Here is a 126,466-nt window from a genome sequence, read left to right as displayed (position 1 = left end):
AAGAGGGAAACAGCTAGGTGAAATTGACAAGTGCATCGTGATGGTGCGGCTGTTGACAAATGAAGTGCAGGAGAAAACTTTTGTTTTGTTTTGTTTGTTTTTTGTTTTTAAGCAAAGCGCCGTCTTTTCTTCCTTTTTCTCTTGACTCCTCTCCGATCGGTTAGTAAATGCGCGAGATAAGTGTCTGCGCAATTACGTGCACCAGCCCGAGTGTGAAATGTAAACAGTGGTTTGTGATAAAAGAACTTGACGCAAGAAAGAAGGGAGGGTTAAGATTGTAATTGGAAGAAAGTCCCGTGTGGAACTTTTTTTTTTTTTTCCAGAGCAAGAAATTCTATTTAAAGGAATATCGTTTGGTTTAATGCAGCGCCAGAGAAGTTGCTAAGTAAACATTTGATCAAATGAATTTGACCGTAGGATCACAGCTTTGCTTAGTGGCTATGGAGCTAAGCCATGTTTTGGCTTAATAAAATGGGAACATTGTTTGACCCGTCAAACTGCATTGCCAATCTTGAATTCTCTCACAGACGCCAAGTCCTGGAAGGCCTATATCTCAGATCATTATAATGGGAATAAAGTACGATCCAAGAACGATAAAAAGACTGCACTGTAAATAGTAGTTTAGATATTATTAAACATAACGCCTACGAACCCGTTCTGTTGATTGTACCTTCCTTGTTTCTTTACACTGCACCAAAAGTTTTTTTTCTCTCTCTCTGCGTTCACAGTTCAATTGTGGGGCTCAAAAATATGGCTGGCGCTTCAGCGGACAACCCTCTTGTTTCATTCTCTGTCTATATATTTGGTTGAATAAATTAAGGAATTTTTTTTGAACCCTCAAATCCCCCCCATATCTAAAGAGATTTGGCGACGGGTGTTAAACCTACAGAAGTGACGATGCCTTTATTTATAAGGATAATTTGATACTGGGCAACTATGTTATAGCTATATATTTACCGTGACAGATGATCTATTCAGGGGGAGAAGTCAGCGTGGGGAATATCTCAGCTTTTCAATTGTTAATTTAATACCTACGCAAAATACAGCATTTATTACTATGGAATTACTCTGGTAAGAAGCGGCAGCCTAATAGCACTTCACCATCCTTCCCAGAGGTCACAGCAATGGTATTTTCATCAGAAATAAAGGATATACATGGAAGCAAAACTGAGTTTAATAACTTCACCCGTTCGTACTATTGATTCAACAAATGTCTCTGAAAAAGATAAAGGTAATAAATTAAACCATCCTTTCAGATAATTAATACCCACTTATTCCAAGGTTATTATTACACCAGTTATTATGCACGGGTCGGATTCTACTCCCTTTTACACCGGTGTGAATCTGGAATAACTACTGTTTTCAGTGGAGTTACTCTGGATTCACGTCAGTAACTGAATAAAAATCTCACCCAATATTATTAAAGGAATATATTTTATATCTAAAAAGGAGACGTAACACAGACCTTCAGTGTAATGTAGGTCCTAGGTTATGTCCGAAATTGTGCAGCTTTCTTATGAGTTTGTTCCAAAGTTACTGAATATCCAGAAAGAGCTAGTACTAGGATCAATAGTTGACCAAAACACCTAAGCAGTTGAAATAAATAGTATTTTTCATAAGTATTATTCAAGCTATCACTGCAGTTATTTGGATCAATGGAAAAATACTGTTTCGTATAATATGCTATTGAATATAATACACCCAGTCCTCCACTTGCAAGGTGTTTTTCTAAATTAAATTATTTAATAAAAAGATAACCAAGTACAGGACAAAACAAATGGCGTGATTCACAAATAAACATCTAACTTTTTAAAATTTATGCTGAATACAACTGAGCTTCCTTCTGATTTTAAACTAATGATATTTGTAAGTGAAAATGGTTAGTTACCCTGTGTAAGGAAGTGACTATTCTTTTAAAATATAAGGAAAATCTGTAAGTAAAGGAAGAAAAAAGTGTCCTCATCACTGACATAAAAGTGACCCTAATCAATAACCTGATCCATATTCAACAGAGAGAAGCTAGAATACTACTGACGTTAAAGAAACTAATCTCTCAAGCATTTCAATGCCTGATGCCACAGCAGGATTGGGTCCTAAAGAAGGAGTCTCCGTTATTGTTGTTGGTGATCTGAAAATCCAGAAAAATTTCAGATCTTTATGATTTTGGATAATTAGCTACTATTCTAGATGAGAGAGGAAATCCACCTCCTGCACAATATTAAATAAATGAGGCTTGTCTACTGGGGGACATCCAGAAAAGTTAATCCAAATTAACTAAAGGTGTGAGTTGGAAGTGGCTTAGTTAAACTTCATTAAACCCCTGCATGAATACCTTCATTCAGAATTAAAGTGGCTTTAATTCAGTTTATCTTAAATCACTTCCAAAGTGAATTAAATTAAACCAAATAAAGGCCCTCTGAATAATAGCATCCATACAGGGATTTAAGGTGATTCAATTAATCCACTTCATACCTTTAGTTAATTCAGATGAATTTTCCTGGATGTCCCCATGTAGACAAACCCTAAAAAAACCCCACCCTAATCCCCCCAATATATCACAGTTGACTAGTGGCTGCAACTGGGATTTGAAAGCTTGCTGCCAAAGTTTATCACAAATAAAGGAATGACCCCAGCGGCTTAGTTGATGTGTCAGTTTCAAAACTGTGGTTAGAAGAGATCATCTGCTTCCACAGAGAGGTACTACAAAGGATACAGCAGTGCAGCCAGAGCACTGCAGCTCTACCAGGGGAGTGTGGATCCTTGCTACAGCACAGAAAGGGTTTTTCCATCACTGTAGCAAATCCACCTGCTCCAGAGACAGCAGTGAGGATGATGGAAGAATTCTCCCATCAGCTTAGCAAAGTCTACAGTGGGGGTTACATCGACCTTACTGCACGGGGTGTGAAGCTTTCACAGCCCTGAGCCATGGAGCTAGGTCAACCTACATTTTAGGTGCAGACCAGGCCCAAGGGAATTCTTTATAATACACTTCCCCTTAACAAAAACAACATGCACATTTTGTACTACTGCTTATTATTTGTATTAGGATAGCACCTGCAGACCCTAAATGAGACTGGACTCCATTGTACGAGGAGCCTTACATACACATAATAAGCAAAAGTGCCTGCCCAGAAAATCTTACAATCTATAGACAAGTTTTATGTTGTGTTGCTGTAGCCGTGTCAGTCCTAGGATATTAGAGAGACACGGTGGGTGAGATAATATCTTTTATTGGACCAACTTCTGTTGGTGAGAGGGACAAGCTTTTGAGTTTACACAGAGCAGACCTCATGCTGGTGTAAACTGAGAGTCAATCCACTGAGTTACATTGGTTTAAAATGGGTGTAAATGAGATCAGCGCCAGGTCTATTGATTTTAGTAGCAATTTTTCCTGGTCAGGGAATTTCAGGATGGGCCCATAGTCTTAGGGCAAATAGAATGAGCGAATTATTTATTTTGGATTGGACTGGATGAACAGTGGCCTTATCTGGCCACTGCGGGGAGTGAATAAAGATTTCTACACCCCCTCCCATTGTCTGCATAAGGGCTGCCCCAAACTGCAGCCTCTACACTCAGGAGAGGCTGGCTGCTTCCCAGAGCTCCTGGGCATGCAGAAGCTATGCCCCCACTACCTGTATAGGATGCCGTTTACTAGCCCCTGTGTAGCTGGCCAGAGCCATAGCCCTACCTCTTCTTCACCCCTCATGTGCCCCTGGGGGGAGTAGGGAGGGAGCAGTCCCTCCGCTCCCATGGGTGCAGATGACGTAATTCTACCTGACCCTTACATGAGCGATGTTAGAAAGGGAAGGTGCTTATGCCCTTCCCCACTGCTATGCATCCTTGTAAGGGCTAGGCAGAATCTGGCCTAAAGGGAGAGCAACGGAGCTTCTTCTCAGAGAGGAGACAAGAGGCATCAAATGCATAAGGTCAGATCTGGATCTCATTCATGTGTGCAAATCTAGTTCGGTGACCCCTGAGTATGACTAAGGAGAGACTGACAAGTTGTGATTGTTGTGATTCCTGCTACTGGTTGGCTATGACCTGTGGAGAGAGCTAGTCTATGCTAAAAATCCTGTTATTTCTGGCCTCCTCTCCCCTTCACCTCCTTTGCTTTCTTGGTTTCATCCATCAGTTGTGTCATGGCTTTAGGTTGCAAGATCTTTCGGGCAAGGACTGTTCCTTTGCATTTGTACAACGACTGGCACAATGGGGCCCTGACCAACACGAAGACTCTTCTGTGCTACAACACATCTATAGTAACTTCATGTTCTTCAGTGGGGTAACCCCTGATTTATATCAGTATAAATAAGACTATAATCTGGATCATGCTCACATCAGCATAAGTGAGAGGAGAATCAATTCCCTACTTTCAGGGTAAACACCAGTTCACACCCAGCCAGGTTTAATCAAGCTTAAGGTAAATAAAATGAATTCAGTGCAGGGTTAATGCAGGAGTTGTTCAGACAAGGCCATAGTTTACTTAAACCTTTATTTATATAAATCATTGATAGGCAGTCACTTTTAATATTGGGCCAGGGCCTTTGGTGGTGCAAATCAGCAGACCTGTGTAGCACAAATTGCACAGTTGGGTCATTTCATCTGAAAAACGATATAACAGACACAAAAAAGGTACAGGAAGGGGCAACCAAAATCATCGTGGCCTAGAAAGACTTTCTAATGGAGAGAGATTACAAAGATTAGGGGCCTTTTTCTGATTTCATTTATACTGGTGTAAATCCAGAGTAAATCCCCTGGTGTCAATGTCATTACTCTACATTTATACTGATGTGACTCAGAACATAATCTGGCCCAAAGCCTTTGACAGATGATAGTTTTAAGGTTCATTTCCCAGACTTTCAGCCATGGTGATTCATTCTCTCCCTCCCCACGTTTTTTAACCAAGCCTTTTGGAGGGGTGGTGGAAAAGGGTTTTTTCCAAGAGTTCAGTGCAGGTCTGCGTACGCGCAGGGGGTCTCACTGCATGGATCAGTTTGCAGGACCAAGTCCTTACTGTTTTTCTTACACTTAATATACATAATATAATAATAAATCATAGTTTTGATGTGAAATAACAACTATATTGCGTAACATAGTATTATCTTATCTACTATTTGAAAATAATCACTGTAAACAGAAACTGCTTAAAATAGAAACATGATAATCTTATACTATACAAAAATAATCCACTGTGCTACAAGGGGGTTTATCTTGGGGGCCACTCATTGTTATGCCCACAGGGGACTGTTCTTCAAAAAATGTCTCATAGCAATAAGTTGTGGTCTACAGGAATATAGCTGACATATGTTATCTTCCCATGCAATTTTCCATGCCATATCACACTGGCCCTCGGTAACAGGCCATAGGAAAATGTGGCAACTGGAGATGACAATGCACTCTGGCATGCAGCAATGTGATCACATAATCTTCTGATAACATGGAAGATAATGTGTGTCACCACTGTATTCCCAACAAATCAATAACACTGATATCGTTCTTAATACAAAATTCAATGGAGCTCACTAAGTGTTATCAGCAACTTTGACAAAAATGGAACATGAAGGGAAGTCAGATGCACTAATAAAAAACATACGCAGGCTTCAGCACAAACCCCCAGCTGTAGCACAAAATCAAGTGAGTTTGGACTTATTGTTATATTTGTGCAACGGAGAATAAACAATTGGAGAGATCTTGCAAATGTAGAAATTCCAGTAAATATTGATTCGGAGTAACTGCAGAATCCTGGGAAGCGCAAAGCCAGGGAACAAGGTAGAGAGACCACACACAAGAAAGGCCTAAAACATGGCCCAATCCTGCAGGCTGAGCACCTCGGCTCCCACTGACTTTAAAGTTAAGGATGACTGACAGGACTGGGCCCAGGGAGAAATCGCACCTTTGTTATCACATATTTTCTCTTTCGCTATACTTTTTAGTACTCCCCTAACTGGAACTTATTTGGGGACACAGCTGTAACCTGTGGTACATGCCCATACAGGGGATTAAGCAGGCAAAAGGAACCCTGTAGCTCCCCTGTGTGGGCCACCTGCATCATGTGTTACAAACAAGAGGGGAGAGCACCCTCTGTGGGGAGGGGAGCCCAGTCCCCTGTTCGTGATTGGGCAGGGATGGAAAGTGGATGGAGCCCTAACTTTGCTCCCTCAACATGCTGGCCAGTGCAGCTGAGCCAGCCTGGAGAGGGGATTGTCAGCTTCTCTTACTTGGGGCTTGCAGCAAAGCCACAGGGTAGCTCTTGAGTAAGATTAGGATTAGGATCAGTCCTTGATTAGGAATAAGACCCACACTCACTCCAGTTGAGACAAGCAATATCTACCCAAACAGGAGCAGCACTTCTAGTGCACTCAGCCATGTCCAGCCACACCACTAACCATGAACAGCACATGAAGTGGTTATGGAAACCCCCTCTTACCCAGCAGATCTGCCTTGTGTGGGCACTCAGAGCTGTATCTGCTGACATCAGTGAGAAAAATAAAGTTTTTACTCCTTTACACACCTCTTTTCAGAGCCAACTCAGCTAAGACAGAGTGAGCTGGATTTTATAATCTAGTGGGTCAGATACGGGATTGGGGCTTGGGAGACCTAGATTCAGTTCCTAGCTCTGTTTGCTGGGTGACTTTGGCCAAATCATTTCTAGCCACATGCCTCAGTTTCCCCATCTGTGAAACAGGGATAATGATACTGATCTCCTTTGTACAGCACTTTGAGATCTAAAGATAAAAGTGCTGTTTAAGAGCTAGGTTTTATTATTCTGCATTATGAGGAGAAATTGTTTACTAAATTCCAGCCAGCTACGCTCAGGTAAACCCACTGAAGAGAATGGGTTCCACAGGTGTCATTGATCGCATAATCACTAGATGAAATTATCATAAGGTAGGTGCACATCTGGTTGAAAGTCCATACTCAAAGAGTAGTCATTAATGGTTTGCTGTCAAACAGGGAGGGCGTACGTAGTGGGGTCCCACAGGGGTCAGGACTGGGTCCAGTACTATTCAATATTTTAATTCATTACTTAGCTAATGGAGTGGAAAGTAGGCTTATAAAGTTTGCAGATGACACCAAGCTGGGAGGGGTTGCAAACACTTTGGAGGGAAGGATTAGAATTCAAAATGACTTTGACAAATTGGAGGACTGCTCTGAATTCTACAAGATGAAATTCAATAAAGATAAGTGCAAAGTACTAAACTTAGGAAGGAAAAAAATCAAAGGCATCACTACAAAAAAGGGAATAACCGGGTAGGGGGTTGTACTGCTGAAAAAAATCTGGACGTTATAGTGGATCATAAATTGAACAGGAGTCAACAATGTAATGCAGTTGCTCAAAAGGCAAATATCATTCTGGGGTGTATTAACAGGAGTGTTGTACGTCAGGCATGAGGTAACTGTCCCACTCTACTCGGCCCTGGTGAGGCCTCAGCTGGAGTACTGCATCTAATTTAGATTAATTGCATGAATAAATAATTTACTATGCAGGGCTTTTTCAGGTGATCTATTTATGTATATTTTTAAAAGAATGTTTTATGAGGTATCAAGCACATTTTGGGGCACTGAAAAATAATATTAATAGGAATAAAGTCTATATAACAGTCTCTGAAATTACCCACACACATTTTATATAATGGTTTCTGACTTGTGTACCATCATCTATCTATGTATCTATCCATCATCATCATCATCTTCACACATAATGTGTGAGAGACAATTTGGAGCTGTTATGGTACATCATCATGCAACTTCAATGTTTGCTTAGGGAGTCATTAATGTGCAAATTATAGCTGCAATATACTCTAACTGCACTATAGATGTTATGTGGTAGGATGTCCATGTGTATTTAAAGAGCGTTTAATTTGTGATTTGTAACTAAATATCGGTATTCAGTCTGTGATATCAAATAGTCATTGCATGCGCTATACATCTACTTTTCTAAGATACTGATCCTGAAATTTGCAATGTGTGGGAGGACCCCTGCTCCTTTATTGACTTCAGTGAGGATCTGTGCAAATGTCAGTGAGTTGTAAATTGCTGGATCAGTGCAAAGATACAATGAATGAGAACATGGCCATGTAATTTTAAAAATAATTATGTTTAAAGTCAAGCGCTTACAGCCTACAGTGTGCAACCTATAAAATTCCACTTTTAAAATGAAGCTATCCCTTAATATTCAGGAGTTCATAAGGGTAACAGAAAGCCTAATGGGTTCAATGTACTTTAACAATGTTTCCGTGCTGACCCTTTGTTACATAAAATTTCAGTCTCAAATGAATGTATTTTCCTGAAAATAAGAAGTATAGATTGTGAGTACAAAATAGTTTTTAAAATAAAATTAAAAATAACTCCGTTATTTAAAATATTTTATTATCCTTTATTAATTCTTTCAAAAGTGGAAGCCAAATCTTGCACTTACTCAACATTTAAATGATTGCTTACAAAGAGACACAGTAACTACAACTATCACTGTCAAAACTAACAGATGGTTGATATATTTAGGACATGAGTCTCCTTTATCATGTCACTCAACTCAGACCTAAATCAATAGAGAAAAGTCCCTAATATGTCTACTTGTCCCTTTATTGTGTAATCTTTTGACCTGGGTCAGATGTCAGGATCAGTGGCTTTTCATGTTTTCTGTTAGACTCATTAACTTCACTATATGTGACAAATCTGAAACATTACAAATGCAAAACTGTATCACTGTTAGGGATATGTGTAAATCTTTCCCCAATTTGATGCAGTGTTGGAAATACTGAAATTTTAAAATCATGGCTTTGCAATATTAACCTTTCTTTCCCTTTCTTCCCTGAAGTACTATTGTCAGATTTGATTGTATCACTACATCTTTAACAAACAAGCCTGGAAAATGAAGAGCAATATAACAAATCCAATAGGGCCCAATTCAAACCTAACTGAAGTCACTAGAAAGACTGCCCTGGACTTCAATGAGTTTTGGATCAGACCACTTCTGAGAGAGAGTCTGACGCTGCTCCTAGTAAAGGCAGTGACACAACAGGGGGTGAATTCAACGGGAAGAGGATTGTTCCATGTGGTACAAGTGAGGTGTGTTATGACCAAAGATACTGGAAATCTGAAATAACATTTGGTAAAAAACTTGAAGCCCATACATCTTTCTGGAATATGCTGAAGATTCTTTACATGGTATGTAATTGATTTTCCATGATACTGCTTTTTGCTTCTTGCTACATGGCCCATAGAAATAAACTGATAATTTTGGCAGATTATTTTAAAGTTTTTTTTACTAAAGTCAAAAGTGGTAGTGTATAGAATTAAATATAAAATTCACAATACAGTAGTAGTTACAGAATCCCTAGCATTCTCCCAGTATGATAGGGATGACACAGCTAGAATGTTTCTTCCACAAATTTGATGGTGCAGCTGCTTAACTGATGTCAACCATTGTAGGTCCATCAACTTCACAAAGTCAAAGAAACACAAAGATTTAAAGCTCAGTGAAATGGGGATGGTGTCACCTCCTTAAATAAAATGTCAGTACTACAGGAGTTGCTCTAAGATAAGTTGTAGTGTATGTGCAATTCCAGTCCAATTTTCAACATAAGTGATATTTGCACCTGACACCATAATTTACTAGGTTACAAAGGAACAAATCTATAATTTCAATTATTCTTCTCCTGGGTGATTAAGCCCAACCCCCTGCATCATGCAGGATATTTCCCTATGTTTTTCCCACTACTTATCTAATCTATTATTGAATAGTTGTAGTGAGGGTGCCTCAATTACCTCCATTACATCTCTCCCACTGCCTAATCACTCTGTCTGATAAGAAAATTTTCCTAATGAGTGGCTCGGATCGTTTAATGTTTGGTTTTAGGCCATCACCCCGGTTTGATCACTTTCAGACAGCATGAACGTGCTTCTTCCTACTCGGGTGATGTTTACAATGTTATCATGACCCGCTTTTCAGCTCTTTAATCCTCAGGCTTCATCAGCTGAGCTCCCGCTCAAACTCTGTATGCATTTGGTTGTTTTTCAGAATGTAGGGACCAAAACTGCGAGAAATATTCATGATGTTATAACCAGTCTGTGTAAAATGGCAATATTACAAGAGACTGCTCTATGCCCATTACTTTTCATTACAATGGCTTTGCACTGCAAGACAATACCGATTGTAATCTATTATGTTGCTCAGTATAAAGCATTTCATTTTTATTCCCCCCCATATCTTATTTACATTAGATAGAAAGTTATCACACTTATAGCACCATAGTATCTGAACTGTCTTTAATATATCAATAACCTCACATTTTCTACTTGCACATGAGCATGGTTTTGAGACCTTGCAGAGCTATGGCTCCGTATATACAGAATGGCAGCTTGATTTTCTAAAAATAATCAGTATTCGTCCTTAGTCTGGGAGCTGCTCAGCACCCTGAGAAGGCCTTACCCCTTTATGAGGCAGCACCTCCCTCACCAGACTTGCCCAGTGCACTGTATATTATGGGTGAGTGAGGAAGGTAGGGCAGGACTATCATTTGTGATGTGTTTGTACAGTGCCCAGCACAAGGGGGCCAAATTTGGTTGTGTTCTTCAGGGCTCTCCCACAATATAAATGTTTAAATTGGCTGGAGAATCACAGGGCAACATGACAGCCTTCCCACCCTGTATCTGAGTAGTGCTTTGGGGTTATGGGTCCCAGCTGCAGAGCTCTGTGTCCAGGAAAGAGCAGGGTCAGGATGTGGCCTAATAAAAATGGGCAAAAAGATAAGTGTTTTGCACTAAGATTGTAGCTTCTCTCTGAGGACCTCAATCCACTTCACAAATGTTAGCAAGTCATTTAAGAGTTCCACAGCTAGAACGGCCTGTGTCAGTCAGGCCTGGTCTCCAGTAGAAAAATCAAGTCAGCTTAGCTGTGTAGCTCAGGGGTGTGAAAAACCCACACCCCTGAGCAGTGTAATTAAGTTGATCTAACCTGCAGCATAGACAGTGCTAGGTGGACAGAAGAATTCTTTCCTAATGCCTTTGGAAACATGGAGCAGGGGAGTGGGTGGGTGGGTGGAGGGAAAGAGGAGGAATGGGAGGGAAGAGGACTCACATGCTTCCAGTCCTTCCTACATCTTTCCTACATGAAAAATCATGGAGCAGGTCCTCAAGGAATCAATCCTGAAGCACTTACACGAGAGGAAAGTGATCAGGAACAGTCAGCATGGATTCACCAAGGGAAGGTCATGCCTGACTAATCTAATCGCCTTCTATGATGAGATAACTGGTTCTGTGGATGAAGGGAAAGCAGTGGATGTATTGTTTCTTGACTTTAGCAAAGCTTTTGACACGGTCTCCCACAGTATTCTTGTCAGCAAGTTAAACAAGTATGGGCTGAATGAATGCACTATATGGTGGGTAGAAAGTTGGCTAGATTGTCGGGCTCAACGGGTAGTGATCAATGGCTCCATGTCTAGTTGGCAGCCGGTATCAAGTGGAGTGCCCCAAGGGTCGGTCCTGGGGCCGGTTTTGTTCAATATCTTCATAAATGATCTGGAGGATGGTGTGGATTGCACCCTCAGCAAATTTGCAGATGATACTAAACTAGGAGGAGTGGTAAATATGCTGGAGGGCAGGGATAGGATACAGTGGGACCTAGACAAATTGGAGGATTGGGCCAAAAGAAATCTGATGAGGTTCAACAAGGACAAGTGCAGAGTCCTGCACTTAGGACGGAAGAACCCAATGCACCGCTACAGACTAGGGACCGAATGGCTAGGCAGCAGTTCTGCGGGAAAGGACCTAGGGGTGACAGTGGACGAGAAGCTGGATATGAGTCAACAGTGTGACCCTGTTGCCAAGAAGGCCAATGGCATTTTGGGATGTATAAGTAGGGGCATAGCCAGCAGATTGGGGGACGTGATCGTTCCCCTCTATTCGACATTGGTGAGGCCTCATCTGGAGTACTGTGTCCAGTTTTGGGCCCCGCACTACAAGAAGGATGTGGATAAATTGGAGAGAGTCCAGCGAAGGGCAACAAAAATGATTAGGGGTCTGGAACACATGACTTATGAGGAGAGGCTGAGGGAACTGGGATTGTTTAGTCTGCAGAAGAGAAGAATGAGGGGGGATTTTATAGCTGCTTTCAACTACCTGAGAGGTGGTTCCAAAGAGGATGGTTCTAGACTATTCTCAGTGGTAGAAGAGGACAGGACAAGGAGCAATGGTCTCAAGTTGCAGTGGGGGAGGTTTAGGTTGGATATTAGGAAAAACTTTTTCACTAGGAGGGTGGTGAAACACTGGAATGAGTTACCGAGGGAGGTGGTGGAATCTCCTTCCTTAGAAGTTTTTAAGGTCAGGCTTGACAAAGCCCTGGCTGGGATGATGTAATTGGGGATTGGTCCTGCTTTGAGCAGGAGGTTGGACTAGATGACCTCCTGAGGTCCCTTCCAACCCTGACATTCTATGATTCTATGATCTCCAGATTCTATGATCTCTGTGCTCATGCATGTGGCTGGCAGCCTGGTGATTGCTGATGCTGGTGTAACACTGGCCCGCAGTGACTCAAGAGAGTGAATAATAGCCTCAGGGCAGACTGTTGGGAAACAGGGCACAAACCCTAAATTGGTTGAGAGTTCCATACTAAGGTTGGGTCTACACTAGGAAATGAGGTTGGTATAACTACGCTGCTCAGTGGTGTGAAAAATCCACACCCCCTGAGCGATGCATTGAAATCAACCTGACCCCCAGTGTAGACAGGGAGGTAGATTACCTATGCCAACAGGAGCAGCCCTCCCAACTGAGTAGGTGGCGTCTTCCCTGAAGCACTACAGGAGCAGAGCTGCAGAGGTGCTGCTGTAGCAGTTTGTGTGTGGACAAGCCCTCACATTTCACCAAACCAATTATCAGCCCTCCTCTCACACAGCACCACTGAATAAGGGCTTACTCCTGGAAGGAGCTGAGCACTCTGGCCTTGACACAGTACTTCTCTTAAATACATGCTTAACTTTAATTATCTACATTGTCCTATTCATTTCTTCACTAGGACCTTGAAGGATCCAACAGTGCCTCCCGATGTTACTGTACATCACACACTCACTTACTTACTACAAAGAGATGTTGGGTTGGAGAAAATCCGAAAATTAAACATTCACAGATCTGAAAACTCATTTTTGCCAACAGTATGTGTTCAATTACAATATGTTTGTAGGTTTCAGAGTAACAGCCGTGTTAATCTGTATTCGCAAAAAGAAAAGGAGTACTTGTGGCACCTTAGAGACTAACCAATTTATTTGAGCATAAGCTTTCGTGAGCTACAGCTCACTAAGAATTACATTACAATTATAATTATATAATTATATTGATTTCACAGCCGTAATATTTCATCCTGGTGACCAATGATGGAGATGAAATTAGCAGATTTAAAAATCAATAAGGACTAGAGATAGGCCAAGTTCAGATCTTTAAGAAACCTACCTTCCTCCAAACCTCAAGTTTGGTGATGTTCAAATCTGGGGTTTTAGTTTGGTTTATTATAGAGTTAAAGGCCAGGTGTAAAACTGAGTTTTCATACAGATTTGTATGTCTCTCTCTCTCACACATGCACATTCCCAGAATTGAAGGGGTGATTGGATCCAAGGTGTTGGTTCAGAACTAGCTCTGATGAAGACATGCTCAAATCAATATTGATTTTAATTATTTTTTGGATCCATTCCATGAATTCGCTCCAAAACATGTAGGCTGAGGAGCAGTGCAACATTCTATGTGCAAACGTAACAAATAGAGCTGGATATGACCAGCCAGAATTAGCACCGAATAACCCAGTTTTGTGCACTTTGACAGAGCTGCGCACTGCTCTGTGGAGCATGAAATAAGAAGTCTGAAGTGTGGCTGTAGGTCTGTTAACATTATGTAAAGTTCTCCATACTTTTTCTAGTCGTCTGAAGACAGAGTGAGAATTCATGTTGTTTTTACTCATGCAATTCTACTAAAGAATTAACAGTCACACACACACTTTTATAAATAGTTGAGGTAATACAAGCTGAGTTAAGTTCTTAAGCAGAAATTATGACTATTGGAGAGATTATACAAAACCTCTTTTGAAACAATTAGTAATTTAATTTGTAAATATCAGATTGATTACCGGCTGAATTTAATGTAATTTGTATATTCTGAAAAGACAGCATACTGCCATCTGAAATCAGATCCCTTAAGTAATTAAGGGCCTGATCCTGCAAGCTACCCAGGCCCACAATTCCCATTGGAATCCATACAAAAAAAGAGTTTTCAGGATCAGGTTCTTCTCCTCCTGTAAAGCAAATGAAGACATTAAAAAAGTTCTTATCAATAGTAAAGTACAGATTATACCAGGAAGAAGGTAAAGAATTGGAACTCCGAGAAACAAAGAAAAATATCCACCATTTTTGGAAGGCCCTACAAAAACATGAATAATAGAATGAGAATTTAAGGGAGTGGAAAGCAACATTGTAATTACAGGATCTAGAGACTAAGGAATGGCAGCTTGATTTTCTAAATGTAGCCAATATGGAGACATTTTTTGTGGCTAAATCAAAACATATTTCAGAATAACATAGACATCACATATTGTTATGGAGACAATCCCAGTAATTGTACAGGTAAATTAACAGTGATCAAAATGAGTACACAAAACCACTATAAAAGTGGACTTTGGTACAAAAAGTATGGAATGTGTCATGGCTGAAAGTCTGGGAAATGGATCTTAAACTTGGGCCTCTTCCAAAGGTAATAGACTAGACTCTGCACTCAATTACATCACTTTAAGACAGGAATAAGTCCAGTGAAGCCAACAGAATTGTTCCAGATATACACCAGTTTATGTCCTATCAGGATCTGGGTCAATGGAATTACATATGATTCAAACCAGCTCATCTGCATCAACCAACCTTTCTACCAGATAAATTTCACTAGAGCAAATAAAGTGAGAAAATGGAAAGAACCAGGTGCCCTTACTCCTGTGAGTTGTATCATTGTTTTCATTATTCCTCACAGGAGTAATGACTATGATTTATAGTGACGATTGAGAGTCTGGACTCCAAATTCTGATCTCCATTACAACTGTGTAAATATGGAGACAGTTTAATAATTTCAGTGGAGTGACTCTGCATTTATACACTTGGTGTAATTTGGCTCAAAGTGTTGGGGTAAAATATTGTTTTGGTATGTTTCTCCTCTAGTCTCCATCTTGTTCTGTAAAAACAACAAGTAGGACTCCATTTTGGATTACCTCCTTCATGGAGAGCTTCCAGCCCCTCCTTTTGCCTTTTTCATATTAGAGTGGGAAAGGCAGGGAGCAGTTAGAACACGTGATGACCGCATAGTTTGCCTAGAAACAGCAGACTATATAGGTGACAGCCTCAGTGCTGCTCGGGGCTGTCCATCCTAGAGGCAGCCAGTGTCTCCCACGTTACCAGCCTGTGGATGGAGTCCAGCTAGGTCAGGATTGTAGCATATGGTATCAGGTTCCATCAAGCATCATACATTGCATACACCCGTTTCCATTTCCACCAGCGAGTCCGCATACTACCACTCAGGACAACGCATAGGGAATGGAAGACAGAAGGAAGAAGAGAGACGCCACTTACCTGGTGATCATTGCGTCCTGTTCCAGCATTCCAGTGTGTTCCAGTGTTCCGGCATCTCCAGTCTTCATTGGCTCCGTCCAGGATTCCAGAATCATCCTCGTTGTGGTCAGGGTTCGTTCTGTGGGACAGTCTGGGTCCATCCCCAGGACAATCGGGGTTCGTGCCTAGGACAAGAAGAGAGATGGTACTGTAGTTTCATTTTATTGTCTTTCGGTTATCCCAGTGTATCAGGTTTGTGAGCTCTGGACTTCAAATCCATTTCCATCTACTGTTAACAACCAAGCCATTTGTTATTACTAGTACCATTTGTTATTACCAGTGCCATTTGTATTTACTTGTGCTCTGTTACTACTTGTAACAAGGGTTCTGCTTTTAAGACCATGCTGGTCTAATAAATCTTACTGTATTTGCACCTTACCCTGTTAGTTTCATTTTTAATCACTCCGGCAACAGGTACTGGAGGGGGGGAAAAGGGCCTGCAGATAAGCCCATCTTCTGAGTGGCCTCAGAAGGTAAAAATCTTAAAAACTGTTTCGGGCTAACAAAAGTTGTTATCAGACCTAGCTTTTATACAATGCTTTTCATTTGTAGATCTCAAAACAAAGGCCAGTATCATTACCCTCATTTTACAGATGAGGAAACTGAGGCGCAGTGAGGTGAAGTGATTTGCCCAAGGTTAAGCAGCAGGCCAGAGGCAGAGCCAACACTAACACCCAGCTTTTCTAAGTTACTGTCCAGTGCTCTACCCATTAGGCAATTCTGTGCTAGCCCTATAAGCCATACCCATGTACCGTTTGTATGAATGTCCCCAGATATAAAATTTTTTTTGCACTTGCATTAAGAAGTAGCAAATGCTTGTCACATAAGCATTGATTGGATTCGTCTCAACTTATCAGTCTTTTACTGATAATTTAGAGTGGTCAGTGAAAATATTCACTTATAGTTTGAGATGTATGAGAGATAATCTCCATCTAAACAGAGTTACTGAATGACTATAGCTATCTTGACCTTAAGATTTCAACAAAGATAACATGCCAAGGCATGTATTTTTTCCTCAAAGCTGCTGCAAAACATTCAGAGAAATGTTCATTCCTATTGGACTACATTACAAACAAAAGAAATACTGTGGTCAGATCGTGAGCTACTTTTGCTGCTCCTGTAGCACTAAGAAGCCTTAAAGATGATGTAACTGGCTGCCAGGGGATTCCTTTAGTATGGCAAAGGGGTGTGGCATGAATGCTTCTGTACTCCACTAATCCCCGGCCGTTAGAACAGCCCCTTTGGAACTGTTGCACCTGGTCACAACATAAAATCAGACCTGGGGCCGCTCTGAATTGCACCAGGGACTGAACTGGCCTCCAGGCAGCCTCTAAATTGCGGGATACACAGACCTCTTTGTACCTTGCTTAAGTCCCGCACTGAGCCGAGTTTGGCTGGATCCAAAGTTCTAGCCCTGTGGAACTGTATGCTATTGTTCAAATTACTCTAAGATCTGATAAAATTTATAAAACTAACTCCATCACATTAGCTGCATTTGCTTAATTTGTTCATAAACATGCCTATATATATTCTTTTCTATAATTTATCCATGTGGAAAAATTCCTCAATAAAACATAGAGGAAAAACAATATGGTTATTGTGCTGGGAGCAAATAAAAAATAGAATTAAAATACAATTGAAATTTCAGTAATAATATATGTAGGAAGCTTCCCTAATCTAAAATAATCTTGTTCCTTGTTAATACCTAATATAAAAATTTGAACAATTTTTGACAAGATCCAAAGTTTTGTCAGTTGTTAAGAATTAATTGAAAAAATTACTAGAGCGCAGCAGCTATGTCAAAGGGACTGACCCAGAACCAATTAGAATTTTGTAACAATTGACCATTCACCACAAAACTGTTATCATGAGCTTTGGCCTCTGAAGTGTACATTGGGGGTGGGGAAGAATCAGATTAAAGAAACTTTAATTTTTCTTCCCTTCAGTAAAATATTGTTGTTAGCAGCTTTCTCAACAAAACTATCAATCAATTTATCTGAATTTTAAAGGCTAAGTTCAACATGCAGGAACTGCATTACAGAGTATAATAGATGATTATCCCCTGGGTTTAGATGATACACAATATAGGTTACCATCTTGAAAAAACAGGTCAGACACAGGAACATTCTTTATCAAATTGCTGTTGACAGCCCAAACAAGAGATTGAACAATACCACAAAAAGGTTCTTTCATCTAAAGACAACAGAGTTTATAATTGGTCATTCTTTCCTCCTTCATATTCTCCTTCTCAGCAAAAAACACTTCCTTCTGCAGCTTCTTGAGCACAGGCAGCATATGGGGGTGGAATAATGTACACGGAGAAATGGACTGCCTTTTGAGGAGGGGGTAAACAACGGCCCTAAATGTACAAATGAATAAGGGAAAAGGTAGATGTTAATACCTTTGTTAATTGAATGATCTGCTGAATGTGCCTTTCATATTCAAATATCACAAACATATAATTGCTATGGAAAAAAAATCTCACATGACATCAGGAATTTCTTACAAAACATTTCTCTTAATTGTATAATTTGTAATACATTCTGTATAAATATACATGTATGCGTGAAATGCAAATAAATTATATATACACAGAGAAAGAGTTGTGGGGGATTGAATGTTGTTTAGGAATGAAAATACACATTTTTCATAGACTCATAGAATTTAACGCCAGAAGGGACCATTAGATCAGGTCTGCTCTTCTGTATGTCACAGGCCATTACATTTCACCCACTTACTCCTGAGCCCAATAAATTGGGTTTGGCTAAAGCATAACTTTCAGAAAGGCATCCAGGCTTGGTCTGAAGACTTCAAGAGATGGAGAATCCACCACTCGCATTGGTAGTTTGTTCCAATGATTAATCACTCTTATTAAAAAATTGAGTTCCCTGAGTTCTGAATTCTCTGCCTGTAAAAATCCAAAAAAACATGATTAAGGCTCCAATCCCGCAAACACTTATTCACATGCTTAGCTTGACCATTTGAGTAGTCCCACTGAAATCAATATGAAAGTGAAATAAATGGGACCCACTCATGTGAGTCATGTTAAGCACGTGACTAAGTGTTTGCAGATTTGGGGCCTAAGATGAGACATACTGGCATATTTTATGGGTTTAAAAAGGCTTTACAATAAATATCCAGATAGATTAAAACAACCTGAAGAACAATTTATCTTCATGTCAGACAAAGGAAACTAATCAGCAACACAAGTAAGAATGTCTTTTGTTATGTTACCCAGGCTCAAGGAACATGCATACACTAGTCTAACTATCACATTTCCTTAATAGCAATCTCTGTTTAATATTTCCTTAATCATAGGCTTAATTAAATCCTTACTTTTACTAATCTAAGACATTACGGAACTGCATAAAGATCCGAGTTACACACAGCAGCTTGCAAAGAATTAAAACTGCGCATAAAAATAACTCCTCTTCCTGGAAGAAGAAGAAAAAAAAAAGACAAAATAGTCACAAGCTCTCTGCAGCAGAAGTCAAGCTCAACAAATGGCATATACAGTTAAACTGGTCTTGAGCCACCTCTCAAGGGACTGATAAAAATCAATGGTAAAAATCAGAGAAAAAATCAGATATGTTCTCCAGGCTATAAATCAGAGAATATCTGAACCCATGAAGAATCCCATTACCTACATTCGCCCGTTCTTTCTCATCTATTCTTATAATAACCCCACCAGATCCTTTCATATTCCCACTGCCCTACTCTTCATTTCTGTGACACCCAGCTTCTCCTTTATCTCAGCCCCATTAGATCTCTTCTGTGCAACTTGTCAGACAAAAATTTAGGACAAGCACTCTTTAGCACCACATAACGAAGGGCACAATTCAATGTAGCTATCCGTCTGTTACAATAAAGCCTGTTACTGTTACCTTGAAATCCCCCTACTAGTGTGTGCATATTACCCTATGCTGTCTGGGGCATGGGAAGCTGAGCAGTTGCCTCCACCTAAATTTATCATTTGGAAAAAAATCTACCAAAGTTGCATGCAGTCACCATACATTTGTTTAATCCATTTTTAGTACTTGTCTGATTAAGTAGGTGTCCCAATGGCACAGTTAATAATTTCTCCTCTTCTCTGCATCTTTCCCAGGGTGGCAACTGGTGGTATTTTGTTGTAGGTTAGCTTATAAAAGCCACTCATATGCCAACATGACGTGCAGGTCTGCCATGGCTCACTGATAAAAGTTTCACACAGCAGCTTGCTGAATTTTGTCACAATTTGCATATCTAAATACATCACTGTACTATTTTTATTTGAACTACTGTTTCCTGGTATACACAGAGGCTCCAGCCAAGATGTGGGCCTCATTGTGTTATTCACTGTACATACACATGGTAAGAGACAGGTCCTGCCCCCAAAAGCTAACAACCTAATGAGACTAGAGCAGGGGTTCCCAAACTTTTTGCAAGCGTTGCCTCTTTTTAATTATTTCCTGCCAGGACCCCAGACAGCACGGAGGACACCATTTTGAAAAGCAGAATGGCATCCTCTGCCCTGTGTGACTTCATGCATATGGTGTATGCGAGGTCACACTGTAGAGGAAAATGGCATCCTCCATACACTGTGGCCTCACATACACTGCACATGCAAGTCATGCTGTGAGGAGCAAAATGACATCCTCTGCACAGTAGGGATCTCCACGACCCCATCTGCCGATGGCATGACCCCATTTGAGGTCGTGGTGCACAGTTTAGGAACCTCTGGACGAGACAGATAAAGAATGTATTATTCTCCCAGTCTACAGCTGAGGAAACACAGGGACATTAAAATGATTTGTCTCGGGTCACATGTGAAATCTCCGACAGAGCCAGGAATTGAATGCCACTCTTCTGAATAATGGGTCAATGCTTTACTTACAGGACCACTCTCATGCACACCTCTAGTTTGTGTATGTTTTCTGTCTTCTTGGAAGACTCAGAAGTATATTCCTTCTTTTGCACTTCCCACCCTTCTTCACATGCCTTTAACATGATCAGGATGGTGATTAATTATATGCATTGCAGAGGTCCTTAGGGCAGTCACTGTAGAGACATTCTGAAAAATACATTCCCTGCTCTAAAGAATTTACAATCTAGAGAATCAGGATTGTGTGTGGAGATACTGGGGGTGTGAAGGATCACCAATAATACTGTTAATTTATGCACAGCAGAAAAAGTACGCCTCAACTTCTTTAGTTCTCGTTACCTCCCCAGCAGCTCTTCTTGGCAACAGTTTGTTTACTGGAGGAGGAAGAGTCAGGCTAATTCTAAGTATATTCAATAGAACAACTATTTACTCTCAGGTTTGCCAGCCAAAACTGACACGTAACCAATCTTCATCAAGTTCTCTTTTGATGCGTAGTCTCCCATCTGGAACACTGGCTGGAACCGGAATAGTAGAAGAGAATGTAACATACACTTTTTATTCAGATTATGCTGATGAAATTCTAGGATCTGCAAAGTATGTGAGAGTGTGACACAGCCGGTGTGGCTGCCATCATGATTTTTCCCTTTTGTAATGCTCCTTTTTTCTTGCAATTAAGACTGATTTTACATGGTCTAGGAATTTGTGACAGACAGCATCTTTCCCCAGTGCCTCTGCCCCCATCTCTCTCTCCTTCTGCAGTTTTATATTTTGGACTAAAGATACTATATGTGGTTTTACAGCAAAGTTTTTTTTGTTTTTGTTTTGACATTGACACAATTATAACAAAGAGAATAATTCAGGCTAATTATTTGTCCAAAGGATTTTTCTTCTCATGGAATACCTAGAAGCAGATCATAGTTTCTTGGAATGAATTCATTATTTGAAATTATTCAGCACATTTTTGCACATGGTATTGTAACGCTGTGGATTGATCACAAATAGTTCTTTATGAGTAATTGTAGGAGCTGCATTGATTAGCTGTGATTGGTAAGAGGAGTCACATTATATTGTTTCTATCCATGACTGGAAGACTGTCCATCTTGCAGACTTCATCTGTGAATACTTGTGTAGGCAGATTGAGAATTTGGCTTCCACGCATATTGCGGCTTTAACATTCCTTTCCCATGAGCATTTATGCCAATAAAACTCAAAAGGTGAAGATATTCACAGAAAGTTGAACCAAATGGTACAGAAGTGAATTTGTTAAAATATGGGAAAAGTCAATAGAATCACTTCAGATTTACACTGGTGTGAGTGAGATCTGACTCTGGGTGAAATCTGACACAAAATTTGCTGCCACTAGGGAGATTAGAATCTAGCCTTTAATCACTTGAAGATGTCCCCCATCGTGAATTTGAGTGATCTACTCTCAGCCCTAGTTCCATGTGAGGGCCCATAGGCCGCATCACAAGAAGGGAAAAAAAAAGAGAAAAAGCAACAGAACCCCCAAATGGACATAAATAATGCACACAGATCAGCATTCTGATCATCATGGGACCTGGTATATTATCTGACATCTTAATAAATACCAAAATAAACAGAGCAAATAATGCCAAAAAAAAAAAAAAAAGATGATGAAGAAAAGTTATAGCACTCTTATTTATGGGTCTAGTCTCCTCTCCATGCTCCTCTTACCAAGGAGATGAGCAGTCAAGTGAGCTACCCTCAACTCCCCAGCTGACTTCAAAGAGGCCATTCAGAATCTCAGAGGAGTGCTCAACACTGGTGAGATCAAGTTCTGTTTGTGGATATAGCTCTCATCACCATCACTAGGAGTAATGTCCATGTATGGAAAGGAGAATAAACTGCAGATGAAAGAACAAGTTTGGATAAACTGAAGAACTGACTCGAATCTTTCCCCAAACTAGAACTGAACTATGTGGTGGCTTGTCAATATTAAGTTAATGTTTTGAAAATTACTTATTTGCTGTCATGAAAGAAGGTGTCATTCGGGGGCTAGAATCAGTCACTAGGAATCAGGAGTCTGGAACTGACTACTGGCTGTGCCACTGACTTGCTGTCTAAGATTGGGGAAGTCAGTTAATTGCTCTGTGCCTCAGTTTAGCCAGCTGGAAAACTGATCTGTATCGCACAGTAATGTTCTGAAGCTTCAGTCATTTGTTGGAAAGAAGACTCAAAAAGAGCTTGGAGGCCTCCCACCTTTCCGACTCTACATGAAACCCAAAGTGGAAAGTTTTATTATTTGTATTGCGGCAGAGTCCATGGCTCTGTGATATGTTCATACAGTGCCAAGCACAACAAAGAGAAGTGGAAGATCGAGGGAAGTGATTATTCCCCTCTATTCGACACTAGTGAGGACACACCTGGAGTATTGTGTCCAGTTTTGGTCCCCCCACTACAGAATGGATGTGGACAAATTGGAGAGAGTCCAGCGAAGGGCAACAAAAATGTTTAGGGGGCTGGGGCACATGACTTAGAGGAAAGGCTGAAGGAACTGGAGTTATTTAGTCTACAGAAGAGGTGAGGGGGGATTTGATAGCAGCCTTCAACTACCTGAAGGGGGGTTCCAAAGAGGATGGAGCTCGGCTGTTCTCAGTGGTGGCAGATGACAGCAAAAGGAGTAATGGTCTCAAGTTGCAGTGGGGGAGGTCTAGGTTGGATATTAGGAAACACTATTTCACTAGGAGGGTGGTGAAGCACTAGAATGGGTTACCTAGGGAGGTGGTGGAATCTCCATCCTTAGAGGTTTTTAAGGCCTGGCTTGACAAAGCCCTGGCTGGGATGATTTAGTTGGTGTTGGTCCTGTTTTGAGTAGGGGATTGGACTAGATGACTCCTGAGGTCTCTTCCAATCCTAATCTTCTATGATTCTATAAAGAGACAGTTCCTACCCAGAAGAGTTTAAGATGAGACAAGTTGGGTATGACAGACAGGTAGGGGAGGGGCACAAGGTAAGAATCAGATTTTGAAATACTGTGAAAATGGGATTAGGGAGGGGTGACTGGAAGCAGGAAATATCCAAAATCTTGAAAAAGAAACCTACTCTGATGAAAATTGCAGCGCAATCTTGTAGACCCAGGAGGTTTCTCATCACTAGACTAAATCATAAACCACATAAAGCTTTAGATTCTCACAGCCATCAGTGATTGCAATTTGAAGAGCTTTTTGTCCTTAAAGCATTTTATTAAGATGTTGTTAAAATAAAAAGAAAACGGTACAGAGTTTAAGTGTAGAAGTTTCTGGTTATCAGGGAATAATGTACAGATTACCAAGGGGCATGAAGTTCGGTTTAGGATCGGATGGCGTAAGGAATACATAATCTGCAATATCCCCAACTGGGGGTAAAAGGTTAGTGGATCAAAGTACAGACATTGAGATATGAGGGTATGTTGTTCAAATAATGGCTATGTTCAGGTGTGGAGTGAAATGAGTGGATACGATGATGAGGATGGATTTAGCCCCATTTGGTGACAAAGGCGTCCTCACTGACTCCAGCTCTCCATTTGCCTGTTATGTGTTTTTGAGTTAAAAGATTGCTGAAGCATGTGTTGGGGCAGGATTGGTCTTTTTGTGCTACGTTTGTTTGGCACACTGGGGCCCTGGAGCTCATAGGTGCTATTACAATACAAATAAATAGATAAATAAATAATAATTAGTGTTTGTGTCTGGAAATGTTCATAAAGAGAGATTCAAGCAACTACAGTGAGTTAAGCTACCATCCAAGGATTTTCTGAGGAAGAGGAGAACAACAGGAAAGCTGCAAAGAGATCCAATGGGAAACTTGGAAGAATACAGATAGCTGTAGAAGAAGCAATCTCAGAATAAAACATCAGCAGACTAGTAAAATCAAACCATTTGTCTGTGCGTATTTCTAGTTTCAAATAACAGAACAGGAATCCAACCAATGGTTTTATTTTTATACGCAAACCAAAAAGAGATTCCATAGGGACTATGAGGTCAGTGGAAGTTTTGTCTGAATGGAATCTGCATAAGGACTTTGAGAGCTGGTGGTATAACGGCTTTTCTGCTTGGACAGTTCTTTAGTATAGCATAGAAATGGAAATGTTGCTTATTGCTCTGTCCACAGGGACAATTCATAACTGGTAGCAAAGGAATAGGACATGGAAAGACAGCAGTGCTATATGGTCAGAGTTACAACTGATGTTCAGCATTTGGTTTATCTGGGCTGGATCTTGATTACTTGGTGTAAATCTGTGTAGCCTGACATCAATGGAACTATACAGATTTACATAAGGTGAGGATCTGGCCTTTTACATATTTGGGACTTAAGTTTTGACCTTCTGGAACTTGAGCTACCATTTGTTCCTTGGGGCAGTGATAACCCTGGAGAGGGACCCTTTTCTCTCTTATACAAGTGTAGCTCCTAGGCACTCTACTCGATGCCATTCAGGACAGATATCTAGCAGTAATCTGAAATAAACATCTATTGCTGTGCTATAGATACCACAACTACCCTAAATACATATTGTTTGGAGCTACAGAGGACTTCCATGCTCCATGGCATGTATATGATTTTAATTATAACTGATATTCGATAGTCAATGTATATATAAGCAGCCTATATAGTCCTGCTCAATCATTTTTCTTCAAAACTATTCTTTTATAGTGACTGGTTAAGAGGATATACATACATCGTAATCTGTTTTTTTTTTTTTTTTTTTTTTAAGGAGAAATAGAATTAGGAAACTTTTTCATACAGCAAATGGGAGTTTCATAGGCGAATTATCCCGCGCAGCACAGACTTGCCCTCATGTGCCTTCACTGTGTTTTGATCAGCAGTCAAAACCTTCCTTAAGTCAGGTTTTTCTGTTAATTCCTGAGTTATGCAGGTGCTGCCTGCCAGTTTCAGCTATTATAACATTTTCTAGTTAGTTGGTAAATGTTCAGGCCAAGCTGAGGTCAAGCACAGATGAAGGCCACGCAAAATAAGCAATTGTATGGGTCATGTGATATTACTTGCCTCCTTTTTCCTGAATGCCCTGGAGTTATGGGGTTTGACTTAGAGACTAATGTACTGTAGGTGCTGTGCAAGCAAAACTTAAGGAAGCTAAACATATTTTCTTAGTACAGAAGCACCAGCTAGCACCATTATGTTTAGAGTTTGTCACTCTTTTCTTTATAAAGCATTAAAGTTTGTGTTATGAGGATTTCCTCTCCTCCCCAGGCATTTAGTTCATAATGTAGACTAAGCACTTATGGTATTTAAAAAAATATTTTGAGTTAATTGAGAGCTTCATGGAAAAAAGCCAAGTCAGGTCCTTTTAATTCCTTGCTCCTGGTTTAAATCCATGTGTGTGAATAGTTCTTGAGGGCTGGATTCTGTCACCTTTCCTCACGCTGAGTAACATTCTGCTCTTCTGTTGGAATCTGTGGGGCCTCTCCTGGTGGCAGAATTAAACACCCTTAGCGTTGTAATATACCTCAGTGGAGTCCAGCCTCAAGGGCAACTCTGTTAAAGACATTTGTATTTGAATATGAATTAAAAATGTGCTTCTTGGCCGTACGCTGCAATTTTTAAATGGAAGTGTTTGAATCAGGGTTGCTGCTTACTCAGCTACCTCCACTATCACCTTGAAGCGCTAGGTGAGAGGGGAAGGGGGGAAGTAGCTCTGGCTGCTCCATTACTTGCTTCCTGGCCTGTGTATGTTTACATGGGAATAAAAGAACATAAAAGGCATCACCACGGCTGGCCTGGGTCAGCTGACTTGGGCTCACAGGGCTCAGGCTGCAGGGCTAAAACTTGCGATATAGCTGTTTCGGCTTGGGCTGGTCCCAGAGCTCGGCTCCAGCCAAGCCCAAGTGTCTACAGTGGAATTTAACAGCCCCGCAGCCCTAGCCCCACGAGTCTGAGTCAGTTGACCCAGGCCAGCTGTGGGCATTTAATTGCGGTGTAGATGTACCTAGGAAGCCCCAAGGAAAGCAGTACAGGAGTTTGACTGGGTCTTCCTGAGTCTTGGCAATTATTTATTATTTGTACTGTGGTGGTGTTTAGGAGACCTAGTTGTGAAGCAGATCCCCATTGTGTCAAGTGCTGTACCAAGATAGTCTGTACCCCAAAGAGTTTACACTCTAAGATAATGGACAATTTACAGTACAAATAATTAAAGTATGGATTAGGGCCCCTTAGCCATTTTGAACTATCATATTTATCCCTCAGGCACTAAAGATTAGATACCACAGACATGAGCACACTTTCCCTGGGCCCAGCCTCGTGAGGTGCTGAGTGCTTTGAGTGTCCATGGACCTCTGTGGGTTTTGAGGGTGTTGAGCACCTTGCAGGAATCACTCAGCACTCTGCAGGATCAGGCCCATTGTGAGACGGGAATAAGAGAGCATTTGAAGCCAAACATGGAGATCAGCATGATCTAAGAAAGCCATTGGGCCCGATTCTTACCTCACTGAAATCAGTTTTATACTGGTATCACTCCATGGATTTCAGTGAGGGGAAACATCATTGATTTCAGTAGTGTTACCCTGCATATACAGCAGTGTCAGCGAAAGGAGACTCAGGCCCATACTCTATTCTCTAGGCCTTAAAAAGTGACCTAGGTTGCTGAAGCAGCCTGAGGGTCAGAGGAAACAGGAAAGAATTGCAGTGCTAGAGGAAGATGTTTGGAGAAGATCAGAAAGGTAGCTCTATAAAGTCTCAGGACCATGGGGGTGCTGAATGAAGACAAAAGCAATGTGGGACAGCTAAGTAATATGGGAACAGAATTAGGGAAGTCAGAGAGATTACAGGATGGTGGGAGCAGAGAGGAAATCCTCAAATTCAATCATCTAATCTTAGTAATGGGCTACATTTTCATCATCCCTCCAACGTGCTTTTTTCTTCTCTTACTGTTTAACTTTAGTTGGTTTATGGGAAGTGTGGTGACCTGGGGACCATCCACCCCTTATTACTTTAGTGAGTGGCTGGAAGGTATGGTCACTTCATCCTGCTTTTTCAGACTGGGAAGCTGCTTTGCCAGTCCCATCACTTAATGCCTACCTGTTGTGTGTGTGGGGGGGGAGGGGGGGAGAGAAACTATTTACTTCCCTTACTCTTGCAGCAGTAGACCCCCAAAACTAACTCTTTAGTGCTCACCCATTTACTTTAACTCTGGAAATCCCAGACTGTACTGAAGCCCTCTCTCTAGAATCAGATGTTTGAAAAATAGAATCACAGCCTCTGTGATTTTTGACAGGTTTCAGAGTAACAGCCGTGTTAGTCTGTATTCGCAAAAAGAAAAGGAGGACTTATTGTTTCATGGTGTCTGTGTACATAATGTCTTCTGCGATTTCCACAGTATGCATCCGATGAAGTGAGCTGTAGCTCACGAAAGCTCATGCTCAAATAAATTGGTTAGTCTCTAAGGTGCCACAAGTCCTCCTTTTCTTTTTGTGATTTTTGAAGAGCTCAGGGGGGAAAAAAGTGTTTTTGTAAATATCCTCTATGATCCCAAGTATTGGACAGACACTGACCAGGACAGCTGGACAGCAACATCCATGTGTACACCAGTGGAGAAACACAGTCGCCTGCATTTGTTTTTAAAGGTAGCTCAAGGCTGTTTTTGCCATTAAAATGAGTTATAAAGCTTATTACGCAGGGAAACAGATTGAAGGGATTGGGAGAGTGTGAAAGAGATGATTTTGATCTGAAGATGGGTAGCGATGAAAGTTTTACAGAAACAGCTTCAATTCATTGTTCCTGCTTTGGGCAGGAATGGTGGTTTTGCGATTAAGGGAGAAGATTGGGATTCAGGAGACTTATATTATTCCACAGATTTCTAGGGCTGAAGCCTGACCACTTATCTTGCAAGTGCAATTTGCATTTGCAAAATGTGCAGCTACAGAATGAATTGCAGGTAAATATCAGAGTAGTGGAGCCTTTAACTTCTTATTTAGTACCCACAGATAGGTAGTTAAGGTGCAAGTACTAAGATTTATGCCACCAGTTTAGTTGGAATGAAAATGTGAGTGCAAATTGTGTAAGCCAAAAGGTAGGCTTCCCTTTTGAAAGCAAGTCCCTTTGCCTTAGTGTCCTTATCAGTGAAATAGGAGTAAAAATACTATCTGCCAAGGGATGTTGGGAGAATAAATGTGTTAATGTTTGTAAAAGTATTTGATATCCTTGGATTGAAGATGCTACAGAAGTGCATAGCATCATTGTTATTGTTTGTATTTAACAGAGACAGTTATTTCTTTTGGTATTATTGTTGCATTGTATATACCAAAAGAACTTCAGAAGAAGATACATCTGATTTCTCAGTATTTTCCCTCAATAATATTCAGTTTATTAGAGAATTTTCTTTCTGCCACTTTCTGTACCCACTTGTCAGTTTACCCTGATATATGCAGTAGTGCAGCTTCTGACAAAACACTGTCCAGTGAAACATAGTTGGTAAATTATGAAATGGACCATAAACAAATAGAATTGTGATTGCTATTGAGTGGGAGCTGCTAGGTTTATTACCATTATTCAGTCTCCTAAAGTTTTGACAGATTGATCAAACTAATGAACACAGAAGTGACAGACATATTGGTTCACTAATATTAGGTTACCAATCTTTTCCTTAAACCCCCATTAATGCTTTTTCTTTTGCCTGCTAATGCTAGGATAACAGATAGCAGCCAGACTTTCTGGCTCTACCCATGTGCAAAACTTCTAAACATTGGACCTTTTTTGTCTCCCACTGCACTTTGCTATAAAACCACAAGGTTAACACGACCTTCTGGCCCATTCCATTTTGTGTCTTGTTTGGAGTCAAGCTTTGTTAGGGACAAAAATCTATGTAATATTCCATCTGATCAAAGTACTTCAGACGAAGAAGACATGCCATCTGTATTCATTTAGAGATATCTAAGACTATAGAGCATTATAGTGGTATTTTGTACATACTATTGATTGGCTTCATTTGTAGCTATTATAGACACCGGACACTGTTCACTTTTAAACCTAAGCATCAGATTTCCCATTTGCAATCTCTAGGCACTTTATTTTCTTTTTCTTCTCTGCCCCACCCCCCGTTCTTCAGCTCCATGAGCTATACAGTAGCTTTAAAAGACATCATTCAATCAAGTGTCTTTAGAAAATGGTTTAACATGCAGCATATTGCATTTTCTTCTGGCAATCTCCTGAATAACTGCCATTCTTGTAAAGTGCTCTGAGACCCTGTATAGCCGAAATGTGTTAGATAAATGCAAATATCCTTCAGTCCTCAGAGACTAGACTTCCTTCATTTGTCTATTATTATCATCTATACTATCATAGTGACAGGTTTCAGAGTGGTAACCGTGTTAGTCGGTGTCAGCAAAAACAACGAGGAGTCTTTGTGGCACCTTAGAGACTAGCAGATGTATTTGGGCATAAGCTTTCGTGGGCTAGAACCCACTTCATCAGATGCTTGGAGTGGAAAATACAGCAGCAGGTATATTTATACATAGTACATGAAAAGATGGGAGTTGTCTTACCAGGTGGGGGATCAATTCCAAGCATCTGATGAAGTGGGTTCTAGCCTACGAAAGCTTATGCCCAAATAAATTTGTTAGTCTCTAAGGTGCCACAAGGACTCCTAGTTGTTTATACTATCATAGTTCCTAGGAGTCGTAGTCACAGACCAGGACTCCTATTGTGCTAGGTGCAGTACAAACACATAACAAAAAGACAAGTCTCTGCCCCAAAAAGCTTACAGTCTAAGTCTGTGTGTGTATATGGATTTGTGTGTGTCTGTGTCTGCATATGAGTGTCACCAAGAAGCATCCTAACTGCACCTAAGAGAGGAGTTCTGGCCAGTAGGAAGATATTTGGGAATGAAAAGGGACCGATATATATTGCACTCTGTTTATTGTAAAGTGCCCGGTAAGTAAGATTTTAGATGTGAAATGGTGGAAATTGCCATAGATTTGCATTTTAGGCACATCAGCAAGGGATCATTATTTAAGTTAAATAGCTTCCTTGTCCAAATGTGGTAGGGATGAAAAGAACTCTGTAGAAATTACTTTAAAAAGCTATAGAATTCAGCAGAGAATTATGTCCCTAAAAAAAAAAAAATCTATAGAATAGTTATTCTGTATTACATTTTATGGACATATCTGTAAGGGTTAATCATAACATTTAGGCCCTGATTCAGCAAAGTACTAAAGCATATGCTCAGTTTTAAGCACATGATAAAATCCATCTCTAGTCAGCCAGGCACTTAAGTATGAACTTGATTTTAAGCATGTGCTTAAGTCCCACTGAGTTCAATGCTTAACAAATCATTCAGAAGGCAATAAAATCGTTATGCTCCAGTGCAAATGTAGTAAGGCCTATACACAGGGAAAGCAAGGCAGACTAAGCACTAGGCTGAGCAGTCCACACTGAATGCAAATAAGTCTCAAGCTTCATATGTACCTGTTCTTATTCTCTAGGTATCAGGGTAACAAAAGGGCAGCATGAAGGCAGAGAATGGGCATGTATAAGGAGCTATATAACCTCACTCTCATATATTAATTATCATTATACATTTGTTCTGACAGCTGATAGCGATGATGTAGCCTTGGAGGCATGTAGAATGGACTTCCATCTTGAATAGTCCTTTGCAAATCTTCTTCCTTCAACTAGAGTCAGTATGGGAAGGGTTAGGTTTCTTAAATACTTCAAAATCTCAGCCTCATTCATGACTGGAGTCAAGCTCTACTTCCTTTGACCTCAGCTCTATAAAGCTTCTGTAAAAAGTCTTCTGAACACTGGACATGACCCCACCATTAGAATTGTCTTGTTCTCAATTGGTGCAGGACTGCATCTTCTGTGGATGGTCTAAGTATCTCCTCATTTGTGACAAACTCAAACCAATGGATGTTAAGAATACGCAGTAACTTTTGACATTAGTTTCCTCTCCCCAGCTGTTTTTATCTGCCATGTTTCTGTTCCATATAACAGAGTTATCATCACTGCTGCGTTGATCACTCATATCATAGTTTTCACACAAGCATTCAGCCACCTAAACATAAGCCTTTAAAAATGCTGAAATGCCATTGCTGCAAGCTTGATCCAATGTGTGACTTCTTCAGACTTAGGAACTTCCTGCTGTCAACCCACTACCCAGCAAGATAAAACTATTCACTCCTTCAGCGTCAATGCCATCAACATGAAGCATCAGCAGGTCGTTTGTTTCTGTTTTATAGGAGGCATGAATAGCTTTGGTTTGCGATTTATGCTCTGCGGAATGTTTCAGAAAAATGACTAAGCGACAAAAGGAAGTTAACATCACATTTATAGAATTTGCAGCTGCTTTTGACTCTGTGCATTGATCAGCCTTGTGTATACTGGTACACCAGTATGGGGTATCTAAGGACTTAAGTGTACCTAGTGGAGGAAATGTAGCAATGTACAGCAAGCTATGTAAGGGTCAATGGTTGTTATTAGAGATTGGTTTTCAGTAGAATCAAGAGTACGCCAGGGATGTGGTCTACATTACTAATGTTCAAATAGACTATCTGATGACAAAGCTGATTGAGGCTGAAGTAGGAGGTGTGAAATGTAAAGACTGATCTTTAGAAGATCTTGAGAATATCATCCATATAGCCCGAGTTGGAGACACTACTGGCCAATGGCAACTATTGCGGGAAGAGATGTGAAAAATTTCAGTATCTATGGAAAAAGAACAGGTGTACTTGTGTCACCTTAGAGACGAAATAAATTTGTTAGTCTCTAAGGTGCCACAAGTACTCTTGTTCTTTTTGCAGATACAGACTAACACGGCTGCTACTCTAGAATCTATGGAGTTTAACAGACTCCTAAGTTTAAGCATGTGCATCTGTGCTTTCCTGAATCAGGTCATAGTATTTGCCAAATATGTTATTTGATTAATTTTACAATTTTTTTCATACAATAAATTTTCAGGAATATTTTGAGTGGTATTTTTCTGTTTAGCTGTTTGTTTGCCATTGATTTCAATAAGACTTAAGCATATACTTAAGTGGTCTCTTGAATATGGATGTTTTCCTTCATACCTTGAAGAGCTTACAGCCTTAGGCCCTGATTCAACAATCTGATTGGTCCTGCAGTCTGATCACTGTCCCACTGACTTCACTGAGATTCTGCAATAGATCCCTGTATAGATTAGATTCCACGATTAAGGTTCTGTTAAACAGGACCCAATTGTTAAATACTAAATTTGACTGTATATAACTACTTTTTTGGGCCTAGATGTTCAGTGGTGCAGTTTTACAGGCAAATATTGGGAGTTGGGCTCACACAAGTCAAATGCATGCAAAGCTGGACCTTTGAAACACTTGTCTGTTTGGTCATAAAGAAAACAGCCAGCACTTCCACCCAAACAAACTTTTTGTACAAGAACTAAAAATTGTAACACATTGTGAGAAGATGATGAATAATCCTAAATGGAAGATTCCAAATGCAGCAATTTTTTTAAATAAGAAGAGCACATGTCCAAGAATGACTTTGTACACACAGAAAGCAGTCAGTCAGCCAGCCAGCCATATGCATGCACAATTAGCTTGTAACTGAGTGCAAAACAAACCCTGAAACAGGCCCTTTTGCCTGTGTAAAGGTGGAGGAGGAGAATGCAAGGAACTTCCCCCCCGCTATACAAAGGCGTAGCACAACTGTAATCCCTGTGCTCGTGGAGTACAGAGATTGCATTTTTGGTGCCCTGGACTCCCTCCATGTTGTCCCACAGAAAACTGTGCAGACCCACTTGGAAAGGCCCTTCGCTTACTCCTTCCTTGGGCCAGCACATTCAGCAGAGTCAGCAAAGCACTTGAAGTCAATGGAACTTAAGCATGTGCTTAAAGTTAAGCACATGCTTAAGAATATTACTGAATAGGGATGGACTTAAGAACAGGCTTACACTTAAGCACACACTTAAGTACTTGGCTGAATTCAGGACTTTAATATTTAGCAATGGCTGCACTCTGATTTTATGGTGTGAAGGTTGCATTGTTTGGACCAGAGATGAGCAGGAAATATCAGGAAAGAGCGAGGAGTACAATGGTACTGTTGAATTGGGAGGGCTGGGAGCCACTCTGAGGTGGCAGTGGGAAGGTTATGTGTGCATTTTCTCCCACCAACTTACAAAGCCTTGGGCCTTCTGGCAAAACCTAACCTTGATGTTAGTTAGTTTACTCCAACTATGTGATTTTTTGACACAGAACATATAACAACAGTACATACTCAGAGCTGGCTCATGCGTAGTTTTTCTATCTAGAGACAGACTTCACAAGGAGAAAGTGGTTTGTGGATTGAATTACATTTAACACTGGGTGGTTGGGACTCAACCAGGGCTTAAACTACAGCCTCCAGCTGGGAATGATGCAGCATCCCACCACTCCAATGAGAGATCCTGGAAGCCTTGTGAGGAAGACGGCTTAAAGCCACAATTTTGTCCCGTATTTTTAAATCCCTCATACCTTGTATTAAGTAGGTGACAGGAATCAAAAGCTTTTTTGGGGGGTTGGGGAACAACTACTTGCCTAGAAGTCTCTCCAGATACCTTCCAAAATTACAATAGCCACTCCCTTCCCATTACACTGCAACAGCTGCTAAAAGACCTGGAAGAGTTGTGGAGATAGTTTCATCCAAAACATGTTGAAGTTAATGGTGGACTTTGCATTGATGTCAAGAGGCTTTGGATCAGATGAGGACAGCTGATTTTGTAGCATTTTCACAGGACGTAAAAGTTTGTTGGCAGAGCAGCCAGTAAATAATTATTTGCAAGAATGATATGTAAGGGGGCACCTTGTGTGACTGCACATGTTGCATGATTCTATGCCAGTGGAGCAAATTAAAGTTAGGGCTAAATCCTCAGCTGGTGTGACTTGGCATAGCTCCACTACAGTCAAGGGAACTGTGCCAATTTTCACCAGTTGAGGATCTTGCCTTTAGAACCAAATTCTATTCTCAGTCTCACTCGTGTAAATCTGTAGTAACTCAATTGGCTTTAATGAAGCCACTCCAAATTTACAACAGTATTAATGAGAATGGAATTTGGCCCTCACAATTTGTCTTATTGTGATGTTATCTCCTCAAGGTAAGATCTGATATTTCCATGTTTTTGCAGTGTGAGCTGTCAGTGAGAAGATCTTAAGGTGCTAAAATAAATGGCAAGGCTTTTTTTGTTTTTTTTCCCCTGCAGTTACTTTGGGTCTGTATGCGACTTCTGTTTAACCTGATGGGAGTTCCGTGTAAGGAATTGATGAGGAAGCAGGGCCTAACCTTCTAGTTTAACCCAATGTTCAGCTTAGAAGGAACTTTGTTTATTAATTAATTAATTATTATGTGTAGCAGAAATAATTAGGATGATAATCTTGATCCTGCACCACTAGACTAGATCCCAAGCCTGATTCTAATCTCAGTTTCTGATTTTCACCAATGTAATTTTATTGCCTCAACACAGTTACTCCAGAGTTACGCTAGTGTAACTAAGGGACGAATCAAGTCCCTTGTGTCTGAAATTGAGGAATATGATGAGAAACTACACACAAGGGAAAATGTTATATAGCGTAAAAGATATTTTATAAAAGTTTCTGCAATCAGTGACATGCAGGGAAGAATTCGTGTATGATCCTAGTAATTTCATAAGGAAAAAGACTAACAGTACCCACAAAGACTTAAACAATAGGGCATTGTGCTATTGATCCACCTGTAAGACTATTTCCACCTAGTGGTGGTAAAGACCCATACAAACAAAGAAAATCACCGTCATCTGCTTTATAATACCATTTCCATAATGACCAGTCTGCTGCTTGTTGCTCGTACTTGAGAAATCATTAAAAAAGATCCACCTCAAAGCCAATCCCAAACTAAAAAGTGAAATGAAGATACTTAAAACTTACAGTTTCAGGCTAGTGAGCAACTACTCCACTCAGGTAAAAATTAAAAGGAAATTGTGACCAGTACCTACAAGTAAGAAATCTCCAGTACAACGTTGAAAAGTTCATGGTCCCGACCCTCTGCTAATGTAAATTGGTTTTACATTACCTCAGCTAAGGATCTGGCCCATTGTGAGTGCGTAGATGTATAACCAAAACTGAGGAGTTCAAATCACAAAGATGTTAAAAAAAAAAAAAAAAAACAACCAAGCTCACATTTTCATTAAGAAACAATAATTGATACATAGGAGCACTAAAACTGCAGTAATATTTTGGCTCAGAGCATCAATCTTTTACTTGGAGGAGACGGAAAAGCACTTCATCAGTATAAGCTGAGTCACAAAGAGAGCTTCTTTTTGGCCTTTAGGCTAAGATCCAATGAACTATCCGCTGATACATCCTCTGTTGGTGGCATGTACCTTTCGTGACACAATTCTATGCACATTGACAAAAAATGTGTTTTCCTCTTCTGACTTGTTTTCTATATGTTCACGCATTGAGTGGTTAGAACAGAGAGAGCTAAGGATCAAATAAAATTATATGACCTTGAACCTTTTCACTAGTTACTTTAACTATCTCAGTATATGAGCATTCTGAGCCCAATTTTTAAAGGCACAGGTTTGTAGTGGCACATATGTGAGCCAGGGTATTGATTTTCAAAGCTGTGGCAGGAACAGATAGCAAACACACTCTAATGTTCTCATGTATTTCTATCACTTTAAAGAGATTTCATAGCAGACATCTATGACGTTCCCACAGCTGTGGCCAGCTACTAATTAATTATTATTATTACTAAAACCACTATATAATATTCAATTTAAAAAAATTCCCCAAACAATCCTATCTTTCAGCTCTCACCCAAGAAAGGCTCCCATTGCAACCAATAGGAGTTTTCAATTTGCAAGGACTACAGGATTGGGCCTAAAATCCATTTGTAGAACAACAATCTTACTGTAATGGCCCAGTAGGACTCATTCATATTTATTTGCCTGAAATACTACATAAGGAGCAGGTAGTCAAGTAAGCAGTTGAAAGCCGTCTTTCCATCACATAGCAGTAGTTTTAATATCTCTCTGTATGAAAATCTATATGTCACACTAATATCATACACACAGTATGCTTCATTGTAAAAAAACAGGTCCTAATGTGGGATTTTGTAGCCATCACAGATGTTTCAAGTTTCTGTCCATTCTAGCAAGCTCAGTAAGGATGATTTCTTTTAGAAAATGCCCTGTGGCTCAAACAGCAATCTGTACATGTAACTGTCAGACTGAAAAGGCTAACGCCCTTCCATCCTGTCACATGCTGTAATCTTAGAAGTGCCAAGACAAGAATCTAAGGAAAGAGTACAGGGTACTTCTTAATTAGTTGCTTGTCAGTGGCTAATGACAGAGGCCTCAGGTAAAGCCCAAAGGCTATGACACATTTCTTAACTTTTGTCACATAACTATTAGCCAGAAATCTGTTTTATTCAGTACAGTGCAGAAGATTCAAAGCAAATATTTTTCATGAAAAGTAGCACGTGAAGCATGCAGGGCCAGATCCTGTTCTCATCTACTATTTATATAGCAGGCATCTATTAAGTTTCCACAGCTATAACCAATTTCTTTTAAACACTATGTAATTTAAAAAACAAACAAACAAAAAACCCCAAACAAAGTCCTACCTTACAGTCCTTGCACAAGAAAAGCTCCGTTACTTGGGAGTGCCTCCATTGTAGTCAACAGATTTGTTCCCAGTTTAAACTGGTATAACTGAAAGGTGCCATAAGTACTCCTTTTCTTTTTGTGAAAGCTGAAACTAGCTCATAATTTTTAACAGTAGCGGACCTGGTTCACCGCTGCCTTACTCTGGTCAAAACTGGAGTAATTCTTTGGGCTTCAGTGAAGTTATGTTGATTTAGACCAGCTGAGGGTCTGGCCCAGTTAATTTAATTTAAGGTCAGGTGTGTGGAAAAGGAGGCCACAGGAATCCTCTCTCGTTCATGGCCTGTGTAGGGCTAGCCACAATAGCAGCCCTTTCTCTAAAGGGATCACAGGGACTGCTCTCTCCATATGCCCCAGAGGGGAGAAGATAGAGTCATAGTCTTCTTCTACATATGCCCATGGGCCAGTCATGCAGGGGCAAAACAGGATCCTCCAGCACCTGGTATGCATTAAGTATCTTGAGGAGAGATTGTGCCTTTCTAAGGCTGAATCTTACTAAAATTTCCCTGAGGCAGGGTTGAATGTGTTTGGATGTCCCTGGCATGGGGCTGTGCCTTGACTTTGAGCAGATTTTCAAAGGTATTTTGGCACCCAAATACCCTTAAAAATGTGGCCCTTTAAGCCTTTATTATTTTTAATCTGCAGAATTCGCTTCATTGTACACGTAGGTAGGAGTGCTGATGATGGAAACCATGCCTTTGGTGTCTGTTATTACTACTTCAGGCCAGGGGCTGCAACAGGACCCCCAGCCCCCGTAGTTGCAGCACCACTGCACATACTGGGGTGAGGGCAGGGAAAAGAGGAAAAGCAAACCATACTCAGCTTTGCTCTTGCTGTGTGCTTTGCAAGTTAAAAACATTTCCACTTAATGCCACCTGTAAAGAATCATCCAAATCAAGTAAAGATTTCTCAGTTGGAGAGGAAGGGAGAACACAGGATACAAGAAGAAGAGTGGTAAAAAGAAGCACATTCTGATGCTGGGAATTAAAAAAGTTTTCTCAGTTGGAAACCTAAACTTCAGAGACTTGAAGGGCAGTGTTGTGTGAACAGGGAATGTGGGAGTGGGCCTTTTAATCACTGTCTTGCATTCTGTGTTTGATCTAAGTTGGGATCAGTTGCTAGGTTCCAACATGTTCTAGAGGGAAAAAACATACACTCATCAGACCTGAAAGAAGATTCCTAAGACGTGAATAATTTTACCACTATTAACATATTATTGTTGAGCAGTATATGCTAATTGCTAACATGTGGCGGTATTTTGCCCGCAGATATATGTTTGCAGGTCCCAGTTGAAGGAACTGCATGAACATTATCTGAGGGCAGAAGTCGAGCCCGTTGGTACCTTCTTTTTTTGCTTTCTACTTGAGTCGAATCCTAGCACTCTCTGAGGTATAATAGTTTTATATCTCAGGTTACATTTGATGAGTTACTGTTCCAGGTGCCTAGCTTTTAAATCGCTCATACATTTGTGTTTTATATTAGGTGAATTGCAGTTCGTCTACCGTAATGTAGCTTGTCCTGTAAACAAGATTATGGGCTAGGGTCTGAGCACAGGAGGAGTCAGATGGCTGTTTTCACCTTCCTGGTTCTTAGGACTAGAGCTGGCCCCAATACATTAAAACCTGAGGCCAGACAGCTTTAAGTTCCATTACAGGTTTAGGATTCTACGCCAATGAAGGACTACTCCCAATCCACCACACTCCCTACTCCTGTGTGGAACAGCTGTGATTGGTATCTACAGCCATGCTCAAAACAAAGTTATTATAGAAAGCATGGTTCTGGACAGCAGGGAATTACAGTCAGCAACACCAGGCTCTGGTTACTGGTGTGTTAGTCATGTATTGTTTACATGCAAATAACATAGTAGTTCTACTCAAGCTCTCTCTGCCTTGTTAAGCAGAAGGATGCCCCAAGAAAAGGTGAGTTCAGAGACCTATGGCCCAGGCTGCTTCAAACAGGATTTTTTTTTTGATAGGCATTTGCAGCTAGGTTACTACCCCTTTGGGCTACCTGAGTGGGACAAAGGGGATGGAACCACAGGGAAACAGCACCAGGTTTACAGAGCTTCCAGAATATTGTCATCATCGTTTGAATGTTTAGGAAAGCTGAGAGTTTGTCTAGCTCTTATGTGGGTGTGTGGTAGGAGAGAGGGAGTAAGAAATCTCTGTACTCCCCCTGCCTTTATGGCCTGGAAAACTGCAGCTCCCACAGTCAGGGGAGCATAGTGTCTGCTCTCTGATTAGCACCCCTTTGCCCCCTGGGAGGCACACATTAGCTGAGCATGGTGGAGAGAAAGAGGGACTGTGGTCTGCCTTTTATACACTGGTCAGCAGAGCTGGCTGGCCATATAATAGGAGGGATTATGCTGCACTCCTGCAAAGTAGTGGTTGGCAAACACCCCGTGTGACCCAGGAGGTAGTTGCTGGTGCTCTCAGGGTGGTTCTATGCTGCACTGCTGCTCCCATTGCAGGTTGGCATATAACAGGCACAATCTAGCCACAATCACACTTTTTTCACCTGTTATCTCATGCTGGAGCCTCTACTCTAGATAGCATAAGAACTGTTAGAAATCTTTGGAACAAAGTCTGAAAGTGAAATTTTTCCACAACAATTTTCTTGCTTCCAATAGACAATTTTGATGAGAAATCCAGCCTGTTACAGTATTATCTGCCCCAAGCAAAAATCATGACTCAGGCCACTAAAAACCATGGCTTCATCCTTTCAAGCTTTTCCCTGCAGCCATGAGGGCTAGAAACTAATTATTTATAAAAAGTGGAAGCTCAGTTTCTCATGTAATCACATGACTCCAGGAGCAAACGCTTAAAGTTAAACACCAAGACTTGCTATAAAATCCGAGTATTGCAGTTGGCAAAATTTCTTTGTTGTCCTTAGCTGTGGTTTTTTTCTTGTCATGTGGCCTGTCAGACCCAAGAGGATCCATGCGGTTTATATTTCACTTGCTGCTTGTTCAGTGTCCATTAGACATTTTTAGTTTTGGGTTTTTTCCATTGCTGATTTTGACTGGTCATCTTAATCACATGGTGGGATTTTTTTCAAAATTGAAATTAGAGTTGATTTAGAAAATACATTTAAAATACAAACATGTAAATTAATATTTATATTTCTAAATAAAAAATGTTGTTTTTGAAAATTAATGATTTTTGAAACAACTATTTTTTCATAAAAATTCAGCAGAAAATGTAGATGAATGAAAAATCTTGAAAATGAATAGGGTGAAAATGCTTTTGAAAATGTTGACATTCCTGCAAATTTTATTTTGTGATTTTTCTTTTCCCCCTGCCAACAAGCTCCATTCATGAATATTATCTTTAGCTAAAGAAAGCCATGACTTTAGTTACCATCTTATTGTTCTGTACTTATACAGTTCCTAGCACAATGGGGTCTTGGTCCATGACTGGAGCTCCTAAGCTTATGGTAATACAACTAATAGGTGGTGTTGATGATGATAATTGTGACAGATGTGCTATTGCCAAGTAAAGGTAAGGTTTGTATTTGCATTTTGTGTCTAACTTTAGTTCTCTCTCTGTTTGGACCCCAATCCTGCAAACACTTACATGGGTGTTTAATTTTAAACACATGCATACTCCCTTTGACTTCAAGGGAATGTTTAAAGGTAAACATGTGCATGAGGCTTTGCAGGATCAGGGCCTCAATGTAGCTATGAACTGGCTTTAGATGAAACATCACTGCTTGTTGATGCAGGGTGGAATTTTCAGAAGTACTCAGCATTGACTGAGCACTGCTAGGGCAATGCTGAAAGCTTTTGAAAATCTGCGCAATGCAACACAGAGTCACAACGCAAGCCCCATCCTTCTCTACAAAGAACTGTAGGCTCACAAACAAAATAAAAAGAAATCACCATTGATTTCCTGAGACAAGTAATATCTTTTATTGGACCAACTTCATCAGCTCTGCATAGCTCAACAGCTTGTCTTTCTCACCCGCAGAAGTTGGTCGAATAAAAGCTATTACCTCACCCACTCTGTTTCTCTAATATTCTGGGACCAGCATGGCTAAAACAACATTGCAAACACTGGTTTCTTGACAGTATTGACTGGCATTTTCTGTTCTTCTGTATCTTTAAAATGAATTAAAGGGTCAGATTCTAATCTCCGTTACGTTTATGCAATCCAGAGTAACTACTAGTGTTATGGTTTTACCCGTGCTTAGTTTGTAATGAAAGAGGTGCTGGGGCTCAAGCAATTTTTTTACTTTCATAACTGGTGGGAGAAGCCCAGGGTGCCAGGGTTATGAACGGCCAAGCTGAGAGGTGCCAGGGCTCAGCCCTGGCACGAATTAAGCATTGGGTTTTACATCGTGTAAATTAGAGCTAGGTGGAATTTTTCACTTGAAACCTTTTTTCACCAAAAACTTTCAGGTTCAGGTCAATCGAAACAATTTGTGAAATCAGGTCAGTTTCAGTGAATTGTTTCTTTCAAGGAAAAAAATGTTTTAAAATGTTGGAATTTCCTTCAGTTTTAATTAAAAACAATTTAAAAAGCCCTTCATAATTGAAATGAAACTTTTTAAAACATTTCAGTTCACCAAAAATTTCTAAACATTTTCATTTTGAGTCAGCCCCAAACAATTCTCTCTTCACTCCCCTCCCCAATCTCCCTCCCCCCCATATTTTGAACCTGCCTCTGAAGCAGTGTTTGTTTTTTGGAGAGCTCTAGTGGAAAGGCACTATCAATATAAATGGGATACTGCAGTTTGGACACAGCCATGGGCTTATACAGCCCATTAACTCATGCTAATAATGGTTTTTAATACTCCAGGGATTTACCAGATAATGAAGATTTATTGTATAACCCAAGTCAGCTATCCCCTTCAGACCATCCCATCTCTCTCTTCTTCTCACACTGCCTTCAGCTATTACATAGTGTATTCTGCTGTCAATGGCAACATTGGGAATTGCATGTGTTTAGTAAGGACAAGACAGAGTCCCATGATTGCAAAACAACATAGATAAAATCCAGGGCCCATTGAAGTCAATGGGGACTTGTCTCATTGACTTCAGAAGGGATCAGGATTTTACCCTACAGTTGTGAAAAATTCATCTGCCACATCCAGGATCTGTACAGTTATTTATACTGCAATTTAAAAGAGTGCATTAAAAATAATAGGACCTTGTGAATCCTGGCTCAGATAAGGTGTTTAAAAGAGCTTTACATTTAATTGAAGACAAGATGAGATTCTCTTGTCTCTTAGTTCAGGGTAAAAAGGCATGAATTTCATAGACTAAATTATCAGCACTTTAAACTTAGTTTTTTGCTCCATTAGGTTATTACTGAAGGTTAGGACAAGCAGAGATCCTCCCACTTCATTGACCTGTGAACTTTGGTAAATCTTAAAATAGGAGTCATTGTCTATGGCATGATAGTGAATGACTTTCCTAAACTGAGCCATTGATTTTGTTGTAATATGAGGCGAGCAGTGTTTTCTAATAGATTTAAAATGTTAATTTGACACTGATGACATTTCTTGTCAATTTATTTTGCAGATTGAATACCAGATTAGTTGAAAATGATAATATGACAATGATAGTACCTACAATTATCACTGCATCTTTTCTACAAGCTTCAAATCCTCAGGTAAGAACTTGATTATTTCTTTTTCTTTTGTTGTTATGCTTCTTAAAAATAGAATCCCCTTTTCATATCTCTATGCAAAATTTCCTTGAGATTTTAATTAGAAACAAATATGTAAAAAGGATATAATGGATTTATAAAGTGAACCCTAAAATATGGTTCTGAGAAAGGAAGAAACCATCTGTCTGCTCCTCAGGATAGCCAAGGCACGTTTCTAATTGTGAGTGCTCTAGCAGAGCTCTGTAGTTTGTTTGTTTTTTTTCTTGTGACGGCTTCATGATTATTTCAGATCTCCCACTATGCAGATATCCAACCTCTTTATTTTGAGCCCTGTAGGATTTTGATGGGGGAAAGATGGAAATGTCATAAATCTACTGAGAACAGCTATTGCATCATTTTGGGTTGAATACAGGATCTTAAATTTTGACGCTTTTAGGATCTGGGTAGTAATCTGAACCACAAATTCTAACACTTGACAGCATCCAGACCAACCAGTCTAATTCTCACTGGGTTTCGTTCATGTTAGTTCACCCTTTTACTCTCCAATTTCTGTTTGTTGGGGTCCATCTGAGTCCCACCACACAACTCAAATTGTTACTCAGTTGAAACTCCTGAGTTTCACTTGGATTTCTACCAAATCTTTGCAAAATCAAACATCTTACATGTCTTCAATATGAAACAATAAATTAAACCAGCTTCACTCATAACTAGGCCTAAGGTTATTCAAACTGCTCGTGAACCTTAATGACATTTTTGCCAAAGCTGCTGAATTTCAGCTGTGTAAGAAGGAAAACCCCAAACCAGGTGCGTTTTGCATGTTTTGAGGAAAATGTATCACCCTGATCTGTTCATGAGCACTCGAGATCTGCTTGCCTCAGACAAACCTTGGCTGGGATATTTTAGAATGGACTTTTAGAATGCATCTTCCTCAGTATTCTGACTTCTACTGAGGCAGGTAAACCTCTCGGAATGCTATAGGCATTCTACAAGTTCAAGACGTTATGTAAGACTCCAGTTCACCAGTAGAAAATACATATGAAATATAGGTATACTGAAGACACTGTCACTTACCTTTCTAGAAATCACAGTAATTGACATGCTACACGAACTTGACTCATACTCAGCCTAATCTGATCTAGGTTATACCAAGGGAAAAAACTAAGATCTTATTCAACCATGAACTTTTATTTTTGAGTACTTGTTGTAATCCTTCAGCGATTGCCATTTAGCAACATTTACCATATCATGTTGTTGGCAGTTATTTACTAATCTGAACATAGGGAGAGCTGTGTGAAAAATTTGCATTGTGTTCTTCTTGAGACACAGTGCCTCCTAGAGCAAATCCTTGGCGGTGTACCATACAGGCCTGTGTCTTAAAGAAGCAACGTAGCCCTTAAAGAGGAAAACTGGAGGCATGTGCAAACTTTTTATATTAATCAAGAAGTTTTATCTTTGAATAATTGCCAGCATTTCCATCTCTTCGGTGTCAGAATCTCTTTCTACACTTGTAAGGGACAAGAATAAAATATATCCTTTGCTGTTCCCAAAAAAGCTCCATGAACTCAAGTTAACTTAAAGCAAGTATTGAAATCTAAATTGAATTCTGAGCAGCACTAAATAAAATGTCATCGATCTAAAGTCAATAAATGTCTGTAAACAGAAATTACCCCCATTAAAAGCCTCCTGATTTGCAATGGCTTTAGTAAAGATCGATGCTGTGAGGGGCTGAGCTCCCTTAATCCACAATGACCTCAACAGGAGTTGGTACACTCAGTACTTCTCATGCTGTGAGGTGCTGAGCATTTTACAGGATCAGCCCTGTAGATGGCTCAGCAAATGTAACTACTGGTGTAAACAAATTGTCCAGAGGTACACAATCAATTGGACAAAAAGTGTCAAACTACTTTTGACCTTTAAAAATTTGCATCATGCCAGCAGCTGGCTTTGCCTGCAGGGTCTCTAAGTCTAATGAGACTATTGTGACCAAAAAAAGACAATTAGCATAATAGAATAATCACATACACAAACAAGAGACTTTACACTCAGATCAAAATCTGAGCAAGGCAGTAAATCTACATTTCTCTATGTTCTAGTTAAACTCAAAATGATGCTCCATGTAATTATTCTTTTACTTTTTGTTTGCAACATATTTTACTTACAGACACACAGTGTTTGCAACATATTTTACACACATACTCACTACACTAAAAGAATATTAAGTTTGCAAAGTGAAGCACTCAGAAGTTAGGAAATGCCAGAACAAAGGTTTCCTGAACAACCTTAATGGGACCCCTTTGCCCAACCAGTTTTGTACTCCTTTGCTCTTCCCTCATTTTCTTTGCCCATCCAGTCCCGTTTTCCCCACGCCACCCTAAGTCTCCATCCCCGTTTCCTTGCCCCTCCCCAGCCACCATTCCTCCCAGGCTACTTGTCCCAATCTGCTCCCCTTTATCACCTCCAGATGTGGCTCTTGGATGCTCTGGATTCAAAGCAGGCACCTTGTCAGTGGAGAAGGTTTTGGAACAACTTGATAAATTTAACAGTAATAAGTCACCAGGACCAGATGGTATTCACCCAAGAGTTCTGAAGGAACTCAAATATGAAATTGCAGGACTACTAACTGTGGTATGTAAGCTATAATTTAAATCGGCTTCTGTACCAGATGACTGGTGGATAGGTAATGTGATATCAATTTTAATAAAAAGACTCCAGAGGAGATTCTAGCAATTACAGGCCAGTAAGCCTAACGTCAGTACCAGGCAAATTGGTTGAAACTACAGTAAAGAACAGAATTATCAGACACACAGCTGAACATGATATATTGGGGAAGAGTCAACATTGCTTTTGTAAAGAGAAATCATACCTCACCAATCTATTAGAATTTTTGAAGGTGTTGAAAAACATATGGACAGGGTGATCCAGTGGATATAATGTACTTGGACTTTCAGAAAGCCTTTGAAAAGGTTCCTCACCAAAGGTTCATAAGCAAAGCAATGGACAAAAGGGAAGGTCCTCTCATGGATCAGTAACTGGTTTAAAAAATAGGAAACAAAGGGTAAGAATAAATGATCAATTTTCACAGTGGAGACAGATAAATAACAGGATTCCCCAAGGATCTGTACTGTTCAACATATTCATAAATGATCTGGCAAAAGAAGTAAACAGTGAGGTGGCAAAGTTTGCAGATGGTACAGAATTAATGAGGATGCTTAAGTCAAAAGCTGACTGCAAAGAGTTACAAAGGGATCTCACAAAACTGGGTGACTGGGGCAATAAAATGCCAGATGAAATTCAGTGTTGTTAAATGCAAAGTAATGCACATTGGAAAATATAATCCCAACTATACATACAAATGATGAGGTCTATTTATGACTCAGGAAAGAGACCTTGAAGTCAGGGTTCAGCCGATTGCCATATTTGGGGTTGGGAAGGAATTTTCCTCCAGGGCAGATTGGAAGAGGCCCTGAGGTTTTTTTGCCTTCCTCTGCTGCATGGGGCACAGGTCACTTGCTGGAGGATTCTCTGCACCTTGAAGTCTTTAAACTTTATTGAGGACTTCAATAGCTCAGACATAGGTGAGAGGTTTATTGCAGGAGTGGGTGGGTGAGATTCTGTGGCCTGCATTGTGCAGGAGGTCAGACTGGATGATCATAATGGTCCCTTCTGACCTTAATGTCTATGAGTTCTCTGAAAATGTCAGCTTTTTTGACTGTTGCTGAAAAATGAGGAAACAGAACATTAGGAACTATTAGGAAAGGGATTGATAATAAGACATCAAATATCATAATGCCACTATATAAATCCATGGTATGCCCACACCTTGAATACAGCATACAGTTCTGGTTGCCCCATCTCAAACAGATATATTAGAATTGGAAAAAGTACAGAGAAGAACAAGAAAAATGATGAGGTGTATGGAACAACTTCCACATGAGGAGAAATTTTTAAAAGACTCAGACTGTTCAGCTGGTAAAAGAATCAACAGGGAGGGGCCTATAAACTCATGAATGGTGTGGAGAAAAATAACACTTTTTTTATTCACTACCACATCACACAACACAAGAATCAGGGGTCACCCAGGTTTAAAATAAACTAAGGAACTAACTTCTTCACACAACACACAGTCAACCAGTGGATCTCATTACCAGGGCATACTGTGAAGGCCAAAAGTATAACTGGGTTAAAAAAAAAATTAGATAAGCTCATGGAGGCTAGGTCCATCAATGACTATTAGCCAAGATGGTCAGGGATGCAACCCATGCTCCAGATGTCCCTAAACTTCTGACTGCTAGAAGCTGGAACTGGAGATCAGGGGATGGATCACTTGTTAATTGCCCTGTTCTGAAGTCTCTAGTGCTGGCCACTGTTCTAAGACAGAATACTGGGTTAGATGGACCATTGGTCTGGCCCGGTATGGCCATTCTTATGTTCTTCTCTACACTCTCTGGACCCACCAGGGAGGTCTTTGAGAACACCAGAGAGGCAGGCTCTCCGTTCAGGTGCCAGGACCCAGACCTGGCAGAACCTGAAATATCCCAGCCAGACCTGCAATTCCAGGGAAAGTCCTGCTCATCCTCTGGCTGGAGCATGTCCAGTGTCTATGGAATCTTTGGGGAACTTCACTGCAAAGTTCTAGCAAGTCTGTACTGAGAATGTGTGAAATATGATTAGTCAAAAACTTATAACTTGGCCAAATTTGGGAAAATTTTCATGAGGAGGACAAAAGGCACATCCCCCCAACACAAAGGCCAATCTCTTCTTCCGCCCTTCACCCACCACGAAATTTCAAGACCCTATTCCAAAGCATGGGGGTGCCAGAGCAGTTCAAAGAAAATGTTGCCAGAATTTTTTAATGTTGGCAAAACAGTGTATTTTCTCCTAGCATTGTTCTCAGAAATGGCTGAACTGTTTAGTCTGAAATTAAAATGGCAAAACCCACACAGCCTGAATCAGACAGCTAGTGTGGAAAATTTCAGCCCAAACTGTTAGTTTGGTAAAGTTATAAGCAACTGAAAACAGTGTTTGATAATGGCAAGCGTTGGGCAACTTTAATGATGGGCACCACTCCCAGCCCTATAATATGTATCTAAAACCTTATGGAATTAAGAAAATCTTTACTTAATTAAGTTAAACCTTATTGATTTAGGTTTAATATCTTTGGGGTCCATTATATTAAAAATGCAATTGTGTATGTGGCTTTGTGGAACTGTAGCATCCTCTCCTCCTAGAGGAATTAGATAATGTAATTCCTCTGGTTATCAGCCCTTTGAAGCTACACCCTGGAGAGGTTTGCATATTCTAGTTCAAACCAGATTCTCCAGGAACTAACAGCCAAAGAAAGGATTTTTGGATAAATAGCCTGGTTTTATACAGGCTCATGGCCTTCTTCCTGGTCCACAGAGAGCCTCAATGCTTGGAGAAACGTTGGAAGGACTGGGCTTCCTGAGGCCCCCATAAGATTGGGTGAATGTTCTGAGCTGAAGCTGTGATGAATTTGAAACCACAAGGAAACCCGTTGGATGGGGTTTTGAAGGACAGGTCCTGCCAGAGCCCATGTTTGAATTGGGGTAACCTCTAGTAAGCTTATTAGCATCTTTGTAGGTTCCTCTATTGTTTTAAATAAGTCTTCTCTGTACTGCTTTTACCTTAAGAACAAAATAGGTTTGCATAGGACATGCTATGTGGTACCTTAAACTGTGGGCAATTTCTCTGTTGTTAGTCTCTGACGAGAAAGTAAGCAGGCCTGCTTAGACAGAATCTTTGGCTGGGAGATTACAATATAGTTGGGGCTGCTCCGGGAAATATCCCAGTCAGAAGGGATAGAGATGCATGTCTCCATTCAAGAGAGATGACAGCAGATGAGCCTGAAGCCTAGGGTGGGTGTCCTTGTTTGATCCTAGAGGGGAAATACAGGTGCAGTTGCCCTGAACTGTGACACATACATATAGAGTGTGTGTACATGCACGTGTGTGTACACACACACACATTTTTCAAAAAGAATATTTTCATAATGGTCATGTAAAGAGAGATGCCAACTGCAGAACCATATGTAACAAATAACTTGTCTCATATGGAAAAGGTTCAGTATCATTTTGTATACTAAGATTTTGGGGGTTACTTTAAAAAGGGATTTTAGCATCAGCAGGTGGGTGATCATTAAAAATAAGGGTTTTATTTACAAATAGAGATAGCCAATTAGTGAAATAACTGATATCACAAGTAAAGAAACATTGCTTGGCTTGCTTTGATTCCTGGCACCGTATTATTCATTATTTGTGGATGTTTGGACCACTGCCATGAATTTCTGAAAGTGTTGGCAAAGCCTAGGGTTTCATTAATTTCATAATTTCATAAAACTCATAAGCAGTGAGAGACTGTGTGAGAGAATGTTACCAATCTACTAGCTGAAGGACCTTCTGAAGAACTCCAATATAAAAACCCCCTGTCCTTTACATAGTAAATAAATGTTGCAATTTTGATTCAAGAATATGCAATAATTTGTTGTTCCTGTTCATTTTTCTTCTTTTTTAAAAAAAACAACCCAAAGTTTCATCCATCCAAGCAGAAACAATACAGTTGAAAGAATCCCAAATATGAATAAAATATCTGATGGAGGGTGGGTGCAGGGGGAAGAGAAAATTAGCTCAAAACCAAATTTCTAACAAAAAAAAAAACGCTCTAAGGCCCCAACCATACACAATGTACCACACTAGTGCGGAAGTCTACCTGCACAGAAGATGATGCAGGAACAACACCTGTGTTTGTCATAAACACTATCCATAACAAATCGTTTGATCAGCTCAGTTTGTAAATATCCAGTATAAACTTTGTTTAGGTATAAATATGGACAGACTAGACCCTTCTGAATTTGGAATTATGAGCTCCTCAGCTAGCGTAAACTGACAACTGCCTTAGTACTATGCCCCTTTTCACCACTGAGGATCTGGCCCTGGACTTTTTAATATGCTAAAAAAATGTCTCTGCTGCTAATGTGGCACCGCAAATGAAATTCAAGATACTTATTGTAACCACACTTTAAATTATATACATATTCTTGAATCAGAGAGACAACATTGTATTTTTGTAATGGACACAATATTTTGCATATTTCACTTGTGGTGGTGGATTGGGAACAGGTTTTCTCACAAACACATTTTGAGATCATTAACTCATCTACACAAGAGAGAGAGAGAAAATTCAGCCTCTCAAAGGGTTCTGTACAGCCCCTTTTGAAATTATAAAATGTATGAAATGGTTTATCCTATAGCAAGTAAAGTGAACAAACATATTTTGACCATTCAACGTCTTCAGGGAAAAAAATCTTTACTGTCAACTTTGTTTTGTGTGTCATAAATAGGGCTCTTCCAAATTCACAGCCCATTTTGGTCAATTTCACAGTCATAGGATTTTAAAAATTGCAAATTTCATATTTCACATATTTAAATTTTGCACAAGCTATATGTTCTACTTAGCTATATGTGCACACACATTTCTGCTTTGCATGTACATTGTCATAAGTGCACATGCAATGAATGCATGCAGTTGCACAGGCAAATGAGCACGGACCTAATTTCAGAAAATCAGGTCCATTATGTCACTCTATTGGATGCTCTGTTTGGGATAGTGTCTATAAAGCAATCTGTTATAAAAGCCACTTTGATCAAACCAGGACATCTGGTCACCTTACACCACGCTTTCAGGCTAATTAAAAGGACTGGTCTTTTCGAATGGCTTTAAAAAGCTCAGCAATTAAAGCCTATTTCTGGCATGGACAAAGGCAAATTAATTTGCAGCCAAGATTATTCTCACTTTCGTTCCACACTTTATTTTAATCTATTTTGGAGCTAAGGACAATTTCCAAAGCAAGCCTTGAGACAGCAGAATGAACTGTCATTAAAATATGATCGACTGTAAAGCACACAGGATGACTGAATAGATTATGTAATTATATTTTATAAAAAGCATCATGTCCTTTTAGCTGGGATCACCTAGAAAAACATCAGCTGCTTAGCTTTATTTCTCTCTGGAATCTATTTGAAAGAAATTGGCACCAAATTTTCTTCTGCTCCTTCTTTTATTCAGCTAGTTTATATCTTGAAGCCAAAAGGGGCTCTATCTTGTGCTTGTTTGTCTTATTTGTTGATGATTTAAATAAGGAATTCTATCCTACCTCTTACAATCAATTCACAACATAAAATAAAATTATCACTACTGTAATTAAGATCCCTTGTATGTACTTGTAAGATGTCAGTGGTGGGTTTGATAACATAACATACATTTTCTCTATAATTCAAGTGAATTGTAATAGAACAAATCTATTAAGGCTTCCTAACTGAGGCTAGTTAAAAATGTGGCTAAGGCTACAACTTCTCTTCTCTGAGGAGGAATCTGAATCATAGAATATCAGGGTTGGAAGGGACCTCAGGAGGTCATCTAGTCCAACCCCCTCCTCAAAGCAGGACCAATCCCCAATTTTTGCCCCAAATCCTTAAATGGCCCCCTCAAGGATTGAACTCACAATCCTGGGTTTAGCAAGCCAATGCTCAAACCACTGAGCTATCCCTCCCCCAACAAAAAAGAATATCTCAGCAATACACCATAGTGTAAAGATAATGGGATAGTCATGTAGTTAAAGCACTAAAATGGGATTTAGGAGACAGGGATTCTAATCCTGACTCGACAATAGCTTTCCTGTGTAACCTTGGGTCAGTCACTTAATCTGTGCAGCACTTCCCCATTGTAAAATGGGGTAAATAATGCTTCCCTTCTTTTGTGATTATTTAAAATGTAAACTCATGCAGGCATTGTCCCTGTGTGTGTTTACAATCCAGTGAGGGTTGGAGTGTGGTGTGAACTCCTGACCCATTGATGTCTGGGAGTTTTGATTTCACCCTCTGGATCTGGAGTGGCCAAATTATGGCTTGCGAGCTGCATGTGGCTCTTTTACCATTAGTGTGGCTTGTGGAGCCCCCCACACTCCCCACCTACCAGACCCTGGACCGGGGCGGGGCTGGGGGGAAGAAGCTTGGGACTTCCGCCTTTCAGCAGGTGGGGTAGGGGCTTCTGTGCAGTGGGGGGTGGGAGTGTTGGGGCTTCAGTCCTGCAGGACATGCCTGCCAGAGCTCGGGGCTTCAGCAAGAGCAGAGCTGAAACCCCAAGCCCAGGCAGGCACCTCCTACAGGGCTGAAGCTCCGAGGTAGGTGTGCCTCGGCTCCCCAATTTCTGAAGCTTGTTGTATGTGGCTTGGAGGGTCAGTAAGTTTGGCCACCCCCTGATCTAGGTGCCACTGTAACATTGCTGTTTGCATTGTTGTTGTAGCCATGTTGGTTCAAGGATATCAGAGAGGCAAAGTGGGTGAGGTAATATCTTTTTATTGGACCAACTTCTACTGGTGAAAGAGAAACAAGTTTTTGAGCTTACACAGAGTTCTTCCTCTGCTCTGGGCAAGGTACTCAGAGTGTCACAGCTAAATACAAGGTGGAACAGATTGTTTAGCATAACCAGCTAGCACATATTGTAAGAGAGCATTCATAGTGAAGTGGCCAGTTAGGACCTGTGCAGTCATAGGACAAAAAAAAAAGGGGGGGGGGGTTAGGGGTTTAATGTAATGGGTTGTAAGAAACCAAAAATCCATTGTCTTTGCTAAATACTAAAAATCATGGACTTAATAAAGTTATCAGGCTCATCTTTTGAAGGTGATGTGCAGGAACTCAAAAGATGAGCCTGATAGCTTAAATTCATAACTTTGATAGAGACTAAAAATCTTGGATTTGAAAAATAAACTGGATTTATGGCTTATTACAACAACCTGTAACCCACTACCCACTTTTGTCCTATGATTGCAAAATAAAAAATACATACAAACACCCTCACCCCCTCCCTGAGAGAGAGGCTAAAAAGGCAGTTGCAAAGGCAAGAATGGAGGCTGAAGAGGAATTACACAGAAAGCTGGTGGAAGATGGCAGGAAATTGGGTTTTGGGTTGGCAAGAAAAAGGAACAATGAAACACAAGATAGGAATAAATCTTTGTGCGTGAAGGATGGAACTGTGTGGTGATTAACCCTGAAGAGGTGGCAGAGGTATGGGAAAATATTTTCAAAGATTGTTAAATGAGAAAAGAGAGTTGTGAGTACAAGCATCACTCACAGTTATGGGGAAGGTATTGATCTCTGTAGACAAAGTAGCAGAAGCAGTGAATAAGATAAAGAATGGTAAAGCAGTTGGTGACGATGAGATAAGTGTTTATATGGCCAAAGCACCTGGAGATGCTGGAGTAACATGGCTTCAGAGATTGCTGTATGTTTTCTGGGATCGAGCTAGGATACCTGATGACTGGAGAGTAGGATTGATGTGCTTCTTTGGAGGGGTAAGAATAATGCAAGTGATCCAAATACCAATTTAATGGATGGGATGATTTAATTGGGGATTGGTCCTGCTTTGAGCAGGGGGTTGGACTAGATGACCTCCTGAGGTCCCTTCCAACCCTGATATTCTATGATTCTATGATTCATCCTGCTAAGTCAGCCTCTCAAAGTTCTTGAGAGAGTTTTGGAGGCAAATTTGAGGTCAAGTTGGAGGAAAATATAGAAGAGGAGGAACATGGCTTTAGGAAAGGAAGCAGTACTATAGACACAATATTTGCAATGAGACAAGTTTGAAGGAATGATCAATGGAGGGCATAACTGCTATGTAGCATATACTGATCTTGAGAAAGCAAATGACTTTGTTCCATGGGAGTTAGAGTTTGGAGTATTGAGATGGATGGGAGGGGAACTTCAAGAAGTGGAGATGATAGAGGAGCTGCATTGAGAGTCAAGAGCTAAGGTGGTAACAATACATGGAATTTCAGACAGTTTTGAGGGGGCGATGAGTTTGAGATAAGGCAGTGTGCTAAGCCCACTTCTCTTCATCCTAGTTATGGCATTAATTGGTAGGAGAATCAAGCCTGTGGAGACACAGAGAAAATTAATGTATGCTGACAACCTGGCCCTTTTGGCTGACAGCAAAAAGTAATTGGTATATATTGTATCAGTGTGGGCACCTGTGTTTGGAATACAATGGTTTTGAAGGGAAAACACAAAGAAAAAGTTATACAAGTAGGGAAGGTGGAAGAAGAGTTGGTGATTGAAGTTTCAGGAGCGAAACTGAATCAGAAGAAACCATTTGTGTACTTGGGAAGTTGATATAGTTCCATCAGAGACAGATCTGGACAATTGAAAAGAAGAACCCCATGCACATGGCAGGTACTGAAAAAAGTGGCAGGAGTACTGTGGGATCAGCAATTAAGTAACAAAACTGAAAGGAAAAGTGTATGCTGCATGTGTTTGTCCTGCCTGCTCTATGGTTTGGCAATGGTGAGTATTATGGAGATGGAAGGAAAAAAGATAAAGGTGTAGAAAATATACATTGAGGAGAATGGCAGGCAAGCGAAGGGTAGACAGACTTTGCATAAAAGAAATTAGGGGGAAGATGAACTTGGAACTGACAGAAATACGCTGGAGAACGCACTTTTGAAGTGGGATGGACAAAGGATAAGAATGGGAGAAGAACGACTAGCAAAGAAAGCCTGAGAGGAAGAAACAGCAAAAGAGGACATGGAATTCCAAGGATAAGATAGACTCTGTCAAGAGAAGTTTGAAGAGAAAAGGACTGAAACTCCAAGACCTATGAACCAATGCCACGGGTTGGAAGGAGTGGCAAAGAATTGCAGGCACCCCCACGTAAATGGGGAAAGGAGTTGAGAAGTGAAGTGATGTTTAGAAATAGCATCAGTTCCTCTGACCATTGACAGAAATAACTCAAAGCAGATATTTTATGAGAAGTTAATCAATTCCAAACCTTCATATGTGGCCTATCAAAATACGTGTATAAACGTCTTTATTCCAGAAGTGAAGTTTTTATTCCTTATTATATCTGACACATTTTGGAAACAGACCATGCATTCTCTCACATTTAATGTAAAACAACCGCTGCTCTATTTTTCTGTCAGATTAATTTTTTGTCTCCTAATAGCACATATGTTTATAGAGTCTTCTGACAGATATTTTTGCAGCAGTGCAGCTCTCTCCTCTGACCACTGACATTTTTAATCAATTGATCAATATGTCATTTGAACCTCCCCCGGGAATTTTGAAATAGCTGTTGCCCTCTCAGATTGCAGGCCTAAACGAATAGGTTGTTGTTTGTGTTGTAATGGGTAGTGTTATGAAGCTCTTGTTACAAGCTGAATATGAAATCTGAAGCACACTGGAGGGCTATCAACCTGTTTTCCACTGTTGCAGAAAAGATGATATAATCTTTCAAACTCATTTCTTGACGAACTTTGGCCCTGATCCTGCAAACATGTCTGTACATGCCTAATTTTATACACATGAATAGTCCCATTGACTTCAACTGGGGTACTCTTGTGCACAAAATTAGGAACTTGCATACGTGTTTGCAAGATGGGGCCCAAAAATGTGGGCTTTAGTTTTATACCATTTCTTCCTGGCCAAATCTTGTTTGGATCATTCATGCAAGTAAACGAATGGGGCTGCTCAGCTGAGCAAGAATTGGACCTCTGCCTAGTTTTAATTTTAGGGCTAGATCATCAGCTAGTATAAAATGATGTAGTTCCATTGGCTTCAATGAAGCGATGCCAATTTACCCAGGCTGAAGGTCTGGCCTTCTGCTTCCTGAAATACTAATACAGCACTGACTTTTTACAAACTACATTAAAACTCACAAAAGTTTGTTTTTCCCCAAACGTGATTTTGTTTCCATTTACCTAACCAGTAATGAGCTGCAGATGTGGATGTGCATGCCGTATGAATTGCAATACAGTATTATGTTTGACAGAATTCAATTTTTATGTTTTTATAATTTTGACAGATAATATCAGTGTTAATCTTTAAGCATTTTTTAAAGATTTTTGTATCCGTTTACATTTTCTTGAGTTGTGAAAAAATAGAGGGGTGGGGCAGATGAGTGGTCAGACATTTGATGACAGTCGACAGTGAGACTGAAAAATTAAAGCTTTATAAACTATTAAAACCCAAATTGTCAATGTCACTTGTCCAAATATACAGAGTAAATATCCTTAAATCAACAAATCACACCTGTTTTTACTGTTCATTCACTCGTCCATTTGTAACAAGCTAATTGAAATATCTAAATCACTGGATTTTGACTCTAAGTTCAAGTAGCATTTTCCTTACTTTGCCTATCTGTAAATTTAGAAGATTATCAATAGAAATATTTTTCCATTGGTTTCTGCATGAATGGTGAAATCAATCTTTACCAACATTTACCAATAAAAATCTAATTCTTCCAAGTCTATGTATTATTGAGGTTGAAATATTTGTGGCAGGAACAACAGAGAAATGAGAGATGTTATGTACTCCTAATCTGAAACTAAATTGTGGTAATACTCTGAATTGGCACTTTCTTACTCACTAGATCTACTACCTTTGTGGCTGAGGTTAGTCAAAAACAAATGTTTACTTTTTTTTTTTTTTTTTACACACCAGTTAACCTTGGTGTGCAAACACAACTCTGGGAGGGAGCTGGGTGCTATTCTGGTTCACTGGTCACCAGCAGCATTGTTAACCAAAGCCACAGGCCTGCAAAGATTTAAGCATGTGTATAACTTTATGTATGTTAGAATAATGCAATTTCACATATGTGCATAACTTATGCACACGTTCAAGTCTTTGCCGAATCAGGGCCTCAGTTCTGATTGTAGAATCTGTGGGTGTGATCAGGTGGTTGGTCTGTCTGCCTATCGTATTTTAAAGGCACCTTTTACCTTGATATCTAAGCAGTTATGTGTAACCCAAAAACTGTATGTGAACCAGAAAGAATCCAACTTGACTTGCAGACTCCCAGTGGAGTTTGCAGGCCAGACAGTTAGAAAATCCATAAACTGAACAGTTTGCACCTGGAAATCATTGAGACAAATAGCATGGAACCCCATTCTGGGCTCAACCGTGAGCCCGAATAAACACCTGTACAGAAGAATAACAGGAGTAAGGAGTCCCCTTACTTTTTTGCACAGACTACACGCATTGCCAAACCCTATGTGAAGGGATGAGAAGCTCCTACTGAGCTCCCACACCCCTTCCTGCACCAGTGGGCAAAGAATGGGCAAACAGGGACAGGGGAAACCTTAGCTTCTCCCCCACCCTGTGTAGCAGCTAGCACAACTGATGTGGCACCACGGGGGATGTAAGCTGTGCCAGGAAAGGGCCAGTGAAGCTTATTCACCCAGGGAATAAGGACCAATTTGAAGAGCGAAGCAGAGCCAATTTGTGACTTTGAGGGTTACAATTTGTTCTGCGCCCTGCTTCTGGGGCACCACAGCTAGTCACGGTCCCTTACTTGGTTTGGGTTGCAAAGTGCCAATCCAAGCCTAGGCCATTTTTACAAACCACTTTTTCAGAGCAGAACCACAACTCAAATTCAAGGTGCTGTAACTCGAAACAAGTGGACTCTGATCTTGCACCCAGTGAAGTCAATGTGAGCTTTTCCATTGACTTCAGTGGAGATGGGATTGGGTCTATAATGGACTTTGGGAGATTTGTGTAATTAAAGACTGTTGCGGCAGTGTAACCTGAGAAAAGTCTTTACAGTGATAGGTAATTTAAAGAGAAGAATGTTGTTCTATGAGGACAAGGTGCTATGAACATTTTAATGTCTTTGAGTGACTGACCCCCTTCCCACCCCCAGAGGAGTCCACAGCATCTGCAAATAATATGTGCCAGCTGCTGTTGCTTGAATAATAAACTTTCTTATGCAAGGCTTTACCATAAAAGATCAGATTTTCTCTTTTAATTGAGGGTGTAGCTGTATTTCAATAAGAAGCCATGTTGGGGATAAAAGAATATCAGCTGGAGGAACCTTTGGGGAAATCTGTCAAGTTTTCAAACAACTCAATAAGACATCATCACAGTGCTCCTATTGTCGCCCTGGCTCCCCAGTTGGTACTGGAGCAGATTCAAGATCACGTATCAGATCTTCAGCGCTCTGTCGGCTTAGAAATGTTCTCTCCCACCGTGACCAAGATCTTCCGCAACAACGTTGCCCCTTAGGAACAATGGAATTTTCCATAACAAGCGTCAGACTGGTGGCGGCTGGGGACAGAGATTTTTTTCAACAGCCAGGTCATGGTGGTAGAACTTCCCTCCTGAGGAGATCAGTGTGATCACAAATTTCAGTACTTTCATAGCTAAATGTAAATCCCATCTTTATATCCCAGTTTTGTCTTGATCATTTAAAAAAAAAATCAATTGACTAAGGCCATAGTCCTGTAAAGACTTATGCCGAAAAGTTCATTGGAACTGGTCACATGCTGAAAGCTAACCATGTACAAAAGCCTTTGCGGGACTGAGTCCTAAATCAAGCTACTCTCACTACCCATGGTTTCTGGGTGCAATTCATAATCAAAACACATTTTTCTATAAGGAGCAGAGTAATGAAAAATTTGGACACCATGACAATGAAAAAAGCAGTACAGCTGAGTTTCCTCCCCCCGGCCATGTACTCTGTGTTCAGTTTTGTCCCACAATAAAGAATAAATGATTACGTCTACCAAATTGCAAAGTGCTAGTACTACTTCATGCATATTTCTTTTATTTCTATACATTATATTAAAACATGTCTTGGGCAGAAAGTTATACAGATCATTGGAAAGTGCAACCCTTTGGACATCTTGCAGAAGTCACATGTTGGTGTTCTCCGATGACCTTTGCAAAAGACATATGTGCAAATTGGCTGTACATGTTCTTTAAAATCAATAGTACAAGCTGATAAAATAGAAATGTGAGACTAATGGAGAGAGAATTAAAATGCCAGACCAAGGGGTTAAAATTCATATTAATATGGACCACTAAGGCCAAGCCACTCTGCAAAGATGAGGGCAGCAGGTCACTTTGACAGTTTGTCCATAGTTAATGGAAGTTTATTGACTAACTTGCGTGAAACCACAGTGAATATTGCTTATCTCTTTGTAGTATGGAAACTTGAGGTTTATAGATTTCTGTTTGAGCTAAAAAATCTTTTTTGAGGCCCTCCTCCCTTCTTTTTTTTCCAATCAATCACCTCTTTGTAACAGAATATTATTACAAACATCTCAGCATGTTTTCAAAACTTCATAGTGTGTGCAATATTCTTTTATAAAGATGCCTGGATCTTACAAATGATTGCCTGTAGCCAGATGTCAGAGCCTGCACGTGTACCGCACAGGTCTGAGCACCTGCAAGAAGCTGGAGGATAGGCACCATAAAATGCAACTCGAAACATTACAACAGAAAACCTGCTCTTGCAACAATTTCACTCTCACCAGTATCCTTGCCTAGCCATATTCATTACTTTCATACACTGATCTCTGTTATCGTTATTTATGAATTGTCACCATTGTGCTCAGAATTACACAAGACAAAAAGTCCCAGCTCTTCAAAGGTGTTTTCGTGCCAGACTTCCTCTGATGTTAGTTAAGTGCCTATATACCTTTGAGGTTCTGGGCCAAAGACACTGTGCTTGCCCTGATGGACTTGCAATGTAAAAGACAGACCAAAAAAATGTAAGTGAGGGAAAAGTATTATTATTTTTTAATATTTAATCAGAACTGAGGACCCTTGGTTGTAGGTGCTGTGCAAACAAATAGTAAAAGAAAATCACTCTGTGTAAATGCTTACATCCAGAGCATGGTGATAATCTAAATGATTTTTGGTGTGGCCTCGATCCAGCTATGTCTAGCTTCTATAGTTTTACTGTACTGGCTCTGAACTGCACTATTAACTAGCTTCTTGACTCTGATGACCTGCATATATCTTGCAAGTGGAGCTGGTTAGGGACTGGAATGTCCAACACACCAATCTTTTTCCATTCCAAATCAGAATGAAAAACTGAAATTTCACAATTTCCCATTAAACAAAAATGCCAACAAATTTCAATTTGAAATTTTGTTTTCACTTTAACATTTTGATTCATTTCCTTTTAATGATTATATTTTATTAAATAGGTTATATTAAATAAGATATATTATATTAAATGGATATATATACACTACATTACAATATGTTAATAAAATATACATGTAGAAACTAAACTGAAATGTTTTGACATTGTCAAAATGAAATATTTGCACCTTTTCCCACTGAAAATGTTCTCAAAATCATTGTGTTCCTGCAGAAAGCACCAGTTTTAACAAAATTGCATTTTTCAATAGAAATCTGTTCTGTTGAAAATGTTTTGACCAGCTCAACATGCAAGCATTATGCATTTCCAAAATGTTACCAGTTCCCACGTTTTACCCTCTGTAAGAGTGTAGCTGAAGGTAAGCGTGTATGTGGCTACAGGGAGTATAACCACTCTTTAGTTCAGGGGACCAGAGTATGCTCCCTTTGATAGCTGGGAATGCTGGCACACACTGAGGAAAACATGTTTAGATTACATAGTTTCCAGCCCACTTGTTCATTGCAACTAATTCCATGGCAGTTACTTTGGAAGGAAAACTCCAGGACAGATCTTTGATGTAACATACTGTACCTAATAAAATTTACCAGAAATATTCTGCTCCAGCTCTGAATTGAGGACACTGATCTGAAATATGTGTATATACAGAGAGAGTCTTCTGCTTCCACCAACTGTACAAAATGCCAGCTGTCACACTAGTATTCTGGTGTAACAATGACAGTCACACTTTTCACTCAGGTTCTTGCTTGGTGGTTGGCTTTTATCAGACTTGTTTTCTGCAATTCATTAGATAAGGGGATTTTTCGTGATTTTTTTTTTTTTGGTGCGGGGTGGCAGGTTGGCCTCTCACTGAGAACAAGAGCAGCGAATTTGAGCACAGCAGCCATTAATCTATAGTGTTTAGAACCACATGGACTGGCAATGGGAGTTAAAGATTTTTGTACAATCTCAGCATAAAGGCAAAACATGACATTTCCAAGAATGTTTCAAAATAATTTTTTAATCTGCATGAGTGTTCTTACTGGTTCTTTCCAAGCTCTCCCAACTCAAGACTGGGACTGAATGTCAAAAAAAGATAATTACTTTGGGCCCAATTCTGACACCCATATTCACGTAGAATGGTATCTTTAGTCTTTCAGTAGTGCCACTGAAATCAGTTGGGCAGCTTGCAGAGTACGTTGCTGCCCTCCTAAAAGCATCAGCATCTGCCCCATGGAAGCTGAAAATACAGGGTTTTTGAAAAGAACGTTTCTTGACTAACTGTGGTTTAGAAGAGAGCCAGTAATCCATGATAGAGAAAATGTGATAGGAAAGGACACAGAGATTTTTTAACTTAAAATGTAGGCAATATTGAGAAATACGTTCCAGAGTAACTGGTTTGAACGATTACTTTAGAAGTATGATTAGATCTTTCAAGTAAGAAATGAAATGTACTATTGAGACATATTTTAGCACCACCATGATCCGTACCATATAAGGTGTTCATGGATGAAGCATGGGCACATTCAGCTCTGATTACCTGAACCTGTGACCTCTTGCCTTGAAGGTGATAGTTCTGAATGGGAGGACATATTTTTTCACCTGCAAATAATGTAAACCAGCTTAAAAATCCCACAACAGTTCACTAGTTGGAATTCAGAAGAAACAACAGTTTTAACATTCATTTTTACTGTACTAAGCAATAGCATCCTCAGTGCATTTCACAGGAAGAAACTGGGTCTTATTCTGATCTCAGTTATACTATGTTTGCATTGGTGTAGCTCCACTAATTCTAAAGGAGCTACTCCTAATTTATGCTGACATTACTAGAAGCACAATTGGGCTCCCTGGACTTTTTTTATCTGTAGCAAAGATCTATTACCACAGTATAATAAATGTGCTGGCATTAAAACTGACCTACTGCCTCCAGCTACGTTTCTAAATTACAACCTTAGTAGGAAATCAACATGGCTGAAAAACATGTGCTTAAATGTTCTGAAACTTTGTAATAAACATTTAAAAATTATTGAGTTTTTCAAAACATAATTAGGAATATTATAATTTCAGAAGAGTTGGGCAGAGGTCAATTGGTAGGTCACTGTTTCTCCAGTTTCTATCCTCCCTCTTATCAATATTTTCACAGGTAATTCCAACTCCTCTATGCCTGTCTAGTTATGATCTTATACTGCAACAGCCTCCAGCCACAAAGAAAAGAGGACTAAGACCAGTGTAAGGACAAATGTTGAAATCAGACATGGCTTTATGTGAAAACATACAAATTAACACTAAGGAACAGGTAGGACAGGGAGACCTAGTTTTACATGAGTTCCCCAAAAGGAGAGCAGGAGAGGGCACAAGCCGCGGGTTTCCCAACTCCCTTGTTTGGGATCCTATATGAAGGTTAGGCTCCATCACAATCCCACAGTCTTTAGACTGCAAGCATGAAATGACTTTAATGTTGATGTTTGTGCTAGACTTAACAAAGTTCTTTGGGAATTGAAAAGGGCCTTGGCCTTCCCCTCCTCTGCCTTGGCCATAGAATGGCCCTCTCATGGGAGGAGAATGCACTGAACCCTTTCAAAAGGTGGGGCAGCAACATTGTTATGTTTCTGGAGGCAATGTGACTCCTAAGACACAGTGCATCCAGTAGCTTCTTCTGAGATGACTCCCCTCAGTACTAGCCAATGTGAGGGGGCTGGGGAGAATGAATCCCTTTATCACTACACCTTCCTCCAGACAGCATCTTGACACACCAAGCACACCCAAGAGCCATATACCAATGTAAATACCAGTTCCCTTGCTGAGAGATGCGGGCCTTCTCTCACCTCTAATAGTTGACTTGTTATTATGTTGCAAGGTCACTGTGTCTCAGAGGGAGAAGTCTATGAACCCCTGTCTCTAGGCCAGAAGATCTACATTTAGATCAGTTTATCTAGCCTTTTTGAAATGACTCCCCACCCATAATTTAACTGAGAATGAGCCGGATCACCCTGTCATCAGTTTTTTTTCTTTCTATTTACACTATTTACTGTGCTGGGTGGTTACATGTTGGGCCATGTTCCTGGATCCTTGATCCTGTTGAGTAGTCTCTTACTCTGGTCCCTCTGAAATGAGTGGGACTGCTTGAAAAGTAAAGTATTGCTACTGAGTGGGAGTATGGCTTGAAAATGAGTTCATATCCATGAAAAAATTCAGCTGGACACATGACATTGTCACATGTGCTGGTGTAAGTGGGCCTGTTTTCAAATCACAGGGACTTATAATTAAAAATGCACAAAATGACAATAATTTAGGCAAAAAAATCATATAAAACAGTTTTATGGGGGCAAAATTATATGGAACTAAGCAAAAATTTTCTCTGTGGAATTCTGCGAAACACCACTTTGACACAGCAACAGCTGCCACCCAAAAGACAGAGGGCCCTGAGGAAAATGAATGCATTCTGGACTAGCTACAGTATTGGAGTCCATCTCTACCAGCTTCACTAAACACACAAGTTCTTAGACGTGTGACAAGCCTCTTGCAGGACAAAGGTCATGGGATGGTGCCATAAAGGCAGCTGGGCCTTTCCTTTCAGCATGGAAATGTTGAGCTCTCAGGGAGAGTGCGTTGGGTCTGGATGAAATAAGGAAATATAGGAATATCAGGAAAGCTACTATATTCAGAACAGCACTTAGGCACGTGCTCTAAGCACTTCCTGAAGTACTGCTCTGAACAGGGGTGGACTTCAGCATATGATCAAGTGCTTTCCTGAATCGACACCATGCTACGGATATAGTATATCTACCTGCAGCAGTGTACAGGGGACTATTAGTTAGGGTTGGTTGGAAAATGGAGTTTCCATTCCATAGGAAATTTTGACATTTTGCAGTTTGATTTTGCCCCCAATCAGGACAAAAAGTCAATCTCAAAATATTTTATGGAAGAAAATATTCCAAAATTTTTTTATTCAGAAACATCAAAATGACCTTGTTGTAATCTTTTGTTTTCATAATCTCAAACATTTCAATATAAAAATTAAATATAGCATTAACATTATAATATAACAGTCAAAGCAAAATGAGAAAGTTGGAATTAAACAGGAAAGTCGGAAGGAAATGTGAACGTCAGAACAAAATATGCCTTTTCCATCAAAAATTTCACCAAAATTGACATGTCCTACAAAACATCTTAATTTCAACAAAATAGCATTTTCCAGTGAAAGACCATTTCATCAAACATTTTTTGACCAGCTCTACTATTGGTGATGCAGAAGCTCTGAGCGGAAATGAAGATAGAAAATTGTCCCAGGCTGTGTAAAAGGTAACGCTCCCTAAGGTTTCCACCAAACAGGCTATTTCCAGCTCTGTTTTCAGGAGCTGGATCCCTGTCATCCAATGAGCACCATTTTCAGGATATACACCATTTTACAGTAAGGGACGGGACTGGTGTGCAAAGGTCATCCTTCCTCTTAGAAAATAGACAGATATCCAAGAACATTTTTCATTTGCTTGCAAGTCAGGGTGAGATTTTTCTAAAATGCTCAGTATTGGCTTAAATCTGTGCAGACTGAATTCGGTGGGAGATTTTCCATTAACTTCAGTGGGAACAAATTTAGAGTAGCACTGAACACTTCTGAAAACTCCCACGCTTCCTTTTCATGTAGTATTGAGTTCAATTCTTTCTGCATTTATACTTGCACTAGATGCTCACATCCACCCCCTTGTCAGTAGGTACATAGCAGCTAGCAACCTCTCTGCCAAAACAACCTGAAATACAGTTTAGTTTAAGCACCATATAGATTTGTCATTTTTCCTTATGGTAAATGTTAACAAAAGTAAAACATTCCAGAGAACCCGCCCCTCCTCCAACGGTACAGTAATTGAATTAAAATCAAGAATAAAGGGATATTGCAAGCAGTTAAGTGTGAGAAAGCATGTTGACACTGAATAATTAATTTTCGTTCTGCGATAAAAATGTTGCCCATTGATTTACAACCCCTTCTGGCTATAAAGCCTTTCGGTGGAAACCTGATTCTTAATTATTGTCACAGGAATGCAAAGCTTGTCAAAAAGCTATTTCCATCATGATGATCAGCCTTAACTGCTTGGAGCAATTTTTGTGCCATACTTCACAGCTGCTTCATCATTTGTTATCGTTTCAATTAAGCACTGTATTCCTACACAGCTCATAATCTCTACAGAAGAAAGAAACACACATGCACTCACTCAACCACCCTCCCACAACATCATAAAAACCCTTACCTGACCCCCCAACCCCATTTTGCTTATTATGGAAGAAAATGCTACAATGTTTTGTATCATTACACCAAATGAACAGATTCTCCCAAAATTATATGAATAAGGCATTCAACACAATTTCAGTTTATCTAGTTTTATCCAAATATAATTGTACTTCAGTATATTTCCCCTCTGCTTATTCCCTCTTGAATGCAATACACCGCTTCCATCTTCATATCAGCACTGAAAGTGCATCACATTCTTTCTGATTATTAAAGGGAAAGAAAGGATTATACTGAAATTTGGCTCCCATTGAAGTACTAAAATTGTGTTTTCTTTCTTGAATGTAGATTTTCTAAATTTCTCTGCCTAAATTTTGATTTCATACACATGATTTACATTCAAGTTTTAGGTTGCTGGGTTTTTCGTTGAGGAAGGATATGTGGAAGAAATGTCAACAACCCACCTCCCCAGCAAAATGAAATGGAAAACAAACTGGAAAACTGGTCTCCCTCCTCTGATGTCCTTAATTGCCAGGATGACAGTATCTCCTGTAAGTATTTTAGTTCTGCACACGCAAATGCACACAAGAAAATTTGCTGGTTCATTGGTTCAGGATGTAAATCAATTCAAACTTAATTTGAGGTACTTCATTTAAACTTCTTGTTTGAATCAGTGATCTGTGGCAAATCTTGTTTGTGCAAAAGCAGAAACAGAGGTTAATGGATATAGAATGACAGATTACGTTAACGGATCAACCACTTAAACTAAGTTTTTACTTGTAGACCTGGCTAGTAATCAAGGAGGTTTGTATTAGATGGTGAGGGGCTAACTTGATAAGGACATTTAAATATTTTCTGTCAAACAAAAAACACTAAGATGTTTCTCTGAATTAGCTGAATGGAGAATTTGGTTGCAAGTATGGAAATCAATTCCATTTAGATACACTTTTCAGTATTTACCTTGAAACGGTTGCATGAGACAGAAACTTGTGTACCATAAACAGAAACTACTTTAACTGTGAGATATGATTGAGGTTGACAATTATACTACATTAAGGTCCAGCAGAGCATGTAAGTGGATCCTTAACATTAAGCATAAGAGTAGTCAGGCAGTGTGGCCTAGGAGATAGAGTACTGGACTAGAACTCAGGAGATCTAGGACAATTAAGCCCGTTTATGGAGTAAGCTGGGTGGAGACAATACACCAGTGGTGGGAAACCTGTGGCCCGCGGGCCGCATGCGGTCCATCAGGGTAATCTGATTGCGGGCGGAAAGATATTTTGCTGACAGTGACTGTCCACAGGCATGGCCACCTATGGCTCCCAGTGGCCACGGTTTGCTGTTCCTGGCCAATGGGAGCTGCGGGAAGCGGAGGGCCGCAGGGACATGCTGGCTGCCACTTCCCGCAACTCCTGTTGGCCGGGAACAGAGAACCCTGTGGACTGTCAATGTCAGCAAAATGTCTTATGGCCCACAGTCAGATTACCCTGATGGGCCGCATGTGGCCCACCACTGCAATAGAGACTACTGCCAAAGGCAATTGGCCACATGGCAAAACCAGAGCAGGGCTAAGTCATGTGGTCTGAGGGGGTTTCCCTGGGACTGACTGTAAATGCAGGGGCTAAGGAATTGATTGGTTGCAGCTGTATGTGTCCTTGTGTGTGAGAGGGGGAAAGACAGCAAACAGGGAGAGATAAAGTGGTGGGTGTGGCCCATGAAGAAGCAGAAAGAGAGCTTCTTGGGCACAGAACTGATGGAGAGGTGGGCTTGGAAATTGTGAGCAAGGAAACTGCCTTATGCTGTTTGCTTCTACTGTGTTCACAGAAGCAGGTCTTTGTGAACATTCTTTGTAAACAAATAGGATTGCCCCAAAGAAATACCTGATTCATTTTGTTTATATTTCCTCTTAATGGATACAACCCGGCAAAGCCCCGAATAACAGCTAACCACTTTCGTCAAAGATGCAACAGTGCTAATGGAGCTGGTATAGACTTGAAAGGCCCAAAAGGGCTACAAGGGTGGAGGATGCCCACTTTATGGACCCATTTCTTTCTGGGACATACAACCTGGACACTGAACTGGGAGACAGTGTTGGCTTTGGTGACATGGGTCAGATAAAGAGTCTTCTACCATGTGACATTATCAGGTTTCTACTTTAAAACATAAACTAAGTGTCGTTCTATTGATGCGTTCTGGCTTGGATTCGACATGTTGACTTCTGCTTCCTATTATTCTTGGATATTTCTTCTTCTGTGTAAAACTGTCAGTACGCTATTTTTCATTTGAGCAGGGGCCGCTCTAGGTATAGACATACTAGACAGCTGCCTTGGGCAGCAGATTCTGCCTAGGGTGGCAGGGGTGGCTGTGACAAAACTGAGTGGTGCCATGACACCATAAGCCTGGTTGCAACACTGCCCACTAAACTTTGGCTCAGCCGCTCCTCCCCCACCCCTCTTCATGACAGAGGGGTGGCCAGGCCAAACCTGAGGGAGTGGTGTTGCAACCTGGTGCTTGGCTCCCTTACATCTACCATAATTATTGAAGGTTTGCCATGCCCTCCCAGAAAGTCTGATATGACCCCCACTGTGGTGCACTGCCCCCGTTGAGAACCTCTGTACTCGGAGACAGGAGGGGCAACAGCACACTGAAGTTTTGCCTAGAGTGACAGATTGTCTTGAACTGTCTCTGCATTTAAGACTACCTGCAATGGGTCTCAGAGCTGCCAGCAGGGGCAGTAACTGAGCAGTGTATGGAGAGAGAAGTGAATTTTGGTTTCTTGAAAAACAACAAGGAGTCCAGTGGCACCTGAAAGATTAACAGATTTATTTGGGCATAAGCTTTCGTGGGTAAAAAACCACTTCTTCAGATGCAGCTGAAGAAGTGATTTTTTACCCATGAAAGCTTATGCCCAAATAAATCTGTTAATCTTTAAGGTGCCACTGGACTCCTTGTTGTTTTTGTGGATACAGACTAACATGGCTACCCCCTGATATTTGGCCTCCTGAGAGGCAGACAGAAATAGGTAACTAATCGGTACGAGGCTTTGGAGAAGGTTTCATTCTTTGTCCCCAAATAATGGAAGGGATATCGTGGGCACAGAGTAAGCTAAGCATTCATTTAGGTACATTTTAATATTTTTTATATTTATAACATAAACAAATTGTAACCTATAATAATGAAACGGAGGTTTATTTCGAGAAACATGGTAAGAGTATCAGGGGGAGCCATGTTAGTTTTTATGGTAAGAGTAGAGAAACGGTGTTCTCTTTCCAGGCATGACTTCCCAAGGAAATAATATTCTGGTCTAAATTCTACCTTCATTAGAACACATTGAACTCTACTGTTTTCATTTTGATGAACTCAGATTTACTTGAATTGAATCTGTATCCAGGAGGAAGGATTCTCCTTTTGACCCACCCTCTGAGCAGGCAGTGGGACTTTTCAGAGAGCTGCATGTTAATTACTGCTGTCTCACTGAGCAGCTTTTTCAACTCCACTCTCAGTGTAAGGGAGTCGCTCTCTGAGAAAGGAAACTAGCGTCTGGTTGGAACAAACAAGTCCTAAGGGTCTGGTAGAGTTCTTACCTCCTTTCTCTGTCTTGTATATTCAGATTATAAACTCTTCAGGCAGTAACTGTGTCTTACTAGGGATATGGGTCTTTGCCACCCGGTAGGACAATGAGAATGTAGCCCGAACTTATTGTGTCTATTTGTCCAAGGAAAGGTTTGCCACCATTGCTCTTCTCCCCCTTCCCCCCCCCCCCCACCAGATTAAATAAAACTCCAGCTCAGTAATCCACAGAGTTTTATGTTCTCTCTTACAACTGTACGATTCACATTCAATCTTTGTTTACATTAAATCTTTGAAGCTTTGTTTTATTTTTGGTTGCAGGACGCAGATCTTCTCCAAAAGCATTAATGTTCTTAATTGGCCTAAATAAATAAATAAAGCCACAAGGGGATTCCACCTGCAATTGCTCTCATTCAAAAACTCAGTGTCTTCTTACCCTTTCGACTCTCTCACGACATAGCGCATAAACTGTTGTGGAGTTGCAGAGAGCCTTCTTTATGAAATATGTTTTACTCTTGCCGGTTTTAAAAACAGTTTTTTATTTCTGAGGCTGCTCTTGCCGGATACTTTGATCTCTCTCTTTGAAATGGTGAGCCTGACGCTCATTAACTTCCCTGGAGCCGTGCTGATTTACATCAGCTGAAGACTTGGCCCAATGTTTTTCGGGGCAATACCTGGGGAAGCGGCACCTCAAACATTTGTTCTTTCTAGCTTTCAGTGCTCAGTTGGCTTTGGTGTTTTCATAAACACTTATCTGTTCTGCTACATTTGATTTTAATATCTGTGAGCTTGTCTCATGACCACATCTGACTTCAAATTGTCTTTATATTACACAACTTAACTTGAGAGATCATCTACCATTTTCAATGACAGGCACATTTTTGGCAGCTAAGGTGCTGGGCCAGGCAGTCAGTTCAGAATGAGAGATTTTTCCTGAATCTCAGGAGAAGATGTCATACTTGCAAAACTGGAAATAGATCAACTGTGGTTAAAAAGGAGTTTAATATGCATGCCTTTCTCTAACCCAGGGACTGTATTTTCTCTCTGTTATTAATAGAAGTACAGGTCTGTGATAAAGTTACTTCAAGGAAAACACTGCTACATTGCTTATGGGATGTTATTTCTGGAAGCACCACAATCCTGGACTAGGATATTTTCACAGCTGACGACTGTGTTTTTGGCACTGATCCAGCCAAACTCTTAAGCATGTGCTGAACTTTAAGATCGTGAATGGTCCCATTGATTTGCTTACAGTTATGGATATGCTTAAGTGCTTGGCTGGATCAGTGCCTTCATTGCATTTTTCACTGGTAAGGCCAACTTCTACCCTTGTGCAGGCAGTTAGACACAGTGGGCAAAATAAGCGGTGCAAAGTGAACTTACACTGGCCAGAAGAACCCCCTGAAGAATTCCCGCTGTTCAGGAGGAATCTTTGACCAGTGCAAAGCCATGCCCTTTGCTGGGAATAGGGAGGGGAAGCAGAAAGTGGGTCAGGTAAGGAGAAAGGGCGTGTCCAAGAAGGAGAGGGGATGGGGAATGGACTAAGGCTCTGCCCTGGCTGATTCTCAGCAGTGTTCGCTAATGCTGTCACCCCTCAGCTTTCACTCACACTGGGATTGGGTGGCTGAGAATCTGAGAGCTACAGTCGGCTCCCTGTCAGCCCCATCTCCACTCTGCCTGAGCACTGTATGGGAGAACGGAGCCCTGTGATATTTAGACAGAGCTGGGAACAGGGGGTGTGTACAGCTGCAACACCCCCAGAGTGATCTTGGTGTGAGATTGTACTTCAAGGAAGTATGTTGCCTTTCTTGAGATTTCCCAGTGTGCAAGGTTCATGCACAGGCTTCAGCATCCTTTTAGAATGGCTTATCCTGCTCCCTCAGGCTCACCTGGGGTGCGGTCTATTTCACGGCATGACTGGGTTACGGCTTGGTCTCTGTAAAATGTCTTGTGTTTGAAATCATACTTGTCTCCAGGAGACTGTGTCTGAGAAACACTAAACCTAGGCAGAAAACGGCCTGGTTCTCATTTGCACAGGGGCCCCTTCATTCTGTTCCGGCAATATGAAGGGACCTTAAATAGGTATAATTGAATAATTTACACCTAATTTAGGGCCCTTTACGTTGGCAGAAAAATGTAAAAGGAGCTTCATGTACATGAGAATTAAGCCTAAAAGAATTTGTGACGCCTATGAAGCTATTTAACAGCATCAAACATAAATTTTCCTAGAAAACTGAAAGCAGGTACAGTGTAGTTCAGGTATGTTGTCTGGATGCATAGTCTACATATGTTTTATGTGCTTCTGCTGCTGCTCAGCCGTGCTATCTTAATCGTGTATATCCCAAAAGAGTATTAACAATGCCAAGGAGCTAAGCTCAGCCCATCCAAAATGTTATAAAATATTCATTATTACTGCAGCCTAATTTGGATAGTCCTTGTAGAACTGAACGTACTGAGGGTTGGCTACACTGATTAAAATCTATATAGAACGGAGTCCTTAGCCTAAAGACTTAACTCTTGAGACAAGCTAAACACAGCCCTTGGGAAATGTGTATAACTCTTACTAGGTGAGCACTAGGATGATTAGACCATTTTAATCAGAGTGTAATATCAAAAAGGATCACTTCTGATCAGAAAACCTTACATGAGATTTCCTCCCCACTATTATATATTAGTTTTATCCTGATCACTAGTTATCTTCATGATAAGCATCTATTGTAATGTTAACCTTCTGTAAAGCCAGTAACCTCTGATTCTAAAGTCTATTGGAGCATAATAATAAACAATTTCACTGGTACAGTCACATTCCCTGCTTATGTAACAATAACTATTTGTATTACAGTAGCACTTATTAGCCTCCAATGAACATTAGGGCCCCATTGTGCTAGGCACGGTGCAAACACATTGTAAGGGAGACCCTGGAGGGCTTGTACTCTAACTAGGCAAGGGTAGGAGAAAGGGATGAAACATAGAAACAGACATCTGAAACACTGAGACATTAAGTAACTTGCCACATAGAAAGTTTTAAGCCAGAGACAGGAATTGAACACAGACCTTTTGACAAGCAGTCTAGTATTTTAGCCACAAGAGTTTCCTTCCTCCTCCTCTTAAATACGGTTTTGAATCTGTGCTAAATTTAAATTAAAAAATGAAAAGCTATTTAGTTTAAACTGATTTTAATTGCCTTGAACTTTCAAGCACTTTGGGAATCTTTGCAAAAGAAGCTATTTCAATATTATGTATTAGTAGTATTTGTTTATTATTCTCCTTTGTTACTTTACATTGGTACCTAATTAAAAGCTTCGGAACTTTGAGCTACGTGCAGACAAGTTCTTTCAGACTCTTTTTTCTACCATGAATTCTTTTCTAACTGCTCTTGTCAAAGGCACAGCTGCCTTTTCATGGTGGATTTTATTCACCATATTCAAAGCTGAGAGACTGATTTTCAGAGGTACTAAGTGTACACAGTTCCCATTCACTTTGGTGGGTTTTGTGGGTGACCAGCACCTCTGAAAATCAGGACCACAATTCATTTGTTTCTCTTAGGTCTTTTAAATAATATTTTTTATCTGCTGATGTCAGCGCAGCCACCAGGAACACAATTGCTCTGTGTGTGAATAATAATGAAGTCTGCATAACTCAGCAAGATGATATTGTCCATCAGGAATGGTTTGTTCCATTGAAATCTGACTCTCATCCAGGCCCTAATTACAAAAGTGAAAATCTTGCTTTCCTATCAGAAGGATAAATCTTGCCTCAATGTGATGGACTGTGTCAAATATGCTCTGACATACATTAAGTAAGCAATAATACTCTTCAGGGCATGCCGCCAGGACCTCAGAAGTGAGGATATAGCACAGAAACATACCCTGAAGAATACTATTCTGTTTAAAAAATGAGGGTGGTTTTTTTTTCTTTCCCCCAAAAACAAGAATGAATCCTCACCTGGTGTAAATCAGCATAGCGCCAATGTGATCAATAATGCTATGCTGATTTACACCAGCTGAGGGTGCCTGGAAAAAGGCTAATGTAGTGCCCATCTTTAAAAAAGGGAAGGAGGAGGATCTGGGGAACTAAAGGCCAGTCAGCCTCACCTCAGTCCCTGGAAAAATCATGGAGCAGGTCCTCAAGGAATCAATTCTGAAGCACTTAGAGGAGAGAAAAGTGATCAGGAACAGTCAACATGGATTCACCAAGGGCAAGTCATGCCTGACTAATCTAATTGCCTTCTATGATGAGATAACTGGCTCTGTGGATGAGAGGAAAGCAGTGGATGTGTTATTTCTTGACTTTAGCAAAGCTTTTGACACAGTCTCCCACAGTATTCTTGCCAGCAAGTTAAAGTAGTATAGGCTGGATGAATGGACTATAAGGTGGATAGAAAGCTGGCTAGATTGTCGGGCTCAACGGGTAGTGGTCAATGGCTCCATGCCTAGTTGGCAGCCGGTATCAAGTGGAGTGCCCCAAGAGTCTGTCCTGGGGCCGGTTTTGTTCAATATCTTCATTAATGATCTGGAGGATGGCGTGGATTGTACCCTCAGCAAGTTTGTAGATGACACTAAACTGGGAGGAGAGGTAGATACACTGGAGGGTAGGGATAGGATACAGAGGGCCCTAGAGAAATCAGAGGATTGGGCCAAAAGAAATCTCATGACTTTCAACAAGGACAAGTGCGGAGTCCTGCACTTAGGATGGAAGAATCCCATGCACCACTACAGACTAGGGACCGAATGGCTAGGCAGCAATTCTGCAGAAAAGGACCTAGGGGTTACAGTGGACGAGAAGCTGGATATGAGTCAACAGTGTGCCCTTGTTGCCAGGAAGGCCAATGGCATTTTGGGCTGTATAAGTAGGGGCATTGCCAGCAGATCGAGGGACATGATCATTCCCCTCTATTCGACACTGGTGAGTTCTCATCTGGAGTACTGTGTCCAGTTTGGGGCCCCACACTACAAGAAGGATGTGAAAAAACTGGAAAACGTCCAGTGGAGGGCAACAAAAATGATTAGGGGAGTGGAACACATGACTTATGAGGAGAGGCTGAGGGAACTGGGATTGTTTAGTCTGCAGAAGAGAAGAATGAGGGGGGATTTGATAGCTGCTTTCAACTACTTGAAAGGGGGTTCCAAAGAGGATAGATCTAGGCTGTTCTCAGTGGTAGCAGATGACAGAACGAGGAGTAATGGTGTCAAGTTTCAGTGGGGGAGGTTTAGGTTCGATATTAGGAAAAACTTTTTCACTAGGAGGGTGGTGAAGCACTGGAATGCGTTACCTAGGGAGGTGGTGGAATCTCCTTCCTTTGAAGTTTTTAAGGTCAGGCTTGACAAAGCCCTGGCTGGGATGATTTAGTTTGGGATTGGTCCTGCTTTGAGCAGGGGGTTGGACTCGATGACCTCCTGAGGTCCCTTCCAACCCTGATATACTATGATTCTATGATTTGTTTGTATGGGTGAAATGTACAGGACTGTTAATGCTGGAAACTCAGCTCCTCTCTCTGGAGAACAGGAATGGAATAGTGAGCAGCAGTACAAGTTTCTTTGTGGCACCCACCAATAAGCTTCAGCCATGTTCTGAAGTGGTCACCTCCACCTGTGAGAACAGTCCAGATTAAATGAGAGTAGAATTGGGGGCCTGGTTTTGCAATGTAGTAACCTAAAGTTAAGCATCTAAATCTTTGTTTAGGTGCCTAAATGTCTATTTCAGGCACCATTCAGCAATGCACTTAGGCACAAGCTTAAAATTAAGCATGTACTTAAGTAGTTTACTCAATCAGAGCCTGAGGTCCAGATTTTCTGAGGTATCTAGGTGCCTCAAAATGCAGGCAGGTGCCTAGTGGGATTTTTAAAAGTGTCTAAGCAAACTGATTTTGATGGGCATTAGGCACCTAACCTGCTTAGGATTTGTAAATACCACTTAGTGCCTATCTGCATGTTTAGGTGCCCTAAATACCTTTGAAAATCTGGTCCCAAATGTCTAACTCAACAGTTAGTTGCCAGAAATACGTACTTAAAGACTGGGATTTTTGAGGGAGCATAAAGAGTTAGATGTCCAAGTCTCACTGAATTTCAGTTGGATTGAGGTACCTACCTCCCTGAGGCTCTTTTGAAAATCTTCGCCTAAGGGCATAAATGCATATTTAGGCACATAGCGCTGAGCACTCAAGCTTGAAATTGGGCCCTCATTCCTAGAAATGTCTGTTGAGATTGACAGAATTGATATCCATTAAGTTCATTTATTCAGACACTCATCGAGGAAGTGTCCCTAGGCCACTCCCCCCAAGTCACTGCATGTACAATACTGCATTCTTCTCAATAGCTGCCAGCTAGTAAATATTGGGTAGAATTTTGAAAGGTGCCTAAGTGGCTTAGGAGCCTAGAGGTGACTGTGCCCCATTAAGGTTAGTAAGCGTGAGTGATCAGTCAACACCTGTTATGTGGTATGACCCTTTAAGTTCTGGGATTTTTTGGAGTGGATGAAGACCTGAGGAAGGCAGAGATAGGCATAGGGAGAGAGGAAGATAGCTCCAAGGGAACAGCTGAGGTTTGAGGAAAACCCAAGCTACTATTTCTTTAAGAGCTCAGTACCAGGAGCTCTGTAGAGTGGAAAAGGCAGGGCTCCCCTGTCTCCCAGCCAATCAGGAAAAACTCTGGGAAGAAGACTGTGTGTGTGTGTGTGTCTCTGTCTGTCTGTCTGTCTGTCTGTCTATCCAATCTTACCTCACAACAAGAGAGATACCAGCATGAGAAGGTCTGCCTAAAATGTAACTGAGATCAGGAGCAGGTCCAAAGTACATTCCCTCAGGTATAGACCCACAGGGGGTTTTTTTTGGCTGCAGTGGGAGATGCGCATGTGTGTGTGAAGGCAAAACTCAACCTCTTGAATATTAATACACAAAAACGTTTGTTGTGAAACAGTTTAAGTTGCTAAATACATAACACGCTCAAGGACATAGCAAAAGAAGAAAAAGTTCAGCCATGTATTTCTTCACCCATAGGCACCCATGGTACCATTTCTACAACTGTCATACACCACAGACCGCAACATTTAAGGACATCAGCACTTCCAGCATCCCTTTTACCTGACTGACCCCTCCAAATCATAGAATCATAGAACTGGAAGGGACCTCAAAAGGTCACCTAGTCCAGTCCCCTGCACTCAAACAGGACACGCAATAGACTACACCTTTTCTTCCCTTCTGCACACCTTCCCCATGCTACCCCTCCCACCATTATTAGGTATGGATGTTGCAGTAGTTTGGGCAGGAGTACTCACGATAAGGTAGAGTATTCAAAGTTACTTCTACCTCAGGAAACCAATTAGACTTCAAGTTAATAATGTTCCTTTAATGGTAATATTTTGTACTTGTATGCGTCTTTCATGTAAGGGTCTCAAAGTCCTTTAAAAACATTTATTTACTAAGCCGTACCACACCCTTGTATGGGAGGAAACCTTTTACTTTAGCAGAAGAGCAACTCTTTCATATAAAAAATAGTTACTTTAAAACTATTTTGTAATTTTTTTCTGTAAATAATTAACACGAGTCCAATATTTTTTCTCAGAAGCCAAAAATATCTGCGTTAAATGTTTTTCCATCTTCTAATCACATTTTAAAACCCACTGAGCTGGTTACTTAAGTTTCTTTCCATATTCCCTGTTTTCTCAAAAAAAGTGTAGAAACTTCTGTTTTGGAACTGCATCATCATTATAAAAGGTTATGCGTGGAAATATAAAGCATTTTTAAGAAGTCCTTTTGCTATCGAAATATGTTCTCAGAATCTGTGCCATACTTTCCACACTGAAGTTTCTTGGTGTTTAAAAAAACAACAACAACTCTCAAGCAATGATATATAAGGAATTTAAAATGAGATGTATGTATCATTCATGTTCAGGAAAGCCATCTTCAGTGAAGGTTGCCTGCAGCTTTCACTTGGAGCAATGCACTAACGTGATCTAAAAGGAGTGTCTTGATTATGGTAATTATAGGATTTAAATTTCATTAAATAAAATATCAAGGCTATTTAAACTCAGAGTTTTGGAGGATTATAGTGTTTGACAACACTATGAAAGGTTTAAGTGAGTAGTTTAACTGCCAGAATTGGTTTGTGTTTTGCCCTCATTACTCAGCATGAAAAACATGTTTTAAGTGGAATCTACAGCCCACTTTCAAATGTCAATCCAAATACGTCTATTCACAAGTGGAGAAATTAGCACAGGGCATGATGCTTTAATGACACACATCAAACAAGAGCAACGCATTGGTTTAGGCATAAGTATTTTCACTCCATCTTACAGCCTATGCATGATTTTTCTGTGTGGTTTGTCTAAAAGGAAATAAAAAAGGACTCTTTTCTGATGGGCTGGGTGATGGCTTAAGCTCACTAATGCCAGAGATAGAAGTACAAGACAAAGTCCTGCTTGAAGAGACCGATTCTGTTCCCCTTCTAGTCAAATTGCCATTGATTTCAGTGGGATGACGATGGAGCCCTCGGGACTAGCTACTCGCCTTTCCATTTCCTTCAGCTACATAAGGGGGATCCCCAGGTGGTGTACCACAAACATAATGGCTCTGCACCTCCCACTTCACAGCCCCTGGTGGAAAGGTGTTTGTCAGGGTGCGAGTGGGGGAAACATAGTGTGGCCAGAATCCCCCTGCACTTCACTAATCCCCAAGTACTGGAACAGTTTCTTGCTCTCTTCAGGGAGCAATTCACCTGAGGAGGGATGAGCCATGGCCCTGCCTTTCTTTCCACTGTGGCCCATGGTGCAGGGCCAGCACACTACAAGGAGCAGCCCGACCCCTCTGAAAGGATGGTGCTGAATGGGCACCCCACTGTGCAGCTGTGCAAGGGACTGTGATCTTCTCATGCTCCCCCAAGGGAGTGCAGTTCCACATAGGCCCCTACATGGAGCCCTGTACAAATAGCATGCTCTTGCCCTTGCGTTCAAGTCATTGCTCCTTGTCACAGACCTCAACCCTGAGTCGTCATTAAATCCCCACCTCCTTCACCTTTGGATAGGAGCTGTTGGTTTGGGATGGCCCTAGTGTAGCAAAGGCTTTATCCTGGCTGCTCTTCTGTCCTTGATTTTACTGAAGTGGAACAGAATCTGGCCCATTTTACAGTACACTCAGTGGAATGAGAATAAAATTGAATCTTAGAGTCTGATTCTCCTCATACTTACACCAGTGTAAATCAGGATCAACTCCACTGAAGCCAGTGGAGATACATTAGTTTAAAACCACTGTATGTGAGATCAGAATTAGGATCTTATCTTTAAATAATTTCTCCATTTTTCTCTTCAGAATAATACTCAGTACTGAAATCACTGCCTATCTTGTGGGGGGAGGGGAGGCAGGAGTTGTTCTTTCATCAGGACAGTTACCCAGCACCCCTAGATTTCGAAACAGAAGAACTAATAGCAGATCTGATCTTTGACTGAGGTATTTTAGACCAGCACATCCTTTCTGAGTCGGACTCAAAGAGCAGACTTAACACTTACCTGCAAGTCACTTTACAAACACCAAGTCTCACGCCTGCCCTGCAAGGTTTGTAACAGTAAGTATTTCTTGATTACATGTTCTTATTAACTTTCAGCCAAGTATACTATCAAAAGAGGTGGAAAAAATAAACTACCCCTTCTAGAAAAGTCCAGCAGAATTGTATAGGGATTAAACCAATAGTTTTCCATAGAAATTATACCACCACCAAGAAAAAACCTATAGAATTTCATACAGAATTATCTCTTTTCTATGGGTTTCTTTGAACCCTCCTAAAACATTCTATAGCAGGGATATAATTCTCTGTTAATTCTATACAGTAGTTCAAAAAACCACAAAATGGAGATAATTCTCTATTAAATTTGATTGGACTTTTCCATAAGGGACCCCACACAGGAAGAAAGAAAGGAGAGAAGTCCTACAAGATATCTGGATGTATAGAAGAAACGGAAGGAATTTTTCTCAGCACAGGAGAAGGCAAAAACTTTAATCAAACAATAGTGTAGAATTTCTTATATATGACTATGAATAGAGACTATGGGCCACATCCTCAGCTGGTGTAGATTGGCATAGATCCTTTTACTTTATTGGAGCAATGCCAGTTTGCACCAGTTGACGATGGGGCTTCACATTTTGTCTGATTTATTTGAGTTTCTGGAGAGGATGAACAGAAGACAAGAACTACCAGTTCAGATAGGCTAGGATTTTCACAAGAATGTAAGGGAATTAGGTAGCTCACACCCACTGAATTCCAATGAGATTTGGGTCCCTTAGGATCCTTTGAAAATCTTAGACATAATTCAAACTGAATTTGTGAAATGGTTTGACTTTGGCCAAGCTGCATTCTCTGACAGAAAATGGTTTTTCTGACCAGCTCTGTCTCCAAGTCAGGTTTGAACTGAATTAGCAGAGCTGCCTAGGCAAGTATGTAATGTCACTACTTATGCTATCCCAAGTTCTGTGGATAAAGAGATGACTTCAGTTTCCAGTTCTATCAGGCTGACACTTTAGTGAACAATAAAATTACACACACTAAATTCACATTAATTTTAATAGGAAGTGGTCATACAATCCTTTAGGCAAGTTTGAAAATCTCAGCCTCATGCTCCATCTGGCAGGGGCTACGCTGTGTAAGCATGGAATGGCCTCCTACAAGAATAATCCAAGCAAAGATGGGTACAAAATTTGGAAGCAGAACTGAAGTGATTTACTAGGCAAATCGACATATGTCCTATTTTAGGTTTAATCTTAATTGCACAAGGTAAAAAAAACTAACAACCCTGCAACATGTCTAGTTGGCAGCTGGTATCAAGTGGAGTGCCCCAAGGGTCGGTCCTGGGGCCGGTTTTGTTCAATATCTTCGTTAATGATCTGGAGGATGGCCTGGATTGTACCCTCAGCAAGTCTGCAGATGACACTAAACTGGGAGAAGTGGTAGATATGCTGGAGGGTAGGGATAGGATACAGAGGAACCTAGACAAATTAGAAGATTGGGCCAAAAGAAATCTGATGAGGTTCAACAAGGACAAGTGCAGAGTCCTGCACTTAGGACGGAAGAACCCAATGCACCGCTACAGACTAGGGACCGAGTGGCTAGGCAGCATTTCTGCAGAAAAGGACCTAGGGGTTACAGTGGACGAGAAGCTGGATATGAGTCAACAGTGTGCCATTGTTGCCAAGAAGGCCAATGGCACTTTGGGCTGTATAAGTAGGGGCATTGCCAGTAGATCGAGGGACGTGATCATTCCCCTCTATTTGGCATTGGTGAGGCCTCATCTGGAGTACTGTGTCCAGTTTTGGGCCCCATACTACAAGAAGGATGTGGAAAAATTGGAAAGAGTCCAGCAGAGGGCAACAAAAATTAAGGGGCTAGAGTACATGATTTATGAAGAGAGGCTGAGGGAACTGGGATTATTTAGTCGGCAGAAGAGAAGAATGAGGGGGGATTTGATAGCTGCTTTCAACTACCTGAAAGGGGGTTCCAAAGAGGATAGATCTAGGCTGTTCTCAGTGGTAGCAGATGACAGAACGAGGAGTAATGGTCTCAAGTTGCAGTGGGGGAGGTTTAGGTTGGATATTAGGAAAAACTTTTTCACTAGGAGCGTGGTGAAGCACTGGAGTGGGTTACCTAGGGAGGTGGTGGAATCTTCCTCCTTAGAGGTTTTTAAGGTCAGGCTTGACAAAGCCCTGGCTGGGATGATTTAGTTGGGGATTGTTCCTGCTTTGAGCAGGGGGTTGGACTAGATGATCTCCTGAGGTCCCTTCCCAACCCTGATATATTATGATTCTGTGATTCTAACAACCAAAACTATGGTTTGGGTTCATTGGGAAAAGAAAAAAGAAAGTTCCCAGCCTTCCAATGAGTAGCACTAAGGGGAATACTTGAAAATACCAAACATTAAAGTCAGCCAGAAGGGAGTATCCAAACCAGATTGTTTCCTTGAGAAATGATTAGGTGAGGAAAAAAAGAATCCTTACCCAAATATTAGTCACAAAGCCAAAAAGGTACTGATGGGTAGGAGCGCCTCATCTCATTTAGTGACGTGATCTATGGCTGTCAGTTATATTAACAAACTATATGAAAGTTTGGAAATCAAATTCCTTAATCCCCACATGACCCAAATTATACATCAGTTTGGAGATCAAAACCAATTCCTGTGACAGTAAAATGATGTGATTGCTCTGGTTCCAGGCCTGGAATCCAGGGGTGCTAGAACAATTTTTATAGTGGGGGTGCTGATGATGGAAACCATGGATTTGGTGTTTGTTCTTACTACTTCAAACCAGGGGGTGTGGGAGCACCCCCAGGACCTCTAGTTCCAGCACCACTGATGGAATCCACCTTCTCTTCCTGTGTTAATTAAAGAGCCGGACTGGAAGACAAGTAACAGATCTGCTGCTGGTGACTAAATATGTTTGTTTCTTCAAGTAAAAAGTAGGTGAGCAAGTACTAAATTCTGGCCTCATTTACACCCATGTCTGACTGTTGCCTAGGGATAATTGAGGGCAAATTTTGGCCCAAAGAGTACAGGGATTTCATACATACTTCCTATTCTTCAAACTTTCCGCTATACATGAATCTTGGCACTGAATGCTGGTTTGGAAGTGATTTTATTAACTTTCCTTGTGGTTGGTGCTGTATTTTTCAGAATAAGAAATGTACAGTATTTTGATAAATTCTTGGCTCCCATTCCAATATTTTCGTTGTAGGAGAGGTAGATCTTTTGCATAAAACACCACAGGTATAATTGTAACTGTATAAAAGACAATGGGAGTTTTGCCACTGACTGCAGTGAGGACAGGATTTCATCCCATTTACCCACTCACCAGGAACAGGTTATTTCTTTCCTACTTTTTTCTTTTTTTTGCATTGGCATCTGAACTCTTATCTGTGCAAAATTTCAACTGTATCGTACCAGCCCAAGGAACTGTACTGTTCATTACATACACCGCGGAGAGCTTTTATTACTCTAAGGTGCCACAAGTACTCCTGTTCTTTTATTATTACAGTCAATAAAGGCATCTTTCTATCCTGTCAATGGTTTATAATGATTTATATAAACAGCACTACTTATACCAGTTTCTGTTATAGATGGGGTAAATCAAACCTAAGTGGGGCCTGAAGCCTTCACAATGGAAGGGGACCCCTTCAGAGGCTTTTCTTCCCACCACATCATTCCACAGAGAGATGTTTCCTTCCACTCCCACAACCGCCTTCCAAATTACACCGCTCAACCAAGCAGATCAAGGCACCTTATCAGGGATACAGCTACAGCATCTACCTCTGTCTGACTGTTGAATCTGGATCCTCTCCAAGGTTGGGGCTTGGCTCCTAAGAATGTTGGGATCCTGCCTAAGGATGCTAATTATGCTACTTTACCCATGTTGAGTAGTACTTTACTCCACAAGCAGTCATGATTTAGTTGGGGATTGGTCCTGCTCTGGGCAGGGGGTTGGACTAGATGACCTCCAGAGGTCCCTTCCAACTCTGATATTCTATGATCACTGAAATCAATGGGGACTGCTTGTGAGGTAAGGTACAACTCAGAGTGAGCAAGGATATCAGAATCGGTCCCGTAACTCTCCATGTCAGTAGGAGAAACCGATAGCATCATGGTGGTGGAACTGCATTTGGTGCTGTCTTTCTGTGGCTGTGCAACTTCATGCTCTCACAAACGCTTCACTTCTCTAGACTGGTAACAAGTAAACAAAACCCAAGAAAAAGTCCTCATACCCTTCAATGTGCTATTTAATGTAATTTTCAGTGCCCTGAAGTCTCTCTTCCCCTAGTTAGTATCACACAAGGAAAGAGGAAAGAGTCAGGAAAAGGAGCACTTAAAAGTGCTCTGTTGGGGCTCAATGGACACTTTCCCTTCCCTCTCATCTTCCTTTTTCAGACTGACTCTCGAGGGGAAAAAAGCACTTAAAATAAACTATTGGCACTGAACCCATGTTCCACTCCTCTCTCAGCCCTCTAATGCTCAGGACAAAAAGCACTTAAAAGGGCTCTTTTGGGACTCAATTCATGCTCCCCCTTTCTCTTCTCTTCCTCTCTTTATACTCAAGGAAGTAAAGGTGCTTAAAAGGGATGTTTTGATGCACAGCTCATGCTTTTTCTGTCTACTTCGCCTCTTCTTACTTCATCTGAATGGATTTTCAAGTCTTCTCACCCACACAAAACAAATTACACTGAGTATGATATCATGATGGGGATCTTGAACCGAACATTGCCTCGTGGTTTCCATTGCGGTGTTGATTGCTGCACAGGGGCACTATGAATTTTGCAGTGACCTGATGAAACAGTTGTTGCAGATTCTTTGTTACGTTTCCTTTCTACAGCAAAAAACAAAAAACCAAATATCAGTGTATTTAGACTCACTGTTCCTCACGAGTCTAATCAGTGACAAGGAATGAGTTAAATCTTGTTGGCCTGGTGAGACTTGTTTGATTTTGTATTGCTTTATGGAAGTTAAAAATTGGAGCATATATAGCAGCAGTGCCAAGACTGTGGCCTATGGACCGTTGAGGCCAGTAGAGCACCGGCTGGTGGTCCATTGATAGCTTGTAGGTCTCATGAAGCTGGCTATCAATGTATTCAATGTATTTCTAGACAGGTATAAGCACTTTGTTTCAAAGGAGAGAATGAGTTCTTGTGAAAATAGCTGGAAATGAAGAAAAACAGCTTAGCTGCCTCTACTAAGGATTACTGGTGCATAAGAGGAGGAAGAGAGGAAAATGGAGTTGCCATCAGGAATCAGAGCCATTGTGGGATTGGAACTCGCAACCACCAATGTAAGAGGAATATTTAGGGGAGATGGGGAGTGAGTTCAGCCAGGCATATCCATGGAAGAAGTTAAAAAGAGAACTAGAGCTGGTCAAAATGTTTTCATCAATGCATATTTTGACAAAAAATGACTCTTCTACCAAAACATTTTAACAGAAAATTTTTATTCTGCTCAAAATTTTCCATTTTTTAAAAAGACTGTTTCTTCTGAGTTATCAGTTTAAAGTTTGTTGGTTTTCTCCTTTCTTGCCCTTTGCCTTGGTTCAGTAGAAAAAGGAAAAGAAGGGAGGGGGGAGCAAATGAAAACTGAACATTTTGCAGGTTTGGTTTTGTTGAAAAACAAACCAAAAATATTTCCATAAAATATTTCAAGCCAAAGAATTTTTTGCATTCATTTGAAAGTTTTCACAGAAAATGGATAGCATTTTCTGACCAGCTCTAAAGAAGACTATGTGGCTGGGCTGGGCAGCATTTCTAGGGGAGCAAATGAGAAGGGAACTATGTGCAAGGGAAGCATGTTTGGGGAAGAAGAGGACCAGGCAGCAGGGAAGCATGTGCAATGGGAAGAGAGGATTAATTTATCTTGGTCCATTTCTATTATCTACCCACTTTAAGTATGCATTTCAGCACACTATCCAATACTGTGTAACAACCCACCCTCATTGGTATAGAGCTGAGGATGTTCAGCACCAAAATCACCAGCCTCTGTGACTTCAACTAAAGGGCTAACTCTGTTAGCTGGTAGTAGAGGTAGGCTTTTATCCTCTATATGGATCAGCCATTATAGTGGAACACAGCACATTAGCCAGTTTGTTACAACTGCAAGGAACATTGCTGCCAAAGTCATATATCCTTACCTTACACAAATCCCTTGAGTGTTATTGAACACTCTTAGGTACGTACTGTGACGGGGCAAGGCCAGATGGCTATAGAAAAGTAGTGGGAGATAGATATATTAGCTCCAGGCTAAACAAATCCCTGGTACCAGGATAAGTTAAACGGCAACTGCTCCAGGTCAATTAAGACACCTGGGGCCAATTAAGAACTTTCCAGAAGGCAGGGAGAAGGCTAGGTTGATTGGGACACCTGAAGCCAATCAGGGACTGGCTGAAACTAGTTAAAAGCCTCTCAGTTGGTCAGGTGGGTGTGGCTGTGAGGAGCTGTGGGAGGAAGTTGTGCTATTGGATAGATTGAGTAGTACACACCATATCAGGCACAAGGAAGGAGGCCCTGAGGTAAGGGTGAAGTGGAGCTTGAGGAATTGAGGGCTGCTGTGGGGAAGTAGCCCAGGGAATTGTACGTGTCCTGTTTCTAAAAGTTCAGCTACCATAGCTGATACTATTAGGGTCCCTGGGCTGGAGCCTGGAGTAGAGGGTGGGCCTGGGCTTCCCCCCCCTTTGCCCCCTCCCTGGTTAATCACTGAGACTGGGAGACAACAGAGACTGTGCAAGGGAGGATAGCTTCTCCTCACCTCTCTCTCTCTGGCTTATGATGAAAATGGCTCACTAGACTGTGACCCTTGTCTCTAGAGAGAGAAGGGTTACATGGAGGGTCACAGTGAGCCTCTGAGGCTAGTGAAATCTGCCAGGAAACATGGGACCCATGGAGACAAGGACCGAGCTTTGTCACAGTACATCCAAGTAGAACACATCTGCTGTGCTGCAGAATGTACCAGATATATCCCAACATTTACTATGAGTGGAATATTAGGGCTTGACGCAACTCCCACGGAAGTCACAATAAAAAGACTCCCATTGATTTCAGTAGGAGCTGGGCCAGGTTCTTAATGAGGATGGCAGCACAGCAGCTCTGGCACCGCACCAGCAGCATGAGTGTTAAGAATTGTGTGTGTCTGAGGGAGAGAAGTTTGTTTGTACGTTGTTGGAAAGTGGTGTAAAAACTTGGTTGTAATAGTGGAGATGGGAAGAGTGACTAGGTTTTTCTGTCCAAATCCTGCTGTACATGAACATGCCCAGTACGACATCCTAGTGCTTCTTGTACCTGCTAGCTTCATGGGAGTGCTATTTAATTCTAATCAAACCATAAACAAGCAATACAAAATCGTATTGATGTTTATGAGGGGCACAGACTTTGTCTTTGTTCATTTAACTTGAATCAGCCTGGAAAGGTGAGGGAACAGGTATAAATTCTAGGGAAAAGTTTTGTGTTAGCAACTGAGAACTCCCAAAAATATTGGGCAATTCACAAAATTCTGAAGACTGAGGTCCTTCACCATCCTCAATATGTGTGTGCAGATACACAGCAACAGAAAGGGATCCTCTAAGGCAAAAAGTGCTATATAAAGTAAGATTATTATAGAAGTCAGTTAACTTACTGGACTCATAAGCCTTACATATGATATGATTGATAGAGATCTATAAAATCCTGACTGGTGTGAAGAAAGTAAAGAAGGAAGTGTTGTTTACTCCTTCTCATAACACAAGAACTAGGTGTCACCAAATGAAATTAATAGGCAGCAGGTTTAAAACAAACAAAAGGAAGTATTTCTTCACACAACGCACGGTCAACCTGTGGAACCCTTTGCCAGAGGATGTTGTGAAGGCCAAGACTATGACGGGGTTAAAAAAAAAAGAACTAGATACATTTATGGAGGATAGGTCCATCAATGGCTATTAGCCAAAATGGGCAGGAATGGTGTCCCTATCCCAATGGTGGGCAGGCAACCTGCGGGCCGCATGCGGCTCATCAGGGTAATCTGAGTGTGGGCCGTGAGACATTTTGCTGATGTTGACCATCTGCAGGCACACTCCCCCCCCCCCCCCCCCCCCCCCCCCCCCCCCCCGCAGCTCCCTTTGGTCTGACCTAGTATGCCCGTTCTTATCTACTGACTCCTCTACCTATCTTTCATTCCAAGGCCAAAAGGGAACATTGTGATAATCTAATCTGACCTCCTATATAATATGGACCATAGAACTTCCCCAAAATAATTCCTACAGCAGATCTTTTAGAAAAATCATCCAATCTCTATTCAAAATTTGTCAATGATGAAGAATCCACCATGACCCTTGATAAATTGTTCCAATGGTTAATTACTCTCACTGTTAAAGAATTATTGCCTTATTTCTGGTCTGACTTTGTTTAGCTTCAGCTTCCAGCCATTGGATTATGTTACACCTTTCTCTGCTAAACAGAAGAGCCCATTATTATTAATGATTATTAAATATTTGTTCCCCATGTAGATACTTATAGACTGTAATCAAGTCACCCCTTAACCTTTTCCTTGTTAAGCTAAATAGACTGAGCTCTTTGAGTCTATCACTAAAAGGCAGGTTTTCTAATCCTTTAAACATTCCCATGGCTCTTCTCTGAACTCTCTCCAATTTATCACCATCTTTCTTGGACTGTGGGCACCAGAACTGAACAGAGTTTTTCAGCAGTGGTGGTACCAGTGCCAAATATAGAGGTAAAATAACCTCCCTACTGCCACTCAAGATTCCCCTGTTTATACATCCCAGGATTGCATTAGTTTTTTTGGCTAGAGCATCATTAGTTGGGGATTGGTCCTGCTCTGGGCAGGGGGTTGGACTAGATGACCTCCAGAGGTCCCTTCCAGTTCTGATATTCTATGATCACAGTGGGAGCTCACAACCCTGAAATCTTTTTCAGAGTCACTGCTTCCCAGGATAGAGTCCCCCATCTTGTAACGATGGCCTACATTCTTTGGTCCTAGAAACATGTATTGTTGTTTTGGCCCTGGTTACCAAATGAGCAAGATCATTCTGGGGAGCTGCCAGAGCCTTTCCCTGCTACCGGAGTCTTTTCTTACAGTGGGGAAAGGCTGCATCAGCTGGAAGGCAGCAGGACACTACATGGATAAAAATAGCAGTGGGGATGGGAAGGCATGGCTTGGGCAAGTAGACAGCCATATAAGGTATGTACAGGAGTGTCTACTCTACTCACCTAAATTGCGTCTCACTGATATTGCTACTCAAACCCATGCTAGGGGAGCTACCCAAGTACACATTCTACACACCACTAAAGAAGCATGCGGTGTAGATGGAGCGTTAGAGGATATGTCTACACTGAAAAAACAAAAACAAAAAACATGCAACAGCGAGTTTCAGAGCCCGGGACAACTGATTTGAGTGTGTGTGGGGTTAGCGCTATGGGGCTAAAACTAGCACTGTTGATTGTCATGCTATCTAGAGTGGCTCACGACTGTAAGTGCCAATCTCAGGGCAGACTATCAGAAAGCAGGACAGAGACCCCAAACTGGCTGAATGTTCAATAATTAGGTTTCACCAGCCCAGGAACAAGTATGAACTTCTAAAGCACTGTAACAGTCTTACTATGAAAGAAAAGGAGTACTTGTGGCACCTTAGAGACTAACCAATTTATTTGAGCATAAGCTTTCGTGAGCTACAGCTCACTTCATCGGATGCATACTGTGGAAACTGCAGAAGACATTATATACACAGAGACCATGAAACAATACCTCCTCCCACCCCACTCTCCTGCTGGTAATAGCTTATCTAAAGTGATCACTCTCCTTACAATGTGTATGATAATCAAGCTGGGCCATTTCTAGCACAAATCCAGTGAGAAAACCTGGATTTGTGCTGGAAATGGCCCACCTTGATTATCATGCACATTATAGGGAGAGTGGTCACTTTGGATGGGCTATTACCAGCAGGAGAGTGAGTTGGGGGGGGGGGGGGGGGGGAGAGTGAGAACCTGGATTTGTGCTGGAAATGGCCCAACTTGATTATCATACACATTGTAAGGAGAGTGATCACTTTAGATAAGCTATTACCAGCAGGAGAGTGGGGTGGGAGGAGGTATTGTTTCATGGTCTCTGTGTATATAATGTCTTCTGCAGTTTCCACAGTATGCATCCAATGAAGTGAGCTGTAGCTCACGAAAGCTTATGCTCAAATAAATTGGTTAGTCTCTAAGGTGCCACTAGTACTCCTTTTCTTTTTGCGAATACAGACTAACACGGCTGTTACTCTGAAACCAGTCTTACTATGGAGTCACAGACAGTCTCCTTGGGCATTCCAGTCCATCTTGCCACCCGGGCAATCTGGACTATGTAATAGATGGTCACTTTACACCAAAAATCACAACTATATTCAGGTTACTTGCAGTCCCAAAGCACCAGTCCCTTTCCTCAGGTCAATTGTACTCAGATCTCAAACCAAAGACAATGCCTGTATCCAGTCCTGTAACTAAAGACTTATTAACTAAGAGAAGAAATGAGTTATTTACAGGGTTAAAATGGAAACATAAACAAACAAGAGTTACAGTCTTAGATTTAAAAAGGTAATATAAGCTTCTATAATGAGCAGCTTTATATATCCTTTAGGACTGATCCATGCCAAGCAGCATGGGGATCTCTTGCTTGTGTTTAGGAATCTTTTCCCCTCAAGTCCAGACAATGTAAAGAGGCCCCAATTCCTTCTGGTCAGGGATTTTTATCCCCAAGCCAACTAAAGCCAAGATGATGGGATGAGTATGTCTGCATGTAACCTCTTCATGGGTGGGTGCAGGGGAGGAATTGACATAGTATTTGTTCCACAATGGCCCATTTGGGTTCAATGGCTCTTCCTGGATCCAGCATTTTGCATGAGGTGAAGTTTTCAGAACAGACATTTTACAGTTTGTGACATTACCCAGGGTATAATCTGGACAGATGGACAGCCGTGTCCCCTCAATTCTTCAGTCTGGGGTGCCTTTTACATTGCTTCACTGTGAGAGCCACCACTCCCGGTCTGCTTACACACAGCCTACAGCATGTAAGTTACTCCCAGTTCTACAGTATATAGCCAGCCATTCTTGAATTACACTGCAGAACAGCACCAGCAAAATCCCAGTCCCAGACTTGCTCCCAGAAATATATGTCTTGTACTGCCTAGGCTGCTCCTTGACTATACAAGCTCTTATAAGGTCCATCATTTTATTAACAGAAAATGATATGCACAGATCCTGTTATCTCAGATGGAGTTTCCCAAACACTTCAATCCAAATAAACATTGTGTTAGATAAAACAGTAAAACAAGTTTTTTAAGTACAGAAAGATGGGATGGAATACAGATAATATAAGTAGGATTAATACATGCAACATCCTACTAGCATTCCATAAAGCCTAAACACATTCTTAAAACACGAATATCTATTTAAACTATACTAACTAAGAGGTAAACCAGACTGGTTTCCAGCTATGCATTTGTTACTGTTCAGTGAGGCCCAGGTCCTTGGCGTGAGATGGCACCTTGTCTGACAGCGTCACATAGACGTTCCCACTTGGGCCAGTGCCTGAGGTCAGAGTCTGAGACCCTTCTTGTCACCGGGTTTCAGAGCCCGGGCTTCTGCCCAAGTGGGAATGTCTACCCTGCTATTTTTAGTCCTGTAGCATGAGCCCTGCAAGCCAAAGTCAATTGACTCAGGCTCGGAGACCCACAGCCTTTTGCTTTGTAGATGTACCCAGAGTGTAGGCTCTGTGAAGCAGGGATTGTCTCTCACTTTGTGTTTTTACAATGCCTAGTGCAATAGGGCCCCAAATCTGAATTGGGGCCTCTAAGCACTAATATAATATAAATATTAATAATTAAATAATAAGGCCTTGATCCTGCAAACCCTTATGCATATGAGTTAATTTATACATGAATAGTCCTATTGACTTCAGTGGAACTAGCTGTGTGTAAAATTACTCATGTCTGTCAAGTATTTGCGGGATCAAGCCTATGACTCTTACATTTAGTCCTTTTACATATTTTGTGAGGCTTATGGCAACTATTTGGGCTTGCATTATTTTAATGCTTATGAATGGCAAATATAGTCCAATGACTTTGCTGAAGTAAACAAAGGTATATATGTTAAAAGTGTATTTCATATAGAAGGGGGAAAATCCCTGTTCACTCCTGCATTTTATGATAATATTTTAAAAGCATTTGCACAGAGTAGAGCAGAAACGTGCAGTTGCATTCTGCAGTATTTAGTCCCAGTTTCAGAATAACAAAAGATGACAGTGGAAACAAAAATACTGTTGTTTCACTGGGAAGCAATTAGGCTGGGGATGGCAACTCTCAAATGAGACTGTAGTTCTTCATTGAGCTCTAATTACCTACGATTTGCCAAAATTGCCATTAGAAGAACACTGCCATGATTGAAAACCCTAATTACCCAGGATTTGAGGTTTGAGGAAACTGTTGTGTTCTTATCGTGCTATGAATACAGCTTTTAAATTGGAATTAGTTTGAAAGGTAACACAAGTTTTATGTAACACTGGGGTGTAGTTGTTTAAGATGTTGAAATGTTGGGCTTCTTTTTGCAAACGCTTGATCATAATAGGTTAATTTTTACCACTGAATGGAACCTACATTGTTCTGTTTCCTTTCTTTTCCAGAGCCATGTGCATTTGCACCAAAAGCAAACTTCTTGCTTTTTTTGTGGGGCGTGGGAATGGGGGGGGGGGGGGGGAAGAGATCATGAATATAAATGAAGTGTTGGAGGAAGAATAAGAAATGTGGCTCTGATTATACCATGCTTATGTCCACAGTGGACAGATGAAAGCAATAAGGTAATGCTGTTTTAGTAATTATAAAATCAGAATCTGTAACCTTTAAAACGTTAACTTTATGAGAAATATAAATGGAACGTGCTCAAGAGAAGATTTGCAACAAAATCTCATAGTGCATATTGTTTCATATCCTAGTGACCCCAATTTGTGATAAGCATAGACATTCTAGAGATTACCTGCAAGAAAACATTGATTATGTGAAATTCACAGAGTCAAAATTACGACTGACCTATATATACTTACACCACATTCATACACCTAGTTTCCAATTACTTTCCAGTGAATGATTTGCCTTCATTTCTTTCCTTAGCTACTGACTTCAGTGGGAGCCTTACATGAATATCTGTGGACAGAATTTGGCTTTTTGTTTCCAAAAGCACTTAACAATTGTTAAATGCAGGTTAATGTTAGATGCAGGTATAAATCAACAGTGTCCTGTAGCCTGGAAGATGGTACTATATAATTAACATAAACAGACAATATAAAACCAATTTAGAGAGGAGAGCAACATGGTCAGAGAAGTCGGAAAGGAGCGGCTGTATATTATGACAAGTAGAGTGAGGCAAGTTGACATGTGTGTAAGACAGAAATGAGAAGAAGTATCATTTGTCTTAGAGGACATCTAATGAGTCTTATTCATTTTCTGAAGCAGCCTAAACTAAGAAAGAAGGCTAGAGTTTGAACTCTTAGGGACAGGAGTATGACTGGGACGCCCAGTTACTAGCAGACTAAGTGCTTTATAAATGCATATTGCGGTAGTTGAGGTGAGAAACGACCAAGGCATGGTCAAGCATTTAAAGATAGGCATGAACAGAGAAGGTTAGGTTTGAAGTTATTGCAGAGGGAGATTCAGGAATTGCAAGAGGTGAGGAGGGGAAAGAAAGACTGAGGAGTCAAACTTGGAACAGAAGAAATGGTGAGAATGTGTGATGGGCAGGATGGTGGATTCGTCAGGAGTGATGTAGAGGAGAGAATATGAGAGGCGTAATGGGAACGGGACACCAGCTGAAAAGGGGAAATTCTCCTGTTTCTTATGCTGGGATTTAAATGGTGTTAACCCGGGACAATTTTAAGCTGGAAATAAAGCACAATTTTAAAGTGAGGATTATTGACGATTGGAACAATTTATGATGTGGTGATTATCCATCAATGGGAATCTTTAAATCAAGACTGAATGCTTTTTTAAAAGAGACTTTCTAGTTCAACCACAAATTATTGGGCTTGATGTATTAATTACTGGAGGAGGTTCTATGGCCTGTGTTATGCAAAAGGTCAGACTGAATGATCACAATGGTCCCTTCTGGCCTTAAAATCAATTAATCTGATTTACACGAGTATAAGCAAGAAGTGAATCAAGCCTACAATTTCCTAGACCTCAAGTTCTTAATATATAGTTGAAAACACTATTCAGTGTTTAATTTATCACAAATTGTGAGGAATTAAAAAGTGTGAACTGGAGAGTTTTATAAGTAAATCCCAAGGAGCCAGCATTTAAATATCTTTGGGCTTTTAGCCTTTGGCTCCCATTAATATAATTACTGGGGATGTGACTGGCAGGCTACCACACCTATCACCCTCATGTTCAGCGTATGAATGCAGTCCTCAGCACTAAGCCATGTAGTATATTTGCAATAGAAATGCACAGCATCGTCTGCTAGTTGTGTATGAATGAAATATTGTTGATATTTTCATCCACCTAATAATGAAAGTGGGGTTAATCTGGAATAAATCCATTGACTTCAGAGGATTTACACCTGTGTGACTCTGAGAATTTGGTCCATACTCTGAGACCATCAGACCCAAAAGAACTGAAGGGAGCTCAGACCTCCACTGTGCTAAGCCTGGCTCAACTGTTTCCTTGAGTCATCAGCGTCATCTCCTAAATTAAAATAATTAATTGTTCATAATAATAACTCATGACTATAATAACTTTTGATGCTGTTTGGTATTGCTTTATTTAAAATTTAATATGCTTATTCTTGATTTTGTTAATTAAAATTTAATTATACATTTGTTTATTAATCCCGTCTTAGTGCAGACAGGAGTAACATGCTCCTTTAGGGTCTAGGTTCAGGAAGGATTCTTCCCTGCAGTTGTTGGCACAGAGACGCTCTAAGTACTTCCTGGGTTCCAACAGACCAGAGGTCATCTTTTGTTCAAAGGGAGAAGTATCCTTTCTACAGTAGAGCAGCTAGATCATACCAGATTAGACTTTCAGGGTGGAGTCAGAGGCTCCCTTAGCTGCATCACCAGATACAGCAGTGGGGCATATAAGGTTGAAGTTGGGAAATATACGGAGTATGATGGTGGTTTCTTTCTTACCTTACGGCATCTCGGGTAAACAGGGAAGAATTTTGAAGGTATCATGGTACAAATTTATAGTGGTATCCTGAGGGTTCTGTTTTTGTGAGCCAGAGAGGAACAAAAGGGACATATTGAGCTGAAGACTTATGCTCCTCTCCTCTACAAAATAAAGATATTCAGAAAAGGAGGGACAAAGTCCTGGTTTCTCTAGGGGTGGGTGGGTCCACAGGACCTCAGCAAAAAGGGCAGGAGGCCCATCATACCTCCTGACCAAGAGGAAGGGAAAAATGTTTCCCAGGTAAACGATAAAACTACCTTGGGGAGGGGGGTCATCACAGTTTTCAAATTAGGCTTTGAAATATCAAAATAGATATCAATTATAGCTACTCAGGGTTGAAACTGTTGGCCTTGGAGCCTGCGGGCTCTTTCAGAGATGCATAGATTTTAAGGCCAGAAAGGACCACTGTGATCAATGTTTGTCTCCTCTAAATAACACAGGCCTAGAATTTCATCCAGTAATTCTTGCATCAAGCCCTTTAACTTGTGGTTGAGTTGAACCAGAGTGTATTACTTAGACATCCAGTGTGGAAGTAGTCTGGATCAGTGTGGGCATAGTCTGGATCAGAAAGTGCTGCATTAACTTAAGGTAACATTATTGCAGCAGGGCCATGAATGTCATACTTCTGTTAGATTTTTTTCTTTTCTGTGGGCTGATAACTTCCTATAGGGTTGCTAATTTGGGTCGGACATATTCCTGGAGGTTTCATCACAGGACATAATCTTTAATTCCTGGAGACTCCAGGGCAATCCTGGAGGGTTGGCAACCCTATGTGCCAACCACTATATCATGTAGGTAAAACTACACTTTCGTCATAAGAATTCAGTGAGAGATTTCCTGAATAAGGAGAGTGAAAACTGAGTAAGGGCCTCAGGCTACGTTTCTTAGTGATTTTTCACTACAATTGTAGTGTGCATTGTCTGGCAGTAATTTTTTGTTAAAGGTTGTTGTCCTTGGTTAGGTCTTAGTTATTTTCCTGGCTAAGTGCAAGTAACATACATTACCCACCATTCGTTGTTTACTGAATTATTGTCTAACATGGGATTCCTTTTCAGTAGAAAAAAATATTTTATTTTTTTTTCTGAAAATGAATATGGGTTTAATTTATGGGGGGAAAGAATTTCACTGAACAATTGGCTACTTGGTCAAAACCTCAAAAGTTTGAAAGTTCATGACAAACCTCAAGTGCTACTGAGTTTGCCCATCCCTCAAGGAGAGTGGCAGATTTTATGGGGCTGGGAAAGATAATAAAGGAAAAAGTTATTAACAAAGGTGGTAATATAGGGAGCAAGGGAGGGGGGAGAGACCAAATTATAGGAGGGACAAAAGGCCAAGAAAGGTTGATTCTTTTGCATCCAAATTCAGTTTTTCTGCAAGAAAGCTTTACTGGTGCTTTACCGACAGACAAGAAATTCAATCTGGAAATTCCCTTCCTTTAGAAGAACCTCAATTCTGCTGTTGGTGTTAGGTGGCTGTATTGTTTGGGTGAAGTACTGCATGGTAGGTGTTTATGCAATTCTGGTGTAAATCACTGAGGTGCAGTTATTAGTGCTTGGAAAATAAGAGACCAGTTGTGTCCTCACTTATATCAGGGCAAATCTTCTGAAGGTAATGGGATTGTACGGGTGTGTTTGAGGATGGTATCTGATTCTGCCCTTATTTGTGCAGGTATAAAGCAGGATCAGTCATACAGATATCAGTGGAATTGCACTAGTGCAAAATCATTATAATTGAGGTCAGAATCAGGCCCAGTAGTATTCCTTTTGTACAGTTTCAGAGCAGGCTCCATTTAAACCCTGTATAAATTATATGTAGAGCGACAACACTTTAAGTGTCTATTAACTAGTGCTTAACTAATGCTAAATTACAGTGACATTCACAGAACTACATCATGAATTTATTATGATACGGGCTATTACAGAGACTACAAAATGAAACTATAATGAAGGGACCCATAAGCCTTTATTCTCATTTTTCAGCTTAACACACACTTTTTTTTTCTGCATGGTAGGACAATATGTTGGCTGAGTAAAACTCGGCAAAAGAGAACCTTGAAACACAGGATGGCGACTTGTCGTCTGAATGGAGTTTTGCAGATCATGCACTTCAGTTTGGATTTCAGATATGAGCAGGATTTTCCTAGCTTATACCCATAAATATGAGCTGCACACAGAACATCCCAGAATTCATACTGACTTTATACAAAATTTAGTAGTAAATGGCCTCTGTGATTGCATAGTGCATAGAGACTGGTTGTTTTCATTGTACAAACTAAAACAATACTGGGCCAGATCTGAAGCTCACTCAATTCAAGGGGAATCTTTTCTCTGATTCAGTGGGCATTGGATCAGACTCATAGTGCAGAAATGAAGTTCCTGAAGTTCCTTCCTCTGGAAACATGCTGTCTTAATGTTTTTTTGCAATAGGGACAAGAAATCCTAATGATTGTCAAAAGCTCTAGAATGCTTCAGAAATGGGAATTTCATGATGCTTTCTTGAGTCTGATTGAAACTTTTCTCACTCGAAATTAAATCATTCCTCTACGCCCTAAGGAAATGATGTAAACATGTATCGTGTGTTTCTGGCTGCAGCATAGCCTGTGCTATGCAAACAATAATGATTCTTGTTGGAAGGCATTTTTTGTTCTGCTTCTAGGTCTAGCAAGGGAATAAAAGAGCTAAGTTCAGCAGCCCAGAACTAATGTCAAAGGTAAATGGAGATTGAACCGTCAGAGTTGCAAAGTCTAGAACCTACCCTTTTGAAATGGGTTCTAAATGTGGCAAAATGAGTTTTCCCAGGCCTATTTCCATGAGCTGTAACTGCTCACGCTCAGATACTGCCCTGGATCTGAAGGTCACAAAGTGCTTTGCTGAATAATTAGGGCTACATTGTGCCTGCCTTTTGCACAGTGGGCGGAAGAAGCCTTCCTGGCCACATCCTCCATGCCCATCATGCAAGTCAAGCACAAAACCAGCCTGGCATTCAGAGCAGGGAAAGAATTGCTTTCTTCTAACAGCCCTAGGGAAGCAGGCTACTTTACAGAGTGATTGTAGCATCATGCTCCCACCACTCAACTGTGCCAGCCAGGAGAGCTGGGCAGCTGTACAAAGGAGAGCCCACTGTACCCTCTTAATGCAGACTGCGCTTGCTGGAGTTCTGGGAACACTGCACTTCATGGAGCTCCCCTGGGGACAGTGCAATTCTGCATAGGCCTGCATATATATAAGTAAACCCCAAACCCACTATGTTAAGGTTGCAAAGTCAAGCACTCAAAGGTTAGGAAATGCCAGAATTAAGGGGGCCATGCAACCTTAATTCAGTCTCTTTGTGTGTATGCATTAGAATATTGTCTTTAATTACATAATCAGATACTATTTTTCCCAAAGGACCCCTGCCTCATTCAGTGAACAGAATAGATGGTGTTCAATTAATGAGCAAAGTGATTCAATATTGATTTTTTTTCCTCATTGTTCCATGGGTGGCCACACACCTTTGTTACTGCACAGTATTCAAGCCTTGCTTTGAAGACAGAATTATTAATTTCCTCATGGGCTTTTCTATGCTGCTCACCCCTATTGTTGCTGAGTGCTTTGCTCACATTAATTAATTAATCTCCACAACAGCTGTGTGAGGTTATTGTCCCCATTTTACAGATGGGGAACTGAGGCACAGAAGGCTTGAGGTCAAAAGTATCCACTGATTCTTGGTGCCCAGTCTGAGATGACTAGGACCTGACTTTCCAGAGTACATGATCACAGCTCCCACGGACTTCCTTTGCAGTTGTGAGAGCTCAGAGCTTCTTCAGATCAGACCCCAGGCTCTCAAGTCAGGCACGCAGAAAACAAGGCTACACAATTAATGACCATCTGTGAAGAGTTTGGTTTAAGTAATTTGCCCAGCATCGCATAGGAATAGAGCTGGGTATTCCCTTTCACAGAGCATTTCCATCTTTCAAATGAAAACAAAAACTTTTCAAAATTACCCATAAAAGGGAATGGAGCACTGGTTCTTGGGCAGTCCCAGTCTCCTTGCCTAGGCAGTCTCCCCTCACTTAACTTCTAGTTCCAGTTTCCTTCCCCAGCCAGTCCACAGATCCCTTGTGCCCACTGGCTTCAAGTCATAGTCTCCCCTTCCTAACTCTCAGGCCCATTTTCCATCCCCCCTGCCAGCCTCCAGTCCCAGTCTTCTGCATTCAGTTCAGGCGGCTTCCTCCTCCACACTGCCTGGCTGGTAGTGGAGTGGGGTGGGGGGCACTGAGAGCACAGGAGAGACAGTCTGCCTGCTCTCTGTTCTGCTGCATGGATCTGGCACAGCCAGGAACTGCAATTGGAGGGAAAATCCTGCCCAGCTCCCCACAGCCTTGGGCTGTAGCATACCCAGCGCTGATGGACTCTTTGGGTAATTAAGCTGCTAAATCCTAGCAAGTCTCTACGGAGCATGTGTGAACTGTGACTTTTTTTTTTGCCAGAGGCTTATAATTTAGCCAAATTTGAGTCAATTTGTGTGGAGGTGGCAAAAGGCACATTCCTGACGCAGAAGTCACCACATGGCCAAATTTCAAATTCCTGCTCCAAAACATGAGGGTGCTAGAGCTTCTTAAAAAAAAAAAAAAAGTTGCCAGAATGTTTTAACATGGGCAAAACAACCTATTTTCCCTACCCTCATTCTTGGAAATAGATAAGCCATTTTGGTTGAAATTTTCACACACACCCCCTCTTCCCCCCCCCCGCCCCCCACCCCCCCAAAAAAATCAACCCCAGGCAGACACCTGGTATGAAAAAATTCACCCAAATGGTTAAAGATTGGCAAAATCCTAGCGAATGAAAGTGGCATCTTATAATGGCAACCTTACTAATAGGTGACGCTACCAGCCCTGCCTATAATACAGTTTGGGTCTCAATGAGCTCCACAATGCTCCTGAAGGTTGTTATTTATCCCATTTTAAAGGTGGCTTACCTGAAGACTGAAGGGGATAATTGTCTTGCCCAAGATCACACCGTGAGTAGTAGAATTGGGAATAGAATGCTGATTTCTTGTACCTTGCTCTATCTCTGGTATTTCTTTGGGGCAAAGGATACGGTCTGAATTTTCACATACCAAAATGAAATCAATAGATTTTTCATGTGTGAAGAAGGTCACTAAATACTTGCAATTTCTCTGATTGAAAAGAAATACAGACGAAGAGATATATAGTGAGTACAGAACACTTGTCTTTTATTCCATTACTCTCCTGGAATAAACAACAACAAGGAAAGATGGGTATATATTCGATAAATATAAAGAGACAGTGAGGTTTTCTTTTGCTTTGACCATTATATGATTGTTCAACCACAATTGACCTGACGAGATGACAGTCACTGAAAGATAATAAAAGCAAGACCCTTTTCAGAGAAAAACCACACATTAATCAAAGATGTAGAATTGTTAAATAAGTAAACTCCAGCTCACCTGAACTGTTCTCACCACTTCTGCTGTTCTGGTCGATTATATTTTTTTAAAAAATGTGACGGAGAATTAAAATAAGAGTATTTAACTACTTAAAACAGCAAGTCATGCTATTATCTCCTGCTAAAACAAAGACCAGAGAAAAACTTCTGAAGACCAAAGAAAGTGATGTCTGAATTAATGTACAAAAGACCACAGTCATGTTATATTCAAAGGAGGAAGAAAAATAATGAATGAGGTAGTGGGGTGGAGGGAATGTTAATGGTATGAAGGAATATGTGCGAATTGGCCATATAACTGATGCATGTTGTTTGCAATTAAGAAAGTTAGATGAAGATAGGAGTTGAGTCCAAATGGCTGGAATAGCAAGTATAGAAAAGTTAAGGATGGAGAGGACTAGATTTAATCTTTCAAGTCCATCTGCACTCTATCCACATGGTGCTTGAAAACTTGGGCTTTTCCCAGATGGGATGGATTTCTCCCATAATGATGGTATGTGTTTCTCTATATTTTTTTAAAACATGCCTCACCAGTTCCATGTGGTATGTGCAGGTAAGGAAAAAGCATTACAGAATGTTTGTAAATTCCCTCTCTTAATTAACCCAGCAAGAGTTTCAATGACCACCCTTGTCTTGAAAGGCAACAAAATGTGGCTATGTTGGACTGAGAAGTGAAGCAAGTCCACAGTCAAAAACCCTCACTGAAAATGCTCTAGCCTCATCATTTTAAAACCAAGGAACTGTTAGTTCAAACTCCTCAGCGGATGCCCACAACACTGTCATCTTCCAAAGAGAGAATTTTTCAAGTAGTCAGTTCTCAAATCATTGAAGCTAGAACAGATCCTGTGAAGGGCACCACTAAGGAAATGGATTCTCCACTAGTTGAAGTTTCTAAATGGTCTTTGAGTATAGACCCGTATAGAGTACAATGTTGTCATCAAATCTCGAGGTGACAGAGATCTGGACAGCGGTAGTGAGGCAGTTATCCAAAGGAAAAGACAGTAGCCTTCTAGCCACATGCTGGTGGGGAAAAAGCAATCTTGGCCTTGCAGCTCCTTCGATATTTGAAGCAGCTGGGTTTCCACTAAGACCCCCGAGTCACAAATGTGCATAACCAATGAAAGTCATATGCCTCTCAGTCAAAGGAGAAATAATTGCCTTCACCATTTCTTTTGATTCCTTCTCCAAGCCTACTAGAATGACTTCAGTCTTGTCTGACTTGGGTCTTGGCTAGGTAGCCACCCAGACTTCAATCTCTTAGGCACTGTGTAAGTCATTCTACTGACCTGGCTGGAGTATATATAAAACTATGTTCCATTAGCATACACAGAAGCCACAGCCATATTTCTTTACTAATCCTCTGAGAACCCAAAGGGTGGCAAACTGGTACCCTGTGGAATCCCACATGAGGGAGAACACAGGAAAAGCAGAATTCAATCCAGCCAGTTGCTGGGCACTCTGGCAAAGCAGATAAGCATGTGCTTAATTTTAATCATGACTAGTAACATGGAAACCATGGGAGTCCCATGGAGTCATGATCAAGCTCATAATAAGTAATTGTTAAATACAGTCTAGTGGGGTCTCTCTGAAAAAAACACCAGAGCCATTCAAGATCAATCCACAGGTGTGTTACAAATACCTCAGGTCAACAATGTTGAAGGAAAATGATTGATCTAAAAAATAAGTATATACGCTGGGCTCTCATTTGCTCAAAGGCTCCTTTACTCTGCGTAAAGGGATCTTAACATAAATGAGAATAATCTGGCCCCTGATCTTGATCCATTGCCATGTTTTAACTATGTCCTTGCTCTTCATGTTTAAATTCCAAACTTAATGTAGATTTAATATAGTTGTTTGATATTAATAGAGGATACAGAGTTCCCTGCTACAGAAAACTGACATCAGTTGAGAAAGAGAATAGATAACAGGAATTATAAAACTTTAAACTAATCGCCAGACCTCTTTTTTGCCTTTCTGTATTGCTATTTTACTATAGTTTAGGTGCTAGGGATCACTGTTATGCTGGATGTGTTTTGTTATGCTGGATGTGTTTGGATTAGTTGCAAAACAAAGGTCCTGACCATTTCTGGTCCTTAAAATTCCCCTGGCGCTCTTTGCTGGCATAGGAGTGTCAACTCCAGTACCTGGCTAAATTCCAAGAAAGAAAATAAATTGCACCTAGTCTACCTTAAATCCCCATGGTGTTTCAGTTGGCTACATTTTTCTTTACTTTCTATTCTAAGCACTGTATTTGGTGTTGCTAGTTCAGAATGGCTACCGTATTCTGTACCGGGAGTGGCTCCGTTTTAGTGGTGATTAATGAAGAGATCCCCGTTTGTAAAGTATGCTGGGATCCTTCCGAATAAAAGGCACTAGATAAACATAAGGCATTAGTTAATTAATTGTAAGCTAATTTTTCTTCATTCTTTCCACTCCCTGAACACGCTCAAATGATTTTCCTTGTCATTTCTAGGGGATTTACTAAAATATTACTCCAGTATATTCTACTGGAGGGAGGAGGGGCAGGGGAGAGAGCTTCTCTAGCTATAAACAGTGCTGACTGGTACCAATGTACCATATAATTGAATGTTATTTCCATATATTTCAGGCTACTTGTAGCAATCTCTAACAAATAAGGGCATCTTGTAAGGCCTTTGGATTGTTCTTGAATGTAAGAGTTTATTTCTTACAGATTTTTTTCAAAAAGAGGGAGAATATTATTTTTAAACTGTACTTTAATAGCCAGTTTGTTGTTTCTGTTTCTGAAGCCATCATAAAGCATCCATAAAGTGGTATTTCTCTTGCATTTTACATGACTCCAGGGCTTGCTGTTCTCGCCTGTCAGGTCTTTTCAAATCACTTAACGTTTACTGGAACAATTCTACACTGCCGGATTTGCTGCTCATCCAGCGTGGTGTTTGTATCACAGCTGCTACACCAGAGTCATCTCAATAAGAGGAAACGTTTCTCACCACTTCATTAGTACACAGCGGCATGAAAATAATAATTTCCTCTGAAAATAAAAAACCACAAACCTTTCATCTGGGGGAAAAAAATCATGAAAAAAGTAAGCTTGTTTTTGTTTGGGAGTTGAAATGTTTGTGGTCGTTAAGGTAATCTTACAATCTGTAGTTGATTCAATTAAAATGTGGCAGAATTTGTGATATTTTTGTACACTTTTTCCAGAGCTGGTTGGAACATTCAGACATACTGAATAATGAAAGATCAGAGTATTAAAAAATCACGGAGCACAGGGGTTTCAGGGCCATGTCTAACCTCAAACCTTTACAGACAGGAAAGAAAAATACATCTTTTTTTCAAGTATTTTTGGCTTTCTATAGCTATTTAACCACATTGTTCTACTGAGCAAATGAAAAATAATTTTGTCTTGCTCATAATTTGTGGAAAATTTTGTAAACACCAGAAAGTGTACCTACAAGGGAAGGCACAAGACTTCAGTTATGTCTCGCAAGGCAACAGTTTTAATGGAAAGCTTGTTTTCTGGCTATGTTGCAAAATTAATGTATGTTATTTGTTGGGCAATATTCACTTATACACCATTTAAGGCTAGATCCCAGTCACTGTTACACATGTAGAGTAGTAGCTTACTCCATGAATTCATTGACTATTTGCCGAGTAACCTGCTACCCAATAAGAATAAATAGCTAGATCTAATAACATGAATAAGGGGAGCAGAATCTGCCTCTTGGATGTTACAACAGTGGGGCCCCAGTCTTGCATTTTACAACATGTGGACAAACTGATGAGCCCACATGGAACCCCACTGAAGAAAAACAAATAGTTCACAAACTGTTACAAGTTGCAGGACAGGGACCTTAGCTCTTAAAACAAGAGAGCCATATTCTCCCCTATTCTATTTTAATTCCCATGATGTCACATATTAAAGATGATGATCAGTAAAGTATATGATAATGTCACAACTCAGAAGGCATAAAAATATTGCAGGGAGCCTCTCAGCTCAAGTGGCCCCTGCAGTTCCAATTATAAAATTCACCTTGCTTTGTATTTAATTTGAAGAGTTCAGTACAGATCTAATTAAATGTTAATACATCATTAAAATGATTTGTAATAAGTATATTCAAACCAGGGTGAGTATGATATGCTCTTTATGAAGCCCAGACCTAGCTGGGATCCTTCAGGTTGAAAATTCATTATTCATAACAAACAACATTCTGGTAATATTAATGACATACACAAATGTGATCAAAATATTTGATCTTGGAAATAATTTTAACATTTGTGGGAACTTGATATTTGGGTTTTTTTTTTTTCTGGTTGACATTATTCTATGAGGGAATATGCCTTTAAAAGGCTTTGGGTTTTTTTTTTTAGCAGGAAAAAAAATAAGCCTTCTACAGAATTAATGAAGCTGGCTTTTTAGCCTAGGGTAAAAAGCTAGCTAATGAAGTCATTCATCGTGACAGCCCACGGTCTGAGTTATATGAATTATTGCTTATTAATGGGATTAATTGTTTCTCATGCTATAATACAAAATGTATGCACATCTCCAAAATATCTAGGTTTATAATCTGAAACAGAAAAGGGAGGGGACAGGAGTGTATTCGTTATATGAAGCACTTCCATTTCTGAATTTGTGTCATGTAGGTAAACTTTATCAAGAAAATACATAAAGTAAGGCATGTAAAAATGAAGATAAAGAAAGAGGTAATGGCAAGCGATAGTATGATTGACTTTCATTGTTTTGCTAATGTTTTCCAATAGCTTTGGACTCCTTTTTAGTATGAAATACAAATAAAATATATTTTGTTATATGAAATGTTGCAATCTTCATAGATAAGAGCTTTTTACAGTAACTCCAAGCAGAGGGATAGCACAGCAAAAATATTAACGGATAAAGATCAGTAAGATTAAATTAAAACTACAATAATTGTAGACATTTATTTTGCATTTCTTAATCTTGACACTTTTTATTGATTACAGTTCTTGTTTCCTATTTGCATTGTGGTAGCACTGAGAGGGCGCAGTCAGGGATTAGAGCCTGATTGTGCTAGGTACTGTACAATCACAGAACAAAAAGCTTACAGCCTAATTGTGTCAGAGTTACAGTAAGAGACAGGAAAATTATTTGCATGTCACTGATTCTGAAATGCCACTTTCTTATCTTTGAATTTGGTGTATGTGTAAACCTAAGGCACTTATATAGTCACCGTTATCACAGTATCTTCACACCTCACAATCTTCAGTGTATTAATCCTCACAACACCCAGTGAGGAAGGGAAGTATTATCATCTTATGCCCATTTTACAGATGGGGAACTGAAGCACAGACAGACTGAGATTTGGCAAGGTCAGACAGAAATTCTGGAGAAGCAGGGAATTGAATGTGGGTCTCCCGAGTCCTTAATTCTGATCACTGGCCATCCTGTGCACAATGCTTCGTTGGGGGAGGCAAATGTCAATGGAAAAATGAATGTAGAGGCCACAGCCACACTTATTATATGATGAAATGGAATTTGTTCCAAGCACGTAGCACAATATCCATCTGAGAATGTTGTTCATGGGATTTGTGTGAGGGAAGCAAAAGCAGGGCAGGAGAAAGGAAGAGAAGATGAGAGGGGAGGTGGAAGATAAGGAGCAAAGAGTTCAGGAGAGATTAGGGAGGCAAAAGAGAGATGAGGAAGGGGCAGAATGAGGAATATAGAGGAGGAGGAAGGGACACAGGATTGCAACTAGTCTCCAGTTTAGGCCCTCAGGAGATTGCAGGGGACAACACTGCTGTCAGCTGGAGTACTTAAGAAAGGCAGGTTAGTTGAGGTGCACTGAATCATGGCTGCATCTGAGTAATTTAGGCTCATTTGTGGCTACTACAGATCCACCCCCAAGTGATGACTGGGAAGGGAAAGCTGCTTCTCAGCCATACAAACCATAGCTGCAGCATCCAGCCAGAGGGGAGCTGCAGGAGAAACAGCAGTTGGCAGGGAGTGGGGTCAGCTTCCTTGAGAGCCTACAGGGGCGAGGAGAGTCCTGCAGGACGGGAGTGGACTCTGAAGGAGATTGTTGTAGTTGTTGTTAGCTTTATTTATTTGTGTTCGTGCCTAGAAGTCCAGACCAAGATTGGCACCATACACACACAAAATAAGAGACAGCCCCTGTTCCAAAGAGCTTACAGTCTAACTAGGCTACACAGATACAGGGTTAGGGAATGGGACAGAATATAAAAACAGAGCAAACAAAGGGGCAGTGAGCAAACTTACAAGTTCTATGCTTTTTTTGTTGGTTGGCAGTGTTTTGTTTACTTACTTACATGATACATATTAAGTTGGGGGGAAGGAAAGAAAGGAAGTGATTAGCTAAAAGGACAAAGAAAGGATGGGCTGTAAGGTGGATGAGAGAGATAACGGTGGGAATGACAGAGAGGGGCATAGAGAGCAATGCACCTGCAGCAGAACCAGGAACTTCATTCCACTACCCGTAGGCACTCTCCAGTTCTCCTCTAGCCTTCCTTTTCAGGGTGAGACTGCATCTGGAGGTAGTCGAGTGGAGAGTGGTTTTGTTTCAATGATTTACTTTTCAGATTAAAATATAATTCGTGTTTTCATTGTACTTGATTTTTTATTATCATGCCCAGATTTTTTTTATTATTTTCTATTGTAAAAATAAAGTAGTGTTATATTGCAAGAGTTTTTGTATTTTTAATCTAATTTCTCTGTGTATATGCTGTGAACATAAGAGGAGTAATCTGCTAAAATCTACACAAGGGTTCAGTATAAACCCCCTCCCTGTGAGTTTATCTCCAGCCAGCAATCTGCCTCAGATCCCAGCCCCTCCTTGCCCACTAGCCTGGTGGGGGGAGTACATTGGGCACCCAGACCAATACAATAAATTTGCTTGACAGATAAGTCATCAACTTTAAAGCCAGAAAGGGCCATTACGATCAGATAGCCCCTCCTGCATAACATAGGCCTTAGAATTTCACCCAGTAACGTCGGCTTCAAATCCACCACCTTGTGTGAGCTAAAAAAATGTTATAAAATCAGAAATATTCCTGTATAGTACTGAACCAACACAATTTAACAATTTTGTGAGCAAAAAGTGTCCTACTCGTTGCTTTTAACTAACAGTATGATCAGCTCTGCTCCAAAAGGTATTTAGTCCAGACTTCACATCCTATTTACATTTTCCCTCCATTGCTTAGTATTAGGCACCAGGGAAGACACTCTGTCAGTGACAGGTATTTTTATGCAGCCACACATCCTTAAAAGTCATGCCATGAAACATAACAATAGGATTCATACAATTCACATATATAGCTTAGAAGAGTAACACACTTAGCTACATTAGTCAGACACAATTAGCTTCAAAGCCTTGACTGCAGTGAATGAGATTTAGTTCTCTGCAGCTACAAGTATTTCTATTAAGTGACTTTATTGGTAATAAATATTTTCATTATATGGGCAGAATATTCAGATGAGACTGCATTAAATAATACAGTACCAGTGACAAAAATTGAATTCTGTGAGATGGTCTAATACAAAATATTCAAGTAAACATAAATGAATCCAAGCTACAACATTTTGGGAACAATCTGAATTAGGATCCTACCAAAGTCGGGGAGGGAGGTTGGAACTAGGGTTTTGGTTTGGACTCATCTCTATTTAAATTGCAGTTGCAAATGGAATTCTGAATACTCATTTATATTTATCAAAATAGGATGTATGCATTAGGAAGTCTATCATAACCCTATATATCTGTATGCACATTTATATATATGGGCCAAATCCTCTGCTGGTGTAAATTAGCATAGCTCCATTGACTTTATAGGTGTTATGCCCGTTTACACCAGTTGAAGATTTGACTCGTATGATGAATCTCATACAAATTCTGGATTAAAAAAATGACACTTGCACCTTTTGCACATGCTAAGAAGTCCAGTGTTTCACTAACAGGTTTTTGCATGCAAAATTGCTTGTAAAATTTTTACCTTTTCAGAGGAGTATTTTTAAAATGTGGTCTCTATAAATTCAGTGGCTATGGGAAAAAATAATCCAAACACATTTATTTCTCTCTCTCTCTCTCTCTCTCTCTCATAAAAAAAGCAGAGCTTTTAGCTAATTTGTTTTGGTAGAGTGATCTGTATAATGCCATTACTAGAGCGCCACAGAAATGTATTTCCTAAAACACAGTCTTATATTTTTGTTTCCAAATGCATTTGGAATAAGCTATTGTACTACTCAAGCTGAGTTAAATTGGCAGAATAGTGTGTATAGTGGTAAAAAGTGGCATGCAAAATATATTGAGATTTTTGAAGATCTAAATCACTATGAGGATTAACTGAGGACATATAATCGTAGCATATCAGAGTTGGAAGGGACCTCAGGAGATCATCTTGTCCAACCCCCTGCTCAAAGCAGGACCAATCCCCAATTATATCATCCAACGGATTTTTGCCCCATATCCCTAAATGGCCCCCTCAAGGATTGAGCTCAAAACCCTGGGTTTAGTAAGCCAATGCTCAAATCACTGAGCTACCCCTTCCCCCTATTTTTCAAACCCTTTCTATCCAGAACTATATATCCCACATACTGAAAAGCATATTACACTTTGGTGCATGTTTCACTTTCAGTATACATTTCTAAAAAGAAAGGTTTGAATTTTGTACAAAATGGCTCCTCATCTTAACCCAGGCTGAAATGCAGCCACTTCTGGGTTGAAATGTGAAATGTGGTAAACTGTGTAACAGTTTAGGACAGAAAGTGAAGAATACCATATCCAGATGAAATTTCAAGGGGAACTTAGACAGAATCATACATCTAGAGGAGCTCATGCTCCTTTACTACCTTACTATACACTCATTAATCACACAATAAGAATGGTTCAGAGGGGGAATTAAATAGTCAGGTGAGAACCTAGGTTTTAATGTTCTCAGGATGTGGGGGCTGTCATGCTGAAAGGGAAGCTTACAGTTACGGCTGGGTGGAGGAATCTCACTGCTGGAGAAACCAGCAAAGAATCACATTTTTGCTGTTCTGTGTGAAAGTAGAAAGCAAAAGAATTGTCACATTGCATACACGATATATGCTGCACTCACATAATTAAACTGAAGTTTTGATTCCCTCCCCACAATCCACAATCCTATTACATAATGTCAAATAAACACATGAAAATTACATTAAACACACTAAGGATGTGTCATAACAGCCAACCAATGTAGTTCAGTGGAATGTGCATGGTAAGCACTCCAATGTCAAGGCACAACGAGGTGCATTAAGAAAGACATGACAAAGAACATATAGCCCTTCATGTTTTGTTCTTGCTTCTATGTTTATGCATTTGAGGTTGCACAGCTGTACCCGGTGGCATGATTTGGAGAAAGTGGGGTTGCATTCACATGGTTGAGGATATAGGTGGGCTGCACAAGCCTCATAATTGGTGATGGAGAGAAGAAGAAGAAGAAGAAGAAAATAATCCAGATTCACTATCAGGACCCAGGGTGAGTGCAGGACTACCAGTTAGAAGCTCATCATTTCACTTGTAATCTAAAAAGAGAGAGAGAAAGAGAGAACTGGAAATCTTTGTAGATAATGAACATCATACCTTAGAACGTCACTTTAGTGACCACAAAAGAACAGTTTTACGTCCATCACAATTGGTACATGGGTTGTTTGACCCTAGTGGTCTGAGTGGGAATCATGACCCAGGCTGGGTCAGATACCAGGAGAGCAGAGTCTGAGATATGCGAGAGGGCAGACCAAGAGTCAGGGGTCAGAAGGCAGGGACAGTCAGGTTGCCAGGAGCAGGCCCTCTCAGAGGTTCAGAGAGGCCCGGGCCACTTCCAACTTTTGAGGCCCCTAGCCATAGTAAAAATAAAAAATGACGACACATGGTCTAATCTTGCACCATCAGAACCGATATATTTTTATTAATATTTATGAACATTTTTAACTCTTTAATATGACAAAATCTATATCAGTTTACAAAAAAATGGTGTCTTTTACCAAATCACATCACTTATTTGCTTAAATTTCCAGTTCTAAGCTGAGAGTGTGTTACATTTTGGTCCAATAGGGATGCGCATAAAAACAAGTTGTGAAACTTATCAAATGCCAAAAAATTAACAGGTGTCTAAATTTGAGGCCCTCTTTGAGCTTGAGCCTTAGGCCAAATGGACCTCCTTGCCCCCTCTCTCATTGGCCCTGGCCAGGAGATCAGAGTCAGGCAGCAGGAGCAGGTAGCAAAAGGGAAGGAATTCCAAGATAGGGAAACCCAGTTACACAGAGAACTTCCTGTTCCTGTGTTTGGCTTAAATAGAAGCAGAGGACCAGTCAGCACCCCCAGAATTCTGCCAATTAGACCCCAGAACTAGAGACCTCTGTCGGATATGAGCTTCTAGGTCAGGTGTTACTGGGACATATTGGTTGCAGGCTAGAACTTGCTGGCTGCTATGCACCTAATGGTCTGGGGTTTGAGATGGGGCACCGGAATTGGGGAGCAAGGAGCCATGGCCCTCCCACTTTTGAAAGTGGATGGGCCTGGCCCATTCACTTTTTGCCATGAGCCTGGCCCCCTGACCCTCCTCTTCCTCCCGAGGCCCCAGTCAGGCTGGAAGTTGGAGCATGGCCCAGGTAAGAGCAGCTTGGGGAGTCCAGGCAGCTGTGGGGAGCCTCAGACCCTCCACCTCCCCAGAGTGGGGGGGCCCAAGAGCAGCCCCGGCCCTGGCAGTTTTTCAAAGAGACATTATTAAGGGCACAAGAGCAAACTATCCCACTGTGTAGGAAAGATAGGAAGTAAGGCAAGAGACCACCCTGGCTTAACCAGGAGATCTTCAATAATCTAAAACTCAAAAAAGAGTCCTACAAAAAGTGGAAACTCGGTCAAATTACAAAGGATGAATATAAAAAAATAACACAAGTATGTAGGGACAAAATTAGAAAAGCCAAGGCACAAAATGAGATCAAACTAGTTAGAGACATAAAAGAAAACAAGAAAACATTCTAGAAATACATTAGAAGTAAGAGGAAGACCAAGGATAGAGTAGGCCCGTTACTCAATGAGGGAGGGAAGACAATAACAGAAAATGTGGAAATGGCAGAGGTTCTTATTGATTTCTTTGTTTTGGTTTTCACCAAGAAGGTTGGTGGCAATTGGATGTCTAACGTAATGAATGCCAGTGAAAATGAGGTAGGATCAGAGTCTAAAATAGGGAAAGAACAAATCAAAATTACTTAGACAAGTTAGATGTCTTCAAATCACCAGGGCCCGATGAAATGCATCCTAGAATACTCAAGGAGCTGACTGAGGAGATATCTGAGCCATTAGCAATTATCTCTGAAAAGTTATGGAAGAAGGGAGACATTCCAGAAGACTGGAAAAGGAAAAATATAGTGCTCATCTATAAAACGGGAAATAAGGACAACCCGGGGAATTACAGACCAGTCAGCTTAATTTCTGTACCCAGAAAGATAATGGAGCAAATAATTAAGCAATCAATTTGCAAACACCTAGAAGATAATAAGGTGATAAATAACAGTCAGCATGGATTTGTCAAGAACAGATCTTGTCAAACCAACTTGATAGCTTTCTCTGACTGGATAACAAGCCTTGTGGATGGGGGGAAGGGGTAGATGAGGTATATCTTGACTTTAGTAAGGCTTTTGTTACTGCCTCGTATGACCTTCTCATAAGCAAACTAGGGAAATACAACCTAGATGGAACTACTATAAGGTGGGTGCATAATTGGTTGGAAAATCATTCCCAGAAAGTAGTTATCAGTGGTTCACAGTCATGCTGGAAGAGCATAACGAGTGGGGTCCCACAGGGATCGGTTCTGTGTCCGGTTCTGTTAAATATCTTCATCAATGATTTAGATAATGGCAAAGAGAGTACACTTATAAAGTTTGCGGATGATACCAAGTTGGGAGGGGTTGCAAGTGCTTTGGAGGATAGGATTAAAATTCAAAGTGATCTGGACAAACTGGAGAAATGGTCTGACGTAAATAGGATGAAATTCAGTAAGGACAAATGCAAAGTACTCCACTTAGGAAGGAACAATCAGTTGCACACATACAAAATGGGAAATGACTGCCTAGGAAGGAGTACTGCAGAAAGGATCTGGGGTCATAGTGGATCACAAGCTAACTATGAGTCAACAGTGTAACTCTGTTGCAAAAAAAGCAAACATCATTTTGGGATGTATTAGCAGGAATATTGTAAGCAAGACACGAGAAGTAATTCTTCTGCTCTACTCCGCACTGATTAGTCCTCAACCGGAGTATTGTGTCCAGTTTTGGGTGCCATATTTCAGGAAAGATGTGGACAAATTGGAGAAAGTCCAGAGAAGAGCAACAAAAATGATTAAAGGCCTAGAAAACAGGACCTATGAGGGAATATTGAAAAAATTGGGTTTGTTTAGAAGCGAAGAGAAGACAGAGGGGGGACATGATAACAGTTTTCAAGTACATAAAAAGTTGTTACAAGGAGGAGGGAGAAAAATAGTTCTTCTTAACCTGCGAGGATAGACAAGAAGCAATGGGCTTAAATTGCAGCAAGGGCAGTTTAGACTGGACATTAGGAAAAAATTCCTAACTATTAGGGTGATTAAGCACTGGAAAAAATTGCCTAGTGAGGTTGTGGAATCTCCATCATTGGGGATTTTTAAGAGCAGGTTGGACAAACACTTGTCAGGGATGGAATAGATAATATTTAGTCCTGCCTTGAGTGCAGGGGACTGGACTAGATGACCTCTTGAAGTCCCTTCCAGTTCTATGATTCTATTATTCTATGTCCCCTCCTCCTGTGTCTCCCACCCAGGGCAGATGGAAGGTCCGTGGCTCCCCACAGCTACCCAGATGGCTCTTATCATGGCCTGACGGTGGCTCTTCAGCTCCTGAGGCCCCACCCCAAGGCCAGGCTGCAAGCCAGAGCCGGGTTGGGATAAGAGCTGCACTGGCAGCTGTGGGGAGCCACGGACCCTCCACCTGCCCTGGACTGGGGGTTTAGGGAGTGGGGACACAGGCCGGGGGCTGCTCTTGGGACTCCCACCCTGGACAGCTTTGGCTTGGCTGAGGGGCAAAGCCTCAGGGGGAAGAGGAGGGGCAGGGATGGTGCCCTGAAGGGGTGGGGCTTTGTGGCCCCCCACTTTTAGGAGGAATCTGGACTTTGAGACCCACAGTCAATAACTCCTTTAAAAGATAGCAGCACTCACCACACAGTTCTCCCTGACAACATGCTGGCCAGGGCTCTGGTTCAATGCTGACTCAAAGGGAGTTGTGACAGTTACCAGTGCTTACAAATTCCCATTTGTCTTGTAAGGCTCCTGGCCATTCAGCCACTATGATAAACCCTACTTAGGCTATGCAGGCTAAAGATCATGGACTGATGTGGGCTTTAATAAACATGCTGATTCTAAAATTTATAGACTAAATACTGTGGAAACTTAGATTCTTCCTGCTGAAATGAACTTATTAACCTGTGATGGTTTGGGGTGACATGTTTAATATTTTTTGTTGAACAGAATCTCTTTCCAGTAATAGTTCTAGATCACTGTGCCTACACCTGGACCTAGCACCCTTAGTCAGGCTGAGTGGCACTTTATTCTGCAAGTAGCTCCAGTGAAACCCAAGTAAGATACCACTCAGCCTGAACAAGGGTGCTTGTGATGCAGTGGTAGTGCACAAGAGAAGTGTGCAAGAGAAGAAGCATCTTCCCCAGAAACACCTTCTTTTAACTGCAGCTCAGCAAAGGGTCAACGCATGTGTTACTGTATCTGCTTTTGCCAGCTTCTGTTTCTTTGGCAGATGGTTCCTCCCTGGAATTTTCTTTCTTCCCCAAACCCAGATGGTTCAAGGTCCTAGTGCCCCAGAAGAGATACCTCCCCTTCACAATTTAGAGAGCACCCTATGGGGAGGGAAGATGAATGGTCCTTGCTTGAGCCTCACATTTCTCCCTCCCCCCATGCTTCAATATCTTCTAAAACTTGCTCCTACCAGCTTCAGTTTCTTTGTGACTGATTTGTATTCAGCCCTTTAATAAAACATTTTTCTCAGTATGCCTCTGGGTGGGAGGGGAGGAGGATGGAGAGAATAAGCTCTTCAAATTTGGCAGACACAAGAGGGGCTCTTTGTTTGCTTGTTGTTTGCTGTTATTTCTGTCTCTTCTAATGGTAAGTATTCTGTTGTCGTTTCCTTTCATTTTTTCTTTTGATTCCCGAGGAGAAAGGTACATTATTATAGTGGCAGAATTGAGTCTCATAGCAAGCACAAATAGTAATGTATGTTGCTTTTTAGCAGGTTGGGTGAAACCTCCGAAAATCAAATAATTAAACTTTGTTTCTATCTCTATTCATAGAAATTCCATGCTTGAATAATAAGAGTATAGCAGCAGGAACCAATCACCTGACCAGGATGTCTAGTGACTGTGAAATGCTCAGGGAGATTAGAGGGGCTATGCTACACAAACAGAAAACTCAATAATAATGAGAGATTTCAGCTATCGTCATATTCACTGGGTCCATGTCACCTCAGGATGGGATGCAGAGATAAAATTTCTAGATACTATTAATGACTGATTCTTGGAGTAGCTAGTAGCTAGCTGAACGCACAAGGGAAGAGGCAGTTCTTGATTTAGTCCCAAATGGTGCACAAAATCTGGTCCAAGAGGTGAATGTAGCTGAACTGCTTGGTTGTAGCAACCATAATGGAATTAAATCTAGCATCATTATAAGGGGGAAAATACCACAGAAACCCACCACAGTAGCATTTAACTTCAAAAGGGGGAACAACACAAAAATGAGGAAACCAATTAAACAGGAATTAAAAGGAACAGTAACAAGAGTGAAATGCCTGCAAGCTGCATGGAAACTTTTTAAGACACCATAATAGAGTCTCAAACTAAAGATATAACCCAAATAATAAAAGGACCAAATAAAATAAGAGGACCAAAAATGCCACCATGGCTAAACAGAGTAAGAAAGGCAGTTAGAGGCAAAAAGACATCCTTTAAAAATTGGAAGTCAGATCCTAGTGAGGAAAATAGAAAGGAGCATAAACTCTGGCAACTCAAGTGTAAACATATAATTAGGCAGGTCAAAAGAGAATTTGAAGAGCAACTAGCAAAAGACACAAAAACTAACAGCAATTTTTTTAAGCATGCCAGAAGCAGGAAGCCTGCCACACAACTGTGGGGCCACTGGATGGTCGAGGTGCTAACGGAGCATTCAAGAGGGATAAGGCCATGGCGGAGAAACTAAACAAATTCTTTGCATTGGCCTTCATGGCTGAAGATGTGTGGGAGATTCCCAAACCAGAGCCATTCTTTTTAGGAGACATATCTGAGGAAATGTCTCAGACTGAGGTATCAGTAGAGGAGGTTTTGGAACAAACTGATATATTAAATAGTAATAAGTCACTAGGAGCAGACGGTATTCACCCAAGAGTTCCAAAGGAACTCATATATGAAATTACAGAACTAATAACTGTGGTATGTAACCTATCACTTAAATCGGCTTCTGTACCAGATGACTTGATGATAGCTAATGTGACGCCAATTTTTTAAAAAAGCTTCACAGGCAAACCCGGCAATTACAAGCCAGTACGCCTATCTTCAGTATTGGGCAAATTAGCTGAAACTATAGTAAATGTGACAGACCCAGACCAGGGGGGGTACAGGAGTCTGGTCCTATTGGGATCCAGGAAGTGGGCGGGCAAAGCTCGCCCACCGCTAAAGGATCCCCCCCCAGCCTAAGGGGGAGACCCACAGGACCTGGAGGCCAAAAAATTACGGGGGACAACTAATGAAAAACAGGGACGGGAGTGCGGTCAAAGGGTCAAAAGAAGGGAACCGGACGGGGACACCGAGCAGAGAACCCCAGACAGCGCCCACCGCTCCTCAAAGGCGTCAAGGGAGTCGGTGGACGCCGCCCAGAGGAACCCTGCCTGGAGGCGTGAACGGACGGAGGATCGGAAATAGGCCCCGCAGTCGCAGGAGACTCCATCGGCCAACCTCCTCACCCTGGTTTTATAGATGGCCACTTTAGCCAGGGCCAGGAGGAGGTTGACCAGGAGGTCCCGTGACTTATACAGGAGTCTGGTAGAAGGCAAATATACTGGCCACTGGATGAATAGTTTTCTGTTCCCTGAGTGACCAGAGCAGGGGCTGCCCTAGAGCAATCAGAAACCTGCTCGAATCAATTAAGACAGGCAAGCTAATCAAGACACCTGGAGCCAATTAAGAACTTTCTAGAATCAGTTATGGCAGGCAGGCTAATCAGGACACCTGGTTTAAAAAGGATCTCCCACCAGTTAGTAGGGGGGCGCGTAAGGAGCTGGGAGTGAGAGGATGTGCTGCTGGAGGACTGAGGAGTACAAGTGTGATCAGACACCAGGAGGAAGGTCCTGCGGTGAGGATAAAGAAGGTGTTGGGAGGAGGCCATGGGGAAGTAGCCCAGAGAGTTGTAGCTGTCACGCAGCTGTTCCAGGAGGCACTCTAGACAGCTGCAATCCACAGGGCCCGGGACTGGAACCCAGAGTAGAGGGTGAGTCCGGGTTCCCCCCAAACATCCCAACTCCTGATCAGACACAGGAGGAGTTGACCTGGGCTGTGGGTTTCACCAGAGGGGAGGTCTCTGGGCTGGTCCCTGACCTACATGGTGGATCAGCAGAGACTGCGGGGGTTGTTTTCTCTTTTTCCCCATGCTGGCCAGTGATGAGGTTATCTGCGTGAACAGCAGGTTTGAGCCACGAAAGTGGCCAAACTGAAGGCTGCCGTGAATCTCTGAGGCAAGCAAATCTGCCAATAAGTGCAGGACCCACTAAGGTAGAGGAGGAACTTTGTCACATAAAGAATAGAATTATCAGACACATAGATGAACACAATTTGTTGGGGAAGAGTCAATATGATGTTTGTAAATGGAAATTATGCCTCACCAAACTACTAGATTTCTTTGAGGGGGGTCAACAATCATGTGGACAAGGGGGATCCAGTGGATATAGTATCAGAGGGGTAGCCATGTTAGTCTGTATCCACAGAAACAACGAGGAGTCTGGTGGCACCTTAAAGACTAACAGATTTATTTGGGCATAAGCTTTCGTGGGTAAAAAAAACACTTCTTCAGATGCAAGGAGTGAAAATTACAGATACAAGCATAAAACTATGAATAAAAAATTATGCTTGTATCTGTAATTTTCACTCCATGCATCTGTACTGGGACAAGTTCTGTTCAATACGTTCATAGATGATCTGGAGAAAGGGGTAAACAGTGAAATGGCAAAGTTTGCAGATGATACAAAATTACTTACGATGGTTAAGTTCATAGCTGACTGCGAAGAGTTACAAAGGGATCTCACAAAACTGAGGAGGCAAAAAAATGGCAAATGAAATCTCATGTTGATAAATGCAAAGTAATGCACATTGAGAAACATCCCAAATATACATGCAAAATGGTGAGGTCTAAATTAGCTGTTACCACTCAAGAAAGAGTCATTGAAAACATCGCTCAGTGTTAAGTGGCAGCCAGAGAATGTTAGCAACCATTAGGAAAGAGATAGAAAATATGATAATGCCACTATATAAATCCATGGTACAGCCACACTTTGAATACTGCATGCAGTTCTGGTTGCTCCATCTCAAAAAAGGTATATTAGAATTGGAAAAAAGTACAACAAAATAACTAAATAAAAAGAGAAGGACAACAAAAATGATTAGTGGTATGGAACAGTTTCCATATGAAGAGAGGTTAAAAAGATTGGGACTGTTAGAAAAGAGATGACTAAGGGGGATATGATAGAGGTCTATAAAATCATGAATGGTGTGGAGAAAGTGAATAAGGAAGTGTTATTTACCTCTTCCCAAGAACCAGTGGTCACCCAAAGAAATTAAGAAGCAGCAGGTTTAAAACTAACAAAAGAAAATATTTCTTCACACAATGCAAAGTCAACCTGTGGAACTCATTGCCAGTGGAGGAGAAGGCCAAAAGTATAATTGGGTTAAAAAAAGAATTAGATAAATTCATGGAGGCTAGGTCCATCAATGGCTATTAGCCAAGATGGTCGGGGACACAAGCCTACACCTCTGACAGCTAGGACTGGATGACAGGAGATGGATGACTCAATAATTGCCCTTTTCTATTCATTCCTTCTGAAGCATCTGGCACCAGCACTGTCAGAAGACAGGCTACTGAGCTAAATGGATCATTGGTCTGACTCTGCATGGCCATTCTTATGTTCACCACTTACAATTGCCATGAAGGTTTGTGCAGCTATGTTTCATTAACATAAATGTTACGTTCACACGATAGACTAGTCATGGAAAGCAAAATTAAATTTGCTTGGTGAGTGGCAATCAGACTGTCTATTGGTTTGCAGTGAGTGGTTATCACTGCAGTATCTGTATTTTGTCCATGTGTACATACTCACACACCACTTTTTGCTGTTCGAGAAGATGCTCCAATGAAATGGAATTTCCTGCTTGAGGCAACATTTTATGACAAGTTATTTTTTCTTGCTACTGCTCACTCAGGAGTTTTACACTTTTGACAGAGTGGTTGAAGTTGCCAAGTGTTGATCTGTCATCCCCAGCATATTTTCTATAGCGTGAAGGAACTTAATGAGCTATCTCACATAGTGGATTATGCTTCGTATGTATATGCTGCAATAGCCATTGTCTTTGATGGCACTGCTACAATATGAATGCAGAGTTTGAGTGACACTCACCAGATGATTTCTGGGTCCATAAATCTGTAATGATTATGGCTCCAATTCTGACATTCTTCCTGGGGTAATACTCCCATTGATATTAATGGGGCTCAAATAAAGAGTTCAGGCCCTTTGAATAGGACAGTCTTTGTTTCCAAGTAATAGTTTTCCTAAAATGCTCAGACACAGGATTTTGCAGTTTGCAATATTCTCAATTTTAGTTTTGGAAGCAAATCCCGCCTTCCTGACCCTGGCAGGTCCTAAACATCATGGAACCAATAATGTTCCATTGCTCATGAAATGCAAGAGTCATAGAGATCCCCAAAAGGAGTCAAGAACCTAACATGGACAATGGCTCCATAGGGGATTCCTGAGACTAGCACAGAATGAAGTTGTATCCTAGCCTTCCTTACCATCATGAAGTTTCTGAGCTGTCCCCATCCATCAGCACCCAAAAGCATAAATCTGTACGTAGTCTGCGTTCTCCACTATAGATAAGAAAAATATGGAGTGATTTCAACTGTTATTTGTGGCATTGTAGGGGTACACAAGACAAGCAACATGCTTATTCTGTTTGGACTTCTGCTTAGGATGTAGGTCTGCATATTTAATAATTTGATTTAAACCTATCTGGTTGCAGGCTACCTTGAAGGTATCATCCAGGATTTATTAATTCCAGCCATATTGAGCACTCCTTTCAGCAACTGACTTTCAAAGTTTTGATGTTACTCTGAGTGAATATGAACAGACAGTTCATACTCAGAGATACTCAAAATAAGGTAGCTTTCTGTCCTGCACCTGCATGTCCTGTACACTTGTCTATAGCAATTAAAATGAGTAGTCACACCCAGAATGTTTCTTATGTTTTTACTAGTCACTGCTAAGACAGCAAATGATACACACCAACATTATAGGCTTTAAACTGCACTGCTTTCAAAAGGGGCTGACTTTAAAAAAAGTTTATTTCTATCTACAATATGCATATATACTGTACCTGCCTTTCTTGTTGATAACCCTAGCCATTTTGGGACAATAAACATAAATTTTGATTAAAGTGTTCCTTCAGTTCCCAAATGTCCATTGTGTAGCACCCTCATAACAACATTTCTGAATTCTTTTGTTCTTTTGTGGCAGAATCAACTTCTTAGGTTGGTTTTGCAGATAATCTTTTATAGTGAGGCAGTAGCCTTATCATATTTAAGGTTTCATACCTCGTCCATTAAAAAAAATCTTAATTAACACCCCTAAAAGTTTGGTTTGGTAAATTAATTTGGCCTGAAAATTATCATACTTACTCTGAAGGAAAAGGATTTTTTTTTTCTTCAAAGTTTGAAGAAAATTTGTCTATCTACTTTGACTTACAGGTCCTTGAAAAATTACCTTGATTTGAAATTTGACATTCTGATGGAATTTAGTCTCCCTCTACCACAAAAGCAGCTTGAAACAACCCCTTCAAACCTCCTGTGTGGATAAATCTCCTTGAAAACTCATGGACTGACTATATTTGAAGAAATTACGTAGTCATTAAATGAAATTATTCATGTTTTTCTCATGATGTCAATGGGAGGAGGACTGGATAATATGACCAGAATTTTAAAAACTTGTGTGGGCACAGATAGCCTGTTTCAAGCTTCATCTTTAGTTCAGAGCGTGTTTAGGTGCCCAGGAGATTTTCACATCTTTCTGCAGTGAGTTTTTCATGGTGCACTAGATCAAGTGTGCACAGGAGAATGTTCTTCACCTGGTGCAGATTAAGGAATGCGCTGGTATTTGCTTGCTCCCTGGTTCAGCATTGAAAGGGTATCCAGTTACTAGTCCCTGTGACAGTGAACCTGGGAATGTTGGAGTGTCTTATCCTAGATGGCAAACACAGGAACCCCTCAAGTTGCTTTGATCTTTCCTCCAAAGTTTGATGTGCTCCCATCTTGTTGTTTGTCCCCAGACTTGAGGTCCTTATCTTGTATTCTATGGTCCTCATCTTAATATCCCCATAAAACTATTAAATGGAAAAAGACAGCCTGGGAATCCCTGCTGTATAACACCTTTTATGACTGTAGCCCAGTGGGCTAACTTGCCTTTGTTATATTCACTGCTTGGCATTATATTCAGCAGTAATGCAAGAAACATAGAGGCCTGTTTTGTGTAAGACATTAGCTTCTGCAAGTTAGCCCAAGGCTTGAGGCCTATGAACTTTGAACAGATAAACTTGGCACAGATAAAGGGCCCAACAGAAGCTGAAAGTAGAGTTTAAGAGGGAGTTCTGACCACAGGTACATGTTTCAGCCACGAAGTATCCTGGCAACAACCTGCCATACATAACAGATACATGAGATACATCCTAATCACAAAAGGGACAGGGTAACGAGTTAATGTATATGATAATAAGTTGAGATCATTGATATACTAACCTATAGGAAAAGACACTCCAACATTAGTAAGGTGAGGAAATACAAATAAGGAAAACTGGAAAAATCCCCTACTGAATATGTATGAAATATGCTAACGTCAGCATAACATATTATAAAAATTGCATCCCAGCCTAGGGGTGATAGGTGAAGGAGATGTTGTCCTTGGGAGGTGCCAGGATGATGGCCATTGGTGATGATGAGGAAGATGATGGTGATAAGGAAGATGATGGCTAACATTTCAGGTTGTTCTGCAAGGGATGGTGTGAGTATATGGATATGCAGATGTACATTCTGTATCTCTATCTACCTTACTAAGTTGGGGTGTTTGTGACTGTGCTAAAATAAACATTAAAAAACTATATTTGTAAATATAAAAGAGTTCCTATAGTGTGAGTGTTGCAATGTACACATCAGGGTTCCCACTATATAATAACTTAAATAATACTGGGCCTGATCTTGGGACAAGAACCTGTCAACCCTTAAAGTAATAGCTGGGGATTCTTAAGTAATCAATATAATTAATACATAATCTAAAGATCGGGCAACATGACCAATGAATGGTCTAGAAATTTTCCCTTGCCACACACTTTAAATAATTTTGAATCGATATGCCAGGGCATTTTTATGGCATGCAGAATACTGATGCAATATGGCAGGTTAACACAAGTTAATGGACACTAATACATTAGCACTGGAAGCTGATTCACTTGATGATGAAATGGTCACATCCATCTCCACTTCTGAACACTTAGCATTTAATTGGACACTTTTAACAGTGAATGTAAATAAAATATGCAGGGTGTATAACTGTGATTTCCATTACATATTATTTGAGTGATTGGACATTTAAACAGTTATGACTGGGTAGATCTCAATATTAAATCATTTAGATATAGCTAAATATAGCTGACTACTTGAGCCATACATGGTGCTGCACACAACTTCAGAAAAGTTTGAATGTCATGCTCCTTGTCTGATAGATGGAGTATTGAGCTCAAGTCAAAGGAACTATGCCAGTTTGCACTTGCTGGGGACTTGGCCTATGGAGTTCTCTTAAGGACATTAAAAAAGAGATCATTCTTGAATCCTCTGAGGATGCGTTTGGGGTCACAAGTCCCAAAGAACCTCCTTTCACCTGTGTTTCCCACAAAAGTGAAAGGAACAAGATCAACTCCTGAGCTCAGGAGAATAATTCACCTCAAAAGAGTAGGAGGAACAGCCCCTTCTCTGCAGCAGCCAATGGACTGGGCTGGCACAAGGGAGGGGAGTATGCTGCACAATCTGTTGGGAGGGTATAAACCATATCCTCCAGGAGAGATTGTGTTGTCACTGCAGCTCTGCACTGTATTTATTCAGCCTTGTAGCAAACTGCCACAATCTACCCTCTGTGTATTTAGAGTCAAACACTACTTCTTAGCCATGACAAGGGCGGTGGTCTGGCCTCCCTTCCTGCACTATCTGGGCCATTGTGATCAGCCCCTGAACACAGTAGGGTGAAAGGATATTGCAGTCGTCTTTCCTTCCCCTCCTACACTTGCTGGTTTGAAACTTGCTGCATAAATTCATTTATTTTTATTCAGTGCTTATGACCCAGATGGCCAGTCACACTTCACTAATGGGAAATCCAAGGTAATATTGTTCTCTTAATTACTAGAGTATGTTGCTGGTGAGCCTATTGCATGAATATCCAAAGTAGCATGGAACGTCAGACCACGGGTATATGCTTTGAGTCCAGTGTCAGATAGAAGGGCAGATGCAGACGACTGGAATTTTGTGTCTCAGGGTCATGCAGATGAATTCCTGGATGGGCAGAAGGACGGAGTACAAGGGGAGAGATAGAGAAATCACTGAGGAGTCAACTCAAAGGGAGAGGAGTAAAGAAAGAAAGGAAGAGAGGAGGGATACCTCAAAGGAGACAGAATGAGGAGAGGAAGGTTGGGAGAAAGAGGACAGCATATAAAGGATAATACTTGTATTTAAACTGGAACGTGGATTACTACCAAATCATATTATACCTATCACTCTTATATTATTAATATATATCACAGTAAAAAGATGGGGCACCATTGTGGTAGGCACTGTGAAAACACATAGCAAGACAGTTCCTGCTCCAAAGCCCTTACAGTCTAATAGACGAGAGACAAAGAGTAGGAGGTGAAACAGAGGCCTAGAAGTGACTTGCTCAAAATCACAGAGCAGCTCATTGTCAGAGGTGAGATTAGAACTCACATCTTCTGACTGCCAGCCAAGTGCTCCATCCACTGGTACCTCTCTGAAGTACTGTAAATGCTACAAAACTTATCAGAATATAGCAATTGTTCATAAGGGGTTAATAAATAATGGAGGCCCGCTCTGTAGCACCCCATCTCAGTTTCCCCTTCTGCCTGGGGCCCTTTGAAGTCTACACAGTCCAGATATTCAAAACTTTCCTGTTTTGAGGTTCAATTTATTAAGTCCTACACAACATCTTTCAAAATAGAGCTCAAAACTACAGTCTTCACCCCAGTGTCAGCTGGGCCCAGCCCCTATTCCCCGAGAGTCCATCCTATCTTTAAAATTCCTTTCTTTTGCCTCAGGTCCTGCCTCACTGAGGATCTGTCTTCTGTTCTTCCTGCACCTCTTGCCTGGAGTTTGGCCTTCCCCACTGCTCACTCAGGGCTCTACTGGAGCATTCTTACTCTCTGCAGTCATTTGCCCACCAGCAGCAGCTGTCTGCTCTTTTATAAAATCCAGGTGCATTCCCATAAGCCCAACTGGGCATCAGGAAACCAGTCCAGGTGCATTAGACCCTGCTTCCTCTTAAGGGGCCCAATCACCCTGTGACAAGGTCATTGGCATTGATTGTGTCAGCCTCCTGTACTAGCAAAAAGAAAAGGAGTACTTGTGGCACCTTAGAGACTAACCAATTTATTTGAGCTCAAATAAATTGGTTAGTCTCTAAGGTGCCACAAGTACTCCTTTTCTTTTTGCGAATACAGACTAACACGGCTGTTACTCTGAAGCCTCCTGTATTAATTCGTGTTTGCTCCATTCTGTATCAAGTGAACCAAGGTAACTTCTCTATATTTCACTGTAAGTGATAGTGCAAGATTGTTATTGAGGACAGAAGAGGATATGAATCGTGAGCTCTGAAACTTGTAGGCATCTGTTGCTCCAGATTTATTTTGCTGTTGTTGCAGTGTATTGAACTGTGTCCAAAGTAATAAGGTTGAGAAGATTTCACAGTATTTTAGTTTAATAATGGACCTTGATGAAGTAGACAACAGCAGCTTAATTGACTTCTCTATTCCAAAGATAGTGTCCTCCTTTATTCTGCTAGATCATTAGGCAGCAAGACTAATAAAAATAACTACAGCTGGTTCAATCCTTGCTCATCTAAGCGATAGGGTACTAATGTAAATAGAAAGAAATATAGTGGCTGAGATTTTCAAAAGTGACTTGTAATTTGGGGTATGATGCTGGGAGACTAGGTGCCAACTCGTGCCAAAGCCAGACCAATTCACTTGTGTATTAGTATAGATCAAATCAATTGTTAAATGTCTGAGTGTATTTGCTGTTTAAACTTCATGAAAACTAGTGGGCTGTTACTTGCATTGTTTTCAGTTATCTGTATCCTACTGTTATAATGTAGTAGCAAACATTTACATTGTGTATACCCCTGTAACTAACTACAGCCTTGTGGGATGCAAAAGAAAAGTGCTAACTTAAAAGCAAGTGGTCAGAGGTCAAAGACTCAACATTCATTCCTCACTCTCCATCAAAGGAAATGCCCACATGGGTAATGACACCATCAGCTTGTTTTCTGAGAGAAAAAGCTATAAGTATGGATTCAAGGAAATATCCTGGATCTCTGGACCATTTGGACTCTTACAGGGAAGGGTATCAGATGCAAAGCAGAGCTCCCCAGAGACAATCTGGGGATCCTGAAAAGACTTTTACGAAACTGGCAGTTTATTGCATTTCTGTTTTAACCTTTCAATAACTTTCATTTCCTTTTCTTAGCTAATAAACCTTTAGTTAGTTTACTATAGAATTGACTCCCAGTGTTGTCTTTGGTGTGAAATCTAGAGTACCAATTGATCTGGGGTAAGTGACTGGACTCTTGGGACTAGGAGCAATCTGATGTGGTGTGATTTTTGGTTTAAGTGACCTTTTATCACAAAGTTTGGTTTGTCTGGGTGGCAAGATAGATTGGAGACTCTGAGGGGCTTGTCTGACTCCATGGTTAGTGATCCAGGACTTCACATTTGCCAGTGGCTAGGTGAAATCTACTTATAGAACACACGACCAGTTTGGGGTGTCTGCCCTGTTTTCTGACAGTCTTCCCTGAGGTAGGCACTCCCAGTTGTGAGACACCCCAGACAGCATGCCGTGGGGTTCCTCAATTTTTGGGTGCCAACCTGAGACACCTTAAACGGTTTTCAGAGAGTGCCAGGCACCCACCCTCTAAAAATCAGGTCCCTGGACAGTGTCTCAATTGGGTACTCAGATCACTAGTCACTTTTGAAAATCTTGACCATAGAAAATTATATCTGAAGCTGTGCCACCTCAGAGTGTGATCTCTTCAGATTACATAAACCAAGCAGGTTTGGACTGGGTTTCCAATAGAGGAAATGCATGAATATTCAGCCCACTAGGTGCCACCTAGTATTGCTGATAGAATGTCTAAAAAGAAATAAGTGACCACATAGATATGGTCTGACATCTCTAGATATTGACAGAGGCTGAGAATTATAAACCTACCTAGTGGATTTGGATGCTCAATTCCCTTTACTTTTAATAGGAAGTGAGAATTTAAAACCTATAAGTGGCTTTGAAAATCTCTTCCAGTAAATAAGAAGAAATGTTCCAAAGATCAGTACGCAAATGATCTGAGACATTGAAAAGTAACTCTTCCAAACTAAGTACCTACATTATTTTCAGCTAGTTTGCCAACAAAGATACAGATTTACCTCAGCTGTTAACTTGTAGAAATCTGCCTATAGGCAATGTGAGTTCTTGCTCACTCTAAACGGGTATTGCAGTCAAAGGGAATATGTCTGAGTAAGGGCTGCAGGGCAAGGACCAATACCTAAGATCTTTGTACAAGATAAATTCATTAGACAAACTGAATAATTTAGATATATTTGAAAAGCAAATGAGTGTAGAGGTGTTCCCATCTGATTATTGCTCACAGAGATTTTTCTTTGAGGTGAAACATAAATTAATAAAGGCCATAATGTCTTTAATGACCATATTAGTTGCTGCCCTTTGACTATTAAGACATGCACTCATTATAAACTATATTGATTTCTTTTTTCCTTTGGACAAAATTCTCTGGTTAAACTGATAGCTGTAACTGTACTCCAGCTTACTAAGACTGATCCTTAACATTATGAATAGTGTGGTCAGAAAGTTTTGCAGCAGGACATGAACTTTATATGAAGATCACATCATTTTGGAAGGAGTCCTTAAAGTTACCAGAGAGAAACATATACAGCTAATGGTTGTGATGCGGCTGTCTTTTAATGAATGTATCCATGTGGAAATATTTCTAAATAATGTCCGAAGCCTGTACAATCAAGTTTAAGGCTTTAAAGTCAGCTTTTTTTTGTACTAAAACTTAGGTCCTATATTTTCAAAAGTAACTCATGATTTTGAGATGAGCACCTTTTGTGTGGAATGACCTTAAAGGGACCTGATTTTTCAAAAAGTGCTAGGCACTCACCTCCTGAAGATGAGGCACCTAAAATTCGTAGGCACCCAAAATCTCTAGTCACTCTTTCACATTTAGGCCTAGGTGCCCAGACGCTATTGTGATGGGCATGGCATATGGACACAGCTGGCAATTTTCAAAGGCAAAAATGGTTTAAGTGAGGCGCCTAACTCCCATCAAAAGTCATTGTGAGTCAGGCACTGAACTGTCATGAGTGCCTTTAAAAAATCCCCTCCCCACCTAGGTACCACAGACATAGTAATGTAATCATACCAAAATCATGAGCATAAAACCGTTATCCCACAATCACATCACCATGTTCCTTCTCTAGGTACTAAATTCTAACATGTATTGGGGAGATTCAGGGATTTATGTCTTCAAAGAAGTCTCACTTTAACCCCTCCCCCCACTGATATATGTATGCAAATATATAGGTACAGTCCTGTCCACCTGTCTTTCAGAGGATTTTCTGCCCTGTGTGGTGAATTGCACTGATTAACATTGATAGTGTTCCTAGAAGAGGGACTCCTTCTTACACAACAGGTGGAATTTTAAAGCTATAGTACTATACCAGTCCATTGCTTCACCCAGTGGTGAAGGGAGATGGGCAGAGGGGTCTCATTGTAATTTGCAAATTTAAGAACGCAATCCCACAAATCCTTGTTCACACGAGCAGTCTCACTGGCTTCAACTGAAATTTTTATACCCATAAGTACAGGTTTGCAGGATGAAACCCTAAACAGTATGAGGATGGGGATTTGGTAATCAGTTTCTTTATCAGGAGGACCAGGTGAAGAATAATTTGTGAGTTAGAAATAGACAAATTGAGATGAGAGAGTTGAATGCACTATCTGTAGCCCAAATTAGTGTCAGGGAAAAAAACTATTGTAAGGAAAATATTTTTTAGAAATGGAAAAAGTGTTTTACAGAAAAGGCTTACAAAGGTGACTAGAACCGTGTTCCTAGAACACCACCCTTCACCAGGAAATTAGAGAGAAACTGAGAAATATGCACACATGTCCTTTCTTACCTATTCCTTGGCCACCAGCTTTGGAGGCTATTCTGGGTCTGTTTTGCTATCTTATTTTGAGTCAGTGCATTAAAATTTAAAACTGACTTTCACATATCATCTTTTCATATATCACCAG

The 126,466-nt window shown here is 40.8% G+C and overlaps 2 long non-coding RNA genes across 3 annotated transcripts; one reads left to right on the top strand and one right to left on the bottom strand.

Moving 5' to 3' along the window:
* Window positions 1-14,115: 14,115 nt before the first annotated feature.
* LOC122465583 lies at window positions 14,116-37,228 on the bottom strand. Its single transcript, XR_006290525.1, has 3 exons — window positions 37,048-37,228; window positions 15,588-15,751; window positions 14,116-14,272 (listed from the first exon to the last, which is right to left on the bottom strand). It is a non-coding gene; the product is annotated as an uncharacterized LOC122465583 (long non-coding RNA).
* A 117-nt stretch (window positions 37,229-37,345) lies between these two features.
* Window positions 37,346-103,228, top strand: LOC122465582. Of its 2 annotated transcripts, XR_006290523.1 has the most exons (5): window positions 37,361-37,529; window positions 42,612-42,702; window positions 65,257-65,403; window positions 98,052-98,102; window positions 101,371-103,228. It is a non-coding gene; the product is annotated as an uncharacterized LOC122465582 (long non-coding RNA). The 2 variants fall into 2 exon arrangements; XR_006290524.1 differs by lacking the exon at window positions 98,052-98,102 and having other exon boundaries at window positions 37,346-37,529.
* The last annotated feature ends 23,238 nt before the right edge of the window (window positions 103,229-126,466 follow it).

This window comes from Chelonia mydas, chromosome 4 (assembly GCF_015237465.2).
Source record: "Chelonia mydas isolate rCheMyd1 chromosome 4, rCheMyd1.pri.v2, whole genome shotgun sequence".
NCBI lineage: Eukaryota > Metazoa > Chordata > Testudines > Cheloniidae > Chelonia > Chelonia mydas.
This window is presented reverse-complemented; position numbering and strand designations above follow the sequence as displayed.